Source organism: Diceros bicornis, chromosome 35, assembly GCF_020826845.1.
Source record: "Diceros bicornis minor isolate mBicDic1 chromosome 35, mDicBic1.mat.cur, whole genome shotgun sequence".
NCBI lineage: Eukaryota > Metazoa > Chordata > Mammalia > Perissodactyla > Rhinocerotidae > Diceros > Diceros bicornis.
The window spans coordinates 10,192,617-10,298,706 of record NC_080774.1 but is presented as its reverse complement, the minus strand read 5'-3'; the positions used below and the strand labels follow the sequence as shown (position 1 = coordinate 10,298,706).

The following is a 106,090-nucleotide window of genomic DNA, read 5'->3' as shown; positions in this document are numbered from 1 at the left end:
AATATCAAGAAGCTAAAGCTTCCCAGACACTAACTCCTCAGCCCCCTGGCACCAGAATCCACCCTCCACCACAGACACAGACAACCAAGGACAGCCACCTTCCATTCCCTTATCTTGTCATCCCTCTCCCTGCAAGCAACCTCACAAGGCCAAATGCAGGCCGGTGGGAAAGCGCCGACCAGCAAGGCCACAGGCTCCCCCTCCCTACAAGCAGCCACATTCCTCACAACCTTTAAAACCCCTTGCCTCCCATCTTTCAGAGAGACGGGACAAATTTCAGAGCTCTTGTCTCCCGGCTGACGTCACTCGAAATAAAAACTCTTTCCTTGCCGTAAGCCTGGCATTCCAGTTTTATTTGGCCCCTCTTGTGTGGCAGGTAATGTTTGTGTCCAGTAACAGTAACTATCATCAACTTTAAATAAAATAGCCAGTTATCTTACTGGCAAAATGAGTTTATTCAGGAATAGCAGAGGAATTGCAATTCAAGAAATGTAAGCTGTGGTGGACCACAGGCAAACCCAGAGAATGAAGGAGGGGAGGTCACTTTTATAGAGAAAAGGTGCAGGGGCCCAGCTGGGTGGCATAGCGGTTAAGTGCGCGCACTCTGCTTTGGCGGCCAGGGGTTCACAGGCCCAGATTCTGGGCGCGCACCGACGCACCGCTTGTTAAGCCGTGCTGTGGCAGTGTCCCATATAAGGTAGAGGAAGATGGGCATGGATGTTAGCCCAGGGCCAATCTTCCTCAGCAAAAAGAGGAGGATTGTTAGCTCAGGGCTAATCTTCTTTAAAAAAAAAAAAAGAAAGAAAGAGAAAAGGCAGGGAGTTAGGAGGGGCTGTTCTAAAAGAAAGTTCATTGGAGGAAAGAGTTTAGGGTGGTAACAGCTTCTCATTGGCTGGACTGTTGCTGGAAAAGGAGAAAATCTTCCTTCCTTGTGCTGGAGTAGTAAAGTAGTTGTACTTCCTGTCCAAAATTGTAAAGTAAGCCACAACAGATGGTGTGTGTATGAGAGCTCCCCCTCCAGGGCTTCCAGACTCCATTTTAAATGAGGTTTCCGTTTATTAATATTCACACTATTAGGGAGGCAACTGACAAGAGATTTTCACATATTGAGGTATATGGGGTAACTATTCTGGTTCACAACTGCTTCCGCTGGAACTAAAAAGCCTGACTTATGGCCTATCAAACATACATTGTACATCTGCTTAACCATTAAAGAATACACTCTCTTAAGATAAGAATGCATACTTCCCCTCCTACACCCTATTGGTAACGCCCTACTGGTAACACCCGCATTAGTCTCTTTCCTGACAGTCCCGTTGACCTGCTAATTCGCAATTGAATACCTCTTTGAAATATTGATAAAAGTGTATCCTGGGTGTGTTTAATGTATGTTCTTTGTTCTAAAAAGATATAAGACTGTACTGAAAACCATGCTTCTCCGGAAGCTTTCTAAGGCCTTCTCGTGTTATTATCCTCGCTCTGGCTCAAGTAAACTCACCTTATTTCTCTTATCTATAGAAAGGTTATTGGTTATTTTGCATCGACACAACCAATAGTGTCTGCCACAAGAAGGGCACTCACCACGTGCATACCCTATCGATGGAATTAGGACTTTCAGGGCAGGCTTTGAACATCCATTTTGTTTGATATTTTGCACATGGTCACAAATATATTCATCTATCACTGGAGAAATACTTGTGAAAACACTGCTAGAAACCAGCTTCCTAATGAAGTGCCAGGCCCTGAAATATGCTGTGGGTGTGTCCTAAGGTTCTGAAATGTTTACATTATTTTGTTGATTCTTTATCTTTGTTTTGTTTTTTGCTGAGGAAGATTAGCCCCAGGCTAACATCCATTATGACCCCTATTTTGTATGTGGGACGCCTGCCACAGCACAACTTAATAAGCAGTGTGTAGGCCCGTGCCTGGGATCCAACTTGCAAGCCCCGGGCTGCTGAGGCGGAGGGTGTGAACTTAACCACGCAACAGGCTGGCCCTATTTTGTCAATTCTGAAGCTGAAGGCTAGGAACTCAGCTTAACAGCTGGGGACTCATACCTATTCATAAGGAATAACGGAGACTGGACCAGGTCCTCAGAGCATCCTCGGAAATTTTCACTGGTTACTAGGCAGGGTTCCTGGGAGCTACAGCTTCCTTTTCTTGGTAGCTTCCTCATCCCTCAGATGCTTGCACAGAGCACTTCTAGTGTCCGGAGGAGAAGACTTTTTAGAATCACTTGCATCGTAGTCTGATTTTCCAGAAAAGCTCTCAGATCTTCTCACCTCCAGACCACCTAAGAAAGTACTCTCCATTTCCCAGGGGGAAGAACCTTAATGCTTAATCAGTGCTCTTCAGGGGGTAGTTTGAGGGCTGGCAGGATTAGCATCATTTGCGATGGGAGAAAGCTTGTTAAAATGTAGATGCCCAGGCCCATTTTGCACCTACTGGATGAAATTTCTGTGGTGGGGCCCCAGAATATTCATTTTAGAAGTTTGTGGGTGATTCTTGTACTTAATGAAGTTGGAGAACCCTCTGGCTTAAATGATTAATTAAAGGAAAATTAACAACAGACACATTCTGGGGCTGGCCCAGTAGCGCAGCGGTTAAGTGTACGCACTCCGCTTGGGCGGCCTGGGGTTCACAGGTTCAGATCCCGGGTGCGCACTGATGCGCTGCTTGTCAAGCCATGATGTGATGGTGTCCAATATAAAAAAAGTAGAGGAAGATGGGGACAGATGTTAGCCCAGGGCCAATCTTCCTCAGCAAAAAAGAAGAGGATTGGCATCGGATGTTAGCTCAGGGCTGATCTTCCTCACAAAAAAAACAAAACAAAACCAAAAACAACAGACACATTCTTGAAAAAATATCTGTCCCACCTACCTGCTTCCACCAAATTGAAAATCTTGCATTTCTACCCACTCACCACTGTCCCTGTCAGGACTTCGAAAACACTGTTTCTTTATGCTATATCCTGTCTGACTTCCCTCATCCTTCAAGTCTTGGCTTCGATTTCACATATTCCAAGAAGCCTTCCCAGAATTCTGGGTAAGGTGGCCCTCCTCTGGCCCCCACTGCCTCTTGTGATTACCCCAGAGCCCCTAGAAGGCTGCAGTATTATTGCCTGAGTAGGCATCTGTCTGTCCCATTAAACTGAGCCAGCTCCTGGAAGGCCGTGCTGATGTTTTTTTCGTGGGCATGTCTGGCACCTAGCATAGGTTGGGGCACTTAGTAGACACTCAATAAATGTTGAATAAAGAATTATCTATTATGATTGTGCTTTTTGTGGCCATTTAAGAAAGCTTTGCCTATCCCAAGGTCACAACGATACTCTTCTATGTTTTCTTCTAGAAGGCTTATTGTTTTACTTTTTACATTTAGGTCTATGACTCATCTTGAATTAATATTTGTGTATGGTGTGAGGTAGGGGTAAAGGGCTTTTTATTTTTTAAGAGATACCCTATTGCTCCATTTACTGGGGGAAAATTTTTTCTTCCATTGAATTGCACTTGGGCCATATAAATCCAGTGACCATACACTTAGGAGTCTATTTCTGGATTCTCTTCTAATCTATTTGTCTGTCTTATGCCAATACCACATTGTCTTAATGACTGTTGCTTTATGGTAAGTCTTGAAATCTGGTAATGTAAGTCTTCCTACTTTGGTCCTATTTTTCAATATTATCTTGGCTAATATAGGTCATTCATATTTGCATATAAATTTTAGACTCACTTTGTGAATTTCCTGGCTGGTTTTAATCTGTTATCTCTTGTGCTTTATCTTACCAGAGAACAGACACAGTACTACTTTCTAGAGGCTCCTTCATTCTAAATCAAGGGCCACTTTCTTGGCATCCAGCAGCCAAATGCAGCTGACAAGGCTCTCCCCAGAGTTCAGCAGCTCAGAGGCTGTATAGAGAAAGTCCAGACTCAGAACACAGAATCCAGCCAGCTCTGCAGATTGCTTTTCTGCGGCTCCCAGCTTTGACCCGCCCTTGAAAGAAGCCTGTAAACTGTTCCATGACTAGACAGAAATGCATATGGAAATTTAATATACGATAAAGATGGCATTGTGTGCTTTGTGAAAAAGATGGATTATTCAATAAATAGGGTTTGGAGCAACTGGAAAAGATAAAATAAAATTGGACCTCTACCTCATCATTCACACTGAAATAACTTCCAAATAGATCAAAGATTTAAACGTTAAAAAGGAAACCATAAAAATACCAGGAGAATTCATAAAGTAATTTTAAAACAATGTTAGAGTGGGGAAAGGCTGCAAAACATAAAATATTTCTTCATTACGAAAAAACTCCATATCCCAAAAGTCAAAAGGCAAATAATACATTGGAAAAAATATTTGGAACATCTATTTATGGCATAAGGCTAATTTCCTTAATATATAAACGGTGATTATAAATTAATAAGTAGGGGCCAGTCTGGTGGCGTAATGGTTAAGTTCATGTGCTCCCCTTTGGCGGCCCCGGGGTTTGCGGGTTTGGATCCTGGGCACGGACCTACGCACTGCTTATCCAGCCATGCTGTGGCAGGCGTCATATATAAAATAGAGGAAGATAAGCACAGATGTTAGCCCAGGGCGAATCTTCCTCGGCAAAAAGAGGAGGATTGGCAACAGATGTTAGCTCAGCGCTAATCTTCCTCACCAAAAAAAAAAAAAAAAAAATAATAAGAAAAGACTAACAACCTGTAAAAAATGGTCAAAGGACATGACCAGATTGATGAAAAAAAATAAATTACTAATTGGTCTCTTTTTTGTGTGTGTGAGGAAGATCAGCCCTGAGCTAACATCCATGCCAATCCTCCTCTTTCTGCTGAGGAAGACTGGCCCTGAGCTAACATCTGTTCCCATCTTCCTCCACTTTATGTGGGATGCCGCCACAGCATGGCCTGACAAGCGGTGCCTCGGTGCGCGCCCAGGATCCGAACCCGGGCCACCAGCGGCGGAGCTCGCGCACCTAACCGCTACCTGGCCCCACTAATTGGTCTAATTAGATGAAAATATGCTAAATATCATTCATAACTTGAGAAACATTGAATTAGAATTATTCTGAGATATTTTTCACTATGAGATTGTGAGAGATAGAAAAGTTTGAGAGAACACTGTGTTGGCAAGGGAAACTGGCATTTTTATGCACTGGTTGTGAGAGTGCAAACTGGTACAACCTTTGTGAGGTGCAATTAGGGAATATTTATCCAAATATTAGGTTAAAAAAAGCAACTTACAAAATCATGTGAATAGTATGATAACATTTATGGAAATTTTAAAGGAAACAAAACTATCATATATTGTTTATGGATACATACATATGTAATAAAAATATTAAAACATGGAAGGAAGAATACTTGCCAATAGCAAAATAGCGGTTATCTCTGGAGAGGCAGGGAGGTGGGGAGATGAAGAAATGTATATGCAATATTAAGTCTATGCTTGCAAAATGTTAACATTTTTTAGATCTGTGTGATATGTATATGCAAGTATTATTTTCATTATTTTACAGATTTTGAAACATTTCATAATTTTTTAAATTAACAAATATGGCTTACAGAGGGATATTATTACGGTGATGGAAATATTCTAGAATTGGACTACTGTAATGGTTGCACAACTCCATAAAATGTGCTTAAAAATCCTTGAATTGTGCACTTAAAACGGGTGAATTTTATGATATGTAAATAAATACCCCAATAAAGTTGAGTGTAAAAATTATAAATATATATCTTACAAAAATTTCATATTTGCTTTGCTTTATTTTAAACAATAGCAATTAAAATGAAATCTATTCTTTCTGATTTGAAAGTAGCCTGGGCAATTTGGCATTCATATGCCACCTGGTGGACAGAATTGGAAGTGCTGGCGTGGACAAAGGCTGCACAGCACGGATTGAGATCTAGAAGGGGGGACAGCAGATCCATCCTCTCCTTTTCTTTTTTCTTTCTTATTTTTTTTTGTGAGGAAGATCAGCCCTGAGCCGACATCCAGGCCAATCCTCCCCTTTTTTGCTGAGGAAGACTGGCCCTGAGCTAACATCCGTGCCTATCTTCCTCTACATTATGTGGGATGCTGCCACAGCATGGCCTGACAAGCAGTGCATTGGTGTGCGTCTGGGATCCGAACCTGGGCCGCCAGCAGCGGAGCGCGTGCACTTAACTGCTACGCCACGGGGCCGGACCCCCATTCCTCTCTTTTTCTGATGGGGAAAATAAGGCCCAGGATCACATGGTGAATTATCCGCCAAACCAAGACTGTAAGCTGGGTTTTCCCAACTCTTAGCTCTGGGTTCTGTGTTTCTCTGCCTTGATCTCTGTCTACCTTTAATTCTGTACCTAGTTTGTACTTTAAGTGCTGTGGGAGGGGCCGGCCCCGTGGCTTAGCGGTCAAGTGCACGCGCTCCGCTACTGGCTGCCCAGGTTCGGATCCCGGGCGCGCACCGACGCACCGCTTCTCCGGCCATGCTGAGGCTGCGTCCCACATACAGCAACTAGAAGGATGTGCAGCTATGACATACAACTATCTACTGGGGCTTTGGGGGAAAAAAAAAAGGAGGAGGATTGGCAATAGATGTTAGCTCAGAGCCGGTCTTCCTCAGCAAAAAGAGGAGGATTAGCAAGGATGTTAGCTCAGAGCTGATCTTCCTCACAAAATAAATAAATAAATAAAAATAATAAAAATAAAATAAGTGCTGTGGGAGATTCCAAGATATTACTCCTACCAGGGGACTTGTCAGACTTGGGTAAAATTCCTTTGTTGGTGTCCTGAAGTATCAGGAAGTGATTTCTGCAGTTTGAAGAGATGAGAGTAATAATACTAACATTAAAGATAATAATAGTACATGATGTTGTTGAGTGCTTTCTTTCTGGCTGTTCTTCTACATGTACCATAGCATTTATTCCTCACATCAACCGTAGGAGGTAGGTCCTTTTGTTATCATAATTTTACAAATGCAGAAACTGAGGCTCGGAGATGTTCACTTGCTTAGGATCATGCAGTTGACAAATGTCAGAGCCCAGATTTGGACCCAAGTCTATTTGATTTCAGAGCCAGAGTTTCTGTTTATTCTGCTATCAAAAGTGCAGGAAATCAACCATGAAAAGTATGAAATACGTCACTGTTCTGTTTATTCTGTGAAGGATCAGGATTAGATGTTGGAACATATCCATCAAGATGGAAAAGAAAAGTCATTGGGTGGACACACCCACAACCAGCATGTTCAAGTAATGCAGTCCCCGCCCTGTGTCACCCAGGTATTCAGGCACAATGAACCCATGTGCCTCACTGCCCTTGAGCGAGAGGGTTTCTCACCAGAACAAATCTGCCACCAAATAGGACAGGAATGAAGGGTGGACGCCCTTGTCCTAAGTCAAGAAAATGGAAACCACATTTAATGAGTACCTGCCCTATGCCAAGCATTTCCTCATCATGTCAGCTCTGATAGATCTGAGTTCTGAATCGTACAGCAAGAAGGAGGGGCTTTTGGCTCTCTTGGGGGTCATTTCATTTGTTACCTGAAATGTTTCAGGCCCCCCAATGGGTGTGAGAGCTGCCTCCCAGGGGGCAGGTAAGGACAGGCCCGGAGACAGGTCACTGCTTCAGCCTTAGGCTCTGAGGACAAGGGAGGAACAGGAAAAGAGAAAGGCCAATTCATTCTACTTGGATGCCAAACAGGCTTTCAGGGTGGAGGGAAACGTATTCCACCAACAACAGTGACTGAAGGATCTAGAGGCCTCTGTTAGGTAGGTCCATAGAGCTCTGGCCCTGCCAAGTTCAGGGAACAGGGTGCCGAACTTGTCAGCGTTCCTCTGGAGCCAGGCCAACAAATGTAACCTGAGAAAGTAGTTGAGCAACCACAGTCCTGGCCAGGAGCCTCCGATGTGCCCCTTTTGGAAGGTGCTGTATTTTTCCATTCTGGGAAATTCTTTAAACTGAGGGAACTTACTAGCTCTTCTATTTTCGCCAAAGATGAACTCCAGGTCTCCTCCCTCCCCTTTGCAAGCCCAACCTCAGCACGGTCATACCTGGCCACATCATCTCTGGGTGATCCTGGGGGCCGCTTACTGAGGCTCCTGACCTTCATTCTTGCTGGTTAGCATGATTTCAGAAACATGGAGTTCTCTCTGGGATACGGTTGCCAGATCAGCAAATAAAAACACAGGACACCTAGTTAAATGCAAATTTCAGATAAATTGTTCTAATATAAGTGTGTCCCAAATATCGCATTGTATTTTACCTGACAACTCTACCCTGGGAGTATTTAAATGGCTTCCATTATCCTACAGCAGAGGTTGACAAAAGGCCTTTTTCTGTAAAGGGCCAGATAGTAAATATTTCAGCCTTTTGGGCCACTACTCAACTCTGCTGCTGTGGCACCAAAGCAGCCATAGACAATGCATAAATGGGCATGGCTGTGTTCCATAAAATTTTATTTATGGACACTGACCTTTGAATTTTATATAATTTTCACATGTCATGAAATCTTCTTCTTCTTTTGATTTTTTCCCAACCATTTAAAAATATAAAAACCATCCTTTTTTTGTGTGTGTGAGGAAGATAAGCCCTGAGCTAACATCTATGCTAATCCTCCTCTTTTTTTCCCCAAAGCCCCAGTAGATAGTTGTATGTCATAGTTGCACATCCTTCTAGTTGCTGTATGTGGGATGCGGCCTCAGCATCGCGGGAGAAGCGGTGCCTCGGTGGGCCACCAGGATCCGACCCCGGGCCGCCAGTAGCGGAGCGTGAGCACTTAACCACTAAGCCACAGGGCCGGCCCCTAAAAACCATTCTTAGCTCACTGGCTGTACAAAAACAGGCAGTAAGTTCAATTTGGCCCATGAGTCATATTTTGCCCACCTATGAACCAAAGCAGAAGAATCAAACTTTTGTCTGAATCCAAATCACCCGAGGATTTGTAAAAATACAAATTGCTGGGCTTCCCTGCCAGAGTTTCCGATTCAGTAGGTCTGAGGTGGTGCCTAAAAATATGCATTTCTTTTTCTTTTTGTGAGGAAGATCAGCCCTGAGCTAACATCCATGCTAATCCTCCTCTTTTTGCTGAGGAAGACCGGCTCTGAGCTAACATCTATTGCCAATCCTCCTCCTTTTTTTTTCCCCCCAAAGCCCCAGTAGATAGTTGTATGTCATAGCTGCACATCCTTCTAGTTGCTGTATGTGGGACGCGGCCTCAGCCGAAGAAGCAGTGCGTCCGTGAGCACCTGGCGCCAGTAGTGGAGCTCTAGCACCTAACCGCTAAGCCATGGGGCTGGCCCTAAAAATATGCATTTCTAACAAGTTCCCAAGTGAAGCTGATGTTGCTGATTAGGGACTACACTTGGAGAACCATCAACCTAGAAAACTACTTCCACCTAACACCAACTTCTCTATCTGGGGTATTTTAAAGCCACCTCAGCCTTAGGAATGATTTTCTGTGAAGATTACAGATTATATCCTCGTTAGAGGGTATAATAAGAATTATATTCTCAACAAGAATTTCTCTGTGTACTTGCTACTGGAATTTTCTCTTCTGGCTGGTCTCGGGACAGAATTGGGATGAGAGTTTCTATTGCATTTGGTTTAAAAAAAATAGCACCCCCAATTATTAAAAATGATGCATTTAAAAATATTTTATTTTGGAATAATATTAGATTTATAGAAAAGTTGAAAAGAGGCTAGAGCAAGTTTCCACATATTCCTTACCCAGTTTCCCTTAATGTTAACATCTTACATTTTCATGGTACATTCGTCAAAATAAGAAACCAATATTAGCACATTACTATCAACTAGACTCTAGACTCTATTTGAATTTCAACTGTTTTCCACTAATGTCCTTCTTCTGTCTCAGGATCCCAGCCAGCATATCACACTATATTTAGTTGTCCTGTCTCTTTAGGCTTCTCTGGTTTGTAACAGTTTCTCATTGTTTCACAACCTTGACAGTTTTGAAGAGTACTGGCCAGACATTTTGTAGAATGTCACTCAATTTTGATTTGTTTAATGCTTTCCTGATGATTTGTCTGGCTTTACAGGTTTTCCGGAAAAATACTACAGAAGCGAATTTCCCTTCCCATCACCTCATATCAGGGTACACAATATCAACATGTATTTTCTGGATGGCAACTAGATTTTTGGTGGAGAACACGATGTAGTCTATATAGAAGGGGAAATATAATGATGTACACCTGAGACTTATACAATGTTATAAATCAATGTTACTTCAATAAGAAAAAAACAATAAACAAATAAACAAAACATGAATTTTCACTGGTAATGTTGACTTTGATCGCTTAGCTAAGGTAGTGTTTACCAGGTTTCTCAACTGTGAAGTTATTATCTTTCCCTTTCTATACCCAACTCTTTGGAAACTGGTCAACAATTCCAGCCCACACTCAAGGGGGGAAGGGGAGGTTAAGCTTCCCCTTCCCCCCTTGAAAATGGGAATATTTACACATATTGTTTGGAATTCTCTAAGGAAGATTTTTCTCTTCTCCCCCATTTATTTATTTATTCAATAATTTATTTTATCAGCATGGGCTCATGTTTATTTATTTTATATTTTAGGTTATAATTCAATACTACGGTATTGATTTTCTTGCTCAAATAGTTCTAATTTTGGCCATTGGGAGCACTTTCTGGTTGGCTCCTTATGTCCCTTTGACATGCCCCCCTGATCCTTTTATTTTTTGAGTATTTCCCTACTTTCTGGCAATACAAGATGCTCCAAGCTTACCTGGTATATTCCCTGTCCTAGCCCTAGAATCAGCCATTTTTCCAAGGAGCTCTGTTTTCTGTCATTGGAAAGTGGTTTTGGAAACCAAAATCTGGGTGCTAGGTGTGCTCATTGCTACTAAAATAAAATTTTTTAAATAAACAATTCAAACAATACGGAAAAATTTTAAGAATTAAGTAAACAGGCCCCTAAATTCCATCATTAAGAGATGAGGAAGCTTAACATTTGTAAATGTCCTTTCAGACCTCTCTCTAGATATATATGACATCTGTCTATGCTAGCTAGCTAGCTATCTGTCCACATAATTTTTTCATGCCACACATACTCTTCTATAACCTGCTTTATAGACTCAATATATCATAGGCATCTTTCCATATCTATAAATAAATATAAACATAAATCTATTCATTAATTTTAATGGCTGCCTTTTTTCTGGTATATCATAATTTATTTCACCAGTCCCTATTGATGGACAGTTAGGACTTTAGGATTGTTAGGAAACAATCTCTACTTTACATTTTTCTGCACTCTGCTGATTATCTCCTTGGAATAAAAAGATTTTATTTTGGATCAAAAAGTTTGACATTGTCTACCTTTTTTGCATATACCATTTTTGTAAATATAAATTTTAAAACCTTCTTAAAAATTAAAAATATAACAATGCTTATTGTAAGCAAATCAAACAGTGCACACGTGTATGAAGTAAAAAGAGAAAATGTCCGCCCTCCTAAGAGGTAACCACTGTAAGACTTTGGTGTAATTGCTAAGAGTGTGGATTTGGGCGTGGATTTGAGGCTACCATGAATTTCACCAGAGACGACTGTGTGATCTCGGGCAAATGACCTAACATCTCTATGCTTCAAAATTCTCATTTTAAAATGAGGATCACAATAGTACCTATTCCGGCAGTTTGTGAGAATGAAATGAGACAATGTATGTAAAAGAGCTTAGCACAGTTTCTAGCACATGACTATTATTATTACTATTATCATTACAGCTTCTTTCTAGGTATGTATATTTAAAATTTTAGTAGCAATTGCTAACTTGCTCTTCTGGTTGATTCTAAAGACTTTTTAATCTGGATCCGTTAACTAGTAGTTTTCAAAGAGTGGTCCTTGGATTGAATCAGAACCTCTGGGGGTAGGATCCAGGAAACTCATGTTTATCAAGTTCCCCAAGGGATTCTAATGTCCACTAAAGTTGGAGAATCATTTGCTTGGACACTAAAAGGCCTAGAAAGGGAGAGGGATAGAACATCAGTAGAAGGGGTCAACCCCAACTGGTCAAGGCTGACACTGAGGACATTGTACTGGGCCTGAAACAGTGTAGTGGAGGGGTTGACTCTGGTTCTGTACTCAGAAAGACCTGGATTTGAATCTGTGACTAGTGTGGCCTTATCTCATGACATCACTGGGCCTGGCACACCTGTCTGGCTCCCTCACTCTCCCACTTCCTTTAAGTCTTTGACAACTGTCACTTTTTCAGCTAGGCTTTCTCTGACCGCACTATATACAACTGCCTCCCTCCTCCACCCCCTAGTCCCTGTTCTATATTTGTCAGTATCATTTATCACCGTCTAATATACTGTTTTACTTATTTGTCTGTCTCCCCCACTACAAAGCTTTAAAGCTTTGTCTATTTTATTTACTGATATATCCTTGGTGCCTAAAATAGAGCATGCCACATAATAGGCACCCAATAACTATGTGTTGTATAAATAAACCCACAGGTAAAAAAAAAAAGTGACAATCTCTGCTTATTATCATGTGCATAACAAGGCTGTTACGAGTATTAATGAAATAATACCTTTAAAGAGCTTGCAACACAGTGTCCAGGCACATACTGACTGAATTACTTGCTTCCTCCAGCTTTAGTAACTGACAAAGAAGTTGACTGCATTACTACTAATCTAGGATGCTTCTTAGTTGGCTGAGCCCCGGCAGAGGAATGAAGGGATCTGTAACTTTTCTGGCATATTTTTACTGTTGATCAGTCCCCTTTCCCCTACTGTCCCCTGGGTCACTCTCCCAGAGGAGTTTCCGGTTCCTCAACAATTAATCAAGGACAAGTCTAATTGGTCCTTCAGCACAGAGTATAAATAGGATAAGCAAGAGCAGCCGAGCCCTAACTTGGACCCCGAGTTTCTCCCCTCCTTTCCTCATTCCCCTGTGGGTGACTCGGAAGGGATTTCATTAGCAACAGCCGCCTCTACTAGCCAGGTTGGGTCCAACAGTAAACGGGAGCAAGAGTTTCTAATTAAGCTGCAATTGAGGCCGGAGGTGGAGGGGAGGGTTAGCGTCCTTTTCCGCGCAGACGCGTTCAGTCGCAACCCCGCGACTATCGCGATAGACGAGCGAGAACGGCGCTGGCCCTTTAACAGCCCCTTCCCGGGGGCCTGCCCCGCGCGTGCGCACTGCGGTTCTGCGCTTGTCATCATGGCGACGCGGGGCCATGTGCAGGACCCTAACGACAGGCGCCTCCGGCCCATTTACGGTGAGTGCCTGGGGCCAGCCTGGTCGCCGGCTGGACGCGCCGAGGGCTGCCGAGGCCGGGGCGAAGGCCCAGGAGGGGCGCTGAGGGGCCACGAGCGGGGCTGGCTGGCACCGGGGGCGGGCCGCGCGGGCCTCTAGGCCGCAGCCACGGGCCTCGCGTAGGCGCCGGCCGGGCCTTCCTGAGCCCAGAAGTGGCAGCGCGCCGGTCGGGGCAGCGGCAGGTCGGCAGAGCTGGCCCGACAGGCAGGCCCCGTGAGACACGTTCTCTGGCAGAGACCTGCGCTGCCCGCAGGCTGAGTTGTTCGGGCCGCACCAAGGGGGAGACCCGAGATCTCCCCGCAGCTGGAAGCTGGCTCCGGCGTGAGGGCGGGACACCCTACTTGAAGCAAAATTCCCCACTAAAGACTTTTTACTGACGGGAACGGGGCCTGGGGAGTTGTCAGACTAGCCGTACTCGGTGCACATGGAGAAACAGAGGTCCAAAGAAGGGAAGGGGCTGACGCAAGGTCACCCAGATCGGGTCAAGAGCAGGCCCGGATTCGAGGCTCCCAGTCTAGAGCTCTTTGGTGGAGAAACAGCTGCTCTGGGCACACGTGGGGAGCGGGGGGGGGGGGAGTGGTCTTGGGCCCAAAATAGCGGTGAAGGGACTGTGATAGCTCGTGTCGGAGGGGCATGCAGGGCTGCTGCGGGGCTTTTCCTGTCTGCAGCTTCGCTGCGTTTCTCTGCAGCTTGCCTTCCGCGTGCTAAGTGGATCCTCCTCCATAACGCTTACTTCAGCCCGCAGGCTTTAAGACCTTGATGTTATTCTGCTGCTCTGGTTGTGAAAAATCACGAATTTGAGTCAGGGAGAAACAACTTGTCAATAACCGAGATGTTCTGTAATTGGACAGTGGTCCCTTTTGCATTTCCTTCCCTCTTAGATGGTTGTGTGGTCTTGGTCTATCTCAGCTAATGGCGAGGTAGGCTTCAAGGTCAGTGGTTTTTGCAAAATTAGATCTTGTGTCTACAATGTGGATGTTACTAATTGGAGGCTTCTCCGCATGGCTGAGATCATTTAACTTTTTTCCGGGAGGGGGTAACTTTATGTTTCTGGCACAATTAGTGATGGTTTTGTTTTGCAATTTGTATAATACTTTACTCTCATATCTCATTTGATTCTAGCAACAACCCGGAGAAGTGGATAATGATAATAATAGCTAATGTATATAGACTGCTCATTATGTCAGTTTTATATGGGTTTTTATATGGGTTATCTCATCTAATCTTCACACATTCTCATCAGGTGGTAGTTTTTTCCAGTTCCACCTGCCCTTCTCCCCCCTTTTTTTTCACAGATGAGGAAACTAGGGCTTTATTGATGTGTGATTTGTCTAAGGTCACTCTGCTAACATTTGGTGGAACTAGGATCTGAACCCCTGTGGACTGTCCCAGGCTCACTCTCTTAACCACTGTGCTAGAAACCACCTCCCTTTGAGCTGAAGACTCTGACTTACCAAAGGTCACATAGTTGGTGAGGGACAGAGATAGGACTTTCCATTTCTCCAGCGCTGCATATTCTTATGTCCTCCAGTATACATTTTCAGAGGGCGGGGATGAAGTATACAAGGGTGACTGAGGGTAAGAACTAAATCCCGGGTTCACAATTTGTGGGTCATTACAGCTCTGTGCAACAGCTCCCTGCAGACTTTGTTTTTCTTTTTTTAACTGAAAAGATTTAATACTTTTAAGAGTAATTGGATTTCTAAAATTGTTCTTGAGGACCAAAGAAAATGCCTTTGGTATTCCGTATGTCGTTTAGAATTAATAGTGTTTTGAACTATTCAGTGAGAAAAACCTTGTCCATTTCACATTGCTAAACATCAAGTGACATGTCATATTCTCAAAACTGAAGCTAGAGTTATGTAGCTTTTGTTATAGTTACATGGGAGAGATTGGAAGAGGCTTTCTTTAGGAATTCCAAGGCAATTAATATAAACTGTCAGGAAGAGGAAAAGAAAGGGTACAGACTGTCATTGACTTCAGCACTTTTGACCTCCAGACTTTTGGACAGCCCCTGCTTTTGTGTTTAAATACATTAGTACCCCTAAACCACTATTGTTCCTTGAATTCAGACATTCATTAGCTGACAAATGAACAAGCTCATGTATGGTGGTGCTTGCCCGCTGGCCAAAAGTTCAACAACTGTCAGCATTAATTGAGTGCTTATTTGTGTGCTAACTGTCCCATTAGGTAGGTAAGATTATTGTGATCATAGTGGTAAACTGAAGGCCAGAGAGATTAACTTGCTCAGAGTTGCAGCTAGTAAGTTGAGCTGGGATTTGAACACCAGCATTCTCACTGGAGAGCCCAGCCCTTCACTGAGTTCAGATTCAGCAGCATCACTGTCTTTGTACAGCATTATTTGTACTGCCAAGGTTTTAGGATTTTACAACTGTTGGAAACCTTGCCTGTGACCTCAGCTCTTGCTGAGTATTCTTGAGGGCAGAAGTGGACAGGGCTTATAAGGGTGATTAACTGTGAAATTGTGGTGGGTCGAAAATCTGTTTTTGGTGTCTAGGTTTGGGATAGCTTTTCTGTGCAGAAATTTGATTAGTTGAACATCTTCAGAGAGTATCTCATTACTCATAAATTGGTAAGTTTGGGTATTGCATTTTTGGTTTTTGAAACCACCTCTGACCTTAATGGGACACCTGCTTTATTATTCATTCTCCTTTTGCTAAAATTATTCTCTTATGCGATGTGGTTCTCAACAGATTTTGTACTCTCATGTGACTTGGTGAGCCTCAGTGCTTTCTTCTACCATAATTATTAATTTAAAAATATTTTTAGTGTTTAGGGGGAGGGGAGAGGTGGAAGTGATGGTCAGGTGTGGCACTTAATAAATTTGTATAGAATACAGGAATTGCAAAATAGAAATAGAGAAGTAGCAAAGCAAAAAGTATTCCTATAGTCTTTTTTTTTTTTGTGAGGAAGATCAGCTCTGAGCTAACATCTATGCCAACGCTCCTCTTTTTTGCTGAGCAAGACTGGCCCTGGGCTAACATCCGTGCCCATTTTCCTCTACTTTATATGGGATGCCGCCCCAGCATGGCCCGACAAGTGGTGCGTCACTGCACGCCCGGGATCCAAACCCCCGGCCGCCAGCGGTGGAGGTGGAGCGGCCGCCAGCGGTGGAGGTGGAGCGCTCACACTTAACCACTATGTGCCTCGGGGCCAGCCCCTCCCATTGTCTTTAGAATACGCAGACGCGCACATTTATATTTGCTTTTCTAGCACAAGATCCTTTGTCCTAATCTGTCTTACTGACTTGCAGTCTTGCTCTAGTCTGGATCAGGTGTAACATATTTCCCAGCTGTGCTTCCTGAATGATAATCACTTCTTTGGTGAGTTAGGATGTTTTCCGTTGATGCCTGGCCAAACTCCAGGTAATTATTCTGCTATAGTTCATGAGCGAAAGCTCCCAAGTCTTCAGTTGAATGCTAGGCTTATTCTGAGCCTTCTGTTGGGCAGTGTTAGCTCTGCAAATCTTGTCCTGTTGCACCCCAGGAGTGGCTGGGCGTCTTGGTGAGTGAAGACTATCTTGCCTTTCTATAGAAAAGTCACTTGGCACAACCTGTTTTCTTCTGTTCTGAAATTATGGCCGTTTAAAAAGCTCTGACTTAGGTATTTAAATTCTAAAAACATTTTAAACTTAAAAAAATATGTTAATGCACAGAGAATTCCTGGAATAATACGTAGACTAGGGGATAGTGGGAGCATAGGGCAAGATTCAGAGACTAGTACTTTTCTCATTATACCTGTAGGAGCTGTTTGGATTTTTTTTTTTACCATGACGTGTATTATTTTTGTTATTTAAAAAATTGAGGGGCCGGCCCGGTGCCACAAGCAGTTAAGTGCGCGCGCTCTGCTGTGGCGGCCCGGGGTTCACTGGTTCAGATCCCGGGTGCGCACTGATGCACTGCTTGGCAAGCCATGCTGTGGCAGCATCCCATAAAGTAGAGGAAGATGGGCACGGATGTTAGCCCAGGGCCAGTCTTCCTCAGCAAAAAAAGAGGAGGATTGGCAGATGTTAGCACAGGGCTGATCTCCTCACACACACACACACACACACACACAGAAAGAATAAAGTTAATGTTTCTTAAAAAAATAAAATAAATTAATTGAAAAGATTTTGAAAAATCTAATTTAATAGTGGGAAGCCATCACTAATAATTGGTTCTTTGAACTTCCCTTTGTGGTCACTGTATATGTGTATCTCTCATTTCCCTGATAGACTCCTCAATTTCGAGAAGATTTTTTTTTTCTCCCAATATAGTTTGTTCATTTATGTATTCCTTTCTTCAGTCAGCTTACTTATTGAAAGCCTAAAATGTGCTAGGCACCATGAAGATGCAGGGAATGAGTGAGTACCAAACAGCACAGACGTGGTTTCTGCTTTCGAGGAGTCTCAACAGATGTTTTGAATGAAGGTACACATAATTATTACATTTGTGTTAAGGGCTTTGAAGGAGAGGTGCAGGTTGCCATGAGCGCAGACCATGTGGGCGTCTTGACTGTTGGTGGACAAGTCAAGGAAAGATCCCCTGTGGAAGTGACGTTTTACTTTGGACGTGAAAGAAGAGCAGGTTAGTCAGGGGAGGAGCTGGGGAGAGTGATGGAAGAGAGAGTGTAAAGAGGAGTTCCCTGAGGTTCTAAGACAGGCCTTGTGTGGTTGGAATGTGGAGATGGGTGAGGTGAGGCTATTGAGGTAGGTGGACTCAGAACTTTGTAAGCCATTTTGAGGATTTTGAAACTGTTTTAAAGACAGTGGGAAGCACCAAAGAGATTTAACCAGGGAAGTGGGGTGATGAGGCTTGCATTTTAAAAAGATAGCTCTGACTGCCGTGGGGGAAATAGTTTAAAAGGGGGCAAATGTAGGATGTGAGGCAGTCAGTTAGGAGGCATTATTCATTTTTAAATTGAAACCCCCCCACCCCATCTTACACATGTAGGTATTTAACAAAGGCTTGTTGACTGAAAGAATGTTTCACTTCCAATTTCTGTTCTTGGTAAAAGCAAGGCTCCCATTCTCAAACATTTAGGATTTTTGAGCAAAAGACATTGTAATTTGAAGATGGAGCTATCCTGTATTCAGTCTTTTTCTAACCTGGAGCAGTATCTTGAGTAGTCTCTGAAGCTCTTGTGGGAAGTGGAAGCAGTGCAGGTTGTCATTTCAGCTGCTCTGGAGACTTTCATGGCAGCTGCAAGAACATACACTTAGAGGCTTTCTTTTTTATTTGCAAGACTGATCTGTTTCCTCCTGATCCCTAAGTATGGTTGGACAAATTAATCCCAGGGCCTCTTCTACAGGGCAAGTAGACAGTGGGCCTGCATGTGTCAGGGCCTCCTCCTGTCTGTCTACACCTGCCTGGAAGAGGAGCTTCTGTTGGAAGCGTTGCCCAGGAGGGTGGCTTGCTCATTCATTCAACAAATTTTTTTTTTTGATGTTTTAATAGTTTTTAACATTGTGAAACTTTGGGTTGTACATTTTTGTTTGTCCATCACTATATATATGTCTCCCTTCACCCCTTGTGCCCACCCCCCACCCTCATTGCCCCTGGTAACCACAATACAGTTTTCTCTGTCCACGTGTTGGTTTATATTCCACATATGAGTGAGATCATGCAGTGTTTGTCTTTTTCTTTCTGGCTTACTTCACTTAACATAATACCCTCCAGGCCCATCCATGTTATTGCAAATGGGACGATTTTGTCTTTTTTTATGGCTGAGTAGTATTCCATTGTGTGTGTGTGTGTGTATATATATATATATATATACACCACATTTTCTTGATCCAGTCGTCAGTCGAGGGACACTTAGGTTGCTTCCACTTCTTGGCTATAGTGAATAAAGCTGCAATGAACATAGGGGATTGTTGATTTCAGGTTCGTTGGATAGATTCCCAGTAGTGGGATGGCTGGATGATAGGGCATCTCTATTTTTAATTCTTTGAGGAATCTCCATACCGTTTTCCATAGAGGCTGCACCAGTTTGCATTCCCACCAGCTGTGTATGAGGGTTCCTGTTTCTCCACATCCTTTCCAACATTTGTTGTTTTTAGTCTTGGTGATTATAGCCATTCTAACGGGCGTGAGGTGATATCTTAGTGTTGTTTTGATTTGCATTTCCCTGATGATTAGTGATGTTGAGCATCTTTTCTTGTGCCTATTGGCCATCTGTATATCTTCTTTGGAGAAGTGTTGTTCATTTCCTCTGCCCATTTTTTGATCAGGTTGTTTGTTTTTTTGTTGTTCAGTTGTGTGAGTTCTTTATATATTGTGGAGATCAACCCCTTGTCAGATGTATGTTTTGCAGATATTCTCTCCCAGCTGGCGGGCTGTCTGTTCATCTTGATTCTGGTTTCGTTTGTCTTGTAGAAGCTCTTTAATCTGATAAAGTCCCACTTATTTATTTTTCTTTAGTTTCCCTAGTCTGGGTAGGCATGTCATCCAAAAAGATTCCTTTATGACCAATGTCAAATAGTGTGTTGCCTATATTTTCTTCTATGAGTTTTATAGTTTCAGGTCTCACCTTCAGATCTTTGATCCATTTTGAGTTAATTTTTGTGTCATTCAACAAATTTTGATAGTCTCTTGTCAAGGATTTAACCCAATGTTTCCCAAATTTCTGTGATTCTTTTACCCAGTCTGATGATTTTAGCTGTAGTATATTATCTGTACTATTATTTACTTAAGATTTTTCTCTAAGTTGACTTTTAAACTTAAAGTTATTTAAAAATAATCTATATCATTACCATTAATGGGAAACCTGTCACTTGCCCTGAGAAAACAAAACTAAGCAAATAAGTACAATGAAAACAGAACAATGTTATTAAAGTCTTAACTAGATTCTAGTACTTGTGAAACTCCGAGTCTCAGACCTGTTCCTTCCCTGTTAAAAGAAGACATTAGCAAGTATTCAAGAAGTGACAGGCTAACACCAAACTGAGACTATCTCCTTAATGTAAAGGAAATGTTAGACAAGAGGTCAACTTTATCATTGTGAATGTTATCTGATGCTGTCTGCAAGGATCACCTAAAAGCATTTCAGTTGGGATGGTACCCATGCTTTGAAAACATAGCTTTAACCATGGGCTATCATCTTATTGCTTCCTCTGCCACATTTGTGGATGGCTGATTTTGGCTTACTGCTGTTATTAAGGGAACAACACCAATCCTCATGGTCAAACCACAATTACCCTTGAGTAAGTTTTAAAAAGACTTACTAAAAAGACAGACTTTGGATATTGCTTTTATTGGCCTGTTTTCTCTAAGGACTACGTAATTTATATTACAGAGTCAGTAATGTAAAATGAAAAGAAACTTTTCCGCAAAGACTCAGCATCCAGTTAATCAGTAGTTACCTAGGCATCCAGGAAAGAGGAGCCTGACAGCAGGCTGAATGTGGTGGTGTGTCTTAGTTAAAACTCTTTTGGGTGCAAGGAACAGAAACCCATTGACACTAGCTCAAGTAAAGGGGGGTTGCTCTAAATCCTTGTGAGAGCCTAGGGCAGGAATGTATGCTTTTCAATATCTGTGATTCTCTAGTCTCTCTACCTGAGTGTTGTCTTTGATCTTCCTTTCTGGATTGTGATTCCCCCCAGAATAAGGCTCTTTTAGACCTTCCTACCCAGATTGTGAGTCCCTTCAGAGTAAGGCTTCTTAGTCTTTTTACCTGGCGTTACTGGTGCTCATCAATATTAAGTGCATCGAGGAAAGGCTGAAGAGATAAAACTCATGCGTTCATGTGGCCATTAAAAGTTTTAGTAAAGTATTCACTGGAGAAAAATTGAAACCATTAGGTAAAATGATAGTCTATTTTTGTTATTTGGGACACTCTGGGCCACCAGGGCCATAGATTATTTTGAGTTGTTTATGCCTCCTCTGTCCCTACTGTCCCTATGTTGATATGGGACCTTGATGAGCAAAGAGGGACCAGTAGTGGTAGTAGATTGTGAACTAGCCTGTGTCCAGTTGTCTTTCTATATTTGGAATCGCCACCCATTTCCCATTTAATAACAGTTCTCATTTTCCTTCTCTGGCATTAAATCTTTGCTTTTTTATGTATATATATATGTATTTATTAATAGACTTTATTTATTTATTTATTTTTTGTGAGGAAGATTGGCCCTGAGCTAACATCTGCCAATCCTCCTCTTTTTGCTGAGGAAGACTGGCCCTGGGCTAACATCCATGCCCATCTTCCTCCACTTTATATGGGACGGCTGCCACAGCATGACCTGACAAGTGGTGTGACGGTGCACGCCCGGGATCCGAACCGGTGAACCCTGGGCCACCGCAGCGGAGCGCGAGCGCTTAACCGCTTGCGCCACCGGGCCGGCCCCCTAGACTTTATTTTTTAGAGCAGTTTTAGGCTTACAGAAAAATGAGTGGAAAGTACAGAGAGTTCCTATATATCCCTACAGTCCTACCCCCTCCCCCCCAGGTTCCCCTGTTATTAACATCTTGCATTGGTGTAGTACCTTTGTTACAATTGCTGAGCCAATATGATATGTTATTATTAACTAAAGTCCGTAGTTTACTAGTTTACATTAGGCTTCCTTCTTTGTGTTGTACATTCTATGGGTTTTGACAAATGTATGATGACGTATCCATCATCACAGTATCATACAGAATAGTTTCACTGCCTTAAAAATAAGCTGTGTTCCACCTATTCATCCCTCCCCCAGCCCCTGGCAATGACTAATTATTCTACTGTCTCTATAATTTTTGCCTTTTCCAGAATGTCATATAAATGGAATCATAGTATGATTGAGTTATCAGATTGGCTTTTTTCACTTAGCAATATGTATTTAAGGTTCCTCCATGTTTTTTTGTGGCTCAATAGCTCATTTCTTTTTATTACTAAATAATATTCCATTGTATGGATGTACTACAGTTTATCCATTCACCTATTAAGAACATCTTGGTTGCTTCCAAGTTTTGGTAATTATGAATAAAGCTGCTGTAAACAATTGTGTGCAGGTTTTTGTGTGAAAGGTAAGTTTTCAGCTCATTTGCATAGATACCAAGGAGCTGGATTGCTGCATTATATGCTAAGAGTATGTTTAGTTTTTTTTTTTTTTTTTGTAAGGAGATCAATCCTCCTCTTTTTTTGCTGAGGAAGACTGGCCCTGAGCTAACATCCGTGCCCATCTTCCTCCACTTTATATGGGACGCTGCCACAGCATGGCTTGCCAAGTGGTACATCGGTGCGCACCTGGGATCCGAACCGGTGAACCCCGGGCCACCGCAGTGGAGCGCGCGCACTTAACCGCTTGTGCCACTGGGCTGGCCCTGTTTAGTTTTTTTAAGAAACTGCCAAACTGTCTTCCAGGGTGGCTGTACTATTTTGCATTTCCACCTGCAATGAATGACAGGTGCTGTTGCTCCATGTCCTCACTAGCATTTGGTCCATAGGTTATTTTGAGTTATCTGTGCCTCATCTGTCCCTGTGCTGATTTGGGACCTTGATGAGCAGAGAGGGACCTGGTAGAGGTAGTAGTAGTAGGCTGTGGAGTGGCCTGTGTTTTGTCATCTTTCTATATTTAGAATTGACAGTTACCCCCATTTTCCATTTAAAACAGATCTCATTTTCTTTTAGATCTTCTCATCTGTAAATGAATCTTTGTTTTTGTTAGACTTTTGAATAATAATTGATTGCTTTTTTTCCTTAACACAGTTTTATAGCAGGTCTCCATATTCCTTAAAGTTTGGAATGGATACATAGCTTAGGAAACCTAGAAGTCAGTTGTGCTTCAGTCTGTACTAGTTTCTATTTCAACCAGAATGTCTGAAAGGGCTGTTTTCTCTACTTCCTTGCCCACTCCTGATGTTTTTGGAATTCACCCCTCCCCCACCCATTATGGGTAAAACCTTTTCTTATTTGAATTATACTTAACTCTGTGACAAAGTAAGTATTCGTTAAACATATTTTATTGAAGGAACATGGCCCATTTGGTAGATTTGAAGCTTGAAAATTAGAAAGGGTTCTTTTTTTTTTTTTTAATTGATGTTTTAATAGTTTTTAACATTGTGAAATTTTGGGTTGTACATTTTTGTTTGTCCATCACCAGTATATGACTCCCTTCACCCCTTGTGTTCACCCCCCACCCCCCTTGCCCCTGGTAACCACAATACAGTTTTCTCTGTCCATGTGTTGGTTTATATTCCACATATGAGTGAGATCATGCAGTGTTTGTCTTTCTCTTTCTGGCTTATTTCACTTAACATAATACCCTCCAGGCCCATCCATGTTGTTGCAAATGGGACGATTTTGTCTTTTTTTTTATGGCTGAGTAGTATTCCATTGTATATATATACCACATTTTCTTAATCCAGTCGTCAGTTGAGGGACACTTAGGTTGCTTCCACTTCTTGGCTATGGTGAATAATGCTGCAATGAACATAGGGGTGCATAAGCCTCTTTGGATTGTTGATTTCAGGTTCGTTGGATAGATTCCCAGTAGTGGGATGGCTGGATGATAGGGCATCTCTATTTTTAATTCTTTGAGGAATCTCCATACCGTTTTCCATAGAGGCTGCACCAGTTTGCATTCCCACCAGCTGTGTATGAGGGTTCCTCTTTTTCCACATCCTTTCCAACACTTGTTGTTTTTAGTCTTGGTGATTATAGCCATTCTAACGGGCGTGAGGTGATATCTTAGTATTTTTTTGATTTGCATTTCAGAAAGGGTTCTTTTTTAAAAAACTTTTTTAATTTTTGGGTAAATAAACCCATTTATTTCCCATAGGTAAAAATATTAATGTCACCTATTGAAATATGTTTAGTGTTGAATCTTCATTAAGGGCTAATATGACCAGATTATATTGCTTTTGAATGAGAGATCACTGTAGGAGTGTCAGATTGTATTCTGGGCCATCCTAACCATTTAGAGTTAAAATCAGCTCCGTGATGTTTTTAACACTGAATTAAGATGCTTTTTGAAATATCTGATACCAGCCTGTGCATTTTTCATATTTATTGTTGAAGGAAAATAACTATCATAATTTCTGCTTTCATAGATTATCTTGATAATGGTAATAATAAAATGGCAATTCAGCAAGCAGATAAATTGTTGAAGAAACATAAGGATCTTCATTGTGCTAAGGTAAGTTCATTTGTCCTTGGGTTACTTATAGTTGGTGGGTTATATATTGTAATCTACTTCAAAGGGAAAAGATGTTTAGTTAATCTTTTTAGTGACTACTTGTGTTTTTTCAGAGTATTTTTTTACGTCATTTATTTTCCTGATCACTTAAATGCCATAAATAGTATTTAATTAAAAGCTTACTATTTATTTCTTGGGACATAACTTATTTAATTATTTTATTTTCACAAAGTCCTCTTAAGCAATGTTGTGCATGCTTAATATGACTGAAATAGGAAAGCAGCTTGATTGGCTGATATCTTTAGTAAACTGGTTTAGTTGATTAGGAACCTAGGCATACCTTACAACTTCTCTTGTGCTTTCAGATTGGCTTTCTTTGGTTCATATTTCCTTTTCCATCCTTTCCTTTCTATCAGGTTTTAAAGGCAATTGGTTTACAGAGAACTGGAAAGCAAGAGGAAGCCTTCACCTTGGCGCAGGAGGTGGCAGCCCTTGAACCCACAGATGACAACTCGCTGCAGGCACTGACTATTCTTTACCGGGAGATGCATCGACGTGTGTTTCTTTGTTTTCATTGTTTTTAAACCTGAGCTTGAGTTTTTGGATATTTCTGATTGAGTTCTCTATTTTTGTGATTTACTTATCACTCGTGATTTGGGTAGATGGCAACTGGTGAAATAATGCGTTGAGCATGGTTTGCAAAGACTGTAGACAGAAAGGTGTTTTACATATATTAGGATCCTTGAGTTGGAACGAGGCCTTGAGTTTCATTTGTGACATTTTGATTTGCTAAATGGAAGAGTTACCCTTTTTTTTCACTTTTTAATATGGAAAATTTCAAACATAGACAAAAACAGAGAATAACATAATAAATCCCATTGTACCCATTACCCACATTCATCAGGTATTGACACATGGCCAATTATATCTGTATCCTTCCCCCTGCCAGATTATTTCTAAGCTTATCCTAGATAGTTTACCATTTCATCTATAAATAAAATTTTTCAGTTGATTTCTTAAATATTTTATTGTGAAATAATATGTATATTTCGTAACACATTTTATAGAAGAATATATTTTATGTAATACACTAGAAAATTTGATGTGGAATAATGAACATTTGGGAACCTACCACCCAACTTAAGAAATAGAGCATTATCGGGGCAGGCCCGTGGTGTAGTGGTTAAGTGCACGTGCTCCACTCCTGGCAGCCTGGGTTCGGATCCAGGTGCACACCGATGCACCGCTTGTCAGGCCATGCTGTGGCAGCGTCCCATATAAAGTAGAGGAAGATGGGCACGGATGTTAGCCCAGGGCCAGTCTTCCTCAGCAGAAAAAGAGGAAGATTGGCATTGGATGTTAGCTCAGGGCTGCTCTTCCTCACAAAAAAAAAAAAAAAATGAAATAGAGCATTATCAATACTAAGAAGGCTTCCTGTGTGTTCCTCATCAATCTGATTTACCCTTTTACCCCCTAGGAGGTACTTGCTATCCTGAATATTCTTTGTTCTCTTGCTTTTCTTTAAATCCTTATCACATTTGTTTTTCTAAGTAATACATTATTAGTTTTGCTTAATTTTGAGTTAATATAAATGGGTTCATCCTGTATGCATTCTGTGATTTACATTTTTCGTCTGCTGTCCAAGTGGTTGTAGTTAATTCATTTTTACTGCCACAAAATATTTCGTTGGATGACTATACTACAATCTAGGAGTGGAGATGCTGGGTCATAGGTATGTGTATGTTCAGCTTAAGGATAAAGATAATGTCAACTTGGGGCCGGCCCCATGGCATAGCGGTTAAGTGCTCATGCTCTGCTGCTGGTGGCCCGGGTTCGGATCCTGGGGCGCACACCAGTGCACCGCTTGTCAGGCTGTGCTGTGGCGGCATCCCATATAAAGTGGAGGAAGATGGGCACAGATGTTAGCCCAGGGCCAGTCTTCCTCAGCAAAAAGAGGAGGATTGGCATGGATGTTAGCTCAGGGCTGATCTTCCTCACCAAAAAAAAAAAAAGATAATGTCAACTTGTTTTCTAAATTTATTTTCCCACTAGCAGTGTATAAGAGTTCCGATTGCTCCACATTGGTATTCTTAGGCTTTTAAATTTTTGCCATCAAACCATCACATTGTACCCCTTAAAATATACAATTTTTATTTGTCAATTATTCTTCAATAAAACTGGAAAAAATAAAATTTTTGTCAACCTAATGGGCATAAAATATTATAGTTCAATTTTGTTTTTCATTCTTTTTATAAAACTTAAGAGTTGAGGTATTATTTCTGATTACTTAGCGATTATGTTGATTTAGGGATATGGATTCTCTCCCAGTGTTTTGAAAAAAATCATTTGTCTATCCCACAAGTATTGGTTGAGTGTTTCTCTATGACAAGTATGGTATCAGAGTCAAATATGAAAGATGCTCTTTCTGCCCTCATGTTCCTCATAGCCTATAAGGGGAAATAGAGCAATAGATAGTATATTGCATTATGTATTAATAAATGCAATGAGAGAGTTATTTAAAAGATTTATAGATGGCAGAGGCAAGCAGTGATCAAACTTAGGTGGAGGGGCTGAGGTGGTATTCAGGGAAGGATTACATTTGAATTTACAGAGTGGATTACATTTGAACTGGGTCTTGGATGATGATCACTGAGTAGAAAAGAGGAGAATCCAGGCAGAGGGCACAGTGTGAAGGCATGGAGGTATGATATAGCACAGGGAGTCTAGTGGAACTACAAATAGTTTGATGTGGCTAGAGCGTAAAGTGGTGGAGGAAAGAGTTAGGAAGGAGACAGAGAGGCTAGATCCTGGAGGATCTTGTGTATTGTAAATGGGGAAGCCTGACCTATTCCATGCTTCGTCAAATAATACCTAACCAAGAGGAGAGTAATGATCAGATGAAGCAAAGCAAATATTTTCTTCTTCCTTAATGATAGGAGACATCTATTCCTTCAAATAGAAAAAAAATTAAATGCTGTTAAGGTTTAAGTTATACTTCAATAATCAAAGAATCCTGTTTCTCTTTATCTTAGCGGAGTTAGTTACAAAACTTTATGAGGCAGCTGTGAAGAAAGTTCCCAATAGTGAGGAGTATCACTCTCACCTCTTCATGGCCTATGCCAGAGTGGGCGAATACAAGAAAATGCAACAGGTAACTTGATCCCCAAACCTCTTGGGCTGTGGGGTTTGCTATTAGAGGTAAAGGGTTTTTTAATGTGATTTAACTGCAGTGGTGTGTGTGTGTGTGTGTGTGCGCATGTGTGTGTTTGCATATGTGTGTATAACTGAGTCTATATATTTGTCTGTGGAGATCAGCCAGTTATTGTCTTTGTGTATTTTAACGATGAACTATTATTCAAGTTCTTTAAATGTTTTATTTTGGGAAATTTGGTGGTGGTTCTTCTTTTGTGGCCTGACGGTATGTTTTGTTTGGTTCTGGTAAGTCAGCTTCCAATTGTCCCACTGCATCAGATTGCTGTTATATTTTCAGAAAATGGGCCAAAATCCCAGAGCCAAGAATGAACAGACTATAGAAAGATTAATTTTAAAGTTTACAACTGATTTTTAGATTTAACTGTTTATAACCTGCTGAGATTTTTAAGTATACCAGAGGAGAAATCCCCATGGCTTGGGCTACTTGTTTTTTTTGCCGGAGGCAGCTTTTTTGAGAGTTAGCGTATTTTAGGTGTTCCTTTTATATACGTGAAGGAGCCTCATGTGGACACATTTGGACTAGTGGGTGGGTAGAGCTGACAGGCTTGAGAAATGAAACCTGCACTGGTAAGCCCATAGGGTTGATGATGTCAGGGTAGTATTTTTTTTTAGAAATGCTTTGTTTGTGGGTATAATGTCTTCTGAAGGCAGAGCTTTCTTACTTGGGTTTTTATTTTGTCTTATTACTTGAAATATCAAACTATAACAACAGGTAAATCAAGGAGAGTGGAAGATACTATATTAATATAAATCCTTTCTCCTTAACATCAACCTTTGTATTTGCTTATGCAAGCTTTTGAATTGGAAGAATTTTTTTTGGCCCAAATATAATTTTTTTTTTTTTTTTTTGTGAGGAGATCAGCCCTGTGCTAACATCTGCCAATCCTCCTCTGTTTTTGCTGAGGAAGACTGGCCCTGGGCTAACATCCGTGCCCATCTTCCTCCACTTTATATGGGACGCCGCCACAGCATGGCTTGCCAAGCAGTGCGTTGGTGCGCGCCCGGGATCCGAACCAGCGAACCCTGGGCCGCCGCAGTGGAGCGCGCGCGCTTAACGGCTTGTGCCACTGGGCCGGCCCCCCAAATATAATTCTTTGAAGAAATTGTATCATTATTTTATTTACTGATGGAGTATATTCTCAGGAAAAGTATTGAGAGATGATAATTTTTCTTTTAATGTAAAATGGGTATATTTTTTTACAGTTGGCAACACTAACATATATACATGTAACTCCTTAATATCATTTTTACTTCTAAGAATATGTTTTAAGCAAAGTATATTAAATGTTCATTTATGGGGACATGTTAAAGAAATTATGGTTCATCTATATGGTAGAATAAAATGCAACACCCCATCTCCCCCAAATAGTACAGTGTGTCTTTATTTGTTGACATAGAGAGACATTCCCAATATGTGTTAATGAGAAGAGCATGTTGTAAAATGGCCTTCTCCTCCCACTCTCATCACATCTATCCCTCCGTAATAAAGGATATGTCTCTAAGGATATGTACCAAAATGTTACCAGAATATAGGGCTATGGATACTTTTCATCTTAATGACTTTTTTTTTTAATGTTTTATTTATTTATTTTTTTCCCCCAAAGCCACAGTAGATAGCTGTTATGTCATAGTTGCACATCCTTCTAGTTGCTGTACGTGGGACACGGCCTCAGCATGGCCTGAGAAGCGGTGCGTCGGTGTGCGCCCGGGATCCGAACCTGGGCCACCAGCAGCGGAGCTCGCGCACTTAACCGCTAAGCCACGGGGCTGCCCCTGTTACTTTTTTTTTTTTTAAAGCATGTGTTAACTTTATGATCTCACAAAATATATTCTTGAAATATATGTATTATACACACACATAAAATAACAAAAAGGCTGAGTTTATGCAATAGCAATATTAAGGTAAATTTTGAAGAAAGGAAAAGAATAATCTGCCACTTGAACAGATTTTATTTTTGTATATTTTAACTTCACATGTTGCCAGAGATATATACAATTTTGCATCTTGTTTTTTGGAGACATTGCTTTGATGTGGCTTAACAGTTAGTTACAGTTCCTTAATATGTTTCAACTGTAGCTTGCTTTTTGTTTCATTCCATTCTAATATCTTGGAAGAATGGACTATTCTAGTGTTGAATGTTTTAGAATGGAATGTCTAATTTTTATTCTAGCTTTGTTGCTGCTTAAGGTAGTTACAGTTTCTTAGCTTATCTGTTTATTTTGTAAGTGGTATGTCAGTCTGGGGTAATAGGTATTTTACAAATTAAATGTCGTGTTTCATACGGGTGGGGGCTTTTGTTTTGTTCACTGCTGAATCCTCAGTTCCTAGCATCTGCACAATAAATATTTGTTAAATAAGTGAGTGGTTTGCGTAAACTGGTGGAGGAAGGGAAGCAGGGAATCAGAAAACTTAAGGACTTCTGCCCCAGATGACATCCCTGGCAGGTGATATTTAAAACCAACTTGAATGAAGAGTTGCTGGTCATTCACATGGTGATTAGACCTTCCTTTTTCTGTAAATGACATTCCCAGTCTCTGAGACACCAATTTATAGCCATGTTTTTCAAACTTGTCTATTGTCAAGTTTCGTGTATCAGCAGAATATTAGTGTCTGCAAGATAGTAGGTTATGGACATGAAATTTTTGTCTTTTATAGTAAAAGTTCATATTAATTTTGTATTCCTTTTTTATTTCTGATGTCATTATAAAGATGTTTTCTTTTCTCAAATTATCAGGTAAAATTGATTTCCTAACACTCTTCATTCCATTCCTCCAGAGTTTGGTGTTAGAAGCAGGGACCTCAAGCCATCTTAGATTCTTCTTACCCTGTGTGTTCCTTTTGTCACCAGCTCATCTTGATTCTACCTTCACAGTGTCTCTGTCTCCACAGATCTCTTTTCTGTTTGACCTACCTCATCCTGGTTTAGTTCCTATTCACCTTACCTCTTCTATCTTCCCACTTTCTTTCTTCACAGTACTGCTAAAATACTCTTCCTAGAGGAGTGTGGGTTTGTACATACTACTCCCTTACTCCGTATAGACTCCTTTGTGAATGCCTCACAACAAAGGTATCTCAGTCTACCTTTCAGTCCTTTTCCCTACTGTTCCTCTTAATCCTTTGTTTTAGCCAAATGTCCTACTTGCTCTTGTCAACTTATGTCCCTTGACTTTTCTTTCTTTTTTTCTTTTTTTTTGTGTGAGGAAGATCAGCCCTGAGCTAACATCTGCCAATCCTCCTCTTTTTGCTGAGGAAGACTGGCCCTGGGCTAACATCCGTGCCCATCTTCCTCCACTTTATGTGGGAGGCCACTACAGCACGGCCTGACAAGCGGTGCGTTAGTGCGCACCTGGGATCCGAACCTGCGAACCCCGGGCCGCTGCAGCGGAGCACATGCACTTAACCGCTTGCGCCACCGGGCCGGCCCCTGACTTTTCTTTCTTTAATGTTTTTGTTCGGACTCATTTCTCCCCTACCTAGAATTCACTCACTTTCCCATTCACCCCAAATGTTTGTATTTGTGTATGTATCCTTACTCCCATCTTTGCCCATAGACATTCTGTTTGACCTTCAAGACTGCTACTGAAAGACTGAAAGACTGCTACTTTGGAGAAGGATTTATTGATAAAGTTCCTTTCTCTACTTTCTGTTAAAGAAAAAAGAGAGAGATAAACAAACTTAACCTTTTCTTCCTTGGAAACAGTCTAGCATGATGTTTTTGTATAGGATGTTTATTTTTATCGCCAAGTATATTTTAGTCATTTGAATAGTTGTCTTATCTCTTTCCCTAGCTTTTATGTGCTTTTGGGACCGGGACTCAATCTTTGTATCCTTGGCAGGAAGAGACATTTCCTTCCACTTAATGGGGGCTCCCTGTAATTTTTCAAGTGGATTGAAGATAGACAAAAGATTAAAAAACATATAATAGTAACTATGATAATTAGCTGATGGAGTTCTTAGCATTAATTAGTAGTTGGCTAATTATGGACAAATTCTCAGTTATGCATGAATAGATCTGCTTTGCTCCTTCTTGCCATGTCCCTGCTTTTTAAGTATTTGTATGTTACACATTTCAAAATGAACGGGTTCAGTTCTAGTTAATGGTATCTTGAAAGAACCTGATTATTTTCCTAACCTAAGAATTATTTTTTGAATTATGTCAGAGTAATCTTTTCTAATTTTGAAGTTTAAATATGCTGTCTGGATTTCTTTGTTGATTTGTTTTACTGTAACTGGTTAGTGTGATGTCTTCAGTCAGGTTTGTCTTCTCGTGTACATTCATAATCCAACTTTTATATTTACTTGGTAGTCTACTGGAACTATATTGGATTGCAGTATTTTCTAGAAATACTGGGCTTTAATTTGAGAAAATCTGGTTCAAAAGGTGAAATATTATTCCTGATGTTGTAAAAATTCACCTTTGCAATTACCTCTATTGCTATCGAGTAGAGAATATCTGTCAAGTCACTAGGCACTTGCAGTAACTGGGATATGTAAACGTGTTGCTATTCTCCTAGGAAACTTCTTGCCACATATCTAGATCATTAATTGTCCTCTGTGTGATGTTTTCTAAATTAAGTGTTTATGGCTCTCTGTCTTTCAGGCTGGCATGGCTCTGTATAAGATTGTCCCCAAAAACCCTTACTACTTTTGGTCTGTGATGAGCTTAATTATGCAAGTGAGTATGGCATTCAGACTGGGATTGAGATTTATTTATTGATTTATTTATTTTTTGTGAGGAGGACTAGCCCTGAGCTAACATCTGATGCCAATCCTCCCCTTTTTTCTTGAGGAAGATTGGCCCTGAGCTAACATCCATGCTCATCTTCCTCTACTTTATATGGGACGCCGCCACAGCATGGCTTAGCAAGCAGTGCGTCGGTGCATGCCCGGGATCCGAACCCGCGAACCCCGGGCCGCCGAAGTGGAGCACACACACTTAACTGCTTGCGCCACTGGGCCGGCCCCAAGATTTATATTTATTTTTGTATATAGTCATTGTCCTTAATATGTCTTCTGAACATCTTGGGTAATGTGTTTGCAGCATGTGTCAAACAGGGACTTTATAAATTGTCAGTTGACTTTTTGAGTTGGGGAGTTTTGGTATTGTTTATGAGTTGCTGTATTTGTTTATTTCTGTGTAGCACAAACTGTATTTCCCCTGAATCTTAGCTCCATTACTGGGTTATTTGATCAAGTATGAGCCCTGAAATGTTTGATGTTTTGACTTGAGGTTTGTCTTTAAGACAGTGTTGTTCGTTAGTGAACAAATCGTTGAACTGGGTGGCCTTGTTTTATCACTTCTGCTGTCTGAGCCTCAGTTTGCTCTTTTGCAGAATGGAGATGCTCATTTCCCAGAGCTACTGTAAGGACCAAATGAGATACTGTGTAGGAGAGGATGGGGAGGTAGGAGTTAAAATGTAGCAGTTAAGAATAGAGAGGCTCTGGGTTCAGATAGGTCTGTTTTCAGATATTGGCTTCACCACATTTCTTGGAGAGCTGTTGGGGAATCACTTACTTTATCTATAAAATAAGCATAGTAGGTACCTTGAAAGGTTGTTTACAGGGGTAAATGAGCTCTGAGCAGAATCTCTGGCGATGTTAAAATTATTGATATCATGTACTGATTTTAATTATCAATCTAAGATAACTGTAGCTAATAGTAAGCTGTATAAAGGAATTGGCATTTCCCTTCTAATGTGTAAACATTTCAAAAAGACATCTGAGAGGCTTTTCTCTTCAAAAGTACTAGATGATAGGTACTGTCAAAGGGTACATGATGATACCCTTTATGTATAATAAACAGTATAGGCATAACCCCTCTTAACATATTTCTAGAAAAATGTATGAATAACCTATTTAAAATTTAGGTCATATTGTGAAAACTCAGTATTTCAAGAATGCATGGGATAATGAATCTTTAATAAAATAATCTCCTGTAAACCAAACCACTCTCTAATGTATCTTCTTGGGAAGTTCAGATTAGGTCTGATGTTTGACATAGTGGATTGATATCTATGTGCTCAAGTTACAGTAATGGTCTACGTGGTAATAATATAAATAGTGCAAGCAGGGCAGAAATTATAATGAGACATTTGGTTTCTTTCTCCTCTAGTCTATATCGGCACAGGATGAAAACCTCTCAAAAACGATGTTTCTGCCCCTCGCTGAGAGAATGGTAGAAAAAATGGTGAAAGAGGACAAGATAGAAGCGGAGGCTGAGGTGAGTGTTTTAAGCCTTAGTTCTGCATTTGCCTGATTTTTGACATTGCTACAATATTATGTTAAAGTATTACAAACTGTTTCTTTATTCCAGATAGAGACCTGGGTCCTCACTCTTCCCTTTTGCTTAGATGTAAAGCTTTGGAAGCCCCCAGCTTAGGTGTAATGAACAAGGAGCTGTTTTCAGCAAGTACTCTAGGCTGAGATATGTATAGATAGGGGAGATACTGTTGTCTAATTCTTACTGTTAATTTCATCTCATTTGAAGATGGCGTTCTTTTCTGTTAGATAACTTCTTAAAAACATACAAGTGACTATCTTTTTTATTATTGAAAAGTTTCAGTGGTTGCACTTCTTGTTTGTTTTTTCTGTAAGGTTGAACTTTATTATATGATCCTGGAACGTTTGGGAAAGTACCAGGAAGCCTTGGATGTCATCAGAGGAAAATTAGGAGGTAATTTTTAAAGTTTTCTTAAAGCTTTTTTTTTTTCCCCTACTTAAACATGTAAAATGTGTATTGTGGAAAATTTCTTCCTCATATGTAAACATAAAGATAGACATAAAAAACTGACTTGTGATCATTTTATATTCTTTCAGATTTTTTCTATATGTTTTACATTTATTGTTAAAAATATTTTTTAATTGAAAATAATTCATGGATTCAGAAAACTCAAGGGGTATTATACCCCAGATCTCTAGCCCTCTCTCTGCCCTCTAGGTTTGTCTCCTGTCACTTGTTCTATATACCCTTCTAAAGATGTATTTCCCCTCCTCCCCCTCTTTTTAAACCACAAATGAGAACATATTATACCTGGCCCATAGCATAACCTTATTGTTAACACAATATTTGTATTAATTTTTTTTTGTGTGTGAGGAAGATCGGCCCTGAGCTAACATCTGCCAGTCCTCCTCTTTTTGCTGAGGAAGATTGGCCCTGGGCTAACATCCATGCCCATCTTCCTCTACTTTATATGGGACACTGCCACAGCATGGCTTGACAAGCAGTGCCTTGGTGTGCGCCCGGGATCCGAACCCGCGAACCCCGGGCCGCCGCAGCGGAGCGTGTGCACTTAACCGCTTGCGCCACCAGGCCGGCCCCCCAAAATTTTTTTTAAGATTTTTAAATGTTAATGCCTCTTGCCAGGATCTGTATTCTAGATATAAATGTTCTTTGTTTACCTGCCTGTCCTGTGAAGGCATTTAAGTTTGTGACCTTTGCTCTGCATACTCATATACCCATTGTTTGGGTTTGTAACTTAACAGTGTGTCCTAGAGATACACCTTATTACCTCACTCTATTTAATGACTGCCCAGCGTTCCATAGTACTGTACATGTAGACAGTTTGCTTAACCAGTCCTTGATGGATATTTAGGCTATTTGAAGGAACATCTTTGCTACAAACCAAATTGCTCTCCAAGAGGCTACAGTGTGTATCCCGCCCCCCAGCTGTATTTACTATCAGTATGTAAGAGGGCCTGTTTCTTTGCATACTTAACAACCTGTATTATCATAACTGTTATATCAAATTTTTTATGTTTTTCAATCTGATAGATGAAACATACCTTACAAGTTTTAATTTAATTATGAGGGAGGATAATTATTTTTTCATTTGTTTAAAAGCCATTAATATTTTCTTTTCTCTAAGTTGCTTTTCCTTATCCTTTTCCTATTTGTAAAAATTTGGTTAATCTTACTGATTTGCAAGAGCACTTGACGTGGTGGAGAAGTTAGCTCTTTTCCATTGTCGTGAAAATACTCCTTCCTTTTTTGTTGAAAAACTGATTTGTACAAACTTCACAGATTGACTTAACTCTTCCCCTATTTTTGGACATCTGTGACAAAGATTTTAGTTCCTAAATATTTACACATCTCTGATGATTTCTTTAGGAGAAATTCCTGGAAATGCAGTTATTGTTTCGACAAACCTAGTTTTTTTTTTTTTTTTGAGGAAGATCGGCCCTGAGCCAACATCCATGCCCATCTTCCTCCACCCTATATGGGACGCCTGCCACAGCATGGCCTGACAAGCAGTGCGTCGGTGCGCCCCCGGGATCGGAACCTGCGAACCCCGCCCGGGCCGCCACAGTGGAGCATGTGCGCCCAACCGCTTGCGCCACCGGGCCGGCCCCCACAAACCTAGTTTTTTAACTGTGCCTTTACAGTCATTGGGAGTAACAACTATAGATGAGTAGTCTTAGATCTCTCCTTAGGTACAGTCGTTTAAAAAACTTTGTATCGGACAAGTATGTATATCCTTTACTGGGCTGTGTGCTGTCATAAAACTGTAACACTAGCTGTTAGTTAACTGCTTCAGTTAACTACTATAGGAGGAGGGTTTTTTTTTTTTTTTATTGTGAAATTTTTCTTGTACATTATTGTTTGTCAGTCACCATATAAATGCATCCCTCCACCCCTTGTGCCCACCCCCCACCCCCTTGCCCCTGGTAACCACCAAACAGTTCTGTCTGTCTGTGTATTGGTTTATCTTCCACATATGAGTGAGATCATGCAGTGTTTGTCTTTTTCTTTCTGTCTTATTTCGCTTAACATAATAGCCTCCAGGTCCATCCATGTTGTTGCAAATGGGACGATTTTGTCTTTTTTTTTTTTATGGCTGAGTAGTATCCCATGGTATATATATACCACATCTTCTTTATCCAGTCATCAGTAGAGGGACACTTGGGTTGCTTCCATGTCTTGGCTATAGTGAATAATGCTGCGATGAACATAGGGGTGCATAAGCCTCTTTGGATTGTTGATTTCAGGTTCATTGGGTAGATACCCAGTAGTGGGATAGCTGGATCATATGGTATTTCTATTTTTAATTTTTTGAGGAATCTCCATACTGTTTTCCATAGAGGCTGTGCCAGTTTGCATTCCCACTAGCAGTGGATTAGGGTTTCCATTTCTCCACAGCCTCTCAAGCATTTGTTTTTTGTTTTGGTGATTATAGCCATTCTAATGGGCTGATATCTTAGTATTGTTTTGATTTGCATTTCCCTGATGATTAGTGATGTTGAGCATCTTTTCATGTGCCTATTGGCCATCTGTATATCTTCTTTGGAGAAGTGTCTGTTCATTTAGGAGGAGGGTTTTTTTAATGTTACTTACTCTCTGACTTCAGCCTCCTTGCAGATGGGTACAAGTCAGCCTTTCTGTTTTTACTCAGCTAGATTGTAGTTCTACAGGTATTTAAAATTGAGAGTCTCTATAGGAAATTCATAATGTAATTGTTAGTATCATTAATCTGCTAAGCTGTTATAAAAGGACAGGGCAAATCTAATTTGGTCAGAAAATGTAGTCCTAGTTTTTCTGTTCTCACCTTTTGGGAAGGAGTTTGATTCAGCTCTGTTTTTTTTTTTATCTTCCTCCTAATATCTCACCTTGCTTATCCCATTCCAGTCGAAGCTTATTCAATGGTTTGTAACTATTTGAGTGAGAAGTCTGTCTATGGACTAAATATACCAATCCCTAGATGCTGTTGGGATTTTATAAGTGTATCCCATATACTAGATCCTCAACTCAGTACATTGTGGATCCTTGTATTTTACAGAAAAAATTATTGTAAAAGTTTAGTATCAGAAATGTACTTTTTTTTCCCAGCAAAATAATCTTTAGTAAGATAGTAGTTTGTGTCTAATAGTGGTCCCATTTTCTAAGAGAATGGATAAGAAAATGTGACATTTTCCTTCTTGAGTTTGGACTTTATTCTGGGTTCTGAGCAGAAATGAAACTAGCTTACCAACTTTTATACCTTTTAATTGTAGAGAAGTTGACAAGTGAGATTCAGAGTCGGGAAAATAAGTGCATGGCTATGTACAAGAAGCTGAGCAGGTGGCCAGAGTGCAATGCCCTTTCCCGGCGCCTCTTACTGAAAAAGTGAGTAGATGCTTCTTTTTGGACTAGGAGACTGTAGTGGGGCTTTCAGGTGTCACTACTGATTTTTTTTTTGTCTAAGTCTTTTGAGATTTTTGGGCATAAAGTGAAATCTTTTAGTAGTGTGTCCTGGATACTTTATAGTTTTTGATGAGCCTTTATTTTTCAGTAAAGAGATGTAACGGTATGCTACCAGGGTGCTGAGCATTAGGTCTTCAGAATGAATGCTGAAAACCATTAATTTGTCAAATTCAATATTAGTCTAAAAGAGAGCCCTCCCCTCCACCCCCATTTAAGAGCTGCTAATGTGGAGAGTTTGCTGTTAAGCGTATTAGTTTTCTAGATCTGGTCATTTTATTGAAGGAAAGAGTAGTCTCTTAAAAGTTTTTTACTTTGAAAATGCCTCTGGAGCACTGCCCTTTTAGGGCTGCAGAGGAAACCCAGAGGGAGGGGTGTGCCTCTCCTAGTACAGACTAAAATATAACTTAGAAAATAACTTGAATATCATGGTTCCTAAGGCAGATTTGTCACAACTTGGGTTTAATTCTGTGTGCACCATTCAATCTGATTTTAGCTCAGATGACTGGCAGTTCTATCTGACTTATTTCGATTCTGTCTTTCGACTGATTGAAGAGGCCTGGACTCCTCCTGCTGAAGGTGAACAGTAAGTTGTCTTCCTTCCTGCATTTCAACAGCACTTTTTAATATGTTGTAGGAAAAGGACTTCATTGTAAGCCTAGTTGAATTCTCCTTTCCGTCTCAATAATGTATTCCTTTCAAAGTAAAGTTTTTTTCCATTTTTTAAATTATAAAATAAATACATGCTCGTTGTAAAAATCTTAAATTAGTGCAAAAGTGTATGCTGTAGAAAGTGTTCCTAGTTATCCTACCATCCCAGAAATAACTTTTTTTTTCTTTTTCCTGTTTTATTGTGATATAATTGACCCAGAAATAACTCTTGATAACAGTTTGGTGTCTTTTGGGTTTATTTCCATCCATGTACTAACATATTTGTTCTTATTATTTAACATAAAAATGGCATCGTATTAGACATAATGGTTTGCAACTTGGTATTTTCCCCTTTAAAATATCTCCTGGGCATCTTTCTATATAGGGTACATAAAGATCTGTTCCATTCCTTTTAGTGACTTAAGAGAACTCCATTTTAGAGATGTACCATAATTCATTTAACCTTTCCCCTGTGGATGGACACTTGGATTGTTGCTGACAGCCCCCCCCCCCCTTTTTTTTTGGCTGTTACAGAGAATATTACAATAAATATAAATGGGACCTTTTAAAAAACTGAATGCAGAAATAGAATTTAAGATACCAATTATGAGCTGATGCTTTATGATATTAACTAGGTCATCTGATTTTTCTCAGCCTTTGTTCTTCAAGCAATAAAATAAAATTTAGTTATATTTTTTATTAGGTAACATTTTATATATACAAAGTTATCCACTCTTTTTTTAAGAAAGAGGTAGAGGTGATTAGTCACTCTTCAATAATTAGATGCCAAAATCAGGAGTAATCATATGCCATGTTATCTGTCAGAATATGCTTATAGCTCTCTTTTATTCCCATTTGTATTGTTATATCAAAGTGCTTTTTCTTATTTTTAATTTATTTCTTAAAGTCAATTTGGCTTGACTTTAAGTTTTGAGATGGACAGTGGAGGCACAAAATACCTTTCTCATGTGTTTATACCCAGCTCTTTAGAAGGAGAAGTGCATTATTCTGCAGAAGAAGCTGTGAAGTTTATAGAAGATCGGATAACAGAAGAATCTAAAAGTTCTCGTCATCTCCGAGGACCACATCTAGCTAAACTGGAGCTGATTAGACGTTTACGACGTCAGGGTTTTAATGATGAGTACAAACTGGGTAAGAAACTGTAATGATGTTTGGGAACCCAGAGAGAAGATACAGGGATACCCTCAATAGCCCAAGTACAGTATTTATTATCTGAGGCCTACAAAGACAAATGTCTTCATAACCTGAAAATACTTAGTAATGAATGGATCACTTATAAAATTAGCCCTCGATCCCATATTCAACTTGACTTAAAGTTAGCATCTCTCCCTGTTCCTTCAGAGTCTTTGTCAGGCATTCTCTTGCTGACCCAACAATAATGTCAAAATCAGTTTCAAAGTAAATAGCCAGTTTTGTAAAAGTTTCAGGATTTCATGAAGTAGATGAAAGCGTTCTTGAAAATCTGCTCCAAGCACTCACAAAACCACTGATGAAGGAACATCTGGCAGAGTTAGAGTAATTAACGGTTGAAGAGAAAATTGACAAGGAAAATAGCAAGATGGGAGAAAAGAATGATTTGGATAGTAAAGCATTAAGAGAGGCCTTCAGGAAATTTGATGAGCCCTGAGATGTTTTTGTAAAATGGTTCTTTTTGAGCTTATTGCACAAGTGAAGGGTGTCAGATTGTGCTAGTTCACAGTTTTGTTGGAAAAATGGCACCCTCCCCTCCCAAAAGCAGTAATTCTTTGCTCATACTAAGAATTAGCTTATAGTTTTAATTATACCCTAAATTTTGTTAAGTTTAAAATAATAAACTGTCTTAGTTTTTCCGTTTTTTTTTTTAAGATAAAGCTCCAAAGAAACCTTTTTTTCCCCCACTCATCATTATGGAAAATTTTTTCTCATTAAAAGTTGATTGACTTTAAGAGGTTTTTTTAGGGATTGGTTGTCTTGAGATGATGAGCACTCCCCATACCTAAAACCTATTGTAGAACATCTCTGTCCATTTTTTTTTTTTTTGTGAGGAAGATCGGCCCTGAGCTAACATCCATGCCAATCCTCCTCTTTTTGCTGAGGAAGACTGGCCCTGGGCTAACATCTGTGCCCATCTTCCTCCACTTTATATGGGACGCCGCCACAGCATGGCCTGACAAGCGGTGTATCGGTGCGCAACTGGGATCTGAACCCCGGGCCACCAGTAGCAGAGTGCACGCACTTAACTGCTACGCCATGGGGCTGGCCCCTCTGTCCGTTTTAATCATCTAATTAATGTTCTTTGTAGCTCATTTTAAAATTAACTGTGGATTCTCGGTATCATTCCCTTTGTAGATTATTCACAACCAATTTTGAATTCCACGTTGACTTCTTTCTTTGGGTCTACATCAGTTACTTCAGTTTGTATTAGTTCCAGATTTGCACATGAAAATTTTCATATGACCTTCAGCAAAATATTGTTAAAGTGGATTCCAAAGAATTGCTCTCTTTCCAAAGCTGGATATAAAAGTATTTGGGTCTGCTTAGACACTTGCTATATCCATCTCCTATGTTTATCTTCTCTCTCACCAGCCTGCATCTTACAAATTGGTGAATTTGTCTAGTCTCCACAACAATTTTTTTTTTTTACCAGATCAGAGTGATTCTTAGTCTCTTTTGGATCACAGAGTGCTGTGAGAATCTGATTAAAGCCATGGACCTCTGTTCCCAGAAACATGTGAACAGGAACCAAGACCTAAAATCTTATGGAAAACCCTGGGTTAAAAATCTCTGCTTCTTTTTTTTTTTGTTTATTGTGGTAACATTGGTTTATAACATTGTGTAAATTTCAGGTATACATCATTATACTTCTATTTCTGCATGGATTATGTCATGTTCTCATGTTCACCACCCATCTTAAATCTAGTTCAATTTGAGCGCATTTTATTTTTATTTTTCGCTTTTAATTTTTTTGTGTGTGTGTTTGTGAGGAAGATCAGCCCTGAGCTAACATCCGTGCTAATCCTTTTCTTTTTGCTGAGGAAGACCGGCTCTGAGCTAACATCTATTGCCAATCTTCCTCCTTTTTTTTCCCCCAAGCCCCAGTAGATAGTTGTATGTCATAGTTGCACATCCTTCTAGTTGCTGTATGTGGGATGCGGCCTCAGCATGGCCGGAGAAGCAGCGCGTCGGTGCGCGCCTGGGATCTGAACCCTGGGCCGCCAGTAGCTGAGCGCGCACACTTAACCACTAAGCACGGGGCCGGCCCTTCGCTTTTAATTTTAGGAAAAATAAAATGAACTGGTAGCTTTTTGCATATATAGGTTTAAATTTCCCATAGTGAGTGACCTTGTTGGAGTAACTGGCCTGTGGCTCCTCCATTTATTTTCTCTTCTGCTGGTGTGCCTAATAACAAACATTACTTTTCCTTCAGTTAACATTTATTTAATACTTGTTAAGTAGCTCGGGAACTGTTGTGGAGAGAAACATGTTTTTTAATGTTTGCATATAAACTTACGTATTAAACTTGAACGAAAACTTTTTCTTTTCCTTTTTTTGTGAGGAAGCTCAGCCCTGAGCTAACTTCCATGCCAGTCGTCCTCTTTTTGCTGAGGAAGGTTGGCCCTGGGCTAACTTCCATGCCCATCTTCCTCTACTTTATATGTGACGCCACCACAGCATGGCCTGATAAGTGGTGTGTCGGTGTGCACCTGGGATCTGAACCTGCAAACCCTGGGCTGCCGAAGTGGAGCTCGCGCACTTAACCACTGAGCCACCAGGCCGGCACATTGAATGAAAACTTTTTAACTATTTAAACTTTAATTGAATGAAAAGCTTCACATTTCCTAAGTGTAATAACAGGTAGACTGAGTTTGTAACATTCAACTACTTTTGAAAGTATTTGCTTATTTTTAAATGGGCAAGCCATCTTCCATTTCTCATTGTCATTCTCATTGAAGCATTTAAGCAAAATTTTAATTTAATTGAAATAATATTTTTCAAATCAGACCTCTTACTTGAATTACAAATTGCTTCAGTGCATGAATAATTTAGTGATTTTTTTTTTTTTCTCTCTTAGGTGATCCAGAAGAATTAATGTTCCAGTATTTTAAAAAGTTTGGGGATAAACCTTGTTGTTTTACAGACCTCAAGGTGTTTGTTGACCTCTTGCCTGCTACACAGTGTACAAAAGTAAGTACAGTTCAGAATTCTGTTGGGTGCCTATATTTATTGTAATGAGGTTAAGTGTTTGAGTTTTGTTTCTAAAATTTCTTAGAGTGGTGAACATGAGATACCAAGATGACTGCTCTGTCAAGGCAAGTATTCTAGGTGCTGTCAGATTAAGGCATGATTTCTTTTTTTTTTTATTTTTTAATTTTTTTAAATAATTTTATTTATTTATTTTTTCACCCCCAAAGCCCCAGTAGATAGTTGTATGTCATAGCTGCACATCCTTCTAGTTGCTGTACGTGGGACGTGACCTCAGCATGGCCGGAGAAGCGGTGCGTCGGTGTGCCATCTTTATTTTCTCCTCAGTGAAATGTCTGTTTATTTCTTTTGCTCATTTTCTAGTTGATTTGTTTTTGTTTTTTACTGTTGAGTTTTTTTTTGGTGAGGAAGATTAGCCCTGAGCTAACATCTGTTGCCAGTCCTCCTCTTTTGGCTGAGGGAGATTGGCCCTGAGCTAACATCTGTGCCAGTCTTCCTCTATTTTAAACGTGGCACACCTGCCACAGCGTGGCTTGATGAGCGGTGTGTAGGTCTGTGCCTGGGATCCGAACCTGTGAACCCCGGGCTGCCAGAGCAGAGCGCATGAACTTAACCACTACGCCACCAGGGAGGCCTCTACTGTTGAGTTTTGAGAGTTCTTTAGATATTCTAGATGCAAGTCCTTTGTTAGATATGTGATTTCAGATATATTCTCCCAGTCTGTAGCTTGCCTTTTCACCCTCTTAACAGGATCCCTTGTAGAGCAAAGTTTTAAATTTTGATGGAGTCCAATGGACTCTCCTTTTAATGTCTTGTCTCTGATTTACTGGAAACTATAACAGTTGATCACTACTTATTTCATCATTTATTTATTTATTTATTTTCCCCCAAAGCCCCAGTAGATAGTTGTACATCATAGTTTCACATTCTTGTAGTTGCTGTATGTGGGACGCAGCCTCAGCATGGCCGGAGAAGTGGTGCGTTGTTGCGCGCCCGGGATCCGAACCCAGGCCGTCAGCAGCGGAGTGTGCGCACTTAACTGCTAAGCCATGGGGCCGGCCCAATCACTACTTATTTCAAATCATGATTTATTCTTGCTGAGGCAGTCTGAAACTCTAAGTCCTAGGGATTTTTAAAAAATAAACTTTAGCGTTTTGGAATAATTTTAATAATTTTATTTATTTATTTATTTATTTCCCCAAAGCCCCAGTAGATAGTTGTATGTCATAGCTGCACATCCTTCTAGTTGCTGTATGTGGGATGCGGCCTCAGCATGGCCGGAGAAGTGGTGCGTCGGTGCGCGCCCGGGATCCGAACCCAGGCTGTCAGCAGCGGAGCACGCTCACTTAACCGCTAAGCCACGGAGCCGGCCCTGGAATAGTTTTAGATGTACATAAAAGTCATGAAGATAGTACAGAAAGTTACACTACACCTTCGCCCAGCTTCCCCTAATGTTAACATCTTATGTTACCAATGGTACACTTTTTAAAACTAAGAAACTGACATTGCTGCATTACTATTAACTAACCTTTAGACTTTATTTGAATTTCTGCAGCTTTTCCATTAATGTCTTCTTTTGTTCCAAGTTCTAATTCAGGGTACCACATTGTAGTTAATTGTCACATACTGAGAGTCTTTGATGTGAATGAACCAATGTAAATCAGTTACATATTGAGATGGAGAACCCTATCTTTAGACTCTGTAGCATCTGTAGCAATGTGTATTGGGTCAGATTTCTCACCTATTGATGGGGACTTTATACCTTGTTCCACACTAAAGGTTTTTATCATTTAGCCCAGAGCATCCTTGGTAGTGGGCAGTTGGAGTACTCTACCAGTTGGAAGAACAGTGTGCCTGAGGTAGGACAGAGCACCATATAAAGATATATTGGCATGTATACTGGTTATCACTTTGGTCAGCTTTACTCATAAAAAACACTCTGTAATTAGTGAAGATTGAAAGTCTTCCTATCATAGCTGCCACCACCTGTTCTTCCAGAAAGCCTTCTGTCATCCCCATGTGGAATGAATGAAGCGCATTGAGTGCACAGTGGAGATGACTTGAATATTTGTTTGGTGACCATATCTTCAGTCCACCAGGGCTGGATACTTTGGCAGTCTTGAGGTCACACATCTAGAGAAGATGGAGCAGTGCATTCCCAAATTGTTAAGTAGCCAGTGGTCTCTATTAGGTTCTGAAATGACTGTCACCATTCACTTTGGTTTAGTAAAGCTATTCTTGGCATGCTGTGCTTACAGGGCTCAGGCCAAGCTTTAGAAGTTTCTGAATAAATTGTAACATATCCAGAAAAGAGGGTTCTGGGTTGTAGGAGGACTTGAAAGCATATGAGAGAGAAGTGGTTGAGTGGAAGAGAGAGGTTTGGGCTGGTGAGGACAGAGTACTTCCTTTCTCATGTTTGAAAAGCTCTCTTGTAGAAGACAGATGAGAGCTGGGACCAGCAAGAAGTTGTTACAGGTAATTCAGAATTTGGCTCAGTGAGAAAAAGATCTTTTTAGTAGTGAGAATTCCCAAAAAATACAGTGTGTGAGTTTCATGTTACTGGAGGGATTTAAGCAGAATCTAGAACCATGTGGGAGAGGTTCATTCAGTAAGTGTTTGTTGCACATAATACGTGCTAAGCGCTAAGAAAGGGAATAATTGATCATGTCTTACAGTGCTTACCGTCTTGTAAGTTGAAGCATCAAATGACGGGGCTACGTTAGAGGAACACTTATATTGCCTTCAGCTGAGATTCATAAAGGTTTGTTAATATGAATCTAGTACCAGCAGCTCTACTTTACTGGTATGTTTGAAAATCTTAGGTCATCTCATGTGACCCCATATAGTAATAATCTATTGAGAAGAACCCTCTAGAAATGCTGGAATACCAGCAGTGATGAGATAGTCATTGTTCTGAGACAAAGGATTTAAAGCTGTTGCAGTGAGTTTTGTAGTCCTTTGTAAGTTTTTCATTGAGAAGGGGTAATTTTGCTGCTACAACTTTTTAAATGTAGGATGACTTCAGTAGCTAAAAATCCTGCCACTCAGCTGTGTGTTTGTCAGAGGACCTGCAAACTGTCCAACTGAGGTTCAAACTGAGAACTTTGTCCCCGTAAATTAGGAGCCATATCTTTAAAATGGGACTAGCCCCTAAGAGTGGGCCATTGAGTCCATTTGTCGTGAAATGGCTCACCCAGGGTGATGTTCTTATTTTTTGTTTTCTTTGTCTTGGGGTTTTAAGCTAAACAATAAAATGATTCCAGTTTTTAAAGAAGCTTTTTGCATAGCAGTAAAACTGTACAGATGAGAATAAAGAATGAATGTATTGTTTCATGACAAAACCTGTTTGAAAGATTCTTCTTTAGCTTTGACTGAAGAAGGCATTAATAATAAACATAACTAATATATAAAATGGCTTACAAGAATGAAAGAGCTGGCAGTAGAAACTATGTAGGCATTTAATCAAAAATGTGAAAACTAGGGCCACAGATTCTTTGTCACAAATACGATCTGATCATAATAATTAAAATTCAGACAATTGTAGACAAATTGAAGCAGAATCATTACAGATGTGAAACTGATGAGTGGGATTTTATTTCAGTTTAATTTTTATTTGTATCAAAAAGTTACATGTATAAATTTGAAAAAGTCAATAGTACTACACAGCTTATATTGGAAAACAATAGCCAGAACCACCCCTGGGTTCTGGCTCTCTACAGGCAAATCACTTTCAACTCTTAACTGTTTGTTCTGTTATTTATGTCCATATTTCTAAATTATAGGCTTATATAGCTATTTGTTTATTTTTACAATTTACAGTCTACATCTGTTGGTGCCCTACTGTGGAAGGTGATCACTTCGTTTATAACATCCTACTTCTCCCCTTTCATACTCCCCCCCCATATACTTCAGTCATTATTCAGTATTTATATTTTTTATGACTGTAAATATTCACAGCTGAGCCACTTCATATATGGGGATTACCTTTCTTGCACAGCTTTTTTCTTGGAGTTAATATTTTTTTGTTCAGTTTACCCCAGTCAGTCTGACAGAACCATAAAGATATAAAACTCCTCTTAGTGTAGTCTAAAACCTGAGGTAATAGATCTGGTCTATTCTCTCCCAAACCTCCCCTCACCCCCCACCTCAGAAATACTTTTCTTTTTCTTTTTTTTTGGGGGGAAGATTGGCCCTGAGCTAACATCTGCCAATCCTCCTCTTTTTTTTGCTGAGGAAGACTGGCCCTGGGCTAATATCCATGCCCATCTTCCTCTACTTTATATGGGACGCCACCACAGCATGGCTTGACAAGCGGGGCGTCAGTGCGTGCCCGGGATCCGAACCGGCGAACCCTGGGCCGCCGCAGCGGAGCACACGCACTTAACCGCTTGTGCTACCGGGCCGGCCCGGAAATACTTTTCAAAGGGCCTGTTTGCCTCCATCTCTTTTTGGGGACCTAAACATTTGGCTGGTAGCATTCTGGGGTCTGGTTGGGAGTAGGAGAAGGTAGCCTGGGGCTGTCATCACTGAATTAGCAAAGATTTGCTTTATCCCCATTTCCCGCTATGCCTGCTGTCCCTGAGTCTACCATGTCTCTGGTTCAGCTTCTGGTAGTAAAACCCCAGGCTTCTGGTGGATTTAGGAGGTCTGTCTGTGGGGAGAGGTTTAACTTCCTTGACAGAATTTAGCAAATTTTCCTATTTCAGTACCGTTAGCACTTTAGCCTTCAGAGACACCTGGTGCCCTTAATTTCTGAGTCTTCCAAGGTCCTGTGGCTGGAATAGGCTTGTTGCTTATTGGTGTCCTCCTGGAAGCGTACTGTTAGATTTCAGCTTTCTTGGCCCCAACCCAATACGTTGGTTATTATTTACCACCTGTCCTTCTGCTTTTTATCTTTTGAAATCTCGTTAATGGTTTCTGTTTGCTGTCATCTCTTCACATGTTCTTGATCCTTGTGGGTTGATTCCTTTTGTTCTTTACTGTCATCTAATTAGGATTTTGGAAATGAGTGAAAATAAGCCTGTGTTTAATAAATGTGTACTAGAACTGGTGTTTTTTTTAATTATTGGCAAATTTAAAGAATTAAAAACATTTTAACGCAACACAGTACCATTGGGAGAAACTGGGTGAAGGGTACATGGGATCTCTGTGTTATTTCTTACAACTGCGTGTGAATCTCAGATTATCTCAGAATGAACATTTTAATTAAAACAATTTAAGGCACTGACATGATATAACCATTCATTTCAATGTGTAACATTTCCTTTAAGAATTTATTTCTGTATCAGTATAGTTGTAGGTTTGTTTTGTAATCTCTTTTCTACAGTCTTCCTAATTAAACTTTTTCATTGCTACATTATATATTATGTTGATGGGTTATAATTTATGAAACATTTTCACAATTCTTTTAGTCTTTTAGTGTGTATAATACGTGGTATTGACAGAATACTTTTGGCCAGCAATGAATGAGTGTGCCAGTTTCACTGGAGTTTCACCAGCATTGTGTGCTCTTAGAAATTTTTTTGTGTTAGCAATTTTGGTGGATAGAAAATGGTATACTAAAGGGATTTTAATTTTTTGTGTGTGTGTGTGAGGAAGATCAGCCCTGAGCTAACATCCGTGCTAATCCTCCTCTTTTTGCTGAGGAAGACCCGCTCTGAGCTAACATCTATTGCCAATCCTCCTCCTTTTTTTCCCCTAAAGCCCCAGTAGATAGTATGTCATAGTTGCACATCCTTCTAGTTGCTGTATGTGGGATGCGGCCTCAACATCGCCGGAGAAGCGGTGCCTCGGTGCGCGCCCGGGATCCAAACCCGGGCCGCCAGTAGTGGAGCGCATGCACTTAACCGCTAAGCCATGGCGCCGGCCCAGGGATTTTAATTTGTATTGTTTCTTGATGTCTTTTTTCTAGACCATTTCAATATTTGTTAATTATGGCCTACTAAAGACTAGTTCTGTTTTGAGACTGGTACTCCTTTTTTTCACTTTGTAGTTTATTAATCAGTTACTTGGAGTTGTTCCTTTGTCGACGCCAACAGAAGATCAGCTGGCACTGCCTGCTGACATGAGAGCTCTGCAGCAGCACCTGTGCGTGGTGCAGTTGACACGGCTGCTTGGGTTGTACCACAGTATGGATAAAGATCAGAAGTTGAGTGCCGTCAGAGAACTGATGTCAAGGTACCAGCATGGACTGGAATTTGGTGAGCAACCTTTCAGAATGTGCAGTGGTTCCCTGATCTGCTAAGACTTGGGAGTCAGTTTTTTATTACTCAGAGCACCCTGTTTTATTGAGTTTAGCAAGGAGAATATTTTGTCAAATGGGACAAATCATAAAATGTGCCAGGTAATAAAATGCCAAGGCTTTCTTAAGCTTGGAGTTCTCAATAGTTATAGTTGGCTTCCAGTTGTTGATATTCTTCCTGATCTGGTGAGCCAACTCTCTATCATATTGGGGCTCATGTGAATTGCAGAGACTTTATGATAATTGTCACATTTTCTGCTTACAGGCCTTAATATTCTTAATGTATAGGCTAAGTGAACAAAAGGAGTGTTGTAAGTTGTGAGATAAATATTTAGTTTAGAAGTTGATGATATTCAGATTGCTAGGTATATGTGATAAAATATAAATTACCTGACTAGATGATATCAGTATTTCTCTAACTGTATTCTAAGATATTAGGTGAAGTAATGAGCATAATATTACTTTAGTGATACATGGTCCTTGACTTCTGTTCTTTTTTTCACCTAAAACTTTCTTCCAAATCTTGCTGCTCTCTCTTTGGGACCATTTCAGGTGCCACCTCTGTTCTGGAACCCCTCCTTCAGCTCTAGCTGAGTGTGGTCTCACTTTCTTTTGAATCCTTTGATTCATGGCTTACATTTTTCTTCTGGTATTTACCCCATTCTTATTATTTTGTTTTCCTCTTTTTTTCTTCTCCCTCCTGTCACTTTCCTGCTTTAAAAACCTCCTTTGGGGCGGTGACAGTTGAACAAATGTTAAAATATAGTTATGATTTTTTTCCCCCTATAGGGAAATCCTGTTTGAAAACCGAATTGCAATTTTCAGACTATTACTGTCTCCTTGCTGTCCACGTGCTTATTGACATCTGGAGAGAAACAGGTAAGGAGTTGTGGCTTTGGTTTAACTTGGCTCTTTGTCTTTATTGATTATAAATCCTTAGACTAATCGTATAACCCAAGAATTTGATTTATGCTTTTAGGTTTTTCTTCCTTGCCCTTCTCCAGGGTAATTCTAGAAGAACCCAAGTCTCCAAGTATCCCCCTCCCTATAATCAGGATAATCTTAAATCAGTGGATGTCTTTTCTGCTTTTAAATGTTTCTTTTCTTTTTTTTTTTTTTTTGTGAGGAAGATCAGCCCTGAGCTAACATCCGTGCTAATCCTCCTCCTCTTTTTGCTGAGGAAGACCGGCTCTGAGCTAACATCTGTTGCCAATCCTCCTGCTTTTTTTTTCCCCCCAAAGCCCCAGTAGATAGTTGTATGTCATAGCTGCACATCCTTCTAGTTGCTGTATGTGGGACGCGGCCTCAGCATGGCCGGAGAAGCGGTGCGTCGGTGTGCGCCCGGGATCCGAACCCCGGGCCACCAGTAGCAGAGCGTGGGCACTTAACCGCTAAGCCACGGGGCTAGCTCTTAAATGTTTCTTAATAGTGAGTATCGACTGTAAACAACCTATTACAAAATTATGATAATTAAAATACAGAGAAACTGATTCAGAGATAGATGTGTAGGCCCATGGAATGGAATAGTTCTTTTTATTCACTTAGAAAAACTTATATACAGAAAAATGCACTCTTTTTGGAATACAGTTCAGATTAGCCCATTTAAGACAAAAATATAGTACGTGGTAAAGGAAGCATCGCAAGTCATTGAGCAAGAGAAGAATGATTTAGCAAATGGTATTGAGATTGCCTTTTCTTTAGGTCTCACCCCCTCACATTTTCTCTTATTAGCAGTTTTTGGGAAAAAATAACTTTAGTTACTTATTGTATATTATTCATGAGAATGAACTACAGAAGAAACAAAAGGCTGGGGAGACAGTGGTGTGCAAGATAGACACAACCTCTGCCCTCGTGGATCATTTCACGGAGCATTCAATTTTGATACTATCATCCTCATGCTTAAAATCCTTCAGAGGTGCCGTATTTTCCTAAGGATAAAGGTCAACCTTTTTAGGATAGTTTACAATGCTCTTTCTAATCTAGCCTTCACCTGCATCTCCAGATTCTTATGTACTCAAAGCCCTGAATCTGCATGTTTTTTTTGCTAGTATCTCTGAACATCATGTTGCCTATCTTTGAAGTAACTTGCCTACCTCCTCCATCTGACTTGTACTCAAACAGGTATCTCTGACAAACCTGTCTTGATTTCACCCCCTCCCTCATTGCAGATTTTATGTCCCTTCCTAACTTTTTAGGATATTGTGTCTACCCATGTGATAGTACTTGTTACCCTGTATTGTACCAGGGATAGGGGAGAAATCCTTTTTATCAGAGTATTTGCTATCTTGAGCCCCAGATTCATGAGGTTGCGTAGGGCTGTAAAAGTCCTCTTAATGTGAAAACCGTTAATGAACTCACTACTTAGTAATTTGGTCCCTATTCAAATACTCTTCCCCACTTTTTCTTAGCATCCATTCTTGCTCATAGTGACTATGGCTTTGCAAATCTCTTGTGTTTTTGGTTTTTTTTTTTGTTGGCACGGAAGATTAGCCCTGAGCTAACATCTGTTGCCAATCCTCCTCCTTTTGCTGAGGAAGATTGGCTCTGGGCTAACATCAGTGCCCATCTTCCTCCACTTTTTGTTTTATATGTGGGACGCCTGCCACAGCATGGCTTAGTAAGCAGTGCGTATGTCCGTGCCCGGGATCTGAACCTGTGAGTCCCCGGCTGCAGAAGCAGAGCGCACGAACTTAACCACCATGCCACCAGGCCGGCTGCTAATCTCTTGTTTTTTGAGCAAGGTATCTGACCATATAATAATAGTAACAGCTAACATTTGTTGATCATCGGGCGCTTAAAAGTGCCTTACACAAATTAGCTCATTTAAACCTCGTAATGATAGATAAAGAAGTTAGGTAAGTTGTTCAAATCATACAGTGCAAATACATAGGAAATTGCAGATGTTATAAAGATGCAAGTTTTCTTGAAGTCAATGAAAGTGATGTTGAAGTGCTCCAATCATAGGCATAGTCATTGTTCAGGGTGGATCTGGCAAGTTAGAAATCTTACAGAATTGGTGAGGATGTTGAAAGAGACTGATTCGAATGTGAGAGGATTAAGAAGAGTGCTTTAGGAAATTGATGATGCTCTGAAATACTTTTGCAAAAAGGCATTTCTTTACGATTATGCTATAAAAGTAAAATGGGGAGTAAAGGATGTCATTTTTTTCCCCTTCAGTTTTATTGAGATATAATTGACATAATACATTATATTAGTTTAAGGTATACAGCATAATGATTGATATGTGTATATATTATGAAGTGATTATCACAATAAGGTTAGTTAACGTCCTTCACCTCAAATAGTTAACAATTTATTTTTCCTTGTGCTGAGAACTGTTAAGGTCTACTCTCTTAGCAACTTGCAAATATATAATACAGTATTGTTAACTATAATCACCATGCTGTACATTATATCCCCAGAACTTATTTATCTTGTATCATTTTGTTGTATTACAAAATATAGATAGAAAAATTTAGTTCCCAAAAAAACCTCATCAACTGATGCTTTTTCCATTTGGTGAAGAATTTACAGAGTTGTAGTTATATCCTAAGTTTTGCCAAATAAAATAACAAATGTCTTCATAATATTGGGTTTAATAGTTCAGAAAGAAGTGTAAATTAAACCTTTTTTTGCTATTTACTTTGAAATTTTGTTTCCATTTTAAAGAAATTTTTAAGAATTTTTTTTGATACTAGTTATCCTTGAATAACTAGGACTTCTTAAAATTATCTATTCTCTATAATTGTCCATCTGTCTCTTCTACTCAATTCTGAGACTCTTGAGGCCAAGAACCACCTGTGACTCTCATCTCTGAGTCCTTTTTTTTTTGTGAGGAAGATCAGCCCTGAGCCAACATCTGTTGCCAATCCTGCTGTTTTTGCTGAGGAAGACTGGCCCTGGGCTAACATCCATGCCCGTCTTTCTCTACTTTAAATGGGACGCCGACACAGCACGGCTTGACAAGCAGTGCATCGGTCTGCACCCGGGATCTGAACCTGTGAACCCCAGGCCGCCGAAGTGGAGCGTGCAAACTTAACTGCTATGCCACCTGGCCGGCCCCATTATCTCTGGGTCTTATATCTAGTGTTGCTCCAGAGTTTAGAGTTTAGAGTATTCAATTAAATAAATAATGATTGTGAGGACCAGGTAGCAACATGGGAAAACTCTTAAAAGTGAAAGAGCAGAACACAAAATTGGGTGTATGCTATGATTACTACTGTGTAAAAGTAATGATAGTTCAGAAGGAATACATTAAAATCATAATGGAAGTTTGAGTAGATTATGGTTAGTTTGCATGGTTTGGGTAGGATTATGGATGATATTTATCTAAAGCCCCAATTTTTGGTTATATCTTGTTTCTTTTCTCTTGGAAAAATCATGTAGCTTATCATTTTATTTATTTATTTATTTATTTTGTTATTTATTTTTTTTCCCCAAAGCCCCAGTAGATAGTTGTACGTCATAGCTGCACATCCTTCTAGTTGCTGTATGTGGGACACGGCCTCAGCATGGCCGGAGAAGCGGTGCGTCGGTGCGCGCCCAGGATCCAAACCTGGGCCGCCAGCAGCGGAGCGCACACACTTAACCGCTAAGCCACGGGGCTGGCCCATAGCTTATCATTTTAAAAGCTCAGTGCAGGGGCTGGCCCAGTGGTGTAGTGGTTAAGTTCACACGCTCCGCTTTGGCAGCCTGGGATTCGCCGGTTCAGATCCTGGTCGTGGACCTGTGCACCACTCACTAAGCCATGCTGAGGCGGCGTCCCACATAGAGCAACTAGAAGGATGTACAACTGTGACATACAACTATCTACTGGGCCTTTGGGGAGAAAAAAGGAGAAAGGGAGGAAGATCGGCAACAGATGTTAGCTCAGGGCCAATCTTCCTCAAAACAAAATAAAGTTTATAAAAAATACTCTTTAAAAATAAAAAAAATAAAATCTCAGTGCATGGAGCTTTTATTTTAGCTGTTTTTTCCTGACGGTAAAACTAGCTTGTAAAAGTTTTGGAAAACAATTTATTTGTATTTTTATTTTTTTTGCTGAGGAAGATTTGCCCTGAGCTAACATCCATTGCCAGTCTTCCTCTTTTTTTGCTTGAGGAAGATTAGCCCTGAGCTAACATCTGTGCCAGTCTTCCTCTATTCTGTATGTGTGTCAGTGCCACAGCATGGCTTGACTAGTGGTGTAAGTCTGCACCCGGGATCCGAACCTATGAACCTACGCCGCCAAAGTGGAGCGCATGGAACTGGAACCACTTGGCCACGGGGCTGGCCCTGGAAAACAGTTTATTGTAATCTCACTTTTCCAGCTTCCAAAAGGCACTCTAACATCTTTGTATATTTCCTTCTCTCTTTCTCTGCATGTTTTATAGACTTGAGACCAACTCTTCACACAAACAATTTGAATTCTGTGTGTGTGTTTTACTGAACATTATTGCATAAGTATTTTCCCTTGTTATTAAAAACTCTTTATTAATGTCAAGTGGCTGTATGATGTTTCCATGTGTGGGTTTTACTATAATTTACTTAATCATCTCTCCATTATTAGTACAATGAATATTTTTGTATATAAAGCTTTGTCTGCATTTCATATGATTTTCTTTAGATAGATTCATAAAAGAGAAGTTACTTAATCTTTAAGACTATTGAAGCATGTATCCTTTTGAATTTTGGTAGGACAAAAGGTGCATCATTTTAGTTTGATTATTAATGAGCAATTTCTTTCAAATATTATTTGATATCCTGTTAGTAGATTTATATATGGAAGGAAAAGGATGTCTAGAGAGAGCATCTCTCTGGGGTCTTGTGGAGAAAATCCTGTACTGGGAACGTTGGTAGACTCCAGTTCTCCTTCAAAATCCATCTCTTCTCAGAGTCTAGGATTCTGTGAGATTCTATAACTTCCCTCCATAAGACCTAGCAGCTTAAAGCTTGCATCATGTTTGCATATGCATATTTTAAGAACTGAGGTAACTTCTGAGGGACTGTCTGTTCAGGGAAATTCCCTATTTTGCTTACAGGTCTGCATCCAAAATTTGTTCTCTGCCACCTAAACTTATGCTTGGAATAGTTGAGGAAGGTGATGATATCAGTAAGGTTTTGGTTTTTGTTTTTGAGAAACTTCCATTTGCTGTCAAAATCTGTGGATAATGCCATTGTATTTTGGTTCTAGGTGACGAGACTGCTGTGTGGCAGGCACTGACTTTGCTGGAAGAGGGATTAACCCACAGCCCTTCCAATGCTCAATTCAAATTGCTGCTTGTTCGAATCTACTGTTTGCTGGGGGCATTTGAACCAGTGGTGGATCTGTACTCCAGCCTTGATGCTAAGCATATCCAGCACGATACCATTGGGTTGGTAGTATATACTCTGAATAATGAGCAGCCAGCTACACCAGTGTTGTGGGGGTCCTTATACTTGGAAGTCTAGCTTTTTGATTTTAGCAGTAAAGTTGTTCCTAGTATTAAGATTTTTAGGGTAAATAATCACCATTTATGACCCACTGCAAAGCAGAAAGAGTTTTGTATCTCCCAGCATTTTGTGGTAATTTTTAAATTTGTACAATTTAGAAATGGTAAGAAAGTTTTCCCCAGAGACAACAAACAGCTATATACTTTGAACCCCTTTTGTTAGCACACGTTTGCTTTTTTTTTTTGTGAGGAAGATCAGCCCTGAGCTAACATCTGTGCTAATCCTCCTCTTTTTGCTGAGGAAGACCGGCTCTGAGCTAACATCTATTGCCAATCCTCCTCCTTTTTTTTTCCTGCAAAGCCCCAGTAGATAGTTGTATGTCATAGTTGCACATCCTTCTAGTTGCTGTGTGTGGGACGTGGCCTTAGCGTGGCCAGAGAAGCGGTGCATCAGTGTGCGCCTGGGGTCCGAACCCGGCCCGCCAGCAGCGGAGCGCACGCACTTAACTGCTAAGCCATGGGGCTGGCCCAGCACACATTGTTTTGAAGTGTTTACTTCTGCCCTGCAGTTGAGATTGACACATGTACTTCATTTGTTGACCTCAGAGATCCTTTAAATTTGTATTTTGACTGTTCTTTGTGATGAATCAAGGCTATTTTCTTTATCCCCTGTAGAGCTGTTTTAGGAAGACAGCATTTTGTTCTCCTACAACTTGTGTTCCATTATTCATCTGAGTGTAAGAAAGCATGGCATAAAACTTTAGATCTTCCACAAAACTGAATTAACTTTGCTCTTCTTTTCTTTTTAATTTGATTCTGTGAATTAGATTATTTCTATGGCAGGATGTTTGAACTTTTCCAGTATGCCCAGCTGTTTCTCTGCCATAGTAATTTGATGTGTAGTATTTGATACTAGAGGTGGGTAAATATAACACGTTTTTTTTTTTCCTTCTAACTTAGTTATCTTCTGACCCGATACGCCGGATCCCTAGGTCAGTATGCTGCTGCATCCCAGTCCTGTAACTTCGCACTCAGGTTTTTCCACTCCAACCAGAAAGATGTAAGTGAAAAAACATTTTTTTAAAATATAGTCTTGCCTGCTGAATGCGCACGATCCAGAGAACGTCTTCCCTGGTGTCTCAAGTGCACATGTTGAGGTGCACCATGCTGTATTTGCAAGTGCCCTTAGGCCGTAGCTTACTGGCCAAGGCTGTTAGGTAGAGGTAAAGAGTTATTTGTGGTTGTTAGAATGGGTGTTTAATGTATGCAAAGATGCATTTAAAACTGAGTATTAACAGAATAGGAAGTGTTATGCCTCTTAGATCTGTCTTTTAATCTCTAAGAGACTTTTTCCAAGGGTATAAGAAATAGCCCATAAGAGTTTATAACCGTGGATGCCGTATAAGATTCTGCAATAGCAGCTGCTCTCTGTTACTTTTATTTATTTCTGAAGTTTATAACCACTGTGCTCTTTGCCAAATGTGAGTGCACTTATATTTTCTTAGGATTATAAAATGGACCACTTGAGGGACGTTTCAAGAAACTTAGGTCAATAGTATGTTTTTTAAAGTAGCAATAAATAAGATAGAGCCTCTATGTGCCATAACGAAAGGATGGGATTTGCACCATATTTTTCATTGCAAGCAGACTTGGTCTCCACTTGTCAGTTAAGCAGAAGTTTTTGTCAAAAAACTGTATGGTCTCTCCTCAGTCAACCAGCTGTGCAAAACCACTCAGAAATGTATATGGAAAGAAGCCATATCTCTAGGACGGTCACCGCCTACTTGGGTCTTGTGCTTCTACGACTCATCGCCTGGAATTTGGCCACGTCAGATATCTGCCCATAGCGTTCCCTTTTTGTGGTCTAACTAAGGAACTTGGCAAGGAAGGTGGTTTCTGGGGTTCTTCTTGGCAAATACTCATGAGGATTTTTTAAAAAAATTCTTTTGTAACTATAACAGCTATGGCTAATCTATTAGCCACCTAATTCTTTAGGGGTGTATTAAGTAGAAGGCAGAGCAGAAGCATTTCTGAACAGTGGAATATAGGTTTGTTGTTTTCAGTTTGTGATAATTATGTTTTGACAAGCTTCAGGGCATGACCTAGAGGGCTGGTATAGCAGGAGATGGTGAGCTGTGCATTATCAGTTGGCTTTTAAGCCCTATACTCCTCCCCCCTACAGCTCCCCTCCCCCACAGTGATTGTTATATCTATTCAGACCTTATTTTGTGCCATAGGTCTTGATCAGGGAGAGAGGGAAGTAGGCATCAGCATTTGAACATATCACTCAGAAAGTGCTGGCCTGACTTAGAGGTCAGAAGGGCATCTGTAGGACCTTGGGTTTTTAAAATCTCCTAGCATGAGTGGACAGTTGAGTTATAAATCTGTCAGTTTTCACTGTGTGTTCAAGTATCTGTGCTTGTCCTTCTCTGTTTTTAGGAAGTTTCACTAACTCAGAGAAAGAGAAAAGAAAAGGGTTCCTCAAATCTCATTATTCTGGCTCTCATTTCTATATTTCTAAGGAAGAGGTTAAAGAAACGTTTGATTTACTGAAGAATCCTTTTCAAAGTTTTGTTTCTCTCATAGCTTTAAGGTGGGAATGGGCGGTAAATAAGGGATTAATCCAAGCCTGGTGGCTGGTTTTACTCCAGTTTTCAATCATCCAGCATTCTAGAAGAACCATATTCATGATTTAGTCAGTATAGGCGCATTATTTTATAATAATAAAAATTAAGCTTTAATTTTTTTCCAGATATTGTGTCTGAAGAGTTGTTTTGAAAACAAAACACACACACATACAAAATGAAACAACCCAAAGTATTGTTAACAGGGAAAGGAGATCCCCAGGAGCGATTTGAGAGGGCCTGTTGTCCTCAGTGGCTTTTTGTATCTTTGCTGTTTTGCTGATGGTTGTGTGTGGCAAGAGTGACTACATGTAATCATCTGAATGTATGTGATGCTGAACTTGATAAAATTAAAGCATTTTATTGATCTGGGACTAGGACTTTCTGCTTGAAATTTATTTTTATTACTACTAGCTAAGAATACAGAGCTTATTCAGTCATATTAAAGTAGATAATCTTTGGGGGGTCCTGGAGGCAAAAGCAAAACACAGTACAGCAAGGAAAATGCACCTTAAACCTTAATGCCTAGCCCAAGTCCCAGAACAGGAAAATGGAGATTGTGGCGTAGAGTGTTTCCTATAAGAATTTAAGGCTCAGAAAGATCACGATTATAGTGTTGTACTGTATGTGTTAAACCTTCTGATAGCATTAGAAATATCTCTCTGGAAACCTAAAGCTCTGTGCTTTATGTCTTTTATTCTTGGTAGTTTTGGGATCCCCAGATGGTTTTTCCTTGAGTGACTGATGTATTTCAGTTCCTATCTAGCTCTTTGAAAGAACACTTTTACTTCTTAAATGGAAAATCCGGTGTTCTGCTTTGTAAGGCTTTGTGCTATGGGATTGAAAGTTATATCTTGAAAGTCTACACAGGGATTTTCTTTCTGGAAAGGTCGTTGTCTGCTGTCATCTTACTTCAAAATAGATTTTTACAATACAAGAATTAGAGCTAGATTTTCTTGTCTCCAAAAGTTACTTTAAAAAATTTCCCTTTAAAAGTGTCTATTTTAAGTATTCATGAAGATTATTATTCAGGGGTTTGATGTCCATGAATTTTGCTAATTTTTACAGTGAGCAGGGTTCATTTCAGGAATCCATATGGGATCTAAATAGCCTCATCGGTGCATAAATGAGTAGTAATGGGTACGGACAACATTCTCTGATATTCAGAAGTCTGTACAGTGCCTGTGGCTTCCCGTTTTGCCTGCAGTTCCAATAAGGGGTTGTTTCTTCAAATCGTTGTACTTTCTCAGCCTTTGTCCTATTGGTAGCTGCCAGGCCCTTTTCTAGCTCTGCAGTGCTACTTTACTGCAGCATTAAAGGAGGACTATCTTAAAAAGAGAAGCCGGAGAACTACAGTTACCTTCTTAGTTTGTTAAAAGACCACATTCCCTCTCTGTTGCCCTTTATTTTTCTCTTTTAAAAGCTGTTGCCTTTTTCCTAAAGTGGTATTCCATGGATCACTAGAAATTAAAACTGCCTCTACACTTGGTAAGGCTGGGTTCTTTCCTTTAATCATAGCATAATTTGGAACTATAATTGATCAATTTAATTGGAATCACCAAATCATATTTTTATCCTGATTAATTGCTGGATCGTATGTTCCTAACCAGCTGGTTTTTTCAAGCTGTAAGTTCGTATTGCAAGGGCTGATGGTATTCCTTGCTGTTTTCCAAGCCAGGAGGCCATCGGATAGGCATATGTGTTCAGGGTATCCTGGCCTCTTCTTGATGGGGCATATCACTGTCCTTTCATCAAGCTAGAAGGTACACGTGAGCTTTTTCAGATAGTCCTTCTTTAAACCTGCAGGATCACAAGTAATCTTTTTAATTTTCTTGTGTCCGTCCGTCTTTAATTTCTCCAGATACTGCAGGCAAACAGCTCGCCGAGGTGTCCCATGGGGGTTTAAAAGCCGCATCGAATGCAGTTGAATTAGCGCCCGTGGCGCAATCCCGCGGCCTGAAATGAACCCTGCGAGGCTGTGTATCAGAGGGTATGTTGTTGACTATTGGCCTATTTTCCTACTGGGCAGATTATTCGGTCATAATGGAGATGGGGGCAGAGCTGACTGAGGCTGTGCAAAAAGACTAGCTTTTCTAGAAAGGATCTTTGGGGCAGACATCAGTTTCGAGCTTAACACTTTCCTTGGCCCAAAAGGGTGCTCTCCTGACTTCTGAGCCTGATGGCATAGGCCCACACCCAGGAAATGTTCTTCCCTGAGATTTTCTTCTATTGTGCCAGAATTTCTGTTTAGAATTCTTTACCTTGCCTGTGTTCACAACATTTCATCTGCATATCTGTATTAATCTAAAATTAAAGCGCATGTGATGAGAGTTCCCTTCACTTACTTGTTTATGGAATTTTCCAGCAGAGGTCTTATGTACTTTGGATGGACAAGTAACCTGGTTCTTGAAGTCTTTCTGTCCTCAGAATGGATTATGACATGAATTTTTATAGGTCTTTTATTTGGTGTCTTACTTCTATCCTGATGTAATGCACATATGCCCTATGTTTGTGATACAGTATTCAGAAATGAACAAAAGGAGCAGCCTGTCTTTTTTCTGAAGGAGAGTGATTTTTGTTTGGGGTGGTGGGGTGGTTGTATTATTGGTGTCTTTGGAACCTTTGTATAAAATACAGTTTATCTTAAATGCAGAAAAACATGGAGTAATATCCCTTCCACAATGGCACTAACCAAATTTTTGACTGATGTGGTATAACAAAACCTTCAGTCCTGTTGAATTGAGAGACATAATTGCTAAGAGAAAGGCTATGTGGTGGTAGCAGCAGCTGAGTGTTGTGATTAGTAATACTAGTAAAGAAGACATTTGACTCTAGAATAGGAAAGAAGAAAAATAACATTTCTAAAAGCTAATGTTCTACTTGGTGACCAAGATCTTTAAAGATCAGTTGCAGCGTCTTACTTAATTTTAGTTTGCGTGTTCTGTTTTGGCTGGTAAGGTTTGCCTTCTTTGCATGACCTGTGAAATATTTATACCAAGGTGATGTCTTTCCTTCCCAGACCTCAGAATATATTATTCAAGCTTACAAATATGGTGCATTTGAGAAGATCCCAGAGTTTATCGCTTTTAGGAACAGGCTGAATAATTCTCTTCATTTTGCACAAGTCCGTACTGAACGGATGTTGTTAGACCTTCTACTTGAAGCAAATATGTAAGTATTGCACAAGAGCTAAAAAGTAACTAACGGGTTAAATTGGATGCTGAGAGCCATTAATGGGCTCATGGGTGACATTAGCAGGCTTAAGCTAAGGAAAAATAGAAAACAAAGAGAAAGTGTGGGGGATGGGGAAGAAAGGGGAAAGGCCTGGTGCATGTCATGGGCAATGATAGTATACTGCCAGCACCATCTTAGGTTCCATACAGAAGGCAGCTAGGCCATGGTCATTACCCTGCTCCACATGGTGTTTACAAGGTACCCCTCCCCTGCAAACATGGGATTGATTCAGGAATTGCTGCTGATCCACTTTCTTTTGGTTGGGCTTCCAGACGCCTTTCTCTTGGTGTGTAGCAGGGCAGCATGATCCGTGCTTGGTTCCATTTCACCTTATATGAGCCTTTCTGTCTTAGTAGTAAATCCTTCCTTCCTCCCTTCTTTGCTCTTTCCCTTCCTTCCTTCCTTTTTAGTAAAACAAAGGCCTGGCTAATATGTTTTCATTGCTGTTATACTATTGAAATAATACATAAATAAGTTTTCTATTTCACAGATCAACCAGCTTAGCAGAAAGTATAAAGTCAATGAATCTTCGGCCAGAAGAAGATGACATTCCATGGGAAGCCTTGCGGGACAACAGGGACTTAAATGTTTTCTTCAGCTGGGATCCAAAAGACAGGTAATTAGAATTTAACCCCAAGCAATTTATTTTTAAAGATTTAGGATGAATCTAAGAGTTTAAAACAAATTTCTTTTTTTACACAAATATAATATGTTTGTTGTAGGGATCAGAAAATATAGGTAAGCCAAAGGAAGAAAATAAATCTCACCCGTATGTTGAGATGACTGGCTAATCTAAAAGTTAGATCCTCCTTCACAGCATATATGAAAACATATTCCAGATGGATTAAAGATATATGCTAAAACTCCTTAGAAATTATAGAAGAAATATAAAAAATATTTTTAAATGGTTAGGGAAAGCCTTTTTTAGCATTACATCAAATCTAGAAACATAAAGAATTGGACCTCTGTAACTATTAGCCTTCTATATAGAAGTAAATTTAACAGGTTCTAGAGGTATGTGGTAAATCGGTAAATTTCTTCATATATATTAATATGCTTCATATATATAGAGAACTCTTAATAAATCAGGAAGAAGAAGATAACTAGAAAACAAATTGGACAAAGAGCTTAACAGGAAATTAAAGAAATACGCCTTACAGCAATAAAGATTTTTTTTTAACCGGTCAGACAAAGATAAAAAAGATTAATACTTGTGCTCAGCAAGATTGTGGGGAAAACGGTTGTTGTGCATTTACATGGGGGTAAGACTTTATATAACCTTCCTGTAGGGAATTTTAGTGATATGTATCAAGATTGAAAATTTACCATTTAATTCAGCAATTCCGCTTCTAGGAAAGCGAAACCTAAGGAAGTAAGTGCACAAACATGCAGAGATATGTATATGGAGTCCTGAATATACTATGATTTAGAGATTGCCAAAGACCACATTCAGTGATTTGCTAGGACTCATGGGAGTCAACATATAGTTGCACTCACAGCTAAGATTGATTATAGCAAAAGGATACATGACAGGCTCAACAAAGGAAAAAGACAGGTGGAGTCTGGAGAACTCCATGCACAGACTTCACTGCTCTCTCCCTTCTGTGATGGGACATACCAAGCATGCTCCTTTCTCCATCAGTGAGAAAATGCAGTGATACGAGTGCAACGTTTCTGCCCGGAGAAGCCCATTAGAGATTTGGTGCCAAGGTTTTTATCGGCTGGTTACGTAGGCTCCCTCTGTCTAGCATGTACTAACATTTCAGACTCCCAGAAGGAAAGCAGGTGTTCACCATAAGCCATATGATTTGTGCAAACAGTCTAGGCATAGTGAGCCACTCTTACCATTTAGGGAATGGTTGGAGTGTCAAATTCCCAGACACCAGCCAAGGGTCAACCTTGCAAGCAGGCCTTCTAAAGATAATAGCCTCAGGCTTGCTATATTAACTCTTTTCTGTATACACTGTCATAAAAAGATGCAGTTTGCAAAATAGTATAAATACTGTGAACTCATTTTATTTGTTTAAAATAAAGTATATAAATATTTTCAGTTGCATTTTTGTACATCTGTACTGCAGAAGTCTGAAGGGATCTATACCAGGCTTGTTAATATAATGGGTGTTTGGTTATCAGGGCACATTTTCTTTCTAATTTTTACTTTTCTGTCCTTTGAAATTTTTATGTCATGTATTTTGTTGAAATATGGGAAATAGGGGAAAATGACCTATTGGGGAGGTTATCATTCCCATTTTATTTTATTTTGTTTATTTTTTTGGTGAGGAAGATTAGCCCCGAGCTAACATCTGTTGCCAATCTTCCTCTTTTTGCTGAGGAAGATTGGTCCTGAGCCAACATCCGTTGCCAGTCTTCCTCTATTTTATATGTGGGATGCCTGCCACAGCATGGCTTGATGAGCAGTGTGTAGGTCTGCGCCCGGGATCCAAACCTGCAAACCCTGGGCTGCCAAAGCAGAGTGTGCAAACTTAACCACTGTGCCAACAGGCCAGCCCCTCATTCCCATTTTATGGATACAGAAATAGGGACTTGGACGATTTTGGTTTGTTCAAGATCATTCAGCTAATAAATGAAAGCTGGGATCATTTAAAGGTGTCTTGACTGATGAAAATGAGCTTTGAAAGATTTAAAGGCAACACCTTGAATGAAATGGATCATTTGGGGATGTTTCTTTTTAAGGGATGTTTCTGAAGAACATAAGAAACTTTCCTTGGAGGAGGAGACCATGTGGTTAAGAATCCGTTCTTTAACATTGAGGCTGATCAGTGGGCTTCCAAGCCTTAACCACCCTGTGGAGCCAAAGAACTCGGAGAAGACCACTGAGAATGGTGTATCCTCCCGGATTGATATTCTTCGTTTGCTACTTCAACAGCTGGAGGTGGCCATGGAGACGGGAAAGCGATTTATTGAGAAGGAAATTCAGGTATCATCAATATGTATTTACCATCACAGCTGCAATAACCTATGACTGTCTTTTTAAAAACAGGAATTTGGGGTGGGTGAATAGTAAAGAACAGTATTCTGTCCCAGTTTGTGACATCTCTAGGAAAAAGATGAATTTTATAGACTTGGGGAATTGCAGAAGCTTCCTTACTATCCAAAATGGATAGTGAGGAAAAGCAAAATAGCTTTTTTTGTGATGGTAAATCTTTAATAGCTATCAACAAATTAATATGGCGTTTTTGTTTTCACCATAACAATTTAGTGATTATTAGTTTGCTGATCAGTGGTTTGTAACTTAATCACCGAGATAGATTTTTATCCAGTACTTATAGTCCCTCGTTTTCTTATTTTGTATAAATTTAGATGTATTTAAAGGACATCACTTTTTTTCCTTTTTTTCCAGTATCCTTTCCTTGGTCCTGTACCTACCAGAATGGCTGTATTCTTTAATTCTGGCTGTTCTCAGTGTCAGACCAGTTCCTTTTATCTTGTTAGTGATATTTATGAGCTGGACACCAATGGTTTAGGTAAGTGTACACTTGCATGAGTGTATATGTTGGGTCTTTGTCATTGAAAACTTAGTAAATGCAACAAAATATATATAACCTCACATATTTGCAAAAATTTGGAGGAGATGGAAGCTGTTCTGGAAATGTCTGGTTTAATATTCAAGAAGGTACATTCATAGATTACAAAGTAATGTTTTAGACACTTAAGTCCTTTCCATATTAAAAATCACTTATTAGGTCCAAAAGTTGAAGAAATACTTGATTTGTTGAAATAGTGTTAGATTTCAGATTGCATTCTTTACTTAAAAATGAAGCTCTCAACTTTGTGGTGAAGAGTTTTTTCCCAACCCAGTGAGAATCACAAATATCCCATAGACTTTTTCCCCCCTAAATCATAAGGTTTGTAGATCCTGTCATTTAGAGTATTTGAAGTACATAGGTTTCAAGTCCTCCCAGAGAATTTTAAGTAATACTTTTGGCAAAAAGGTAATTAATTAATGCCCTTCTCTTCCTTTTCTCTTTCCCTTCCTCCTTTATTTTCCTTTTCCCTTCCTTCATCTTTCTCTCTGTCCCTCAGTGATGGAATTTAGGTGCCTATGGGTCTTAAGAGAAAAGAAACTATCCTTGCCCACGAGTTGCTTGCAGTTATTGATCTTGCTTCTTTATCTTACTAAAAAAATAAATTGAAAGTTTTTCATTTTTTGTATTTTAAATTTTAGAGGATACAATGGAGATCCAGGAGCGAATAGAGAATAGTCTTAAGTCTTTACTAGAACAGTTAAAAGGTGAGTGTTCTTACTGTGGATTCCCATATCGTATCTGATTGTCTGACAATAGCTCATTTTTTTAATAGAAACTTGCAAGAGGATTTGAAAGTAATAATGTATACTTTTGGTATTTTTAAAGACTTGTTTTTAACTTTAAAAAGTTTTGATTACAAAAGTAGTAGATACCTGTTATAAAACAATACACAAGTGTGTATGGTCTTCCCTGCCCCATTCTCCCAGAGGGCAGTAAGTACTGTTGGCACTTTGGAGTCTATACTCCTACATACCACCTAAACGGTCATACATGTGTATATGGAAATACATAGTATTGATTTTGTTTTAACACATAAAAAGGTATAATACATGCTTTTCTGACTTCAATTTTTTGTTATCTTGGACACCTTACCATGTCAGTTATATATATACACCCCATTTATTCTAAGGGCTACATAATATTCCATAGTAATGTATCACTGTGCCAAATGTATGTACTCACCCATCGAGTACATAATATATTATGCACTTGAGTTATTTATAATAGTATTTATAACAATATAACAATACTGAAATGAACATCTTGGGACACAAGTGTTTGGGTACTTATTTGAGTATTTGCTTGGGATTAAATTCCTAGAAATGGAATTGTTTGGTAAAAGGGTACATATACACATTTTAAATCTATAAGGGTCTTTCTTTTCAGAAGCCTAAATCATCATTTATTTAATTGCCCAAATGAAGAATGCGAATTAAAGGATGATCAAGATTATGAGGATAAAACATAGTATTTGTTGTGAAGGTGCATTTCTACCATGCACTTTGGTCTTTTAGTCCATAAGGGCACAAATTCTTCTAAATCATTCACTTGGAGTCCTAATTTTATTATGCCAATGGTCTATTTGTGGAAAGGCTTAGCTGCTGTTTAAACCCTAGAATATATAATTTATAGGGCCATTGTTTATGTTTTGAAGACAATAGCAATAGTCACATGGCTTTTTAAAGAGCATCAAGTAGATATCCTTTGTTGTTTGATTCATTGTTGTGGGGGAGCTGTCTGGATTAAGCTTTTATATTTGTTTATTCTTTATTAGATTGTGCATTGTGTTCCTAAAAATAGCACTGAAACAAAAGCTGAATAAAACCATAAGATATTTTTCTGTTTTCAGATGTTTTCAGTAAATGTAAAGGTGACCTCTTAGAAGTTAAAGATGGTAACTTGAAAACACATCCTGCTCTTTTAGAAAATCTAGTCTTCTTTGTTGAGGTATGTTTTTGTTCTCTTCCTGGAAAACTCGAATTTCCTTAGTTGTATGCAGCATTAATTTTTCAAAAATGAACGGGTAATAGGCACCTTATACCTGTAATTTAATCCCCCACCCCTGCCTTTTGTTAATTGAAAGGCAATATAGTTAATTTTTGGAACCAGCTCCTTCCAAGAATACTAAGATTTCATTCATAATGCTTAGGTAAAACTTCTTGAAATTTGCTTTATCCATCTTTAAAGATTCCTCAGTTTCACTTCAAATCTAGCTGTTTTCTGTTCATTTTCCTTTCTGACTCAACTATTATGTAATTTTTTTTATTTTTTTATTTTTTTATTTTTTTATTTTTTTACATTTTTATTGATATTTTAATGGTTTCTAACATTGTGAGATTTTGGGTTGTACATTTTTGTTTGTCCTTCACCCCATATATGACTCCCTTCACCCCTTGTGCCCACCCCCCACCCCCACTTCCCGGGTAACCACAGTCCAGTTTTCTCTGTCCATGTGTTGGTTTATATTCCACATATGAGTGAGATCATACAGTGTTTGTCTTTCTCTTTCTGGCTTATTTCACTTAACATAATACGCTCCAGGCCCATCCATGTTGTTGCAAATGGGACGATTTTGTCTTTTTTTATGGCTGAATAGTATTCCATTGTATATATATACCACATTTTCTTAATCCAATCGTCAGTCGAGGGACACTTAGGTTGCTTCCACTTCTTGGCTATGGTGAATAATGCTGCAATGAACATAGGGGTGCATAAGCCTCTTTGGATTGTTGATTTCAGGTGCGTTGGATAGATTCCCAGTAGTGGGATGGCTGGATCATAGGGCATCTCTATTTTTAATTCTTTGAGGAATCTCCATACCGTTTTCCATAGAGGCTGCACCAATTTGCATTCCCACCAGCTGTGTATGAGGGTTCCTGTTTCTCCACATCCTCTCCAACATTTGTTGTTTTTTGTCTTGGTGATTATAGCCATTCTAACGGGCGTGAGGTGGTATCTTAGTGTTGTTTTGATTTGCATTTCCCTGATGATTAGTGATGTTGAGCATCTTTTCATGTGCCTATTGGCCATCTGTATATCTTCCTTGGAGAAGTGTCTGTTCATTTCCTCTGCCCATTTTTTGATCGGGTTGTTTGTTTTTTTGTTGTTCAATTGTGTGAGTTCTTTATATATTATGGAGATCAACCCCTTGTCAGATGTATGTTTTGCAAATATTCTCTCCCAGCTGGTTGGTTGTTTGTTCATCTTGATTCTGATTTCATTTGTCTTATAAAAGCTCTTTAGTCTGATAAAGTCCCACTTGTTTATTTTTTCTTTAGTTTCCCTAGTCTGGGTAGGCATGTCATCCGAAAAGATTCCTTTAAACCCAATGTCAAATAGTGTGTTGCCTATATTTTCTTCTATGAGTTTTATAGTTTCAGGTCTCACCTTCAGGTCTTTGATCCATTTTGAGTTAATTTTTGTGTATGGCGATAGCACATGGTCCACTTTCATTCTTTTGCATGTGGATGTCCAGTTTTCCCAACACCATTTATTGAAGAGACTTTCCTTTCTCCATTGCATGTCCTTAGCACCTTTGTCGAAAATTAGCTGTCCGTATATGTGTGGTTTTATTCCTGGGCTTTCAATTCTGTTCCATTGATCTGTGTGTCTGTTTTTGTACCAGTACCATGCTGTTTTGATTACTATTGCTTTGTAGTATGTTTTGAAGTCAGGAATTGTGATGCCTCCTGCTTTGTTCTTTTTCTTTAGGATTTCTTTAGCTATTCGGGGTCTTTTGTTGCCCCATATAAATTTTAGTATTCTTTTTTCTATTTCTGTGAAGAATGTCATTGGGATTCTGATTGGGATTGCATTGAATCTGTAGATTGCTTTAGGTAATATAGACATTTTAACTATGTTTATTCTTCCAATCCACGTGCATGGGATATCTTTCCATTTCTTTATGTCATCGTAGATTTCCCTCAATAATGTCTTGTAGTTCTCATTGTATAGGTCCTTCACCTCCTTGGTAAGATTTATTCCTAGGTATTTTATTCTTTTTGGTGCAATTGTAAATGGTATTATCTTTTTGAGCTCTGTTTCTGTTAGTTCATTATTAGCATATAGAAATGCAACTGATTTTTGTAGATTGATTTTGTACCCTGCAACTTTGCTGTAGTTGTTGATTGTTTCTAACAGTTTTCCAACAGATTCTTTAGGGTTTTCTATATATACAATCATGTCATCTGCAAATAGTGAGAGTTTCACTTCTTCGTTACCTATTTGGATTCCTTTTATTCCTTTTTCTTGCCTAATTGCTCTGGCCAAAACCTCCAGTACTATGTTGAACAGGAGTGGTGAGAGTGGGCAGCCCTGCCTCGTTCCTGTTCTCAGAGGAATGGCTTTCAGTCTTTCCCCGTTGAGTATGATGTTAGCTGTGGGTTTGTCATATATGGCCTTTATTATGTTGAGGTACTTTCCTTCTATTCCCAATTTATTGAGAGTTTTTATCATAAATGGATGTTGTATCTTGTCAAATGCCTTCTCTGCGTCTATTGAGATGATCATGTGGTTTTTATTCTTTGTTTTGTTGATGTGATGTATCACATTGATTGATTTGCGGATGTTGAACCATCCCTGCGTCTCTGGTATAAATCCCACTTGATCATGGTGTATGATCTTTTTAATATATTGTTGTATTCGGTTTGCCAATATTTTGTTGAGGATTTTTGCATCAATGTTCATCAGCGATATTGGCCTGTAATTTTCTTTCTTTGTATTGTCTTTGTCTGGTTTCGGTATCAGGGTGATGTTGGCCTCGTAGAATGATTCAGGAAGTGTTCCATCTTCCTCTATTTTTTGGAATAGTTTGAGGAGGATGGGTATTAAATCTTCTTTGAATGTTTGGTAAAATTCACTGGAGAAGCCATCTGGTCCTGGACTTTTATTTTTTGGGAGGTTTTTGATTACTATTTCAATCTCTTTACTTGTGATTGGTCTATTCAGATTCTCCATTTCTTCTTGGTTCAATTTTGGGAGGTTGTATAAGTCTAAGAATTTATCCATTTCTTCTAGATTGTCCAATTTGTTGGCATATAATTTCTCATAGTATTCTCTTATAATCCTCTGTATTTCCATGGTATCCGTTGTAATTTCTCCTCTTTCATTTCTAATTTTATTTACTTGAGCCTTTTCTCTTTTTTTCTTAGTTAGCCTGGCTAAGGGTTTGTCTATTTTGTTTATCTTCTCGAAGAACCAACTCTTTGTTTCATTAATCCTTTCTACTGTTTTTTTGGTCTCAATATCATTTATTTCTGCTCTGATTTTTATTATTTCTCTCCTTCTGCTGGCTTTGGGCTTTGTTTGTTCTTCTTTTTCTAGTTCTGTTAGGTGTAATTTAAGGTTGCCTATTAGGGCTTTTTCTTGTTTGTTAAGGTGGGCTTGTATCGCTATGAGTTTCCCTCTCAGGACCGCTTTTGCTGCGTCCCATATGGTTTGATATGGCATGTTATCATTTTCGTTTGTTTCCAGATAGTTTTTGATTTCTCCTTTAATTTCATCAATGATCCATTGGTTGTTCAGTAGCATGTTGTTTAATCTCCACATTTTTGTCACTTTCCCAGTTTTTTTTTCCTGGTTCATTTCCAGTTTCATAGCCTTATGGTCTGAAAAGATGCTTGTTATGATTTCAATCCTCTTAAATTTATTGAGGCTTGCTTTGTTTCCCAACATATGGTCTATCCTAGAGAATGTTCCATGCGCGCTTGAGAAGAATGTGTAGTCAGCTGTTTTTGGGTGGAGTGCTCTGTATATGTCTACTAGGTCCATCTCGTCCAGTTTTTCATTTAAGTCTAATATTTCTTTATTAACTTTTTGTCTGGATGATCTATCCATTGCTGTAAGTGGGGTGTTAAGATCCCCTACTATTATTGTGTTGTTGTTGATTTCTCCTTTTAGGTTTGTTAATAGTTGTTTTATGTACATTGGTGCTCCTATGTTGGGTGCATATATATTTATAAGTGATATGTCTTCTTGATGGAGTGTCCCTTTTATCATTATATATTTCCCTTCTTTGTCTTTCTTAACCTGTTTTATCTTGAAGTCTACTTTGTCTGATATGAGTATGGCAACACCTGCTTTCTTTTGTTTGCCATTAGCTTGGAGTATTGTCTTCCATCCTTTCACTCTGAGCCTGTGCTTGTCTTTAGTGCTAAGATGTGTTTCCTGAAGGCAGCATATTGTTGGGTCTTGCTTTTTAATCCATCCTGCCACTCTGTATCTTTTGATTGGAGAGTTCAATCCATTTACATTTAGGGTAATTATTGAAATATGAGGGTTGAATGTTGCTGTTTTGTCACTTATTTTCTGGTTCTTTTGCATTTCCTTTGTTTCTTGTCCCATTTGTTTTGGACTGCCAATTCAGTTTGGTTGTTCTGTCTTATGATTCTTCTAGTTTTCTCTTTGTTTATCATATGTGGTTTTAATTTGATTATTTGTTTAGTGGTTACCTTGAGGTTTGGGCGAAAAATCTTCTGTATGAGATAGTCCATTATCTGATAGCCTCCTATTTCCTTATACTAAGTCAATTCAGTCACTTTCCTCTTCCCCTTCTAAGTTGCTCTTGTTATACCTTATTCTATCTTGTGTTGTGGCTGTGTGTTTACAGTGATGAGGTTAAATTTATTTTTGGTGAATTTCTTCCTTTGATCTTTGAGTTTAGTATTTAAGTGGTTGCTAACCTATTCCGGTAAAGATCTACTATTTCTCTGATTTTGTCTACCTACTTTTCTCCTTACTCCAAGCTTTGTGTTCCCTTTCTCTTCTTGTTTTCAGGCCTGAGGGCCTTCTTGAGTATTTCTTGTAGTGGCGGTCTCGTGGCCATGAACTCCCTTAGCTTTTGTTTATCTGGGAGAGTTACTATTTCTCCATCATATTTGAAGGATATTTTTGCTGGATAGAGTATTCTTGGCTGAAAGTTTTTGTCTTTTAGTATTTTGAATATATCATTCCAGTCTCTTCTAGCCTGAAAAGTTTCTGTTGAGAAATCCGCTGAGAGCCTGATGGGAGTTCCTTTGTACGTTATTTTTTGTTTTTGTCTAGCTGCCCTTAATATTGTTTCTTTGTCGTTGACCCTGGCTAGCCTTACCACTAGGTGTCGTGGTGAAGGCCTTTGTCTGTTAATATATATAGGCGTCCTGTTGGCTTCGCTTACTGGTATTTCCTGCTCCTTCCCCAGATTTGGGAAATTTTCAGCTATTATTTCCTTGAATAGGCTCTCTGTTCCTCTTTCCCTCTCCTCTCCCTCGGGAATACCTATAATTCTTATGTTACATTTTCTAATAGAGTCCGATATTTCTCGGAGTCTTTCTTCATTTCTTTTTAGTCTTAGTTCTCTCTCTTCTTCCATCTGGAGTATATCTGTATTCCTATCCTCTAAAGTACTAATTCTTTCCTCCATATTGTCAGCTCTGTTCTTTAAAGATTCCAGATTCTCCTTTATCTCCTCCATTGTGTTCTTCATCTCCATCAGCCCTGATAGGTTTTTCTTTATGATTTCAATCTCTTTTGTGAAGAAACTCCTAATCTCATTTAATTGTTTGTCTGTGTTGTCTCGTATTTCGTTGAGTGTTTTTATGATAGCTATTTTGAAATCTCTGTCATTTAGTTTATGGATTTCTGTGTCTTCGGGGTTGATTTCTGGTTGCTTGTCATTTTGTTTCTGGTCTGGTGATTTCATATATTTTTGCATTGTGGTTCCTGTGTTGGTTTTGATTTTCCTCATCCTGGAAGTCTCTGGTTGCACTTTCCACCTGCCGCCACTGTGTGGTGGTGAAGGGCTGTGTAGTCTAAGCCCCCTGCGCTCTGCCCCAGTTTTTCTGCTGCGATCCGCAGTTTTGTTTTGTTTTGTTTTGTTTCTTTTCCCCACTGCGATCCACGGGTCCAGTCCAATTTATTCTGGTCTGCCTCGGACCGCTAGATCTGGTCGAGCTGCAGACTCCGGGTTGTGGGGAGGGGGGAGCTCTTTCTTTTGCCCTCTGGGTCCCTGACGTGGGAGGCTTCTCGTTTGCCCCTCTTTATCCGCTCTCTGGGTTGCTCAGATGTTGATGGTAGCCCTGTGGCTCCTCTGAGCCCTCTGTGCGGGAGTTTCCCACTGGCTGAGAGCGCCCGAAGAGCTACAGTTTCCCGCCGAGGGCCGCCCCTCCCCCCTCTCTGGGAGCCGCGCGGACCGGATCGCTGATCTGATGGGGAGGGAGCGGAGTTCTCCTTACCTCTCCCCACTTCCTCCGGGGGCCCAGCACGTTCCGCTCTCAGATGTGCGGCAGTGTGGATCCCTCCGCTCCAGCTTTTGACTGTCTGGGATTCCGTTGTTTGTCTGTGGCTGTTACTTTTGTTGTATTTTGTGGGGGAAGAATTCACGGGAAAGCTCACTCCGCCATGATGCTGACGTCACTCCCTCAACTATTATGTAATTTAAGTTAATTCCTCTAGCTTCTTTTACTTGTTGTTGCTATTCATTAATTACTAAGATTCTGCATTATGAAGGAAAACCCAGGAGCTGATGTTGCAAAACTCTTATTTTAGCCCAAGAGAAGAGGAGGATCACAAACACTCATAATCCACTATCTTTCTTTTTATTTCTGTCACATTTGTTTACTTTTCTCTTCCTACTAGTCTGTAAGCTTCCTGAGGGCAGTATTCTCTGTTTTGGTGATTGGCACATCGTCTGTGTCTAAGACACTGAACGAATGAGTAATAATTGCATGGATATGTGCATGCACACACTGTAGCATGGGAGAAGGCCTGTAAACACCTAACTTAATACAAGGAAGGAGGATATGTGCTGACCCACTGGGGAGATTTCTCCATATATATTTAAGTTCAGGTTGCAGGTGAGGCAATGTCTTACCTGGCTGGAGAGGTGGATGGAGAGGTATACTGTAAAGAACCTGTGGATCCCATGCCTAGGATTTTGGGCTTTTTACTTGTCTGAAAAGGACGTTAATAGATCCTCACTTCCTCCAGAGAAGTGAAAGGAAATTGGACCAACTGGAGGATGGGTTTAGAGCTGGGAGAGCCAGAAGAAAGGAAAAAGATGTAAGTTGTTAACAGTATTCTGAGCAGGAGATGATGAAGGTCTGGATCAATGTGGTGATCACAGAAATTAGAGAGTGGAGAGTTAAGAGGAGAAATTGAAGGGATTTGCATAGAAGAACTGTCAGTTAGAATTTCTTTGTTTAATCCATAACCTTTAACTGTTCCTGATAGATATCTTGAGTGTAATCCTTATTGATGAATTTGCAATTTTTCCTCTTTCAGACTATTTCTGTTATCCTTTGGGTGTCCAGTTACTGTGAGAGTGTCCTGCGACCATACAAATTAAATTTACAGAAAAAGAAAAAGAAGAAAAAAGAAACCAGCATCGTCATGGTAATAATAGAGAAAACACAACTAACAGGCTGGCCGTGTGCAGCTGCTGCTTTTCACTGTTTCTCGCGTGTCCTAAGAGACCTTAGGACCCCATGCACAATTCGTTTTCTCTCCCCAACTTTTTTTTGTTGTTGTTACACACCTACAGAAAAGCTGAAAGACTAATATATTGACACCCAAATATCCTTACCTAGATCACTACTTGTTAACAATTTGACGTATTTACTCTCTCTCTCGTTGAACCATTTGAAAAGAAAAGTACAGACTTCATGATATTTAACACGCCAGGATAGAGCAAGGGCAGTCTCCTACAAAACCACGATACTCAAGCAATTTTCACTCAAGATATTTAATATTGATACAATAGTAATATGATGTCCATATCAAAATTTCCCCGTTTATCCCAATTACATCCTTTATAGCCTTTTTCAAAATACTAGAATCCTACTGAGGATCTGACATGGCTTTTAGTTAATCATGTTTCTTTACCCTCCTTTAATCTAGAACACTTCCTTAGTCTTTGTTTTGTCTTTATTTTTGAAGAGTCTAGCTAAGGTTTTGGTAGAATGTCCCACAATCTGGATTTGGCTAATTGTTTCCTTAGATTTAGATTAAACATAGATGCTGTGTCCTTTTTAGCAAATTAAATCTGCAGGCACTAATGTTGTATGTCCCATTATTGGTGATTTCTGATTTAATTATTTGATAAAGGAAATGTCTACCAGTAAAGGTGCCTTTTCCCCTCTGTGATTAATAAGTAATCTATGGGATGATACTTTGAGACTGTGAAAATCCTATTCCCGACCAGCCTTTCACTCACTGGTTTTAGCATGCATTGTTAGTGCAACTTGCATGAATCATTTATTACATTGATGGTTCCACAATGGTGATTTTTAAAAATTCTGGCTATCCTTTCTGGAATAGCAAAAATGTTCCAAGCACTTTGTACTTTCCCACTGAGGTGAAATCACACGTTTTCCCAAGGAGCCCTGGTTCTTGTATGGGGAATGGTATTTCGAAACCAAGATCTAGGGTGTTAGGTGTACTAATTGCTATTGGGGTTTCATTGCTTCTAGTTTATGTCAGTGGAGAGAGACAGGAAATTTATTTACACACAAACATGTAGTTTTCAATAGTTCTTACTGACACTGTCAGTTTCAATCCAACATCCTAGTGTTCTTCCTTCCATTCCCTCCCTTATTCCATATTTATAGCTTCCTTTTTGCAGAGTGAGAACCCTGGTTCCCAGCAGCATCAATATATTTATTCATTTGCTGTTTTATAATAAATCCTAAATAGTTTTGGAATTAGTACATCAGTTCCACTACTAGTTCCAATAACAAACCCACTAAATTCAAACTTCAAAAATCCTAATTTTTTGCAGTTCTTTTTTGTCCTTAGAGTATGTTCCAGTGAATGTAGACAGTTGAGGTACTCAGTAAAAGCACTGGAATTAAAAACTGAGATTATATTATTAGTGTGATATAAATAAGGTTCATTTATTTCTGTGTATTTGATTTTGGAGATTCCTCCCATCTGATTTAATTTAATTTTTGAATGTGTAAAACATTAATGTAATTTGTGTCCTTTTCATAAGGAAAATTATTTGGGATTCATTCTGTCCATGACATGCTGTTTTATTAATGTTTGAATTTATCCTATCATTATTAATGGGGGATTTTTGTTCACTGTAGCAATATAGTAACCATTGTCATTTGAAAATGTTCATGGTTTTAGTAGTAATATTGACTTCCTGTAGAATTCAGTAATAATTCAGGAATTCTTTAGATTTGACACTGTGTTGGGTGTTACCATTCATTCAGAAACAAAGTGTACTTAGATTTGCATGAGGGCCTAAATGGAAGAACCTTCTCTCCTTCAGTTTCTTGAAGATAATGTAATAACAGATCATGAGTGCAAAGTTTGAAAGTATATATCATAGTTGCTCTGTTACTCACGCTTCTAATGAAAGCCTACACTCCTAGAACTTGACAGATAGCTTTTTGGTATTTGGATTTTGTGGGGTTTTTGGTAGTTGTTGCTTTTCTGATTTCCAAAAGTGAGAATAGCTTTCTTATTTTTCTGATTATCAAAGTAAACTAAAGGTGTGAATAAAGTGAAGATCACCTATATTCCCACCAACCAGTGATAGCCACTGCAAACAAACCAGAATCATGTTCTATAGAAGGTTCTGCAATGTGCCTGGTTGTTTGTTGTTGTTTTCACTTAACAGGGTATCACAGACATCTCTTCATTTCAGAAAATATAGATGTATCTCATTACTTTTAATGGTTCTATGCCATCCTGTTGCATTAATGTACCATAACTTATTCCTATTGATGAATATTTGGTTCTAATTTTTTTAATATAAATAGTGCTGCTTTAAAATATGGACGAATACACAAAGATGAATTTATAATATGATTTCCTTAGAATATCTCTTAGATCTGAAATTACTATATATGTACATTTTTACATTCCCCAACAGTGTTGTGTCCGTATCCTTACCCATCTGATAGGCAAATATTAGTATTCTCTTTTTTCTAATTTGCATTTTAAAAAATTCTGTTGACGTTGAACCTTCAAAGAAGACTTGAGTGAAAAGCTAGCCTTACTAGTTGATTGGCTAGGTTTCTTGTATTTATCTGTTTTTTTAATTGTATCATATGTTGCTAGTGTTTCTTTGGTGTATTTTCTGTTCCAGTTTTTGCCCAAGTTTCCTATTGTGTAGTAATATTTTTCCTACTGATATGTTTTGAGCTGTCAGGCTCTTAACATAACAGTGTTGTTAATGCTCTATCATATATGATGCAATTTTTTCCAGTTTGTCATTTAACTTGAGTGATTTTTTAAAAAAATATAGTAATTTTTTTTAAAAAACAAGTATTTTTTTTAAATGATTCCTAGTTTAGTGTAATGTTTAGAAAGGCCTTTTCAATTTATGATTGCAGAAGTCAATTTTCTTCTGGTGCTTCGATGGATTTTTTTTCTTTTTTAATTTAAGTATTTAATCTATCTGGAATTTATTTTGGTATTTACTATTTTATTTATTTTGTATTTTCAAATGTCTAGCTAGTTATCTCAGTACCAGTCATCCACTTGAAACCACTGTTTTGAAATGCCACCATTTAAATTCCCTTAGATTCTCCAGTCTATCTTGGGACTTGTTTCCTTTCACTCTTTGTCAATTTACTTATATACCAGTACCATCTGGACCTAATGTGACTTTATAATATACTCCAGTATCTATTAGGGCAAGTTCCCCTTAATTACTCTTTTTCAGAATTTTCTTGGCTGCTGTCACTCATTATTTTTTCCATTAGAACTTAGAATATTTTATTTCTGTTATTAACATTAGAGGAAATCTCAGACATAAAGAGAAGAAATGAAGTCCTGGTTCCTCTTATCTTCTTTAGTGTTCCAGGAGATCCCCAGCCCAAAGTTGAGTAATGACCAACTAAGATATTTTCTGTTGGCTTTCATCTCCAGTTCCCCAGAGTGAAATAAAACCTCATTTTAAAAAAATGGCTTAGGGCTGGCATGGAGGCGTAGTGGTTAAGTGTGCGCGCTCTGCTTCGGTGGTCCCAGGGTTCGCAGGTTCAGATCCCGGGTCTGCACTGACGCACCGCTTGTCAAGCCATGCTGTGGCGGCATCCCATATAAAATAGAGGAAGATGGGCACGGATGTTAGCCCAGGGCCAGTCTTCCTTGGCAAAAAAAGAGGAGGATTGGCATTGGATGTTAGGTCAGGGCTGATCTTCCTCACACACACACAAAAATGGCTTAAGTCATCCTTGCTGAGTTAGCATTATTTGGTGGCAATTAAATTTACTTTGATTTGAGAGACTGTTTTATATCCCAAACTGTATCCATTCCCGTTACTTTTTTTGTGTATGTGTGTGAGGAAGATTAGCCCTGAGCTAACGTCTGTTGCCCATCCTCCTCTTTTTGCTGAGGAAGATTGGCCCTGGGCTAACATCTGTACCCATCTTCCTCTACTTTATATGGGACGCCGCCACAGCATGGCTTGATAAGCTGTGCGTCGGTCTGCGCCCAGGATCCGAACCTGCAAACCCTGGGCCACTGAAGCGGAGCACATGAACTTAAGCGTTACGCCACCGGGCCGGTCCGTTTCCTGTTACTTTTAATAGCATTAAGTAATGCTGTAGCATGAAATTAGTATAGCTTTTGTTGTATAAGCATGGGAAATATGTTTGATAATCTTTCAACTTTTTAAAAATCTTTTTTTTCCAGCCACCTGTCTTTACCAGTTTCCAAGACTACGTTACTGGGCTTCAGACTTTAATTTCCAATGTTGTGGATCATATTAAAGGGCTTGAAACACATCTAATTGCACTTAAACTTGAAGAACTTATTTTAGAAGACACTTCTTTCTCACTGGTAAGAGACTGTAGGCGATCAGCAATTAGTTATATGTAGATATTCAAATGTTTTTATCTTTATTACAAGGACAAGTTAATTTTCAATTCAACATTCTCTCTTCATAGGACTTGTGATTAGAAGGTGCCTGGCAGTAGTTTGTTGTTGTGTTGGTGGTGGTGGGTTTCCCTCTCCCTTCATTTCCTCCTGCCCTTTCCCTCCTTTCTATACGTTTCTGGGGTTGTTCTTTTACTGTGAATACTATTGATGAATTGATGAGGAATGGAGTTAGTATTGACTCTATTTTGAGTGTCAGAGGAAACCAGCCATACTTTTGAGATCCAGGGACAATCTCCTTGAGTGAGAATTTACCTGCTGCTGCGTTGGCTGGCTTCTTTGCCACCCCAGCACTTATCACCTGAGTACTGGACATCAGAAATAATTATGTCAGTCATAATTAGGCTAGAGCAAGCCAGCCCAAAAAGGAATGGAACCAAGTATGGTATCAAGGGTACCAGTCATCCGATTTCTCCTAATAATTATTGTAGGCTAGCTTCTTAAAATTTTGTTGCAAAATCCCTGTATAGTCTTGCCTTTAAAATGTGGATTCTTTAAAAAAATTAAAAGCTTTCAGTCTGAAATAATTGAAGACTTAATGGTGTCAGGTGAGTTAGCAGTCACTAGCCTGGAGTAACCTGGTGTATGATTTTGATAGGAGCCAGAAGGGCAATGGTGGAGCCACCTGTTTCTAGCTAGTTGCTCCAGTGATGAAACTCCGATCTTGAGGGAATGCTTCCCTTGAGTAGTTTGTCTCACCCAAGCCTCTGCTGATGAGGGAATGCCTCCAGTAATCTGAAGGCAGCCATCATCCTAGCCTGAGACTTCTACCAGACCTTCCTAGGGAAGGGAATGGATGGGATCTTGCTTGACACACCAGCTTTAAAAGATTGTAAGCCCCGCTTTTGTAAAGCTTCAACATGTTAGTTCTTTGAACAAGAGGCTTACTGAGGGAAGGGGCTCAGAGCATTTAACATTTCCCAAGACTGATTAAACAAAGCAGACATGCTGAGATGTGAAACTAAAAGTTTGGTTTTAGCCAAATGAAAACTTCAGCTGTTTTCCTATGTACATTAGAATGAATATAGACTTCAGTGGTGATTAGAAATACTACTTGATGCATTATTTAGTTCTTTAGTATTTTTGTCTTCCTTTTTTTAAGCCTGACATTGTTTTGAAAAGTAAAATATGCACATGGTAAAAAAGTGTAAAGAAAGAATATACAGTGAAGTGTCTCCCTCCCATTCTGACCCATTCCCTACTACCCTTTCCGAAAAGGAACCACTATTATCAATACTTTCTTGTGCAATCTTCCTGAGTTAGATAACCCATCTATAAGCATATTATGTCTTTCTATCCCTCCGTCCCACCTCTCGCCTTTAAACACAAGTGATAACATACTATACACATGGTTTTCCCTCTTGCTTTTTGTACTTAGTATCTAGGAGATCATTATGGATGAGTACTTATTTACTTTATTCTTTTTAACCACTGTGTAGTATTTCACTATTTTCTTTACACACAAAATGTATGTTCATTATAAGAGAATTAGAAAACAGAGAATAGCACTTCCCAGTTCCCAGCCCCAAATCAATCAGTGCCAGTCCCACCATCCAGCACCATGTTCACCTCTCCCTCTTCTGTATTCCTCTAACACATTTGTATCTTCCATTAGCCTGTATGAAATCCAGGAATTTGGGTACCCAGTAAAGGCCTAATAATTGAATCCTTGAGAAATAGGTATGTCCTAGGTAGAATTCTTGCCTTCTACCTGCCACTTGCACATCACTCTGAAAGGAGAGGGACTTGCTGGTCCTTTTGGAACACTTTTACATACAAAGAAATCTGGTAATTTATAGTAGATTTGGAGCTATTTAACTTTTTACTTTTTAAACCAAACCTAAACTCATCTACTCCAAACTCCCATCCCCTTATAGTGAATACTATTAAAAAAACAAAAATGTAAAATTACAGTACCTATTTAAAAAAAAGGAAAAAATCTTAAAGATCGCACACTTGAACAAATGTCACATTGTTTTATGGGCTTTGCTGGGTACCTTTACGATTTTCAATAAGAAAATAAAAATTTATTGAGCTCACTGTTGTTAGACTAAATGCTTGTAGAAATATAGTGATCAAAGACATGGGCGTAGAGAGATACATACAGATTACTTAACTAAATTGGAAATATGATATAGGCACAAAAATCTGAGCAAGTCAAAAAGAGTCTCACTGGAGAGGGGACGTTTGAGGATTAATAAGTTTTCACCAGGCAGACAAGAATGGAGGAAAGGAATCCCAAGCAGAAGGAGGCCCAGACAAAAGCATGGAGGCAGGAAAGTGAATTGTGTGGGGCACCTTGAGTCAGTCGGCAGAGCCAGAGCACATGGTATGTGGGAAGAACTGGCAGATACAAGGGTGATAGGCACAATAGCCCTGCTGTTGTTGAGACTACTGAGTGGTGGTTCTTGTTAAAAGATCTATCTGCCTCCTGAAATGAGGTATAAGATTTCTCAGTTTTGATTATTGTAGAGGTTATCCTTAACTTTGGGCTACTCTCTAGATTATTCAAGCCCTGGCTCTGTCCTCATCTTTTGATCTTGGGAAAGTCACTTACCCTTTCTGGGCCTCAATTCCTTTATCTGTAAAATGCAAGTCATAATAATACCTACTTCATAGGATTATAGTGAGGATTAAACAAAACAGTAATGGCCTTATATATTGCCTACTTGTGTTAAAGTCACAATACATATAATATACTGAGCAGCACCAGCCACCAAATATAGGATCCATATAGTGCTGGGTACTTTCTTTGGGTAAAAAAAAAAAAAACTCTTCAATTTAATTTCCATTATTGTTCATTTCTTTTTTCTTTCCTTCTTTTCTTTCTAAACTTGAAACACTATGAATAAGGCCTCTGGACTACTACCTCTGGTCCTGGTCCCTCTCCTCCTCCCTAGAGGTATCCACTGAAACTGGTTGTGTGCCAAGACCTTTTTTTTTGCATTTATACTCATAGAGCAAATACACAATACTATTTGTATCTTTTAAAAACCATCTGGTTTTAGTGTAACTTTATAATGTACTCTAACACCTGTTAGGTTTTTAAAAGTAAATGATACACTATTTTATTCTGAAGCTTGGCTTTTTTTCACTCAACCTTTTTTTTTTTTTTGTGAGGAAGATTGGCTCTGAGCTAACATCTGTTGCCAATCTTCCTCTTTTTGCTGAGGAAGATTAGCCCTGAGCTAACATCTGTGGCCATCTTTCTCAATTTTGTGTATGGGACGCCACCACACATGGCTTGATGAGCGTTGCATAAGTCCACACCTGGGATTTGAACCTGCAAACCCTGGGCTGCTGAAGCGGAGCATGCAAACTTAACCACTACACCACCAGGCCAGCCCCTCACTCAACCTTATATTTGAGAGATCTGTTCAGGCTAATACATATAGATCAATCTTGTTCTTTTAAACAGCTGTATAGTATTCAAAATATGAATATACCATAGCCACTGGACATTTTAGTTTGTTTCTGTACATTTGTTTTTATGTATAGTACTGAATGAAATGTATTTGTACCTACCTTCTTTTTTTCTTTTTTTTTTGTGAGGAAGATCAGCCCTGAGCTAACATCCATGCCAATCCTCCTCTTTTTGCTGAGGAAGACTGGCCCTGGGCTAACATCTGTGCCCATCTTCCTCCACTTTATATGGGATGCCGCCACAGCATGGCCTGACAAGCGGTGCGTCAGTGCGTGCCCGGGATCCGAACCGGGGCTGCCAGCAGTGGAGCGCGCGCACCTAAGCGCTACGCCACGGGGCCGGCGCCTGTACCTACCCTCTGATGCACATGTTGGGTCATAAGCTGTGCTCACCTGGTTTCCTCTGGGCTTTGCACGATACTGCCAACTTCACGTAGACCTAGCCAGTTCTCAGTCAACCTCCTTTCTGTGTTTACTCCATCCCCTTTACTTTTTGTGGTCTCTACCACAGGTCAAATAGGCAGCAAGATTTAACTCACCTATTTGAGTAGGCTTAGGAAAGCTCTGGTCTTTTTTAGTTGTTTGGCCTCTGGAACCCATGGACTTTGTCAATATGGAGGGAAACCTGTCAATATGGTAACTAGAAAAGATGATACCAGTAAATTGATGCCTTTAAAAAGTGGCTGTGATAATGTCCAAATTAATAATAAATTCTACTTTTTTCCCGATGAAACTAATAATCAGAAATCTCAATTTTTCCACTTTGTACAGCTCATAACAAAATAATAGTGATTATATATCTAAACTACTTAGTAATAATTGCCTACCTTTTTTCTTGATGAAAAATAGTAATCAGAAATCTCGGGGCCGGCCCCATGGCTTAGCGGTTAAGTGCGTGCGCTCTGCGTTGGCGGCCCGGGTTCGGATCCGAGGCGCGCACCGACGCACCACTTCTCTGGCCATGCTGAGGCCTCGTCCCACATACAGCAACTAGAAGGATGTGCAGCTGTGACATACAACTATCTACTGGGGCTTTGGGGAGAAATAAATAAATAAATAAAATTATAAAAAAAAAAAAAATCTCAGGTTTTCGACTTTACAAAGGTTACTTGAAAGAATAATGTAAAGCAACAGGGTGTCAGTGAAAAATCACATGGAAAAATATACATCTATGATGAGCTTTAGCCTTCTTTGCATTTTATGAAATTGGAAATGACCCACTCTTTTCTGATGGAGCTTGCAGTGAGACCAAAGGTAACGGTAATTTTAACTTGTATCTGAGGAACTATAATCTGGGAGAATGCTTTCCGAGCAAGACCACTAATGCTTGTCTCTTTGTAGGAAGAGAGAAAATTTTCAAAGACTGTGCAAGGAAAGGTGCAGAGCAGTTATCTGCACTCACTTCTGGAAATTGGGGAGCTGCTGAAAAAAAGACTTGAGACTACAAAGAAACTAAAAATTTAAGGAAGTGTGAACCATGAGCACTGATGACTCTACAACAGAAATGACATCATCTTCCCAGGCAAAAGCTACATCTGGTTGACCATCGTTTTAATCCAGAACTTCCTCATAAAATGCATGAAGGACTTTGATCGTGAATTAATTTTTTAAGATTAAATGTATACAACTGATTAAATTATTGTATATAAACCAGAAGCAGGACCCTCATCTGGGTTTGACCACTTTTTATACATGTTCATATGCATATGGCAGCCACAAGAGAACCCCACTTTTCTTCTTCCTTCTGTCACCAGACACATCTGGTGCTGGTGGTGGTGGTGGTGGTGGGGTCCATAAAAGCAGCAATAGAAATTAAGCATAAAGCGTCAACCTCAGAGCAGCTGAATGGCCCTACCATTATAGCAGTGGGAGTTTTGGTCTGGTCCTTGAGCCTTAGGAAGCAGAAAGCAGAAGTAGAAGGGGACCATGGCTGGAAGCAGGCCCTCTTTCCACATTAGCATTTTAGTTTTGAGGCTTCCTCAGCTGCTTGGCTCCCACAGAACCCAAGGCAGGTACCCAAAGGGCCTCACATGAAATTGGGCATAAGCACCTGCCACTGAAGGGCGCCGCTCACACTACCACAGGTGTTCATTTTTTGGCTTAATAGTCCAGATAGCCAAGATGTCCCCATCCTAGCTCCTGTGAGAGTTAAATCACAGGTAGGCTTCTGTTAACTTACAGTTGTTTGGAGGGGAAGGCAGTACAGACCACTTATAAGCCTGCTGAGGACTAGCTTGCTGTCTTTCATCCATTTGGGAAAGATGGGAATCACTGTTAAAGAAGAGAGGTGTATATAATTTATGCAGGCAAGTCTAATACCAATGTCATTGGTTTTGTGAGATATATATATATATATGTATATTCTTTTACATATATATGTATATTTTCAAGCATATATATATATATTTATAAATATATATATGCTTGAAAATAAAGATTTAATACTCTAGTGTTTTTTAAGTGGGGGTTTGGGAAGGAGGGAAGGAATGTATATTATGGACTTAACCTAGGTTTTAAGTTTTAGGCTGGCAAAAGAAATGTTATCCATTTGGTTTGAGGTTCAGACTGGTTTTCTTCAAACTTGAGAATTATACTAGGATGGTGTTTACATTGTCCACCTGGAGCTCCCTAAGACTATAGCTTCAGAGGTTGGCTGAAGGAAGATAAATACTGCTCTTGAAAATCTTATACAGTTCATACCATTGCTTTGATAACTTGTTTGTGTTTGAATCTGCTTCTGTTTTTGGTCTTTGTTACCCACATACCGCTAAAGTTATTAATTCTGTAAGAGCAAAGAAATGAATTTGATGAGGACATTCAGACATCTGATGGAGGATTGGTCTTGAAGACCTTAAAGGTCCTTTGCAACTCACTTCTCCAGTGAAATGTGATACTTTTTCTTTTAAAAGCAACCAAAAGAGAACTTGGAAAATCTCTGTATGCAAAGCAATTACATTTTGTCCTCTTGTGTTGACTTTCTTAGACTCCAAATTCAATAGGGTAATTAATAACTGTTTAAACTTCCAAGGAAATTTTTAAGAAAATTACTACGTTACCTCTTCAAAATAAGACTTGTTGGAAATCCCAGTCCATCAAGTAATTTGAAAAAATTATTTTTGATGTAAATTGGTAGCCACAGCTGTCACACCCCATCCCAAAAGGAAGAACTGCCTTGAACAAGAGGAATTGAAAATTCTGATTGATTCCAAATCTAATTTAATGACAACATATCATAATTTCATAAAACTCTGGCCAATTTAGATAGAACTTTGTGTGTGTATGGGGGTGGGGGTGTGTGTGTATGGCATGTATTCTCGAAATGATGTTTCCTTGACTGTCCAAAAATACTGTACATAGAAATACTCTTTGAAACAAGTCTATCAACTGACCATGATCAATCTAGCATACCTGCTCAGTGGGCTGGCCTTGGTCCTCAGGGACAGTGCGTGACTCCAGTGGTCTACCTGACTAGTCTTTTCCCCAGAGGCATCTGGGACCTCTACTGGTTTTAGTGACAATGTTCTGTCGAGATTATGCTTCCTTTATTACTTGCTGATTTTCCTACTAAATGTAGCATTTCAATTAGATCCAACCTCTTACATTTTGAGATAATTGTAAAAAGAATGAAATTATGCAGAAATGGCCAATATCTTTTATTGATCTATTCTTTTGGAAACTGTCATGCACTATAAATTGTGTACAGTTAAAAAAAATATATATATATATATATTCTTACATGAGTAAAAAGCACCCTCTCCAGCAATTGTACGTAATTGGTATTTGAAGAGAATTCCCAAATAACCCATTGCTGCTGCTGCTGTTTTTGGTTTGTGTGGGGTTTTGTTTTGTTTTGTTTGTTTTTGTGTGGTAAATTGATATTTAAAAAAAAAGAAAAAATACGACTACTGTTTACAGACTGAAAAATTACTGCTTTTTATACTACTGAGATCTTAAGACTCTCCAAAGCAAACATTTGGTTTAAATCATTTATCTGATGTGGATAAAAGATAAAGAAATTTTTAGTGTTCTCCACATAATGGAAAATGTACAAATGCCTAGCTGTGTTGCCCATCAATTTTGTATATTTTCATAATTTTAATTGTTCAAAATTGCATTATATTTTGCAATCACTATGTTCAATCTGGATTTGTCTTTCATTTTAACTTTTAATATAAAAAGGGGTTTCAATGTATCTATGGCCTTGTTACTGAAACTCTTCCTACTTATTTGATGTGATTTATTAATATGGGCAGTATATATTCTTCCTTCTTCAGAATTAAGTGAAGCATATAGCACATCTGTGTTAAACTGGATGGGTTAATTTATATAAACACTTTCATTTTAAGTTGGCATTCCTGCCTGGTTCATATTTGGATTCCTAGAAGCCACAACCTTTTAAATGATATAGTGCATCCCAACTTTGTATTGAGCATTACACTTCCCAGCAAAACTGTAATATTTTTGAATTTAAAATTTTTATTCCCAGGCCCCTAGTGGTTGTGTTTGAAAGTAGTACCTTCATTCATTAATTCAACATATATGTATTGAGCACTTATTTACTATGTGCCAGATTCCACTCAGGGCTCTCCTGATATAATGGTAAATGAGACCCAATATCCTAGCTAATGGCTGAGGTGGGGGAAGAGACAATAAAAATAAATATTAGTTTGTAATTAAGTCCTGTTTAATAACATAAATCAGGGTATGTGATAAACTGGGGCATGAGAGGACCTCTTGAGGGGTGCCATCTGACCTGAATGATGAAGAGTCAGCTATGGAAAAGGGAACACAAGAGCAAAGGTCCCAAGGCAGGAAACTGCTGAGAATGTTCCAATGACAAAAAAGGAAAAAGAAAGGCTCAAGTGGCTGGGACTTAATGGACGCAGTGGAAGGGAGTGGAGATTGAGATAGAAAGGAGAGGGGATCAGAGCAGTCAGGACTTGGTAGCCAAGGGAAGAAATGAGATTTCTAAATTTAGGAGGAAGTTACTGCAAGATTTCAGACAGGCTGATGAGATGATTTATCCAAAAGTACGCGAACCCACAGGCTGAGATCAGAAGTTGATTCAGACACACTGCTAACGGGAAAGAAGAGAGAGCTGTTTGTTTTTCCTCTCCTAGTTTCCTTTCTGTCCTGTGATATTAAATGCCCTTACCTCAGCCCTGAAAAAAGTCCATTTTTGCCTGCTTCTGTAGATATGAATTAACTCCATCCCCTTCTTTTTTCCTTTAACAAAAGGTGGGTACTTGGATATACCTCGCTGCCATTGTTAACTTTCCCCAAAGGGTGGGCTCAGGTTTACACTTTTTTATGTTCCCTGTTTTTTAGATGCTGTCACTGCCTCGATGCAGACATGTATTTCATAGTAACCACTGGAGGGTAAGCAACCGTAAGCCAAATGCTTATAAAAATTATTTGTGGGGTATCTACAGCAGTTTATGCTTGAGAAGCACAGAGCTTTTTTTGTAGTCTCCAGCTTCCATATGTCCCAGTAAAAGTGGGTCCCAGGTAATGTACTACCTTACATATGAGGAAAGTAGTTATTGCAGATAAGGCTACTACATAAGACCACCCAGTGGGGTAAGGGTTGGTTGGGTAAGATTCAAACTCTTGAGCATTGATGAATTGAGCTAAAATCCAGAATCCTCCCACACTATCTCACATTCTTAATCTTGATGGCCACATTCAAATCCCCAGATTCTATCTTGGTTCGCTATTGAATAATCAATCTCTCCTGATGCGATTCTAATGGCAACATTTTTTTTTGTGGCACCAATTACTAAGGACTATTTGTAAATTAAAATTATTCTTGACACTATTTGAGATAACTTGCAAGTTCCTTAGAACAGGATTCTTCATGTTGGACCCAGGGTCTCATTTGTTTCAGATTATCTGGAAATTCCCTTAAAATTGTATATACTTTTTTGATTCTGGGAAGCCAGTCCATAGCCTTCATTAACAGTCTGATTAGCAACACTGGAGCCACAATATTAGACGTTAAGAAGTAGACTTAAGAATCCATTTGATTTAAGTATCAGGGAAGACTGAATTTTATGTGGCATATGCAAATTACTTCAGACTCTACACTAGAAACTAGGGCCCACCTTTAATGAAAAATATTTGAAACAAAAAGCCTCTGATGTATGATAATCTAGTCCTGCCCAATAGCCCATGTTTCTTCAATTCAAGACCCTATAGGGCCAGCCCTGTGCCGGCGGTTAAGTGCGCGTGCTCCGCTGCTGGCAGCCTGGGTTCAGATCCCGGGTGCGCACTGACGCACCGCTCCTCCGGCCATGCTGAGGCCGCGTCCCACATACGGCAACTGGAAGGATGTGCAGCTGTGGCATGCAGCTATCTGCTGGGGCTTTGGGGAAAAATGGGGAGGAGGATTGGCGGTGGATGTTGGCTCAGAGCCGGTCTTCCTCCGCAGGGGGAGGAGGATTAGCATGGATGTTAGCTCAGGGCTGATCTTCCTCACACACACACACACAAAAAAGACCCTATAAATAACGATGCCCAGCCCAGACCTACCCAATGAAGTACCCATGGATGTGTTGTCACTTTTCTTTCATTCCTCTCACAATTGAGAATCAAGATGAGACCACATTCACGGACCGTGGATGCATTTAGTTCTAGAGTTCTTTCCTGACCTGCCATTTGTCTTACTCGAATTTCCATAAGACAGTGAATACTCAGTTTTTTGGAAGTGACTGTGTGTTAGGTGAGAAAAAACTAGAACAAAAGCAAGTTTACTGGTGAGAAGCATCCAAAAAGATCTTCCAAAATTTTCAGTTAGAATTGAAATAATGAGTAGGAGAAATATTGAAATTGTTGGGCCAAATATATAATAGTTATATTCTTTTGTCAAGTGTTGCGAGTACCTATGCTAGCTATGGGTAGGCATTTAGGTTTGAACATCTTTTACTTAGTTGATTTGAATTGTTAGCCTAAGCTACCTAAGCTACCACAAAAATTGTTTTTGTTCCAATTTACACATGGATTTGACTGCATTTCTTGTTTCCAGTGACTTTAAATACCAATCTGGCTGAAATGGAGGAATATAAACAATTTAAGGTTTTATTTGCCAACTCTGTTCAACTTAAATTTCTTTATGTGGGTGCAATTAGACATATTTCAGGAGCTGCAGTTTGATATTTTCCAATAGTTAAATATGAAAATGGGGATGTTATCATGAAGCTTACCATTGCAGATAATTGCTCATCACTCCTGAGAACATATTTGAAAGTCAGCACAGTGCTCTCCCACTCTGCTTTTTAAAAGTTGGTACTTAACGGAATAACTGACAGTGACAAAGTAACTTAGATAGAAAACAATCCCTTTCTTTTTTTAAACTTTCATATTGGACTGAATTGTATCATTTAGCTGTCTAAATCCAACTCTAAAAAACCCCACCTGATCATATCAGTGAAACTAAGAATTTGCTATATGTATCTCATGGAGTATGGAAATAATTACACTGAAGTTCGTTAATGTTGCTATTCAATTTTAAGGACCAGAAAATGGACAATGCATTTTATCACCCACAATCAATCCACTTGAGTCTGAACACCAGTGGAAAGTAATAAAGGTAGGCTTTAAGCTGGGACTGGTTTCCACAATGTTACCAGGATAGTCTATTACCCTGGTAGAGTGGAATCCATACAAGCTTAGATTAAAAAATAAATTCAAAGAAGAAAGCAGGTCACAGGCCAAAGTATAATTTGTAAAAGAAAACTGAATGGCTTCAGGTCCACTTAACCAAAACATGGAAACTTTAATTGGATTAGAATTACACCTGTCAAGGACCTGGGCCATACACTCTTCTTTATAGTACCAATTCCTTCTGAGAGCGATTTCACAAGCCATCTGAGTTAAGTGTTCCAGCTACACCCAGACTGGCTATAGATATCCCAAGCATGGTCACATCAGCATCAATGTGCAGGCACCCTCAGATTTCTGGTTTAGTGCCACTTTTCCCACCACTCCCTTATATACCAGGAGGGTCTCACAGCCAGCAGGTAACTCTCCCCTCCCCACCCTGCCAAACCCTGGAGTGCCTTTTTATAGCTCCTCCTTCTCGGCCTCCTTCTTCTGGAAGGCAGTCAAGATGTTTAAGCTCTTCTGGAGCTCTTCCTTCTTCCCATCACTCATCTTGTTCTTCTCAATCAGCTTGGTGATCCGAGTCATCTCTGATGCTGGGAAGTCCTCACCTTGGTCTAAGACCTTCCCCATGATCTTCAGGTATTGCTCAGCCCACTTCTTCTCAGTCTCCTTCACACTTGCAAGGTTCTCCTGACCCTGCTTCAAGAGGGTCTGGCGGGCCTCCACGCCAGAGGCCCTGATGAACTCCCCAGCAAGGGCATCATATGCAGGCAGACAACCAGGCATACCTAGGTAGACCCCATGCCCCTTTAGCCAGCGCTGGATGGCTCCAACCTTAACCGCGCCATTATACAGGATTGGGTTCTCAAAGTCCCCATCCCGGAAGAGGTAGAAGATTGGGTAGTTCTCTTTGTCCAGCTTGTATTTCTCACTCAGCTCCATATTCAGCTTGTCACCATAATCTGTGAACAGAAACCAGATATGAGGAGCAAGACCGTGATGAATGCAGGGCAGGAGATTGTGAGAAGGCCTATCTGGGCTGAAAGGGAGATGAATCATCTTGGCTGTGTCTGAATTCCTCCTCTGCTACTTCCTAGCCATATGGCATTAATCAAGTCATTTAACCTCTCTGAACTTCATTTTCCTCATCTGAAAAATGGGAATTCTTCTGAATATTTATTATATGCCCACTATGTGCCAGGTACCGTTCTAAGTGCTGGGATGTAGTTGTGATTAAGAGCATCAAGCTCTCTGACCTCAAGGAGCTTATATTCTTTTAAGGATGAGAAGAGAGAAAATAAACAAATGAACATAAGTGATTAGTGCCATGATGAAAATACAACAGGGTGATGTGACTGAGTTAGTGGGTAAGAAGGCCCGCTTCAGGTGGTCATGGAAGGCCTCTCTGTGGAGATGACATGAACTGAGTGACCTGAATATCAAGGAGCCAGACACGTGAAGATCTGAGAAGAGTGTCTTAGGTAGACAGGACTACAAGTACAAAAGCATTGATGCAGGAATGAGCTGGGCGTAGTTAAGGATTACACAGGCCAGTCTGGCTGGTGCTTAGTGAGCAAGGGATCATGTGGTAGATAAGGAACATAGCCCCTACCACATGAGGGCTGCCGGGAGGACCCAATGAGGGTATGGATACGTGCACTTAACCTGGCAGAGTTAAGTGCTTAATATGTGGTAGCTATTAGTATTGGCTATGTCCTTCCTAACAGGCAGTAGCAGTCCCAAGGGCTGATGCTGTAACAACTGGTTTCTTACACCTTGCCAAGAAGAAATGGCCAAGACCACCTGTTACGGGGCAGTAGTAGAGGAAGCGTGGGGTTCCAATCCTAGCTCTGCCACTTTAAACTCTACGATCTTGAGCAAGTTACTCTAAGCCTCTATTTCTTCATTTGAAAAATAGGGGTCATAGTACTTCCTTCAAAGAGTTGTCACAAGGATGAAATACACGTAAAACACTTAGCACAGTGGCCTGGCACACAGCAAACATCTGATAAATGTCAGCTATTATTATTATTCTAAAAGGCCCAAGGGAGTGGACTCGCAGTTGAGTCAAAACTGACCAACTGCCCTGGAGCAGTGTGACAGCTATCTCTACCCAGGACCAGACTCTAGAGCTTACTAGAGAACCGAGGCATCCCAGATGGGAGGAAGCTGAGAGAGGGAAGAACCCACTGCACTCAGGAATGAATACTTAGGTGGAGTTCTGTATGAGTCACTTCCTACCCCAAAGCCTGAGGAGTCACTGAAGCTTCGGTTTTCCTCAAGTATAAAATGAAGATAATGCGTCTCACTTCTCCGGTGGGGTTCAAGTGAAGACTAAAAATCCAATGTCTGTGCACATCTTTACAGACTGTAAACCACTAAATGTTGGCAACTATTATTATTAAAGTTGTTATGGTGGTTGAGAGCTGCCCTTGGTTTAGTGACAGCTCTGGTGGATTTGAGCTAAAGCCAAAACCCAATAGTTTTGGCACAAAAGAGCTAAATGAAGATGGAGGAACTGACTATGCTGTCCCCTAGGAGGCATGGCCCCCACCCTGACCACAGTCTCCTGCAAGGAGAGCTCCAAGTTCTCAGAGAACTTGGAGTAATGTCAGTGTGAGGCAGAGGGTGAAGGGTGGTGGATTCCCTCCCCTCAGGCACCTGCAAGGCTGAGCGAGGTTCTGTGGTCACAGAATCTGCTCAAGCTAAGCTTGCCATGGGTACTAGACTCCTTGAGAGGCCATGACCCCATTTACACGCCTTGTGTGTGGCTCAGACACAAAGGCACTGGGTATTCCCCCTACTAGTAGGGAAATAATTCTTAGCTTCCTCCCTCTCTGCCCTCCCCAGTCATCCTGGACTTGTCCATACCTGAGATCCCCACCTCTGCCACCAAGAGATCATCGCTGGAGGCCGAGTTTTCAGCCAGACGCTTGAACTCATCCTGCTTCTCACCGTAGGGGTACTGGGTGTCGAACTTCACCAAGACGAACTTGCTTTTGGGGATAACCTGAGGGTGTATAGAGCTGAGCAAGTCGGGGGTTCCAGAGACTTTTGGGGCTAATTCCCTTTCCCAAGGGACCCCTGTTTAAGAAACAGAGTGAAAACCAAGCCCACAAGGGAGACAACCTCTCCCATACTAATATTCATTCATTTACCCATTGATTCATTTAACAATTTAGTGGTGCCTGCTATGCACTGGGTACCCCCACCATTAGGTACTTGTTCACACTAGTCAAAGACATATACAACCCCGTCTAGAATAAGCAAAGCTGTAAATGTACTAAGGCCTTCTCCTCCAGTGGCTCTCTGTGTAAGGCTAAGAAGACCCTCAGCACACACTATGTTGGCCCCTGTCATGCCCATCATCCCAAGGGGCCTTTCTCAGTAAACACTGAACCAGAAATCTGACAAAAACCAACCAACCAATTGTCTATAAAGGAGGTGGCACCATGGAGGACGCTTTAGCTAGGGAGCCCAGAATTAGAACTCCGTAATTTTAGGGCTCATGGGAAGATGCTGAGACCAGGCTTGGGACAATATCCCCTCCGGAGACCACAGTTCCCTTTGGCTAGATCTCTAGTTCTTGAACTGTCATGGCCAAGATTTTTATTTTAATTGTGGTAAAATTAACGTCACATAAAATTCACCATTTTAACCATTTTAAAGTACAGAAGTTAGTGGGATTTAGTACATTAACAATGTTGTGCAACCATCACTAATATCTAGTTCCAGAACATTTTCATCACCCAAAAAGGAACCAGGTACCCATTAAACAGTCATTCCCCAGTCCCCCTTCCCCCTAGCCCCTGGCAACCACTAAGCTGCTTTCTGTCTCTATGGATTTGTCTACTCGGATGGAATCATACAATACATGGCCTTTTGTGACTGGCTTCTTTCATTTAGCATAATGTTTTCAAGGTATTTCATTCCTCTTTATGGCTAAATCAATAGTCCATTGTATGGATATACCACATTTTGTTTATCCATTCATCACATGATGGACATCTGGGTTGTTTCCACCTTTTGGCTATTTATGAATAGTGCTGTTACGAACATTTGTGTATAAGTTTTTGTTTGAACACCTGTTTTCATTTCTTTTGGGTATATACCTAGGGGCAGAACTGCGGGGTCATATGGTAATTCTATGTTTAACTTATTGAGGTATCCCAAGGATTTTCTTTTGATGATTTCTTCCAATGCACAGATTTTATCTAACAAACTGCCTTTGTCAGTAATACTGCCTTCCTCTCCTCCTACAACTTTTTGTTTTTCTAATCAAAGTGATCACTGCCCGTCAGTTTTTCATCACAGGTAATCATTATCATAATTAAGTCAAGCTGACATCATTTGAGTTTTTGTTAGTCCTTGTTCCTTATTGTGTGCTGATGTCCATTTGTTTTTAGGTTTTAAAAAATATTTAACACTGCCTAGAGACACAAGGGAAGGGAGGAAGCCACCAAAACAGGTAATCTTTAAGTGGTCACTGACCCTAAAAGTCTGAGCTCTGACGGCCTAAAAGCAGGGAAGACTTAAAATATAAATCAGATCACATCCCTCCGGCCCAAATGACCTTATTTCAGTTCAACACACCAAACTTATTCCCACGTAGGGCCTTTTCATTTGCTGTCTCTGCTGGCTGAATGCCCTTTCCCTGTTTTTGTCCATGGTTGTCTATCATTCAAAGCTCAGTGCAAATGGCCCTTCCTAACGGAGAGGCGTCCTCCCTCACAGCATCTAATGCTGCTTCATTTCCATCATACGCTCTCACGTGACCATTCTCTGCTTTCTTCACTGCGTTAATCACTCGCTGAAATCCTTATTTGCTTATTTGTTGTCTGTCCTCTCCACAAGAATGTACATATACGAGAAGGACCTTGTCTGACCTGTTTTCTGTTGTATCTCTAGTGCCCAAAAGTGCCTGGCATGTGGCAGATGCTCCGAAAATATTTAATAAATAGACAAAACTAGGGCAGGCTTTGGTAGCAGATGCTACATGTCTAGGGGGAAAAAATTTTAAAAGTGCAAACAATGGATCCCTACCTTCAAGGGGCCTACATTTGTATTATGGAATAATATTAATAATCATACAGTGGTCTACTAAAATAGAACGGAGAGGCCTCCATCTTTTACTTTCACCATTCATAGCCATTGGTAGAATGGTTTTGAATGGCAAACATTTGCACAACGAATTTTTGTTTTTCTTTTACTCAGTCTGTACTTCTTAATCGCTTTAGAAATCTCTCTCCTTTCCTCATGCAGGAATTGGGTCCAACATAACCTATATTTAGGTAACCTGCTTCTTCAACATACAGATGAATTCATTATTTATTCTTTGAATAAAAAAGTACTGAGGGCCTATCATGTGCCAGGCACCGTTCTAAGCGAACACAGCAGTAAAGAAAACAGACAGGGTCTCTTATTTCTAGTGATGGTGAAGGGCAAGGAAAAAAAAAAAAGACATGGGACATCACTGAAAGGCAAAGCACAGAACAAGACCCCTGGATACAATAACACTAGGAAGCTCCCCTTTTATCCAAGAGTGATGAAAGAGAGCGAGATTTAGAAACAGACTGGAGAAAAGATTTGTTTATTCACCCAACAAATTATTATTGACATCTTCTATGTAACACGTAACCCGCTAGGTTGTGCAGATGATCAGTGAACAAAACAGACAAGGTAGTTGATTCATAAGCATATAATATTCTAGTGTGGGAGACGATAAAACAGACAAAAAAAATCAGTGGTGAGTACAGAGCTACAGAGAATCAAACAGGGTAATGTGACTAGCACTTTAGACTGGGGGAGGGGGAAATCAAGGAAGGACTCTGAGAAGGTAACATTTAACCAAAGCCTGAATGATGAGAAGCAACCAGCGTTTCAAAGACTGAGCAAAGAATGTTCTAGTCACAAGGAACTTCCAGTACAAAGGGTCTAAGGCAGTAATGAGCTAGTAATGAGCTAAGGCAGTAATATTCAAAGGACAGAAGGCATATGTGGCTGGAGCAGAGGGGACAAAAAGGAGAATGGTTAGATGAGAGGAGAGGGAAACAAGGGTCAGATCATGTAAGATGTGGCTACTGTTTGGAGAACGGACTGAGAGGCTCAAGAGTGAAAGCAGGGAGACCAGTGAGGAGAGGATATTGCAACGACAGCCTAAACCAGGGTGGTAGCAGTAAAGATGGAGAGGCACCAACTGATTAGGAAATACTGTCAACTTGACAGTGCAGCAGTTTCCCTCTAAGTCACATGATCTGTCATGTTATCCCATTCCCACGTTTGGGGAGTAGAGGTGTCACTTTGCCAATAAAGGCCCCCAAAGCATAGGGTACTGTGGGGTGTACCTTACAACACTTTTAAATTCTCGAAACTTTGCTTTGAATGGGCCACAGGTGCCAAATCAACGACAAAGAACCCTTCTGAAAATAGGAAGAGTTCAGCCACTTGAGATAGATTTAGAGCTCCACTTCTTGGTTTCACTTCCCAGCAATGGGTACAAATTAAGAAAATAAAACGCCTGGCTCTATCTCAACACCTCCCCATCTCCTAGGTGAAGCTAAAAGCTGCCAGTGGGTGAAGACAGGTGCAAGAGGAGGGCGTTGGGACTGCATTCAGCCTTCAACATTTCCCAAGTCCCTTTACCCAGGCGAGAACCCCAAATACTGTAAATGAGGGCAGGGGAGGGGGAGCTAGTGGCGAATCCTTCCATGCCTTGACCTGATTTTATTCATTTTGTCCCCTGGCCCAAGATACTCCCTACAGGGTGGTTGAACTGAAGCTTATTCTTAACGCTTGCACTTTTCAAGGAGACGCAGGATATCTGGACATAGTTTGCATATTGCAAAGCAGGCTGCAATCCAAGCCAAGGGGAGAGGGCCACAGACATGCATGCTAACACGCCGGGTTCCCGCCCCACCACAGCCGGGAGGCGGGTGGCGTCCGCCTCGCACCGCCCTCTGGGTCTCCCACTTGGGACTCCAGGATTGGATCTCGCCCGGCACCGCCCTCTCCCCATAGGTGAGGGGAAGGGACACCCGGTTCTCTCGGCTGCATCTCTGTAGCTCTTTTGCAAAAGAGGAAGCAAATACAAATACTGCAAAGGCAAGGGTGCGCGGGGACCTTGGATCATGTACGCCCCATGGTCATGGTACGGCCCGGCCCGGCGTCCACCAGTCCTAAACGGTGGTGGGAAGCCCCGGGATCGTGGCTACAGACCACCTCCTGCCAGCCCTCTGTCCCCTGCGTCCCCCGTGGATGCGCGCTCCCCCGGGCGCTCGGGCTGCATCTGCGCGCGATGTCTCCCCCCCGTCCCCGTTACCTTGTAGAAAGTGACTGTATCCAGGGGAAGGGCGCCCTTGGTGTGCAGGCCGCTGACGCCACGCGGGGCGGACAGGAGCAGGAGGAACAGAAGGGGAAACAGTGCGGCGAGAGAAGCGGCGCAGGACATGGCGGCAGCCATAACGCCAGACTCTGGCTGTACGATCTGGGAAGACCCGAGTTGAGACGGCGCGGAGCCGGGAGTCACGTGACTAGGAGGGCCGTCTCGAGTGCGCGCACGTGTACAACTCCGGGAAGCTCCCGGCTGCATAGGTGGGAGGGCGGAGCCACGTGAGGGGCGGGGAAATGGGGCTGCTGCGCGCGCGCACTCGGCGGAGCTCGCGCAGGCCTACGGGGAGGGGGCGGGGCCTCGGGGAGGGCGGGAAAAGAGTGAGAGACTGCCGCGCCTGCGCACTCTGCGAGGCTCGCAGCCGGCCACGCCTTTTCCCGTCCTGCTCCGCGTGAGGAGAGGCGGGAAGCGCGTGCTGGGCGTCTTTGCTGCGCTTGCTTCGGTGTCTTTCCTCGTCTGGGAAGGTGACGAGGCTGGCCGTCATTTCTTCCTGCCAGTGGTCCGCCAGGCGGTCGATTGGGAGGCGCTGCTACCTTCGGTTAGTCTGTCAGTCAGCCAGACTGGGCTACTTCCCTCAGTCGGCCCATATTACCCTGTCAGTCGTCCTCTGCTCCGCCTCTCAGCCAGACCCGGAGTTGGTCGGCCAGACTTGGCTCCTGGTCACTGTGACAGCCGGGGCCGCTGCTGCCCTCTGCCCGGTTTGACAGTCAGGCCTGCTCTGTGGTGAATGCCTGACCTGAGAGGTGCGAGGCTCCTGTAGACAGGCCTCACTGGAAGCTGAGTACCTGCCCAGCTATGTCCTGGGCTCCAGGGAGATTAAAAAGTACTAGTAATTCGCTTCCGCAGGTGTTTGTCTAGGGCGTGGTTTCCTCCGGGTCCGGGTTTGGCCTGCGGGAGTGTGGAAAGATGAACGAGACGGAGTTCGGTACTGAAGGAGCTGACGGTGTCGGGGGAGGAGGGGCCGTGGGGGAGGTAGTATAACCGTTGCGGTGTCCTTGGTGGGAACACGGGTGGACGGTCAGTCTGTCCCGCTCGGGAGCGTCAGGAAAAGCGAGAGACAGGAGATGGCCCTGGAGCTGGGTCTTGAAAGACGAGGAGGCGTTTATAAGGCAAACACCACAGGGTGTTTCTAGCAAGGGGAGAGGCATGTGAAGGCGAGCTGGAGCACGCTGGCAAGGGTCTCAGCAAGCTGGAGGCTTTGGAGCCGCCGGAGGTGTCACCAGGAGTGTGACGTCAGACTTGCTGTCACTCGGGAATGAAGGGCGCCGGGGGGGAAGGGAGGAGGCTGAAGGGCCCCGGGGAGGAGACCAGTTAGGGGTCTCCTGTAGTAGTCTGGTGGGCGAGCTCAGGGTTCTGCGATGGGACGCAGTAGTAGGGATGAAGAGGTAAGGATGGAATGGAGAGACGTGGAGGGTAGAATCCAAGACGCGAACAAAGGGATGTGAGGGAAGACAGTCAGTTATATGACACATCCTAAGGGCCTCAGCATCGCGCTCACCGGTGTGCGTCCCGCACGTGTTTGTATGTGAACGTGTGAAATAGTGAGCCATCACAGATAACAGGACCCGATCTCAGGCCAACAGTTTGGATAGAAATTTTGAGAGACGGAGTCTACTGTGTGTGTGTGTTGGGGGAAATTCGGGAAAACTTATTTCGAGTTTGCCCTGATGAATTATTAAACAAAATGAGCGACGTAGACAAATGATAGAAGTTAGAGGCAGCAGAAATTACTAGGAGCTCAGGGTTAAAGAAGGCTTCACGCAGGAGGTGGAAATGCAGTTAAGCCTTGGAGGAAAGAACATTTTAGGTGGAGAACCAGTGAAAAAGGAGCAGAAGTGAGAATGAGCCTGATGCTTTGGGGAATGACCTGCTTGGCTGGAAGGAGTTCTCAAAAAAGTAGTTAGTAAGACAGGTTTAAGCCCAGATAAGGGAGAGTCTTGAAAAGGAGACGAAGAATTTTTTGCTTTGTCCTATAGTCTATAAGGAGCTGTTAAGCGTTTTTAGAATCCTTTATAAGACATTTAGACTGTTTTTAAATTATTCGCTTCTGAGTGTATAAATGCTTTGGGTGCACCTAGTTAGTATTACCAGTCAGGAGTGACTATCTAGTCATGGTTAGTTTAGAAGTAGGTTTTGAAAACAAGTGAAGGCAATGGATTGGTTGGAGAGGGAAGGGAGATATTGGTACTTTTGCTATGAATTGTGAAAGTACAGTAATTGTCTCAATACTTCCTGTTAGTAGTGCCCTGGTCCCGGTCGGTTACTTCATGATACAATGAGATTCTTCGCATCAGGACCTTGACGACAGTCGACACAGATAAGCCAGGTATAGTTCTCTATGTTTAGGAAGTCAAGTCCCGCAGTTGGCACTGATGTGGAAAATCAAAAGGCTCACTCTGGGTATTGTGTGGAGGTGGGGAGGAGGAGGTAAGGCGTGTTATGTGAGTATGCACGTGACTCAACGTAGCAGCTGGAGTAAGGAGGAAAAGTGGCGTGGTCTTTCCTAAGGCACCTGATATATAAACTCTTGCATCTTTTTTCTATCGTTGTCAAGCCAGTGAGCCCCCAGTCTTACTGACCTTTTTGCTGTTCCTTGTATACACAAGGCATGTTCCTGCCTCAGGGCCTTTGTACTGGCTTTCCCCCCTCTGGAACACTTTTCTTCTAGATATTCATATGGCTACCTCCTTCACTTCCCTTAAGTCTTTGCTCAAATGTCAACTTCCTAAGATCTGCCCTGACCATCTTTTAAAAAATTGATCCTCATTGAGGCCTCCTTGCTTTCCATCTCCCTTCTCTCTGTTATTTTTCTCCTTAGCGCTTTTCGACTTAACATACTATATAATTTGCTTGTTTTTCTCATTATCTGTTTCCTATGAGAGTTGAATTTTTTTTTTTTTGTATGTTTGGTTCACTACTATATCCCCAGCACCTAGAATGGTGTCTGGCACATGGTTGGTGCTCAGTAAATACTTGTTCAGTGAATAAATGAATCAAGTCAGTAAGAGAGGAACTATTTCATGGCTGTCTTTCAAAATTCTGTCAGCCCTTTCTGCATTCCCTTCTTAGACCACATATTGTTCTTCAGAGATATCCCATCCCTTACAGCTAATTGTTTTTCCCCACAAGGTTTTGTTGATGGTGACACTAGTTCTTTTGACATAGATGTCTTAATGAACACTTAAAACGGATTTGACCTGTTAAAAATTGTTATGGAAGGAAGATTTACTCCACAGTATGATTTTCTCCAGGCCCCATCCTCCTTTAATAATTCTTTCAACATTTAAAAACTATTTACTGAACATCTTTCATGCACAATACACTCTTCTGGGGATATGGGTTACACTGGTGAACAAAATAGATTTGCTCCCTGCAGTCCTTGTGAAGGAGACAAACATTAAATAATTACACAAATAAATATATAATTACCAATTGTGATAATTTCTAAGAAAGAAAAGTTGAGGGCCTATGAAGAATATAATGGGGGGATTCATTTGCATTGGAATTCATGAAAAACCTCTACAAAGAAGTATATTTAAGCTGTGATAAGACTTAAAGGATGAATAGGATTCAGATCTCAAGGAACTTACACTCATGTGATGAGATACACGTTAAATAATTATATAAATAAATATAAAATTGCAGATTGCTATGTGTTAGGAAGCATTTTAGGAAAAGAAAGCAGCATGTGCAGAGAGTGAGAAAGAGCTTGAAATATTTGAGGAACTAAAAGAATTCCACTCTGGAATCTGTTCTTTACTAACAAAATCATCAGCACAGAAGGAGGTTATATGTGCAGGGATGTAGGGATGTTTACCACAGCATTGTTTGCAGAAGCAAAAAAAAAAAAAAAAACAACAACCTGAAAACAGCCTACATGTCTATCATAAGAGGAATTGTTAGATAAATGATCTTATGTGGAATATTATACAGCTATCAAAATGGGTTAGAACTATTTGTATTAAAATGGAGAGATATCAATGAAGTAATAGATAAGAAAAGCAATGTGTACAGAAATATATGATCCCATTTCGAAAAACCTACCACTATAACAACAACCCCCATATATGTATGTATGTATTTGGGTATGTTTTAATGAGCATAGAGAAAGATGTGGAGAAATATACCAGACTTTTAGCAGTGGTTACAGTCCATGGGAGTGGAGAGAAAGAAAACAAGACTCTAATAAAAGCAAAAAAAAATTATGGAATAATGTTGAGCAAAAAAGTAGAATATAAAATACTAGCTGTAGCATTACTACAAATATATAAAGATTGAATAGGCACGTAGACAAGAACTTAAAGTAACATCAATATATAAAACATTATTTTGACTAGATGATGAGATTGAAGGAAAATTCTTACTTTGGATTTCTATTTTAATATTGTTTTTTCAATAGGGTAACGTTAAAAAGCTTATAGAGATTTTAACATCCGGGGATCAAATGATTTCAGCAAAGATGTTTTTCTTTCTTCTTTTGTCCCACTTTCAATTCATGTTATTTTGTCTTATTTTCTGTACTCTTATCAGCCACCTGAAATATTTTCTAGGTCAAAGGTGGATATAAGTAAGTAAATAAATGTAACCTAACTTTTGCCAGTCTATTCTCCTTTTAATCTGTACTGCACACTGCCAGCATGTTATTACTCATTATATTATCATGTAAAATGGGGATAATAATAATACTTCATGGGATTGTGAGTAGATTAAATTAGTTAATGCATATAAAGCATTTAGAACAGCGCCTGGCATATAGTATGGACTTACTAAGGACTAGTTATTATAGTTACGATGTCATATCATTTCTTTGCTCGGAAATCTATAATGGCACTTCTGCAGGATAAAATCCAAATGCAAGAGCCTCCACAATCTAGTTGTAAATCAGAGAGTCTAAATAAAAATGCCATTTATAATATCACATGTAGCTACTGAGCTTTTGAAATGTGGCAAATCTGAATTGAGGCGTGTTGTAAGTGTAAAATACACACTGAATTTCAAAGTACAAAATTAAGAATGTAAAAATATCTCAATGATTTTTTATATTGATTGCGTGTTGAAATGACAAAATTTAGGATATTTTGGTTAAATAGAATATGTTATTAAAATTAATTTCACCTGTTTCTTTTTACTTTTTTAATGTGGCCACTAGAAACTTTTAAATTGCATATGTGGCTCACATTGTATTTTTATTGGATAGCACCACCCTAGAATTTTTAAGTAAAATGTTGCTACCTTTTTCATCCTAATCTCCATCCAGTTGGTTTTTTAGACCCAAGTACAGTATACTTACATTTATTTCTATTAACTTTTATCATATTAAATAAAACCCATTATTCTAAAGTATTCAGATCTTGTTAGATCTTAAATCTGTCATCTGTTCCTCACAACTTTGGTGCATTCATTCAGTAAATACTGAGTGCCTATTCTAGGCTTGTTTTAGGCGCTGGAGATGTTAGGGTGAATGAGACAGATAATTTGTCTGTCCCCAAGGAAATTACAGTCTACTAGAGAGAAACAGACAACATACAAACAAATAAACAAGATATTTTGGAATTTTATAAATGTTACATCTCTGAGGTGATGATACTTGAGCTGATACTTGAAAGATGAGAAAGCGCCAATCATGTGATTATCTGGGGGAAGAGCATTCCAGAGAGAGGGAACAGCTATTGCAAATGATCTGAATTGGAAAAGTACTTCACACATTGGATGAACATACAGTGCTGGGCAGACGTTAAGATGGCCCCCAATGATCCCTGCCTCTTGGTATTCACACTCTTGTGTAATCCTCTCCCCTTGAGTATTGGCAAGATCTGTGATGAATAGAATACAGGAAAGGTGATGGGATATCACTTCAGTGATTTGGTTATGTAAGATTGTGACTTCCATCTTGCTAGGACATCTTGCAGAAGTCCACGTGGGAAAGAACTAAGTGTAGCCTTCGGCCACTGGTTGATTTAGGAATCAAGGCACTCAGACCAACAACCCTCAAGGAACTGAATAAGACCAACAACTACGTGAACTTGGAAGCAGATCCTTCCGCATTTGAGCCTTCAGATGAGACCTAGCCCTGGTCGACATCTTGATTATAGCCTTGTGAGAGACATTGATACAGAGGACCCAACTAAGCTATCCTTGGACTCCTGACCCACAGAAGTTGTGAGGTAATAAATGTGAGGGGGGTTTTTGGGTTTTTGTGTGTGTGTGTGTGTGTGTGTGTGAGGAAGATCAGCCTTGAGCTAACATCCGTGCCAATCCTCCTCTTTTTGCTGAGGAAGACTGGCCCTGGGCTAACATCTGTGCCCATCTTCCTCCACTTTATATGGGACGCCGCCACAGCATGGCCTGACAAGCGGTGCATCAGTGCACGCCCAGGATCCAAACCCGGGCTGCCAGCAGCAGAGCGCACGCGCTTAACTGCTACGCCACAGGGCCGGCCCCTAAATGTGTGTTTTAAGCCACTAAATTTGTGGAAATTTGTTATGCAGCAATAGATAAGTAGCACACACATTTGATAAATATGCCCACTATATTTTCTTTCAAGTCACTGATGAAAGTGGTTTACAGAATAGTGTCAAGTCACAATGCTGGTTCACTCCACTACAAGTCATTCCTAAGTTGATATTGATCAATTAATTAGTACTCCTTTCGGTTTATTTGTGCAAGAAATGCCCTTAATTGTGCTTCCACTTGGTCTGTATTTCCTTGTTTTTATGTAGTGAAATTTCTCACCAAATGCTTTGTCAAAATACTATACATAATATGTCTAGTAATTCTGTCCAAAAAGAGCATGGGGTTAGTCTGGCATGATTTTTTGTAAATCCATGCTGACTTAGTGGTTAATTTTTTCTAATTGTTTAGAAACACATCTTTTGGATAGTTCATTTTAGGATCTTATCTGGGATCAGTACTAAGATCTTTGACTTATGGTTTGCAGCCTCTACCATCCTCTCCTTATAAAAATAAAATATTTTAATTTTTACTAGTGTTCTACAATTTCTAGCAATCTTGTCATTTTTACATGAACTCTCAGATTTCATTCAGCACTTTATTGGGTTCACTTGCGAGTTTTATCAAAGCCTTGGAATGTAATTTGTTCAGGCCAGGAGTAGTGGATTCATTTAGAGCAGTCAGGTGCTCTCTTACAAGCTTTGTTTTCAGTTCCCTCTTACAATGTTTGTTTTACACTTTTCATTCTAAATATGATTCTTTTCAGTAGGAAAGACAGAAGAATGTTATCCACTAATCATTACACCATGAATTTCATCAATGAAATATTTCCTTCCTTGCTTTTGTCCCAAACTTCATTTTTTTTGGCAAAGCTTTATTGAGATATAATTCACCTACCATACAATTCATCCTTTTAAAGTATACAGTTCAATGGTATTTAGTATATTCATGGAGTTGTGCAATCGTCACCACTATCTAATTTTAGAATAGTTTTTGTCACCCTAAAAAGAAACCCTGTGCTTATTAGCAGTCACTCTCCATTCCCTCCCAGACTCCCTTCCCAGCCCTACACAATCACTAATCTACTTTCTATCTCTATAAATTTGCCTGTTGTGGACATTTTGTATGAATGGAATCATACAATATGTGGTATTTTATGACTGGCTTCTTCCATTTAGCATAATGTTTTCAAGTTCATCCATGTTGTAGCATGTATCAGTACTTCTTTTAATTGCTGAATAATATTCCATTGTATAGATATACTACATTTTATCCATTCACCAGTTGATGGACATTTGTGTTATTTCTGATTTTTGTCTGTTATGAATAAAACTGTTATAAACATTTGTCTCCAAGTTTTTGTGTGGACATATGTTTTAATTTCTTTTGGGTATATACCTAGGAGTAGCACTGGGTTTATAGCCAGGAGCTGAGTCATATAGTATATGTTGAACCTTTTGAGAAACTGCCAAAGTGGCTGCAACATTTTACATTTCCACCAACAGTGTATGAGGGTTCCTGTTTCGCCACATCTTCATCAACACTTGCTATTGTCTATCTTTTTTATTATAGCTATTCTAGTACATGTGAAATGGCATCTCGTGATTTCAATTTGTATTTCTCTGATGGCTTATGACGATCATCTGTTCATGTGCTTATTATTCATTTGTATATTTGGGGGGGAGAAATCTCTATTTAAAACCTTTGCCCATTTTTTGTTTTAAAGATTTTATTTATTTATTTTCCCCCCGAAGCCCCAGTAGATAGTTGTATGTCATAGCTGCACATCCTTCTAGTTGATGTATGTGGGACGCAGCCTCAGCATGGCCGGAGAAGTGGTGCGTCGGTGCGCACCCGGGATCCGAACCCGGGCCGCCAGGAGCGGAGCGCGCGCACTTAACCGCTAAGCCACGGGGCCCATTTTTAAATTGGGTTGTATTTTTCTTATTGAGTTGTAGGAGTTCTTTATATATTCTATATACAAGTCCCTTATCAGATATATGGTTTACAAATATTTTCTCCCATTCTGTGGGTTGTCTTTTTATTTTCTTGATGGTATCCTTTAAGCACAAAAGTTTTTAATTTGAACAAGCAGTTTTTAATTTTGAAGAAGAAATTTATCTATTTTCTCTTTTGTTGCTTATGCTTGTATTGTCATATCTAAGAAACAATTGCCTAATAAAAGAGCTCTCTTGATGTCACGTTAATTTTTTTTTTTGAGTAAGATTGGCCCTGTGCTAACACCTGCTGCCAATCTTCCTCTTTTTCTTTTTTCTCCCCAAAGCCCCAGTACGTAGTTGTACATCATAGTTGTAGAGTTGTAGCCTCCTATGTGGGATGCCACCTCAGCATGGCTTGATGAGCGGTGAGTAGGTCCGTGCCCACAATCCGAACCTGCGCACCCTAGGCCGCTGAAGCAGAATGCGCGAACTTAACCACTACACCACTGGGCTGGCCCCTACATTAGTTTTTAAAATTATCTTTCCCTATTCTCCCATTAACCAATTTCCTGTTAGAATACTGTAGGTGTTTGGAGTGAGAACTAAGTCAGACTGACTGAGTTTGAATGTTGGCATTACCACTTGATAACTCGGTAACCATAGGGAAGTGACTTAACTTCTTTAAGCCTCAGTTTCTTCATCTGTAAAATGGGAATAATACTACTTCTTACCTCAAAGGTTGTGTTA

General features: G+C 40.0%; 2 protein-coding genes across 3 annotated transcripts; one reads left to right on the top strand and one right to left on the bottom strand.

Moving 5' to 3' along the window:
• Positions 1-13,142: 13,142 nt before the first annotated feature.
• NAA25 (N-alpha-acetyltransferase 25, NatB auxiliary subunit) lies at positions 13,143-86,156 on the top strand. Of its 2 annotated transcripts, none has more exons than XM_058531446.1 (24): positions 13,143-13,228; positions 24,291-24,376; positions 24,793-24,931; positions 27,409-27,527; positions 32,191-32,265; positions 33,703-33,810; positions 34,185-34,263; positions 37,578-37,689; positions 38,261-38,350; positions 39,398-39,567; positions 42,488-42,600; positions 48,611-48,818; positions 49,649-49,738; positions 55,032-55,212; positions 56,230-56,329; positions 60,913-61,064; positions 61,618-61,743; positions 63,822-64,065; positions 64,489-64,612; positions 65,314-65,379; positions 66,525-66,622; positions 73,934-74,044; positions 78,299-78,445; positions 83,306-86,156. In XM_058531446.1, exons 1-24 carry the CDS (start codon positions 13,171-13,173, stop codon positions 83,426-83,428), a joined length of 2,919 nt encoding a protein of 972 aa, XP_058387429.1. In that variant the 5' UTR covers positions 13,143-13,170; the 3' UTR covers positions 83,429-86,156. The 2 variants fall into 2 exon arrangements, with proteins under 2 accessions (XP_058387429.1, XP_058387428.1); XM_058531445.1 differs by lacking the exon at positions 13,143-13,228 and adding an exon at positions 17,717-17,852.
• A 3,510-nt stretch (positions 86,157-89,666) lies between these two features.
• Positions 89,667-97,103, bottom strand: ERP29 (endoplasmic reticulum protein 29). The gene is made up of 3 exons (XM_058531444.1): positions 96,885-97,103; positions 92,438-92,576; positions 89,667-90,528 (listed from the first exon to the last, which is right to left on the bottom strand). Exons 1-3 carry the CDS (start codon positions 97,023-97,025, stop codon positions 90,026-90,028), a joined length of 783 nt encoding a protein of 260 aa, XP_058387427.1. The 5' UTR covers positions 97,026-97,103; the 3' UTR covers positions 89,667-90,025.
• Positions 97,104-106,090: the final 8,987 nt, after the last annotated feature.

What these genes read in the sequence shown, in the direction of transcription:
- NAA25 (XM_058531445.1), top strand. Translation starts at nt 17,753, where the DNA reads ATGAGCGCAGACCATGTGGGCGTCTTGACTGTTGGTGGACAAGTCAAG. An exon ending in CATCAGAGGAAAATTAGGAG is followed by an intron (nt 34,264 to 37,577) that starts GTAATTTTTAAA and finishes TTTTAATTGTAG; the next exon opens with AGAAGTTGACAAGTGAGATT. An exon ending in GCTGGACACCAATGGTTTAG is followed by an intron (nt 64,613 to 65,313) that starts GTAAGTGTACAC and finishes TTTAAATTTTAG; the next exon opens with AGGATACAATGGAGATCCAG.
- ERP29 (XM_058531444.1), bottom strand. Translation starts at nt 97,025, where the DNA reads ATGGCTGCCGCCATGTCCTGCGCCGCTTCTCTCGCCGCACTGTTTCCC. An exon ending in ATACAGTCACTTTCTACAAG is followed by an intron (nt 92,577 to 96,884) that starts GTAACGGGGACG and finishes ATACACCCTCAG; the next exon opens with GTTATCCCCAAAAGCAAGTT. An exon ending in GGCAGAGGTGGGGATCTCAG is followed by an intron (nt 90,529 to 92,437) that starts GTATGGACAAGT and finishes TTCTGTTCACAG; the next exon opens with ATTATGGTGACAAGCTGAAT.